The sequence below is a fragment of the Xiphias gladius genome, chromosome 8 (genome assembly GCF_016859285.1).
Source record: "Xiphias gladius isolate SHS-SW01 ecotype Sanya breed wild chromosome 8, ASM1685928v1, whole genome shotgun sequence".
Classification (NCBI taxonomy): Eukaryota; Metazoa; Chordata; class Actinopteri; order Istiophoriformes; family Xiphiidae; genus Xiphias; species Xiphias gladius.
This window is the reverse complement of record NC_053407.1, coordinates 26,967,080-27,110,479: the sequence shown is the minus strand read 5'-3', so window position 1 is coordinate 27,110,479 and position 143,400 is coordinate 26,967,080. Positions and strand designations below refer to the sequence as shown.

Here is a 143,400-nt window from a genome sequence, read left to right as displayed (position 1 = left end):
AAAAACATGTTAACCTCTTACAAAATATACTATCATTATAAATATAACTATCCAACAGTATATAAAACTAGCTTAAAATGAGCTCCACCTTGATCAGACAGTTGCCCTATAATATGAATACTTTTATTTTGATACCTTACATTCATTTTGCTGTTAGTGCTTGTGTAGTTTTACTTAGGTAAAGTACTTGTATGCTAGGCTTTTACAAAGTGGCGTTTACATATAACACCACTGTGTATTGTAATGCTAAATATACTTACCTCTTGGTCCTTCCCCCGTTGAGAGCCCCCAGTAAATTCTTCTCGCTCTTTCTTATGTTTTACGTCATTTCTGTTATCTGTAACGGTCATTTGACGGCTGGCATAAAAACACGCCAGCTTAGATTCAGCACGGAGTATACAGGCAGCCATCGCAACCACGTATTACACGGTAGCGACCATCCATGCCATGTAGAGTTTACTGCTTTCTTTCTGCTTGAAACACTCTTATTGACTCTCCCCTGCTTTCTTACACCTTGGCAAGTGATATGTTTGTGCTCTAGAAAAGCACAAACTCTAATGTGCTCTAATCTGCCAAATTTTTCCAGTTTGTTAACAATTTTCAGACAGGGAAGTGTTTATCCCCATAATGGCTCCCATTCAGACTTGAAGAAGAGAATCAATGTTCCACACTTGAGGTGTTCACAGTTAAAGTGTTTGTAGTCTCTAATATTTTGAAATCACAAGACTGTACGCCGGTTTCATTTTTTTAAAACTGAGGTTTAGCCTTAAACATGAAATGCAGCCGTCAGGAAGTGAGCAGAGATGACAGCCTTGTGAATCTTGTGGCTATTGTTTTATAACCACCTTATTTATTAGGCTTGCATAACTATTGTATGATTAATTAAATCGTAGGCAGCATTATAAATTTCATTCTCAGTCATCTGATATGAATCTTGATTCTTCGCTGACGTTCCTAGTCTTTCCAAGGCTAAAAGATTCTACATGGGTTATAAATCTAGATTGTAAATGTGTAACCCATCCGCACCCATGTGATTTGAGCCCATCTGTTGTGCAGAGATTAGTGGGACTGAAATCTTCAATGCAGAACCAGTGTTACACTTCAGCTCAATTTAAATCACTGTGCCGTATATGAGCAGCGCACGCAGCGAGAAGCAGGACTTCCAAATGTTGCAACTCCCATTTGAAGTGACCCCCTTTGTGTTCTGTGAGAAAAGTTATATTTAGTCACGTGGTCACTGGCCCGGTCTTATTTTAAAAAATGTTTTAAAAAAACATTGAGAGTCCCAGATCAAAACAGCTGTGGGAATTTATCAAATGCATGTTGGAGCAGAGAGGCCTGCCCTCAGTTATTGTCATTAGAAAAGACTGCAGAGCCAGAGGTCAAAATGTTTCAGTGAGTGCTGGTTTTTTTTTTAGTTCTTCATATTTATCTTTTTTACACAAGCAAATCTGTACTTCAAGCATAAGTACATTACAATTTGACACTTTTTACACATTATTCTAATCATAATCCATTTAAATAAAAGCCAAGCAGTTGCTGTAGAGCTACATCTAGGGCTAAAATGATTCAAAACTGAAGCGTTAGTTAATCAACAGAAAATGACAGTTTCAATAAGCGATTAATCAGTTAACTAATACATAATTTGTTCAAATTAATCTGAATACATGCCATATTTTCCCCATTCAAAGAGATGTGAAAAAAAATGTTTTGCAGCCATTTGGCTTTGGCTGTCTCACTGTGACTGACCGTGCAAATGTCAGATTACAAAAACTCATTGCATGTATTTTCTGTCTGCTGGATTTGCCCCCGCTGGACCACCTCCTCCCGACTGTATAATAGTCATTTGTGGTGTGTCGATTCCACTAACTACCTTGATAATGTAATTACGACAAGGCTAGACAGCTCAATCAAGTGCCAGACTTGCTCCCTCCCGATAGGTCTCATACACTTCTGCGAAGGTTCAGATGATGGCTCGTGGCAGCTGAAGCAAGCGCTTTTACGAGGCTCACTGCGCCTTGATTTTTTTTTTTTTGTCTGCATCTCTGGTGCCTATGCGCGAAAACTTGTCCAGGTAGACTCCGAATAGCTCATAACGATGTGTTTCTCATCCTGTGTACCTTGCATGGCCAGTGTAGCGAGATGTTTCTGACCAACTCTGCTGTCTTCTTTGATCAAACCACTCTGTCAAGTAGGCAGTAAATGAATACAGATAACTTTGATGCCCTAATGAGAAAATCATCTTACATACTTGTACGGCGTCTACGCACATCTACAAATCACATGGTTGACATACTTTTCAGATACAGCTATATTCAGCCCCTACCGGGCCCACGATGCAAGACTGCAAACCACATGTTGTTTTATTGTTTCTTTTATCTTGTCTGTGCTTGTTTGTATTTGTGTATTGTTTGTCGGATGGGCCAGAGGGGAATTTTAAAAACTATTGTCATTGTATTTTACATTAGGAATGAACTGGATATTGAATATGTTCGGGGTCAAGTCAGAAAGGGTTGTGGCTGAGGAGGGAAAGCATAAAAGTGAACTCAATCTCGCCATCTTTTTTGATCTAACCACTTGGTCAAATTGGCAGTAAATTAATTGCAGCGCAGAGCTCCTCAGTGGCCTCTCTACTTTTCCCTTTCACTTCCTGTTCCACCCAGCTCTTCTACTACACATGTGCGCCCCATACGACCCTCCATTCAGCCTTTCCCTTTTCCTCCGGACCTGACATCCGTATCTCCCTCAGCGAATCATATGACTGCTTCTCTTTCTTAATTGAGTAGAGCTGCACATTGACTTTGCATAAGAGCAGGAAGGGGAATCAATCAAACCACTGTGGTTAAAAAGGACTTCTTGTCATCTGGCTGGAGACAGCTTCCGACTGGGCTGCCGTGTGTTGAATTAGCTGTGACCTAGAAAATGACCTTTTAAAACCGGACGTCTCAGAATCATATTGAAATCACATTTAAAGAAAGACAGCGAGCCTTGTTCCCTCTCAGAGCCCTTTAATGTAGCCTGTCTTGCACTGAACCGGCCGGCAGAAAGAAATGCATCCGCAACAGCAGTTTGTGTGGTCCAGGTGATTAACCGTGACTTGGAATTTTTCTACAAAATTTGTGAAACTTGAACACAGACAAATCCACACTTTGTACAGGCCATGTCTAAACTTCTCTAACTTCAGCGCAGTACGAGACTAAAACAGAGTACTATCTGTTTTTTTTGACCGTTTTTACGGGATGATCGCTTGATGAAGATGATCGATTACTCGGTTAGGTTTAGGGAAAGGCCATGGTTTGGGTTAAAAGGGGTAGGGTTAGGGCTGGGGTTCATTAAGGTACCTCATTAAGGCGAGAGGCTATGGTCACTGAACGCATGCGAGTATTGTATTAAGATTAACGTGAAAAAACCCAAACCAGTCCTTTAAAAGGAGAGAAAACAAAATGTTCACAAGTGTCCACAGATTTACCACCACCACCTTTATTCTGTTGATTAAATTTACTTAAAAACATTTTCTTAAAATTTTTCCCAGCTGTGAGTAGCTCTCGTATTTCCTGTTTTCTTTGCACCACAAAGTGCTTTAAGAAAAATGGTCTTACAAAATGATAATTAATTGTGGCACTGTGTTATTTAAGACAGCATGTGATTGTGGTCCATGTTTGACAAGAAAAGGTCTTTATCAAAACTTCAGTGATTTGTAAGATGTGTGAATTGCTTATTTTGTTTATCACAGACAGAAGTTTTTGAAATAAATTAAGTCTTTGTGTAATTCACTAATCAGGCACAAAAAGTCGGTATAGAATATCCTGATTATATTTAGACCACTCAAAATTATAAATGACAAACCGCAATTATGCATGGTGCATAACACGGAATTTCCAAAAGGGAACACAGAGATAACTATTCTTGAATGTGGGTTGATACAAAGGGTGACAGTGTAAAGGAATGAAAGCAGGATTTTGCAATGAAATAAGAGAGACCTTCATTTTTACAGGGAGTGAAGTGAGGACACATGTTTGTCTTTTGCCTCGTTCCTAGGCCATGGTGCAGTTGTTTTATAACTACATAAAAGATGTTCCTATACCCCAGCACTGTTCAAACAGTCTGTAATCCTTTAAGGGCAGGTATGGCTTTATGTCATATATACTTTGAGAACATTATGAGTCATATATTTGTCTTTGTGTTTTTATAAGACTTGATTTTAAAGTGAGTCAGAGAGTTCTGAAGAGACCAACACGCCAGCAGTGCCCTAATTCACTCACCTTAATATTTTCATTGTCAAAAAAAACTCAAGAGTTCACTCATGAATGCCTGAACATGGTTTAAAAAATGCACATAATTTAATTGGGAAACCCATTATGTAGCCCCTTATGTAGCATCTTCTGAACGAGCGGGATATCATCACATTTTCTTTTTTTTTTAATCCTCAAGGCTCAAAACTATTTGGGTAACTTTATTTATTTGGTTGCAGTCTCATGAGAATAATGTCATAAAGCCAAAAATCTGACTCATAATATTTTTTCCAAAATTGTGGAAGAGCCAGAGCTGTCTTCAGAGGATTGGTGGCTATTTAAATTGTGCTGCGCCAGAGACGTAGTTTTCATATAGACTGTGTTTCATGCAACAAAGCACTTCAGACAGGCATATCTTGCCTAGTACATTGACAGCAGTTTGAAATACAAACACTGTTTTTCATAGTTTGAATGTTAACCAGTAACATATGTACTGCATGGGCTGGATGCCACAATGGCCAACAATTAATGATAAGTGATTTCACTTTGCAGAGGAGGCCTTTTGTCTCCTTCCAGTCAGTTCTTTCATCGCATAATCAGATTTAAATGAATGATGCATTCCTCCGCTGTAGTCCTGCAGTTTCAAAACTCTAACTGGCTCAGAGGGCACGGGCGCCGAATTTATTTTTACCAGGAGTTGCCCTAAACATATGAATAACGAAGAATGAATGTTGAGTAATAATAGTCAGCACAACCAGACAAATTAAAACTAAAAACCAAACTTCTCATTTAAAAAGAAAATAATCGGTGCAAAAGCCCGGAACACACACAGGCCCAGACTCACACACCACAAACATGTTAAGAAGCTGGATCGGTAAAAGCAAACGACAAAGTAATGCAATCAACCATAAATACAATTACTTTTAGGGTCTCACTCACCACAGGTGGTGACTCTGGTATTTATGGTGACTGGTGTCTGCAAGTTGCCACAGCTTCTACCCATGTCTGTTTAAGGTTTCATTAAACAGTAATTTGTCTTTCAAAAGGTCCGTTGGTCAGTGGATAGGCAATGTGACACTGATTAATTCACCTAAACAGTGACCTTGGTTTATAAGGTTATAAAGGTTATAAGGTTGGTCCTGGGTCCATCACTTTGGTCTACTCTAGTCTGAAATATCTCAACAACCATCGGATGGATTACTGTGAAAATTTGTACAGACATTCAGGGTCCCCGGAGGATGAAGCCTAAATACTTTGGTGATCCCCCTGACTTTTCCTCGCACCTAGCACCACCATGAGGTTGACAATTGTGATTCGGAGTGTGTCTCAACAACTACTGGACGGATTGCAGTGGAATTTGATACATTCATCTTCCCCTCAGAATGAGTTGGTATAATTTTTGGTGGCTTTTCATATGGTGCCATCATCCGGTCAAAGTTCTGCCATTCCCATCAGCCTCAGGTTACCGTGGTTTTAGTGCTAATTAGCAAACATAGGCAAGTTAGCATGATGAACTGAGATGGCGACAATGGTAAACATTACACCCCTTAAACATCAGCATTGTCCCTCTGAGCATGTCAGCATGCTGATGTTTGCAGTTAGCTCAAAGCGCCGTTGTGTCTAAGTACAGTCTCGCACGGCTACTAGTAAACCTGGGCCAGTAACACCTGAAGCTAGATATCAAGGTAGCAGCACTGTTTGGCTTCCTCCTAGGGGTTTTGCGGTTTTTCTTTTACTGCGACTTCATCCCTCCAACGCTGTTAACAGTGTGCTACCAGTTTCTAATTAGGGTATCAAAGTTCACTGTTCACAAGTTGAACTTTACAGGAAAGCTTTGCACAGATTTACAGTATTCTGCCGTGAGGAACAAATCCTCTGCTCGTAACTATTCTATTCACATGACTTGTATTTGGTATGAAAAAGTGTGACCAGGCCCGAAGTGCTGTGAGGTGCTGAGAGCTGCTGAAAGCAAAAATGCCAACAAGCTTCAAGCTCCTAAATTAATTTGCACTTTAAGTGACTGGAGGCAGCCACATAAAAAAGCTTTTGAAAAACAGACAACCCTTAACTAACACTGATCATCCGTTTTCCATGTCTTGTTTCATGTATCGTATATGTATCCTTATGCTTATATTTTTATTTAACCTGATCATAGTGACTGTTGACAACCAGTAGTTTTGACAGTCTGTTTTATTTTTGCGGCACCTATGTGGTTTCTCCATTTAACTGTCACCTATGTGAAGTATGCCAGTCATTCAATTAAGTGATGTACGGCTGCGGAGAAACCTGTCACCTCCCTTCCTCCGCCCTTGTTAGGTTTCATTCTTTGTTCGAGAGTCTGCTGTGTAGCCCTCATTGCATTAGTTTTCTCTAAAAGTCCATAATTGTCTTCTTAACATGGTTTCAGACAGCTGACTACACACATCTTTACTTGTTCCACTTAGTCTTCATTTCCCTCAGTGTTGCCTTGAAGGTACTGTAGCTGGCGCAGGAACAGTTGGAATGTTAAGTTTCTGATGTGGGCGGGATGTCGCAAACTGAACTGCAGTAAAACGCAGAAATAAACATTGATGTATAAATCAAACAGTCCCTATAAACTTAAACTGAAACTCACCGTTAAGCTGCAACAGATTTAAGGTTTCTATATGATATAGGTACATTTAAATAAAAAAAATAAAAAAAAGAAAGCTGGATAAAATCACAAGGTATAAATACTGTGTGACAGAACGTAATGTATCGTTGGGTGAAACATGAATGTTTTAAGATATTACTGGGATGTTTAAAATCAATAAAATAGGTTTAACTCACTGTAAAGTCACTACACCATACTATATACTTTCTCTACTCTTTGTAAGAATTTCATACAGGGAATAAATATTATACAGCTTGAAATTATACACATTTTTTATGCAACATAATGCTTCCCTCTAACACATAAACTGTAAAAGCAGACTGCAAAGTTCATTTATCATGCTTTCTAAATAATGTAAAATCAGCTTTGATGAAGACGATTCAGAAAATGTGTGTTCCTCATGCAGTCCTCATGCGTGAATAATTTGCAACAAATTTGATGCTAAATTTTTATTTCCTATGTAGGAGATATTAACTAAATGAGGACCAGTGTTTTGCCTCTAATTACTGTCCAGCAGCCGCACACACTCAGTTACGTGTGATCTGTTTTGTCCCGAAACTGATTCCTACTAAGCATTTGAAATAATGTCAAATTTGCAATAGGGGTCATGATATCAGCGGTTGTTTATATAGCTGGTACATGGATAACCCAATGCATCTCTTTATTTTTAATTACGCTCCGTTAACATTGCTGATTTGCTGATTCCACCACTCAACAACTGCATGCACCTGCTGATAAAGTTTAGAGCTGTGGCCTTTAGACTACAGGCCTAAGTCTTTTGCAGTAAGTGACACACACCGAGTTCCTGCAGCTTTGAAAAAAGGTCCGAAAATATGCAACTTATTTCCATCTGCCATGGTGGGCCTTCTCCTGGGGAGACGGAGATGGGCTGTAGTGCATGTTAAACAGGAGGAGAAAGTTTATTAGGTGCAGGTGAAAACCTCCGACATCAGGGAGACATTGATCCAAGCGGCTCCATTTACAGAAAGAACCCATTACTTGTTTTTTTGTTTGTTTATTTGCTTTGTGGTCAGGAACCCCCCTGCAACTCCTCTATCTCCATGTTCCGATTCATTCTAAAGAATACCAACAGCCAGGCCTGCTGGGGACTTTCTGATCCAGTTTTGTGCAGAAAAACGTCTACTCTTTTCACCCACACCGGGTACCACCCATTTGAAGCTTACCTTAATAAATTATCCCTGTAATTTAGTTGCTGAGCTGCCAATTAAGTTAATTTTCAAGTTTTCAAGGGAATTATTCCCCTCAACATCAGTTTAACTTCTTACCTTTCTTTAACACCTGAATGACAGCTTTATTTTTGATGGAATTATTACATTCCTAAACCTGTATATTTTATGTTTAAAGGTGCTACATGTAATAGCTACTGTATCTCTGCAACACAATACATATACGTCTTTGACATACCGTCAAAACTGTTATTTTTTCCACATTCTGTTAATAATTTTAGTTTATTTTTGAATGTTTTAAAATGCTTACATATTGGACCTTTAAATGAAACCTCTGTGCAACTTGTGGAGCATGTCCAGGAGAAGCATATGGGTTGAAGCTTGTGGGTTGAATCTGAGAACAAGTTACTCAGCTATGTTGCGGGTTCCTGCAGCCTTTCGACATGACTAAATGTCTGACTCTGATCAATGAATAAGATTTAACTCTGCAGCCACCACAACCAGGGAAACAAAGAGCCTGCTGAAAGGCTTTGGTGCTTCTAATTACTGATTATTGTTAACAATTTCATCAGTAAGTCATCTATAGGATATCTAAAGGACTATCAAATGTCGTGGTGAAAGAAAAACACTTATGGTATTTAATGTCAGTTAAACACCTAACACCTCACATCACAAATTTTCAAGTGAGGTGTGTAATTCCTTTAATATTTTACAGTTATCCATTTCTCTCCACCAGGTTCCTCTTTACTTTGATGAATTTTGTATGTTCTACTCTGTCTTTTCTCTTCTTTTCTGAAGAGAGCAAACTCAATAAATTTCTACATCTTCCATCATATTTATTTTTTGTAGGAAAAGTTGCCGATCATTTTTACAAATATTTTCCGAGATCCACAAATCAAACTTGGGCTAAAGATTTTTCATTTTGTTGTGGAAGTTTAAGAAATTTTTGAGTTTTAGTTAACTGCCCCACCTGCTGCTGTTAGGTTGTGTCTGACAGGCTGCCTGAGCTTATTTCCATGGATCACGATCAATAACTTGTCTTCAAAAATCCAAAGTGTCCCTTTAACATTTTAAGTAGAATTATCCTGTGCATTGTGTAGAAGTTTTAGTCCGTGTTTCTTGGTTGAGGCAGCTTGGAGAGCATAGAAGAAGACAACTGTCAAAAACTCACAGCCACATTGGTACTGGGGTTTCCACAATGCTCGTCATTCACTACTAACATACTCATCAACCTTACCAAGGCCGGCTGTACGGCTACTATTGTATCACACATGAACAAAACAGATGCCACATGTAATCCAAACAATACATTTGAGTTGAGAGGCAAAAGGAAACAGGAGCTCGGCAATGTGCCGCTGTCTGATCACGTTACTTCTCTTGTATCCCGGCAACAAAGTATGTCTTAAAGGTAAATTTCGCATTTTTGACTGCCGCAATTGGAACCTCCAAAACCAATCAAAAGTAGGGGAGACATGAGCAGAAGTAACCAGATACACGTCTGCAAATACTCCTGTCTATGTGGAATGTGAAAACCAGATGGGGAATCATGTTTCTATGTCCGACGCACATGTCTGATGCATTGGTTCAAAATCTGGCACTTAGCACCAACATAGTGTATTACCAATCTTCTGGTTTGATGTGTCTCCATGATGATTCTCCATTCTACACTTTTCCGGGACATGTGGCCCGTGAGATTAAAAAGACATGGGTCTGTTCTTGTTTTTTATTTTTCACCCTCATCCAGTTTGATTAAATGAATAAGTACCAAGTGAATAATCAACAGTCATGTCTGTATCCATATCAGACTTGTAAAAGAAAATAAAATCCAATTTTAATAATATTAAGAATAAACCACATATTAAAATACGGACAGATAAAATACTTCTCTTCTGAATCACTCTTGATGCCAATGAAGCTGTTACGGGTCAGGCTGGGAATTTGATTCATAATGATTATGGTTGCAAGTTACACAACATTTTGTCATCTGCCACTCTTTGAACACAAAACACAGCAAAACACATAATTTTCCCTGGGTGGTTCTAGTTTTCATATTTCCTGAGAAGATATTTTTAAAGGGCTGTAGAGCTCCAGAGGAAGTATTTTGTGAGCTTGCATTTGTTACATAATACGAACACAATAATATTGTTTTCTTTCAAATGACAAAACAATGCAAAATAAAACATTTGTTGCTTTTATATTTCATTTTATCCATAACTAACTTGTTGGTTGGGACATACCTGCTTTCATTCTGTGCAAATAAGAAGCATCAGGGCACTTAGAAATTAGAACTGCGTTAAGATTACTATTTAACTCAGTATCTCAAACAGACTTTGTTTTGTTTTGCTTTTTTTCAACATGAAAGGCAATAGAGGAAGCAGGACTTGGATGAGTGGGTAGGGGGTGGGGGTGAGAGACTCAGCAGGATGGACAGAATGGTAACAGCCACGGAAAACACACTGATTACGAGCTGGCTCGCCCAAACCACTCCCACAAGGGAAGAGTTTGAGGTCAAGTGCCACTGCAGGGAGGCTTGCAAGAACGCAAAGGGTTCATCAAACCAGGACCAAATGTGGATGAAGGGAGTAACAGATGCCGCGCAGAGCGGAGACACTTAGTGAGATGCCGAATCCAGTCACGAAGCAACCCAAAGCCGCATAAGGGACTCTCTAATGCCACAAAAGGCACCCAACCTGCAACTAAGAAAGTGAAATGGCCTGTAACAAATGAAAATAAAGGACGGAAACAACTAGACCAAGACCTTGATAGAGTTCTAGAAGCCACGTTAGCAGGAACAGCCAAGAGGAAAATTGACAGCATGACAACAATCGCCTTCAATATAGCCATAGATTGCACAGAGAAGAGGAAGGGCAAAACACCGGGAAAATGGTCCAACAGGAGGGAGAGAGAGAGAGTTTGCATCTGAGAAGGGAAATCAAGACTCTCAAGAAGCAGTTCAAAAGAGCAATGCTGAAGAAAAGGAGGGCACAAAAGATCTGACCAGTGGACGTTCGAGGGCAGAAAGGTCTCGAAGACTTAGGAAGGAGAAGGAGACCAGGCGAGCTCAGCTCATAAAGGACCAGTAAGAGTTTACCAACACTCTGTTGGGTGAAGCAAGATCCGGGAGACTGATCAGCCCTAAGGAAGTTGTGGAGAAACTCACAGTCAGTTTGAGTTTTTTCACCTGGTCTTTATTTTATTTTGGTAATAAATGCCTAAGTGAAACACAGAGCATCAATGAATGGACCCTTGTTTAATGGAAGAGCGTTGAACCCACATTTCTGTTATTTTGCTGAAGAACTGTTTCTTCACACTTCATTCCACTGATTAAATTGTTTGGCATATTCTGGTAACTTTGTGTTCACCGTTGCACAGCGAGCTGGGAGTGTCCTGAAGGGGTTGGACATGAAACTTGGCCTTAAACCAAGATGTACACTGTGTAAAATGTGAATGAGTTTGAAAAGCCGACATGTTCAGGTGTCACAAAGTTCTTGCCCGAGAGCAAAATTCTTTGTGTGACTCTCTAAAGAAATTCCCTTTAACTAAGCCACAAATATCATACACCACACCAACTGACAGACTACTGTACTGGATAGACAAATCTTCTCAGAACAAGTTACCACATGCAGCATTTTACCAGTGAGTGTAGCATAGTTGTGTTAGTGTATGTAAATCACTGTTACAAAAATAATGGACAAAATGGAGGCAAAGATTCCCAAAGTACAAATGTAACCAGGAGGTCCCTTGAGATACAAAATCTCTTTTGTAAGAGGGACCTGGCCAATGAATGTAGGTTTTTATGTCTGTTTACGTCTTCAAAAACAATCTTAAAAACCCACTTGTTTTCTTTAATTCTTTTACATCTTTTTTTCTTTTCTTTATAGTTTATATGCTCAATTGTCGTTGTCTCCATACATTGTAAAGCACCCCGTAAAGCACCTTGTCATTTCATGTTGACAAAGATGTATAGAAATAAAGTTTTTGCTTCTTACCAATATCTTGCACTGACTAAACTTTGCACTGCAGGTACCTCTAGCTAGATAAAGGTATCTACCTACACCTGGGTGTAGGTATCTCACCTGTCCCAGTTTTAAATCGGCTTTATTTAAGTTGGCGAAACAGCGCCCCCTGGATTTTAACGGCTGCCAGACGTCATTCAATCAGCGCAAAGGAAGACGGCCGGGTGAAGTCACGGGCCCTGATTAAGTCGAAAAACAAACAAACAAACAAACAAACAAACAAAACACTTATTGCCACCGAAAGACTGTGAACAAACAGGACCTTTGTAGTTGAGCCAGAGTAAAACTGCCTGAACTCGGCAAGCGAGCGCTTTAGCGGCGCCGCGAAGTTACAACGAGCGGCGGAGTTAGCTAGTTTTTCCAGGCTTGTTAACGATATTAGTGATGGCGCTGTGAGGAGGCCAGTTACACTGGCAGCCGTGAACGGTGGAGACAAGCGCCCCGGGGGGGGGACTGTGATGGCACGGACGTAAACCGCCTCGCATCCGCTGGGGTAAGTACATTGGCCTCTTCACATAGCACGACTCAAGTCTGTCCGTGTGTCTGGTCGTTGTGGCTCCTGAGGGGTCTTTACTGGCGGCTACATGCCCTCCGTGGCCTTGCCTGTTCACCGGATCACAGCCATAAAAACCTAAAAACTTACGTATTTTTTTTAAATTTATTTGTTTTTTTTCCCCCTCAGTAACGAGACACCTAGTCACTGTGTGTGATCTGTGGTCGTGCCGTAACCTTTCCCTGTGCACAGGGCCCAGGGTTGCTCTCGTTGCTGAGCTGAGTTTTCGTAACTGAGCCGTGAAGGCCCTTATCTGTTTGTGGTGTGACAGGAACGACAGATGTGGAGCGTGAAAGTCATGTGTTTTGATTCGTGCATTGCTGCACTGAAACCCGTGAATGAAGATTGATTCAGAAAGTAAACACACACCCAAAAAAAAAAAAAAAAAGAGTACAACCTTTGCAATACTGTTGTCAGTTTATTAGGTACACCAGTTTCTTTGTTGATGCTGTTGTAGAGCGGTGTTACTATTTTTGGAGGCCGTAGGAAGTGTTTGTCATATTTTGCCCACGTCTTTTATATCATTGAGGGCAAACTAGATATTAGAATAAACTGGCGACTTGTGTATTTTTGTCGGGAAGGAAGAGAGATAAGAGACATACTGTACTTTATGTGTGATTATCTAATTGATTCTTTTTGACGTGACCACGTTTCTCAAAGGTTATACAAGTCTGAATGTTACAAGTATGTTAACTTTATTGGTGAAACGACACCAGCAGTGTTCTACTTTTATACCTTACTTTGTTAGATGACCTGTCTAACCTGGTGTCCTTTAAAATCTTTCCCGAGACACTCCCCTGTTAAAATGAGTGCTTACTGTCAGGGTTAATTTAGTCGGCCCCCTAAAAGAATAGCTGTGGCTTACATGGGGCAGGAATCCCCTCACGTTGGCCTCAGTCTGTCCACTGTGGTTTAAAGGGGCCCGACAAGCCTTCGTGTTGGCCCCAGACTGTCCCCTTTGGTTTAAGTAGGGAAGACAAGTCTCAGTGTTAACAAACATGAAGGCTTGTGGTAAAGCTTGGGACTCACAACTCAGAATAGGAAAATTTACCACTTTGTTGTCCATGATAGTTATGTCATTGCAACGTGGATCATTCTACAATGTGCAGTACGTGAACCCTAATATACAACAAAATGTTCTGATATATCTGTGATATATATTTTGATACATCAGGCCAGTTTTGATCAGAAATAAGGTAGATCATGTTTACGTAGTTGTTCATTCTTCTAAGTGTTTGATTAGATTCATTCATTTAAAGTAATTTATCCTCCTACAGAAACAAGTTGCTGTGGTTACATGTTGTTTAATTAACCCTTTTATCTCACTTTGGACCTTGGTCTCAAGTGTCCCGTTTTTACATGCCAACCAACCAAGAAAGTATTTTTCAGTTGGAAAACTAAATGGCCAAATGATTTCTCAAAGAGTTTCTTCAGTGAGTTATGACGCTTTCCCAGTTGAACTGAACTGAATGAATAACTGAGATGAAAAAGTATGAGGGGGGGAAGTGCACAGACTGAGTTTTTTTTTTTCTTTTTCTTTTTCCCTATACGCACAGGTTAGAAATGACTTGTGAGGACTCTCATTTACATAAATTATTTCAGTATAAGCCTAACCATAACCATCTAACCATGCCTAACCCCATCCCTTACTCCGATGTTTATCTAAACCTAATTCAAATCTGAACCGTAAAACTAAACCAAACTCTCAGACAGCCCTCCAGGGTCATAAAGATAGCAATACAACAACACACAGACACTAAACAGTGAGTTTACTGTTGCAGTAAAAGCAGTCCGTAGTAAGGGAAGGACTTATAAGTTAGACTAAAGAAAATAACACAATGTTGATTACATTTACTTTATTGTCTTATCAATTGCTGCTTCCACAGTAAATCCCATTCTTTTTTTTTGTGCAGAAAGCCTCTCTGTGCCTTGTTCACCTCTGGTTAAAAATAAAGGTCTGAAATTGTGGCGTATTTCAGTTATGTTGATAACAGTTTCATGTGATTCAGTGGGACAGACGATTGGGCACCATGTGCATTCACTGACATTCCACTGTGTGACATTTTTTTCAACTCAAGGACTTGACTCCAAAAGAAAAAAATTACATTGCCAGGGACAGTTGATCCACAGCTTTGTTTGCCCAAAGTGCTGACATGCACGAAGCCATCCTCATAATGTGACTGAGGAAGTATTATTAGCAGGAAAATCTTGGTGTTACCTGTCATCATATTCAGCAGGATGGAAAATTTTAGGGAAAAAAAATCGGCTGACTCTTTGGTTTTGTCTAAAATGTCATTAATATCGTCCAAAACGATGAAGAGTGGGATTCTGTGCATTTTATAAATAAAGCTTCTCTCAGTGGGCATCTCTGTTATCTGACATCTTCAGGCAAGAAATATCTCAGTGGATATTTTTTTGAGCAGGGAAAGGAAAGAAAATCTCATAATATGGCTCAGTCGTTAGCTGTGAGCATTGATTTCTTGATGCTCATGACCCTCTTGCAGTTGTCTTGCATTTATGCAGGAGCAATGCTTATAGATGTAAGTATGTTTATTAGCAGCCCCGTATTGTTTTCACCTTGTGAGTCGCTCTGTGTGTGTGTGTGTGTGTGTGTGTGTGTGTGTGTGTGTGTGTGCGTGCGTGCGTTCGTGCGTGTCATCAAGGCAAAATGTGGTCATGGAGACACTTACAGTAGCAGGAACTACCACAGAGGCAGTTTTGAGTACTTTGGCAGGTGTGCCTCTGTCTTTCTGTCTTTGGACAGATTTTGTCACTGCGATAGCGTTACAACCGTGCAAGTTACTGTCACGAAACTTTACAGATTTGTAGTTGAGATCGGAATGAAGGCGGAGTTTGAAGATAGGTGTGGTCCAAGCGAGGGAGTCAGAAGTAGCGGGATATGAAGTAGGGAACGGGCCAGTGACCCCACTTTATGTCCTCGGCCCACATTCTTTTTAAGTCATGGATCGATGTATCCTGGTTTCAATCATTCCTGTCCACTCTTAGGACATTAGGTGAAACTCGAGACATGACATCTCCAGAATGTTTGTTTTGTCTTACCAAACGTCCAAAACCCAAAGATAGCTGGAACCAGAGAAAAATGAATATACAATGTTTTTGATAAATGATCTATTGTATTTTTTATTTTGATTGGGAAAAGAATTTAATAAAGAAAATAATTAAAACATTTTTCAGTTTTATTTTGTGCAGCACTACTCTTTTGAGCCATCGTATTGGATTTACAAAGAAGAACTCTGTTGCTGGTGTGCACTCTCCTGCCTCAGCAGCATGTTCAAAGATCTTTGGCTTTGCATTACACTGTGAAGTTTACTACCTAGGGTCAGACAGAGCGGAGCACCAAGGTGGCGAACTCGGCTTTAAAGAGGATGAGGTGAAGAGTCACGTTTGCTCAAGAACTTAAAAGTCCTTGTGGTTGGCAGGCTTCTTTGACACTTGAATGGTGTATTGTCTGCCATCCCAAAATAAGCATATCTGCCCCGTTTGCTGCATGCCTCTTCAATGAGCTACAAATGTACCGGGGTCAAAGGTACAAGGCTGAGTAAATAAACAGAGGTGACAACAGTGGCCTTTCCAAATACAAGCAAAAGTACTGTTTGATGGTTGCTGGGAAACTGGACGCCAGACCTCCAGCAGTCACCCCACTAAGTACTTTAAGTTTGACCCTGGGTTTATAACATCCACATGAGGTGAGGCTTAAATCAGTCTTGGTTAAATGATTCTATCTATCTATATATCTATATCTTTATATATTTTATCTATCTATATCTTTATATATCTATATATATATATATAGATATATAGATATCTAACTATAGATAGATAGATATCTCTAGATCTATATCTATCTATGTCTATATCTATCCATCTATAGATCTATATCTATCGATCTATAAATCTATCTATAGATCTATAGATCTATATCTATCTGTCTATAGATCTGTCTATAGATCTATCTATCTCTACATGAGATATATATATATATATATATATATATATATATATATATATATATATATATATATATATGAGATAGACAGGGAGTGAGAGAGAGATAGATATAATGTGTATATCTATATCTATATACACACACACACTGAGAAACCTCCAGAGAAAGTTTGGTTATTGGACGTGTAGAATCTTTAAAGATATTATTACACCAGTTAAAAAATTTTCTTTTGCAAATAAAATTTTATTTAGTTTTTAAAATAGATGCAAAAGAAGAAGGTTAACATACAAATCCTAAAAATGAAAATGAATGAATGAATAAAGGAAAAAAAAATGCACACATACATAAAAAAGGTATTGCTGTTTTGAGGATAAAATAGAATAGAAGTATAAGTCGGTGTTCAAAAATATGTACTCAATATGTATAAACTACAGTTGGTTAAAGTTAAAAGATCATGCAAAAACCAAAGAATACCAGTGAACTTTAAAAATGTTGAGTGATTTGGCATCTATGAGACTTTGTGGGAAGCTGCTCCAAAGTTAAGGAGCAATGACAGCAAAAGCACAATAATCTTTAGCTTTCAGCCTTGACCTTGGAACATCCATCAGTCCCTGAGGGACTGTAGATGCTGCTGGTGTTGAACAGGCTGCAGGTTGATGAAGGAAGCTGCCATGTTTGTAGTTTGGGTTGTAGAATACAGGAAAAAAGTTATTTAGACACTTCAGGTAACACATAAAATTTGGGAATAAGAAAGGCTCTTACAACGTGGGAAAATTGCAATGACAGATGGGCAAGAAATTTAGGAGAGAATACAAACAAGGTGAAATTGAGAGACATACAGCAATTCATCTTACAAAAAACAGAAATCAACTTGTTTAAAGAAAAACAGGTCCTTCCATTGGTAAAAGGTTGTTGGCTGGTTGAAGTTTAGATTCTGACTCTACACATTACACTGACAATAATGGAAGTCTTGACCCCTGCTATGCATTTCTTTTTGTCCTTGTGTCTTTAATTACATACTGTAGATATGGTGTGTAAGTATTCTGCACATGGATCTGCACATGACAGTGAGATACTGTGTAAGTATCAGCGTTTGAGGTAAAATTCATTACTACTGTGGTCACCCTGTAATCATTATGTTTCATCTTTTCACTGTCTGAAAGTCCCGGCGCCTGCCTCGATTTATAGATCTGAGAAATCCATTGAATTCCTGATTAGGAAGAATCCTAATGTTTTCGGTCACCACCTGACCTTTCCTGCAGCACCACCACCATCCGACCAAAGTTCCCACTTGGAGACAGAGAGAATTGGCAGACTGCCATTAAATTTACTGAGCACATTCATGCTCTTCCTTCCAATTTGATTTCATTACACATAATTTTACTCTCAGATGATTTGTGCGGGTGCCATTTCATCAGTGCTCATTTCTGTGGCATTTCTGCAATGCTTTCATAGAGTTCTCCCGTCAATCACACCTTGTGGGCGCTGCTTTGATATTTTGCTGTGGCTGCTGTTGGCTGAGGAAACGCTCAAGTATCTGTTGTGTAGAACCCCACTAGATCCCCACATCATTTTTCAGAGCCTTTGCTGGTATGTTGAGGGCAGCTCGCTTTTCTATCAGTTCGCTCCTTCTCTTCCAAATCTGGGAACTCTTCAAAAGCTTTGATCATATTTTTTGCATTCTCTGTGGTTGTGCAGACCAGGTCTTTCTTGTTGATTCCCCCATCTTCCAGCATATTTTCAAAAACTCTGATGCTGTGAGCCAATCGATCTTCTGGGAAGAACTGTGTTATCCAGCAGTTTGATTGTAGTTACAAGTCTTGGACGAGATAATGGATAGTAAAGCTGATTTAGGATTGACAAGCCCCGCTTTCACTGGTCCAGAGGTCAGTAGTTGCAGCAAACCAACTTTTTACAACATCAGCTTTAATCTGGTTGTACAGGTTTGGGATTTCAATCTCTGAAAGACTGTTCTTGATGGCACTTTGTAATGAGGCAGGGCAGCCTTCATCGGCAATTTGAAATGGCATCATTGTCCTTTGCGATGTAATATGAAAGGGCTGCAGTGAGGTTCAGAGCATTTTTCGATGTGGGTGCATAAGCAGCCTGTCTTTTAAATGCTTGCTTGAATGCCTAAATCCAACCCTTATCCTCACCATAACCTAAACCTAATTCTAACCTGATCCCTAAAACCCAGCCTAAACCCTCAAAAAGCCATTTAAACTTGTGGGATCCAGCGTTTTGATCTCCACAAAGCTGTCGGACCCCACTGGTTTGGATGACTAAACTACAAAACATGTTAGTGTGTCAAATGAGTGAATTGAGTCTCCAGACACACAAGGCATACAGAAGCAGCACAACGTGTAGTGTTTTTATAAGTGTAGTGTTTTTACAGTTTACATTATTGACAAGCTACTAGCGAGTTGGACAGAGAACCCATGACATTTTCCCCCATTTTGAAGTCCCCACATCATGCATTAAACTAAAAGTTAACTTACCTTACATTTGCTATAAAGAAGATGACTCATCCTCACCCGCGCGTCTGTGTATAGGACACTGTTGCTAACTTTGGTTGATGCTGAACAGTATTTACCCTGAGTTTTTGAAAGCGGGGTAATCAAACACAGTTTTAATGTTAATTCAGATTCGAAATGGTAATACCAAGCCTTGAGAATTTTACCATGGTTTAGTGTGAAACTGTTTCAGCTGTTTGGGGTTTGGCAGTGAAATATTTTCAGATAGGTAAACGGAGAGTTACAGCAGTCAATTCTGTGAAAGATAATAGGAAAAAGACTTTCTCCACGTCAGAAAGTTTAAAAAAAAAAAAACAAAACAAAAAAACATCCTACTTTTGAACAGTTCTAATGTGATAAAGATGTTACTTAAATTACTTGGCATTACACATTTATACTGAAGCATTGCTTTAATTGGTCCAGTACTCACTGGTGCCAGAGCAGTGATGGGCAGACGGGGCCCATTTCCTTCTCAAACCAGCTGCAAGAGGAAGCAAAAATATGCAGCAATGAAGAAGCAATGTGTGGGATAGTTCAATCTGAAAACTTAGATTTTTGCAAGAACTTTCAAAATCCTCTGTCCATCAACTCTCTAATAATTTGTTATAAGGTTTGCGCATGAATTCATGTCAGTATTTTGTATTATAAATTAGTCATTTGTGCCTTAAAATTTAACCTTTCTGTGCGCAGTGTGTGCCTCCTAATGCTTCATGTGCATGCCATACAAGCTGCTGGTTTAGAGTACTGACACTTTTTGTAATCCAATTCAACTGCTGTATTGTTGACTTTTACTGATGTCTGACTTGTGTTCAACCTTTTCCACTTTTAGTCTCTCTCTTTCAGGCAAAGCAGCGAGAGTGACTTTGAAAAGATGCCAGAAATTGACCCTTCGCTAAGTCCCGCCCTTCTAACGCAGACCGGCCAATTATAGAGTAGCATCAGCCAGCTCCGACCAGGGTCCTGTAGCTGTACGGCTGTGCTCCATAGAGTCTCATCCAATTGTTTGGAATTTTCCTCATCATCAGGTGGGTTTTGTGGAGCTAATCATGTTTAAATGTTGTGCCTGGGGCACGTGTAACAGTGATACCGATCGCAGCAAGTCCGATCCGTTGGATGCAAAAACCTGTGGAGCAGGTACAGCAGGAAAACAGCACATCATTCATTTACTAGCACTTCTCTTTAACGATTTTAACAGTGAACCTACGATGATTTACATGAACAGAGTTGCTCCTTAATTTCATAGTCCTCTGTCTCAATTGCCAGGTAATGTGGTGGTTCACTTTTACTGTGATCTGTAGGCTTCAGCTTCTATCTTTAACTTTTGCATACCATGCATACTACAGACCCTTCTCTCTGCTTGCGTCTTAAAATTGCATTTTTGCTTTTCCAAGAATTGGATAATATTTTTTCAGGGAGTGTAGTTAGTGAAAGTGTGGGTGCTGACAGCTTGACAGATTAGCTCTGGCTAACAGTGAAGGGGCGGGGCTTAGCGAATGGTCAGTTGTCTGTGTTTATTGACAAGCTCAAGGCTCGCCATTAGACAGGCATGTACTTAAGTCAAAAATCCACCTATTGTAGATAAAATCTTAGACAAACATTTCTCCCCAGTTAATAGAAAGTAGATAAACTATGGATATTTGATTCTCAGAAAATTCGGCCATCTGCTCACACATTGATATTTGAGAGCTGCAAGGCGCAACTGCAGATTTAATCTCAGCTGGGTTGTGTTCTTGATCAAGGGCACAGAAAGTAATTACTCAGAGTAGGAGAGAGTGATCCTACATCTCTACATCTACATGCCACCTGTCCCCCAGACCTTGGTCATTTAATTCAAACAATTAATAATAATAATAATAATAATAATAAAAAACATCTCAAAAGCACACAGCTGAATTTAGGTCATAAGCATTTCAAAGTCTTTAAGCTCTGTCTACCTCACAGGATAGCAACAAAAAGAATGCATGGCTGACTATTTCTATTTTTCTTTTTCTTTCTTGTAATATAAGAATTCACGCACTTATCTTAGTGCTGCATCTCACTGAAGATGAAAATGAATTGAACGTCTTGGGTGTTTTTCCCCCGAGATGATGCTCTGTTTTTTGAGTAATGGAAAGACCCCATTGAGCAAGGTGTGTCTCAACACCACTAGACACTGCAGGCTTACATTCCTGAAGTTTGAGATAAAAGCAAACAATGAACTGGCAGAAACTATAACTAGGGTCGATCATACAGTTTTATACAGGCATGCTTTTCAAATGGTTCACACATACTGCATATGTGTGCATGGTTTAAGAGATGCACAGTAGCATGCACCACTCTCCCAGGTTTTATATAGCCTTTAGAAATACAGCAAGTTCTAATCAAGATAAACATTGCAGTTAAGTTTCTGCCTAATGCTAATAATTGGAAATTGATATTTATACATATGCATATTTTTTTGCAGATTGTTGCCCTTGATTTAGAAGCATGTTGCCATTGCATAGTTTGTCCACTAACAAGTACTGATATAGGCTAGTTTTCAAATATAAAATGTCCAAATCAGTACATATTTTAGTCACAGTTCTCTAATAACCCAATTTAAGGGAGCTTTGTCATAAATGTTTACAGTAAACCATAAGTTTATAATAAAAACAAATATATATTGGATGGAACTATCAGATTTTTTTAGCTCTCAAATATTTATCAGTATTAGCCTCAAAAATCTAGCATTGGTTAGGCTCTAATTTTGATAATTGATGTGACAAGTTTTTCAAATGTGGGAATTTCCCGCTTTTCAACTTTTTGGTCAGACAAAACAAACACTTTGAAGATGTTGATTTGTGCTTTTGCAAATTGTAACAGGTACTTTTAACAATTTTGTGACAATTTATAGACTAAACAATCAGCAGAGAAATTAATTATGAAAAAAATCCTTAGTTGAAGCCCTATTTTTTCACAGTAAAATGGCAGTAAAAATCAAACACCCTTGAAGCAGATGTGTGTGTCCCTTATTATCTAAGCTGACATCTCTTAGTCAGCGGTGCCTAAATGCACGGGCCTCCGACCAACCAGGGGCCTCACGAGACATGAGCTTAATTTTTTTTTTTTTTTTTTTCCTTTTTTTTTGGTCTGGTGGTTGGTTGGAGGCCCAACTGCAACAGGTTTGTCACCATCATACAAAATGCTCCTCTGTACGTAAGGTGAGGTACTAACCATGCACGGAACTTTACACATGGTGCAAAATGCATGCTTTTACAACAGCAAACTGTAAAGTACTAGAAGCATTGTAGAAACAGAACAGAACACTGACACTTATGACAAGGGCAAAATAAGCAGCTGCAGCAGAGAAGGTGGTGCTGATTTTAATGCACCACCTGGCATGCATGGCAAGTGTCCCAGATCAACAGGCAAATGCTGTGTCTGTCTAAACACTAAATGCTATAATACCGACGGTGGATCTTTCTCCTGTGACTTCTACGTTCACTTCTGCCGTCAGTGAGGCTTGCCCCACCTTACTTTTTTTGATCATCCCTGTTGCGACTACAGAGCTTGTTCAGCTCAGTGTTTGAGAACTTGGGGGAGCGCAATGAGACAGAGGCTGAATGGACTACTTATATTTTGTATTGAGAATTAATGTGCAGAGAGGTTAGATTTAGAGCAGACTGTGGAGGAATTTGAAGTGCTCAAGACTCTGAGCGACGTTCAAACAGGTGTGTGCAGCGAATGATTGATAATTGTAACGAAGTGAACCGAGGAGAGCATCAACAACTACTGCAATGTCTAGCAACATAGCATTTTGTCTGTGTTACATTGTTGAAACATCACTGCCTTTTCTGCTGCTTTTTTTTTGGTGGTAGAGAGCACTGTCTAACATGTCAGTCCAAAATCTTCCATAGTGTTCAGTTAGGTTGAGATCTGGTGACTGAAAGCCAAAACATATTATTCACATGATTTACATACTCACCAAACCATTCAGATACCCATCGTTCCCTATGGATGGGGGCATTGTCATCCTGGAAAGATGATGAAGACCTCTCCCATCAAGATAGAAATATTTTATCATGCAACCCTACTAAAATGTCCCTCTCTTTGTAATTGTCGACAGACTGTTCTTGCTGACACATTCTGATCACCTGAGTTAGAGTTTCTCTTCTGTTTTTCCGTACATATTGCACTAATGTAGGAACATCACGGTCATCAAATGTACACTGCCTACCACAATTTCGAACCGATATTTACAGAATTTCCGATGTTACTGATAGGAACGATACTTACTGATGTCTCTCCCGTGAATCTAAATGCAGATGTCACTTTAGTCACTGTTCGTTGTGAAACACATGCCAGCTGAGCAGTCTTTGTGACTGAAGCTCCTTCCATCTCTGCCCCAACAATGAACCATCTTTCAAAGTCACTTAAATCTTTTCCTCTTTCTGTCGTGATACAAATCAGAATCAACTGGGCCTGCTCAGCAGTTTTATACATGCCACAGAGCAGGGCTGGGCAATTGGGACCAAAAATATATCTAAGTATTTTTCTTCTGAAAGGGAAAACAAGATCTATAGTTGTAGTATTTGGCTTTCTGATGTGAGCCAAAGTATTCAGGCCAACAGCACATCACACTACACCAAAGGCACATTGTGACTGAGAGCTTGACAGTTACACTCCGCTCCAGTCACGCTGACAAATCGATCTGGCTCGGCTCATAGTGTTGAAAAAGCTCTCACTTTGATTTCCTGAGATGCTTCATTCCAACACTGTTCAAAAGTAATTACCAGAGGCTTTATGCATTGAAATTTTGATGGACATTAAGACCCAGATGCTGTATTCATATTGGCTGCTCCATCTGTCCAAACACATGAGATTCAGTCACCAACTACCCAATACTGCAAACAAATCCATAACAATATACAAGGGTCAGGAAAGTGGAGTGTAACTTTATATACTTATGTTTTTTATAATAATAATAAAATTAATTTCATCTATTGGCACCTTTAATAGCACTCAAGGACACCTTACAAGACACAGTTAAAAAAAATCCTCATAGAATTCAACAAAGCAGTTAACAAGTTAATAAACAGGTATAAAAATCATACCATAACAAATTTAGAAGATCAGGCCAAATATGCCAGTTTGAAAAGGTGCGTCTTGAGATGGGATTTGAAGGAGAAAAAAGTCAGTATTATGAACGTCATGTGGGAGAGAATCCCAGAGGCGAGGGGCAGAACAACTGCCCGTACTGAGGCCTACTGAAGCATTTGAGCCCCCATGTGTCAGGCTCAAAATGCTTTGGTAGACCTATTCCCAAAGACAGCCTGAAGATATGTACCCAGATTTATGATGATGGGACGAATCAGTAATGTTTTATGGCCATTTTCCTGTTAAGCCCCACCCTTTGTGAGGTTCATTGGTCAATATCTTGAAAACTAAATAAAAAGCTTTAGGAAAATTTTTGTAAAGCTTGGTCCAGTAATGATCCACAGACAATTTGGTAGTAATTGGACTTACGGTTTGGGAAGAGATGTCAAGATTGTTTTTGAAAAAATTTTGTCAACATTTCCAACTGCATTCAAACAGGCTCATGTAATACCTCCGCTCAAAAAGCCTTCAATCAACCCTGCTCAAATTGAGAATTATCTACTGGTTTTGTAACTTCCATTTTTATCTAAGGCTATCAAAAGGGCGGTTTTTCAAACAGGTCTCCAAATTCTTCTCTGGGAACACCCTCTTTGAACCAAATCAGTCGGGGTTGTTGTGTCTGACACGATGAACCATCGCATCATGCTATCTGTTCTCTCTGATATGGGCATCCCATGCAAAGCGCTTTCTTGGTTTGAATCGTATCTCACTGGGTGTTCCTTCAGTGTGTCATGGCAAGGACATACGTCCTTATCCATCTCTTTGCAATATACACCATCTCCTTGGTTCCAATTATCCGTTCACATGGCTTCTCACATCACTGACAAGACACCTAGCTATACCTGTCATTCCTGCTAGGTGATCCCACAGTCTCGGCATGGATCTCGGCTTGTCTCTCAGACATATCCACATTAATGAAAGAACGCCACCTTTGACTAAACCTTTCTAAGACTGAACTCTTAGTCATCCCAGCCAATCAATCTGTCCATCACAATATCAACATCAAAATTGCCTCTTCATCTCTTCACCCCAACCAAGCTCACGAGAAACCAGGGTGTCATGTTTGATGACCAGCTTTCCTTCTCTGACCATGTCGAATCGGTCTCTTGGTCCTGCAAATTTGCATTGTAAAAATAGGAAAAAAGCAGGCCTTACATGACTCAGTACGCCACCGAACTCTTGGTACAGACCGTGGTTACCCTTGCCTCGACTACTGCAATGACCTTCTAGCGGGCCTCCCTTCACGCACAGTGAAACCCTTACAGATGGTTCAGAATGCAGCTGCGGGTCTGGTTTTCGATCAGCCAGAAAGGACACATGTCATTTGGCTGCTCACTGATCTCTACTGGCTAACTATGGCCACTGAAATAAAATTCAAGTCACTAATGCTTGCCTACAGAGTGACTTATGGGTCTTCACCCATCCACTCGAACTCTATCAATACAGGCTTATGCTCCTTCTTGGCCACTGCGTTCCTCCAAGGAACGCTTTCTGGTTCTTCGCCATCTCTGCACACAAGGCAATCGCTGTCCAGACTGTTATTGTTTGTGGTTCCCCAATGGTGGAACAAGCTACCAAAAGTTATCAGAGCAGGGGCCTCCCTCTCTATCTCTATCTCACCAAGGCTGTCTCTGTACTGTGAAAAGTATGAAAATCTGACTTAAATTGTTCATACAGATTGTCAACTCCACTGAGCCTAGACATTAGCTGCAGCTGTTCTCTGAAATATTTTGGAGAGAAATGGTAAATTTGAACCTGGGCAAAAAATTATTCAAATTGTTGGGGTCTGCACCAGGTTTCTCGAGTATTGGAGTTATTGCAGCTGTTTTGAGAGATGAGGGAACAAGACCAGAAATAAGAGGGGAGTTAGTAAAAGTCTGTCTACCTTCTCTGTCTTCTTCAGTAACTAAGTGAGTAGGAAGGGGATCTAACTGGCAGGTAGATGATTGAGATTTACAAATGAGACCAGATATTTCTGCTACAATTGGGAGATTGAAACTAGATAGTGAAGAAAAGAAGGTAACATATGGATGCAAATAAGCTGAACTGTATGTAGTATTGTTCAGAGAGGTCAATTGCTGGTGAACAAATTTTGTGCATGAGCCTTGTATGGTAGATACTTGAAGTTCAGTTCACCAAAAGTACAAAAAAATATTTCTCACTTACCGTTGTTGGTATTTAGATAGTTTATGTAGATAGTTTGAATTTCATCTGTCCAGGTTTTGTGATACCTGTCTTTGATATTTCTGTGTCCATCTCAGTAAAGTGGATTTGAATGGCATCTCATTTGTGGTGCTCACAACATAAAAAAATGACATATAAAAAATCCCAGTACAAGTGTGCCTTTCTAGAAAGTGCGCCTCTTATACACTAGATCATCAACTTTGTACTGATAGAATAGACCCTACCGCATAAAAACTGTTCTTTGTGTGTTCTGTGGATTATTCTGAGTGATGGAGATACTGACTGTTGAAACAGATGTTAATCTTCAGTTTTTTTTAATGTAATTTTTCACTGTTGCAAGCACCACAAACTAAATTCCCTTCACCTTCATTGCATTGGGGTGTAATCAGAAAACTCTGACTCAGACAGTTATTTGATAACCTGGGCAAATCAGATCACCTTCATAGTTAGATATGACTAGAGGTAAGTGAAATGTAAATCGTGTGTTTATTATTATTAGTTTATGGAATTTAGGTGAACCGACCCTTTGCAATACTAAACTCCTTCTACATCTCCAGCTCTCTCTTAAGTTGCATGGTAACAAAAAAGTCCCTTTAATTTTCAGTACGCTTCTTTACAGACAGGTAGTTACATGAGATGTTGTGTACTTCTAAATGACATTACAGTTCAAATTAAATTTGTCAGAGAGGCTAACAAAAGTATACTTTTGGTACATTAGATTGCAATTTGGAACTCAATTTGGGATTTAAAGTCGGATTGGCACTGTGCTAAACATTCTGTAAGGGTTTGCACAAGTCGCCTGTGGTATGAACTGAACTAAAGTACATGATACATTTCTTTCACTACACATACTTCTGCAGCAGACCAACAGGAACACTGCAGGCATCAGCTTTACTGCACACATGCTGCAAACAGACACATAGAACAAAAGTAATGAGTTGTCATCTCACTTTATTTAATAACCTGAACCCCCACCACCAAAGGGCTATTGCATTAAAAAAAAAAAAAAATTAAATCGTACAAAAATTAGTTGCTCAGTAAAATGAGGTGAAACAGAGTATGTTGCAAACAATGATTCCTCATTAAAAGCTGTACCTAGTTTTTGGGGCAGACAGTTGATTGAATATTTCATACATGTTTAACACTGACATGGGCTCTGTTGTTCAAAATTGAAAAACATCTGTGACATGTTTTACAAGTGACAGTACACATTGAAAATTAGTAGAGAAAATAATGCACCATGAATTTAAAGCATACTGTTACTGGTAAACAAAAACATCTACAGCATTTGCAGTGCATATGAAAAGTAATAAATAACACTGGATACACGTACACTGTGAATATATGTACATAGAATTTCAGGGCTAAACAAGGTCAATGCATAGCAAGGCTCCTTAGTACCATCACAGTGCTCCTAACATACAGTAATCGGTGTTCTTTAATTCCACTGAGAATTGCACTGAGCAGAATTATTGTACTGAAACAAATTATTGCACTGTGAAGCGGAAACACAAACATCATGGGAGATGTGAGACGTTAACATCAGCTCGCGCGGAAGAAATAGTACTACTAAATTTGCTTTATAATGAGCGGGATGAACTGAATGAATACTGGTGACCTGGCTCACAGCTACATCACTGGTCTGCTCATGTGAAGTTAATAGGGGCTCCTGTTGAGGCTACGCTGTTAACAATTTGTGCACTAAAAAGTGTTTTTTGGTGATGAGTTATTTCCCTCTTATTTTTTTAAGAGCTCTCAATCAGAGCAGAGGACTGTTTAAAATCACCAAACCTCTTGGAAAGCAGCCAGTCAGGCACTGGGCTCTATATTGGCATTGTGATAGAATAGAAACGTCTGATGAAACAGGAGCAGGAGACGTTTGTGCATTTCTGATTTCTTTTCAAGTTTTAATTTGTGTTCTTAAATGTTGGCAGTAACTACCTAGGGATGCAGAGTATTTTTAGCTGGGCCAGCCCTTATAAACGCGAATGTTTGTTGCTGGCTGACTGAGTGATGAAGTTACACCATTGGTCGGCCTGGCCGAGTGTTGGAGTTTCCCCATTGGCTCTTGCTCTTTCAAAATGGGTTGGCGCAAACAGTTACTGTTACGTTTTCAGGGCGGCATTCTCAGGCAGTGTTGCCGACTTAGCTTCTTTGTCACTACTTTTTTCAAGAAAGCACCTAGTGACTAATGTAGCGACAAACCTTAGCTACTTTCTGTAGAGGAGAGTCACCAGTATTGCCCAGCAAGCACAACTTGCGTGTATGGTATATGGTGATTTTGTCAGACGATGTCACAGTTATGAAGTCAGAATTTTAGCAAGTGCAGAGCAGCAGTTTGGAAGTGACTGCTGATAACATGTAGTCTTAATGGGCTGCATTTCAATCAATATTTCATACTTGTTCCATTGTCTGATAACAGAAACGGAAAAATATGTAAATGACAACAGCTTTTTTGGGAATTCGGCTGTATTAAAATACTTTGTGAGCACAGAGTAGGAGAAAAGCAAACAGATGAAGGGCTGAAACCGGCTGACACTATGCAGAATGCAAATTCTACGCGATGATGTCATGAAATTGCTAATTAGTGTATTACGTCATCTTGCGACTTTTCAAGCAGGCTTTAGCTACTTTCGATTGAAAGAAGTTGTTTACAACTACATCCTCAATTTAGCACATTGACCATATATTGTCCAGCGATATACTTAGTTTTGACCCAGTCTTGTCTGATTCAGAGTGATCATAGCTGTTATACTGAGGAAAGTGAATACAAAGGCTACTACAAAAACTTGAAAATGTGGAACATCCCGATGACATTTTAGTGCCAATTGGATAAAACACGATCAGTGCTGTGGAGCAGGATGAGGGAGGACATCTGTTTTCTGCAAATATGCTGTGAAAATTCCCCCTGTGAAGTGGAAGGAACTTTGGAAAATGAAGAACACATGATGAAGCCTGACGCTTGGAATGAGAGTGCGTCATTTTTGATCATCACATAAAATGGGTGTGGCCAGGTCAAACCCATGCGTATGGGGCAGTTTACCAAGAAAAGCAGTAAAAATATTCATCTCTAATGAGGCTGTAGTGTCTAAAGGATGGCACACAGGTGTGGAGATACAAGGGGGTAATGTGACAAAGGAAATTAGATAATAGTCTTTAGATGGGTTCTCAATTAGATTTTGAGGTGAAGGCAGCTGTGACAACAGAGGCTGATGATGTAGTGGCAGGAAGTGCCGAGTACGATCAAAAAAGATCAAAAAAGATTAGTAGACGTTATGGAAACGAACATAAGCCTGGTGTTGATATAGTGCGGAGGGTTATTTTGCTCTCTGTGGTTTGGTTTATTTAGAGGCACAAACTCTGCAGATATCATCCTGCCTTGAGGAAATCTGGGGAACACGTCATTTCCTGTAATTGTCTATGATACAATCATTCTGTTTTTAAAAACAATAACATACAGGAGTGAGTCAGTTCTTAGTGAAAAAAAAAAAATCCAGTGATAAACAATGACTTCACATGGAAAGACAAAACACATATTTATACCTTCTGGAGATCTATCTGATATTTGAAATCACGTTCAGATGAAGCACATACATTGACATCTACATCTGCCATAAGCTTTAAATATATTTTCCCAAATGGGTTTGTGCTTCTAGTTATGAGTTTCATGTGCAGATCAACATTTCCCTTCTTTACAGGATTAGTGCTAGAACATTAGGGCCATGCTGAGCGGCCTACAAACACATAATTAAATCAAAAAAAATAAAATGGCAATTGATTAAGACTACATATTTCTATGAGAGAAAATGCAGTCTTATCCTGGAGCATTAAAGAGCTCTATAAAAGTAGTCCAGCTGTAAATTACTACAATGTCAATCTCCACTTAATATGCGCTCAATCTCCTCTAGTCTTTTCAAGGCAGCTGCCCTTTTTTTCTCTATATCTTTAATCTCTTTAGTGGACTTACCCTTAGTCCGCTTGTCAGACTGGCTAGTGTCCAAAGACTCTGACTGGTCCATGCCCACACCTCCAAGGCTTTCAGCAGAGGATTTCCGCACATTCTTCTCTTCCCCAGCCCCTTTTCCAACAGCATCAGCACCCCTCCCTTCCTCCTCACCCTCAGCAACCTCCTCTGTCCCCTCCATAGCGCTCTTCGGCTTTTCCTCCTTAGGTGTCATGGTGGCCCCCTCTGCTGAAGTAATCTGTTGCCCGGCTGCGCTCATGGCAGCCATTTTACTTCGTACAATACTCAAGTGACGACGCACATACTCCTCATTTGGTGCTAGGGCTAGTGTTTCCTCCAGGCAGCGCTCAGCCCGTGGCAGGTCACGCTCCTCAAAGTAGACCACGCACAAGTTGTGCTTGCCTTGCACATTGGTGGGGTCCATGCGTAAAATGCGCTCAAAGCAGGCTTTAGCACCACGAGTGTCCTTCTTGTGGTTCATGAGGATGTCGCCCTTCAGAATTAGGCCCTTGATGTGCTCTGGGTGGTGGCGCAGAAGCTCGTCCAACACAGGCAGTGCATCAATCTCACGTTTGGACTGAGAGTAAAGCAATGCCAAGTTAAATAGGGCACTGCGGAAGCCGGCCTGCAAACCAATGGCTTTACGCATCCACCGTTCAGCCGCTGCATTTTCACTGGCATCCATGGCCAGCATGCCGAGGTTGAAGTAGCCATTGGCATCTTCAGGCTCCTCCTCCACATAGGTGAGGAAACGACGGTTAGCCTCAGGCCAGAACTTTGGCTCACCTGCCACAAAAAGCAGAGACACAGCATAAGGTGTCATTAATTTTTTATAATCCACTACTGATATTCATCTAAATAGTCTACAGATAATTAAAGTTTGGGTTATGGTTAATGCTAGGAATTAATGTTACAGTTAAGGTCAAAGTTGAGGCCAAAACATGCTCTCTAAGATCAGGATCTGATGATGCATCACCAATCATGTTGACAGAAAAAAAAACCGTACATACTCTTACAGAGAATATAACCTAAAAAGGATGGTCTTCCTGTTGTTGAGAACCTGATTGTTTTCAGTTTAAGAAATTTAAACCTCTCCAAAAGCAGACCAACTCCATAATTGCTAGGGGGATTTAAAAAGTGAACATAGAAGGTAGCCAAAGTAGAAATGTGAGGAATGAAAAGAAAATAATTTGTGGCATGCTTGGAGCTCTGCCCACATGCACACCTGTGTGCATCTGGCCACTTGCTGCAGAAAATCAGAAGTTATAAGAATTAAGTGACAAAGAACCCAGTTGTTTTCAAACATTAAAAAAGAGCTTTCAGACTGTCTGAAAAGCATTTGTACTGGCTATTAGGTCTATGCAGTCTGAAGTTCTGCAGCATACAAGTGACCCTTTGTTGAACTTTGTCATCTGAGAGATAGCTGAGTGTTAACAATGTACTAAGCAAATAAATTGCTACTGGAAAATTATACCGACAATGCTGTCTTGGACGTCCATACAACCTCATAAAAGAGACAATACTTGATGGTGAGGTTATCTTTCCCCATTGAGGATAAACAAGTCATTTCAGGACTCTGTTTATAGGACTACAATTGAAGAGAATAATTTAAAGAATGTGGTATATCCACTTAGAAAACAAACAAACAAACAAAAAATCTGAGGAATGGAGGAAGCTGCATGAGTTTGGCAAACATGGAGCATGTGGCGCAATATCATTTAGAAAGTGTTTTTTAAAAACTTATTGTTAATCAGTACATTTTTCAAATGGTGGAACAAATCAAGTGTTTGCTACTCCATCAATCGAGGGGTTTCTAAGAAAAATCTTTACACCTGTGATGATGACATATCAAAGGTTGACTGGTCTCCCAGAGTTATGTTGAAAGTAAAAAATATTGCTGCTTAATGACTCACCTCAGTTATTCTTGTTAGAACCACCTTGCATAAAATGACGTCATTCTTAATGTGTTTTTTCAGTTCAGTGTCAGAGTCACTGAAGCATGACTAGAAGGAAACTTGAACTCAGTGCACACAGTGTTCATTGCAGCACGAGGGCCACCTCTTGAATACGTTTTTACACCATAAAGGTAATGGATAAAATATTTAAACTAATGACTTCCTCATTGCCCACCTGATAGACCTCACTCACCAGACTCCTGCATGAGAAGTGCTGAGTTGAAGAGGGCAAGCTTGTGGCGTGGGTTGAGCTCCAGGGCATGGTTGAAGTTCTTCAGGGCTTCTGATGGGTCCTTCATTTCAATGTTGACGATAGCCAGGTTGTACCACAGATCAGCGTTGGTGCGGTCAAGCTCCAAGGCTCGGAGGTAGGCGTCCCGGGCCTCTGTGAGCTTGTTCATCCTCAGCAATAGCTCCCCTCTGAGTCAAACCAAAGTCAATTAATGAAAGGCACAGAAATCATACAAATCAGGACTCATAACAAAGTAATTCTTTTATATGATGGATGATTTACTGTAAAACCCATCCCCTTCCACTAAATACCAGAAAAACCAGACTAGTTATGCAAAAAGCATTTCTTTGTCATGCGGAGTGAGAATCTAGAAACACTGCAGCACATATTTCAGAGTAGAAAGGGCAAAAAAAAGATGAGATCTGGTTACAAGGTTACTGTTCAACAGAAATGTTTGTGGAAGGTGCTGAAAATTTAAGAGGGACTTGAAGGTACTGCAGAAGGAAGATTGTAGTGAATTTAAATCCAAGAATGTGTGTGCCATTTCACAGGTTTTGAAGTAGTTATTTGGCATTTGTAACTTGTTTCCTCCAAACTGGAAATTTTGGGGGGGGGGGCTTAAATGCTGGGGTTCTCCAGCTAGAACAGACTGAACATATGAAGTTACTGTATTCCTTTATGTGTGAGGGAAAAAAAGAGGGTTGATAAATTGTGTTTATGAAATCTGATAGGCGCAAAGTAAAAAATCTTGCCTGCTAATGTAGGCTTGTTTGAAGTCTGGTCTCATGCTGATTGCTTGTCGGTAGAGCTGGTCAGCCTCTTCTAGGCGTGATTCGTTGGCCCGAATCAGATTGGCCAGGTTTATGTAAACGTTCAGATGATTAGGGGCCACACGTGTTGCATACTTCTTACCAGGAATAACCTGATGAGTGGTGAGAGGAATTAGTAATTAAGTAAAAGTTATTAATTTGGTAACATCTGAAAACTACAGTAAATTTAGTGGAACTGATGACAATGTTAATGTGCCTTTTAACTGTAACCCTCCTGACTATCACCACCGTATTTCTAGATGGTGTCTTGGTGGTGGCGGTGGCAGCTGTATGTTGAGTAGCTGCTACATCGATAATTGGACTGATTTGGAAGATTTTGTTAAATAAGAAAAAAGTTAGAAGTGAGGAGAGAGCTGCCTTTTAGATGTTAAAAAAGCACAATTTTAATTCCAACAGCGTTTGACAATGTCAAAACTAGCACAGAGGCTGGTATTAAATTGCGGTGTGCTGTGGCAGCTCTCTGGAGAAAGACACATCAACATACTTTGTGGTTATACAACAATATAGCTGCTCAAAGATGGATTGTTGTTGGCAATTATACAAGAAAAACTGGAATTCTTCAACATAATCAATGTGCACCTCATCATATATAGTTAAATACTGGATACACGGTTTGTTGTTGTGGATTATGTGATCTGCTGCCATTCGGTGTTAAACTCTGCCTACAACAAACTTCTCTTCCACAGAAGGAAGCAGGAAAATATATGAATGTTGAGGAGCCGAGAGCTGTATTGCCCAACTGATGAATGAAGAAGTCTTGTTTGAACTTTTGCTTAGCTCAATGCAACTTGCTCCAAACATCTGTCAATCCTGTGTAACGTGATGAGATACCTGTGGCATGAGGGATTTGGCAACCAAGTAGGCATCTTCTGCCTCTTTGGACTTGTTCAAGTTCTTGTAAGTTCTTCCAACATTCATGTGAGCACCAATGTCATCTGCAAAAACATTGTATGGAGTATAAGACAAGGCAACACGAAAAAAAAAGGGGGGAAAAAGTCAATTTTTATCTCACATGACCCTGTTTATTTCCACTGTATTTTAACATGTTCTTCCCACTTTGCTTTGTTTTAACATTCCACAAATAACCAAACTACTTTTAAGTAGAAATAACTAGAAATAAATCTTAATGGTGTATTTAAGTGAAAAATGCAACTTTGTTTTGAGGAGCCTAAAAGAAAAATAATCCTTCTGGGAACCAGTAGGAAAAGTGAAGTGTAGAAAGGGGTCAGTCAGGACAAGCAGAACTGATGCTCTATGATTAGCATAGAAGGAAATCCTCATAGGGTTAATGTGTTTACATCGTTAATCTTGGGGAAACACTCTTGGGTGGTGAAATGGCAAGTGTTGCTGTTGCAGATGATGACAGTCTTCCTGAAAAATAACATATGATGCAAACCAAAAACACTGGGAGAGGCCCTCCTCGTTCTAACTGCACATGTTATTTAGTGAAATTGAATATAAGTTTAGTATAGGTTTATCACGGCATATAACCTGGCTGCTAACCATATGTGGAGAGTTTCTGAAAATATATGAACATGAAGACCTCTTATAATTTAATTAGAAGCTAAGTGTTACTGTATCAGCTTTTAAGTTTATTTCTTCCTTGGTTTTGTAATAATTTGGTGTATTTCCTCTTATTTTTGCCACATTTTTCCTTTCCATTTTCTTTGTGTTCCATTGTGGACCATAGGAAAACCAGCAACTGCATTGGAAGCTATTAGTTATCCTATGAACAATAAACAATAGCCTTTGTTAGCCTGTTTCAAGAGTGTGGTCATTTAATACAGTAGGAATAACAAGGGATCAGGGCCTTAAAAGGATCATTCTGGTTTATTTCATCTAGGTGTATTTCCCATAAATGTGGCTATTGTGGCTCTGTGGGTTGTGCTAATTTTGCACTTGCCACCTCCCTTGTTGAGATTTGGGGAACCAAGTCGCCCCGTATGTAGATCCCTAAAGGTTAGCCATTATGGCTGTTCCTAGCAGCTACATTCTGTGTTTACCTTGGGTCAGACTCGGAGACAAATATTTTAAACGTTAAATTTGTCAGCTGTTGCCGCTCGTGCTGGTTTTTCCCAATAAACGCTGTTTTGCGCGAGTCCTTTTTTCCCTGAATCTCAACAATGGAGGTGGCGAGTGAAAAGATTGGCAACACCCACAGAACCACAGTTTTGGGAAATACACCAAGCTGAAATAAACCAGAATTAGCCTTTCCTTTAACTAACAGAAGGTGGAAACTTCAATAGAAACACTTTACAACACAAAATCCTTGCAATTTTGAGGTAATAGTAGAATGTGTAGTTTTTTTAAGCAAATAATAATAGTTTCCCTTATCCCATTACATAGTTGTGCAGTTTTTGTGACTGATGCAGCCACAATACAGGCAGCTACTACCCTGGCATCTTGTACCTCTGTAAGCTTCCTCATGTTGCCGTAAGAACTTGTGGAGAAAAATGAGTCATCTCACTCACGTAACTGCACTTGTACGCGTAATTTACAGAAGTTTCTGCAGTCACATATAACACACACAGGAAAACTACACCGGCAAACACAGGCAGAGCGTGACTGACAAAAACAAAAGCCCACTGAAATGCACTTAAAAATGCATTTTCTTAACCTCTCAACAAATTCCAAAGTTAAATAAAGACCTGTGACAGTATCTAAAGGGGGTAAATTAAATTAGTGACAACATTATTAGTGCACTTTGAAATCATGTTAAATTTCACATGACACAAAAATTACATTTTTTTTTTCTTTACATGTGTGATACAACCATGTCATTCCCAAATGTCAAAACAGTGTTAGATTTATGAATGCCTGTTTCATGTTTCTTACCTGGCTGGACACGAGTGGCCTGGAGAAAATATTGCAGTGCCTTCGCATAATTATTTTGATTCTCTAGAGCATGGCCAACATTATTCCACAACTTGGCATTGTTCTTGTTGACCTGAAGTGAAACACAGTTTAGGAAACACGACTATAGGGTTTTGTTTTGTTTTGTGAAGACTGAGCCGTCATTATCATTCTGAAGGGATGAGTCTTCTGTTAGACTGTTTTAATCTAGTATTTTATCACAAGGTGATTTAATGTGTGTTTCAACATTGGAAAACGGCCAAGCAAGGCTGCCTCAATTCTTTCCATCCTACCTTCAGTGCAGAGGTGAATAGAGTATATTCTGACTCCCAGTCCCAATTCCTGTTGAAAGTTTTCACTGCATGTGTAGTCAAAAGCACTCCAATCATCAACCAGGAAATCTTCTTCAAGTGTCTACAAAAGAAAATTATAAGAGTTTCAAATTATATTGATTTGGTGATATGATAAACCACACTTCAAATTGCTGACATTTAACATTTCAGAGAACCCGATACTTTTGTGAGTAGTATAAGGGTGCAATGTGTGTCTTTATATCAATAGCGATGACTTTGTTCATATGTAATAATGTCTGCACCTCATTTCAACATTGTAGTAACAACTGCCTAGTGAAAAATGTGTTCTGTTCGTGTTTCCCTGAGGAACAGGTGTGTGAGCAATTTGTTTTGATTTTTATAGACAGATTAGATTTTGTTGCTTTACCTTTATGAGGCAGTAACATAATTTTGGACACTCACCCTTTATGTGAGACAATCTTGAACCCATGTGCGACAAGAACACAGAAGCCCATACTGGGTACATAAAGTACTCTCTCTGCCACAACAAAACCCACAGGGAAGAAGAGGTTGGACGCAGGAATAAAAGGCAGGACGATCAACGACAGGGCCTGAGGGAGAAAGACAAAATTAATGCAGTCCACATGAGTCATCTTACTTAAATGCACTGCTAACTACATACCAAAGTTCAGAGATCTTGCTCAGACATGTGTAAGAAACATGCAGGAAAGAAATATTAAAATGATCCACTGGGGCTCATACGATTAGACAATTAAATGATTACTCGATCGACAGAATTAATTGGCAATAATATTGAGAATCAAATAAATATAAAGGTTATTTTTTCTAACACAATACACCCACAATTTGCTGTTCATTGCCATATGATAGTATTTAGCGGTTTTAGATTATTGGCTGGTCAGATCAGCAATTTCAGTATGTCAATTTGTGCTTTAGGAAATTATAATTGCCTTTTTTTTTTTTTGACATTTTATATGAGATCTGATACTGTAGGTTGTGCGCAAGCTGGAGCCTGAGGGTTTGTCAGTTTTTATATATCATAGTGCAATCAAAAGAAAAAAAAATCAAAGGTTTTTTTAGTGATTTGCTCATTATACAGTGTCTCGTTGTGGAAGTTATATGGTTGATATATGGGATACTGGCAGGATAATTGATGAGTGGATATGAGCAGATATTAACTTGGCTTTCAGGAAATAATGAGGGGCATGTTTTAATATAGTATGACTTTTTTTAGACAGTTTAACAATACAGCAGATACTGTAAACAAATAATGAAAGTAATCCTTACTTGCAGCCCAGTGCACAGCCAGCAGCCGCCATATTGTAGGTAGGAAAAGGCACTCCAGAGCAGGGGTCCTCCGTAAACAACTGTTATCTAAAACGAATGTGTCTCATGCTCCATGTGAGACAGCTGGCAGCCTTTCAATGATGCTAAGTAGGTTGATGTGGTGTGATATTGTTATGCAATATATTCCAAGATGCTCTTAGCAAACCAGAGTAAACACTACAAAGGTCATAATTCAGTTTATTTTGTGTTGATTTGTAGTCCCCTTTTCTAAAACTGAAGCTAAGAGCAATACTGTGAGGAAGTTTACTGACCTTTAAGTACGAGAGCCACGGACCTGTTGCACAACAGATGCTAATTTGTTTCTCTGTGCCACAATGAACAGTTACCACTCATTCATTCCTTTGAAGAGTTTATGTTTTATCTCTTCATTTGTCCTGGCCAATATAGCCTAATTTTGTTATTTTATTTACTTGGTTTGCTAAATTTAAGAATAAATTATTTTATTCTATGATAAAGTTGATAATGATAATTATGTTCTGCAAGTTTAATTTTGTCCTGGTTAATGAGTCAACGATGTAATGTAGCAAAATTCACAAGAATTATGTTATTAATAAAAAACCCGAACATGAAAAACAAAGGTGAGAACCTTTATGGTACAAAAGCTACGGTAATAAATTTTGTCTAAACAAATTATCGTCAATTTTGGCATTGGGTAATCCAATACCCGATTTAGTAGGACTAAATATCATTATCTGCTGTTTCTGTTAAACAGTGGCTGTGGCTGGTGAACACGAGGAGCCACTTTATTTGATGGTTTGGTAAAGACGGTTTCTTGCCCTTCCTTGTACAGCATGAACTTTCTGTGTAAAAAAGTGTTAAAAAAAAACCCAAAACACAAAAAGATTCTTTTGTTTCTAAACTATTTACAAATCCAAGAAGCCGCCCAGTCTGAGTAGTGCAGAGTGAATATACCTTTGTCAGTAATGGAAAGGAAAAAAGGAACTACAATGTGAAAGTCCAGGAGGCTGCTCTGTACTAGCAAATATTGGAAGCTCATTTGATTGCAAAGCCCTCATTTGTTTAATAAGGAGGGAAAAGATGTACAATTTGTTTTACAATAGAGAGAAACTCTAAAATGTGTTTTAATGAGCTTTTTTTTTTTTTATGGGTATATAAGAAAATAGAAAATAGTACTTTTTCAAGCAATGTGCTTCCAATCTTTTTAAAATCAAGGATTATGTGCTGCAAGTTTGACATGGTTTTGTTTGTTTGAAGTTTTGTGTAGCAATACTGCCGTTGCACCTTGACTTGGGTATAAACTTGGTGGGCAGAGCAATGTTGTACTTTCAACAAGTAATTCAAGAATCTTGTAGTGGTCTCCCAAGAAAAAGGGGGTCCAACATTTAGTTGGTCATGTGTCACAACAGTGTTGCATTGTTTTGTAACATCCTGTGCCAACACTTGCCGCCTCCTACACATTGTACCTTTGACATTAACAACAACTCACTCAGTGTCACGACTTCAGCATACTAACCGATGCCGCAGTCTGACTTCTGAACTTTAACCGAATGTAAATTGTAACCTTAAAGTTGCATGAAAAAGTTTGGTCACCCCCGGTCAGAATGTCTGTTACTGTGAATAGTTAAGCGAGTAAAAGATGACCTGATTTCCAAAAAGCATTAAGTTAAAGATGACACATTCAATATTTTAAGCAAGATTACTTTGTTATTTCCATCTTTTACAGTTTCAAAATAACATAAAGGGAAAAGGGCCCGAAACAAAGGTTTTGGCACCCTGCATGGTCAGTACGTAGGTAACACCCTCTTTGGCTAGCATCACAGCTTGTAAGGAGCCTTTCAGTTCTTGTTAGGGGGAATTTTTACCCATTCTTCCTGCAAAAGGCTTCTGGTTCTGCGAGATTCTTGGGCCCTCTTGCATACACTGCTCTTTTGAGGCCTTTCCACAGATTTTTGATGATGTTTAAGTCAGGGGAGAGGTGTTTTTTTTTTTTCCCATGAAATTCTGCACCTTTTTTTTCTCCAAACATACCTTTGCTCATTTTGGTCAAAAAGTTCTATTTTAACTTCATCAGTCCACAGGACTTGTTCCCAAAGTGCATCAGGTTGTTGCAAACTTGTGATTCTGAACTTTGTTGCCTTTCTAGCAATCCTACCAGCAGTGCTCTCAGAAAGTTGTCTTGGTCTTCCGCACCTCAACTGGACCTCCACTGTTCCTGTTAACTGCCATTTCTTAATTACAATACGAACTGATGAAACGACTACGTACTAATCTGCATCACCTGGCCCTTCCTAAGGGTGACTGCCATAGCCCAAACAAACTAATTAAGGCCTGACACCTTTGTAAAAGTTATCTTAAAACTCAAATCTCTTAGGGTGCCCCAAACTTGTGTAGGCTCTTTTTTCCCCACTCTAAAATTATACAAAAAACAAAAATAATACACTAATCCCGCTTAAAATGTTGAAAATTATGTTCCATCTTTAACTATATGCCTCTTGGATATCAGTTCATCTTATATTCACTTAACTCTTCACAGTAACTGAAATTTTGACCAGGGGTGCCCAAACTTTTTTCATTCCACTGTACTTATTATATTGAAATGCATTTAAATAATCTGACCAAACGCCTCCTCACCATGATGACAGTCTTGGCAGAGCTGTGTTTGTAGCGCAGGCTGTGGTAGGCTAGCAGGCCCAGAAAAGTGTAGAACACCAGTGTGGCTAGGTTACGGAGGTCTAGGAGTGACTCCACCAGGGGGATGGTTCCCATAGTCCAGTCGCAGCAGAGCTCTGACGGATTCAGTAGAAGCCATGCATTCACAGGAAGTAGGTAGTTGAAAGTCAGTTGTCTAGTAGGAGTGGGGCTGACTGCTGCTGGGTTATCAAATCTACAAGAGGACACAGAGGTGAAAAAAGTTTATCTTCCCAATAAAGCTGGGTAGAGAAGGAGAGGGTAAAAAAATATTTACTATGACATACTGGTTTGATATTTATGAGGGGGAAAAAAAGGTAAGACTAAGATAGGTAAGAGAAGACAATGATTAAGACCTTTATTAACTGCACTGATGTAAAGCAAAAGTTGTGAACCACAAAACTGCATCTAAACATATAACCAGTAACTATTTGTGATCAAGAAAGTGATCACTATACCCTTGAGACAAATACCACACTATAAAAGATGTATAATAATAAATAAATACTAATAATAAATTTGTCCCACTTGTTTTAACAAGGTGACCTAACATGTCAAGTACATGCAAAAATGCAATTTAAGAAAAGCACAATTGCAGCATGGTACAAACTTGGAAGGTAGAAAACTTGCAAGGATTAGCTGCCATAGTAGTACACATCATCCTACTAATAAATGGAGAAATCCGTCTATCTGGTTCTCGAGAAACATATAAAGAGAGTTGGTTAGGGCTGGGATGACTCGATGCTGCAGCTGACGTCATTGATTAAACAACGATGCGTTGTACAGATGGCTCCGACCGGTCAAAGCTTGGATTCCCTGGAAAACAAGCTGCAGCTACAAAAACTTGCACAGGACCATCTAAAGTGTGGGAGAATTTTTTCGGCAGAGAGCCAAGCTCTGCAAAATGTAAATGGCTTATCACCGCAGTGCAAATGCTATGCATGGTCATTTGAAGTGAAAGCATCCTGGAGCGCTTTGTTTAAGATGCAGCGACAGCAGGACAGCACCATTTTATTTACTTTTTAGCCCCAGCCAAGCATGAAATATTAGGATTATTAACAAGCAGAACAGGTAATTTATTCGCCGCTGCTGTTATGGAAACTTAATGTTACACCATGCGTCCTCTAACGCTGTTATTTGGCAGTTTGTATATTTTCTTTTTCTTTTAATGGCCATGAATGAAGGAGAACATGACTTAAACTGATGTCAAATCATTTCAAATATTTTCCTTGCTGATGCAAAAATAGATTTGCCAGTGATGAAATAAAACTTAAAATGGATATGAAATGGATTTAAGTCTAGTTCTTATGTAAAAATAGTGATTCTCCAGAATCAGGGAAAGGGTTAATATGACACACAGTGATTACATTAATCTACACTCACTTGCCAATTTATTAGGTACACCTAGATAAAAGTAATGCAGTATAATACAAAAGGCCTGCCATAAATCCTCCCTTTATGAGGATTATAATGTTCAGTTTTTAGTGAATATGTTTAGGAGGATGTTGATTTATTTTAATGGTCATTTTGGAGGCTGTAATATGTGGTGCTGCTGAACTGTACTGGGTTGTACTGAGGTGTTCCTAATATTTTGTCAACCTTGATTCATATGAATGGGATTATGGGACAGAATATTAGGAACACCTCTCTGTATATATAAACTAATATAAAAACTAAAATAAACTAATTATCTTTCCATATCAGTATCCTATTCACATTGCGTGGGACATTTAGTGTTTATGAATGTTCCCGCTCAGTGCGTCAGACTCATGCATCTTACTGTTTACATTCTTTATATTTAATCTGGTACAGGATACCCTCACACTCTCAGTCATCATGGTGAGCCCCAAAAGCTACCCATAACAACCATAATCCCAACGACACCAGTTGGGAGATGAGATCTCAATGTTTTGCTAAACCAATACAGTTTTCCCTATAGAAATGCTAAATGAAAGGCATCTTATCTAAAATAAAAAGGAACTTTTTTAAAAAATTATTTGTTTAGGAATATAAGCGCGTCAGGCATCAGGATTCATCCTCGAGCGACCATGATGGTTGTCCATGGCAAATATCAATAGAATATCTGAACTAATGTTTTGCCTGTACCAATGTCAGATGGACAACCAACTGACCAACTGACCAACTGACGTCGAGATCCTTAGACTCTATTACTAGCAGTACAAAATAAATTTGACAATAAAAGCAGCTGTAATAATATGAAAATATACTGAAATCTATAAACCATCTGGTGAAGGCTCTTGCGAACGAAAACATATGATCTAAAATGTGAATATTCTGCAGTCATATTGAACATGTTTTGTCTATACAGCTGCTATGTGACATCCCCATATCCTTAACTTTTGATCTGTCTCTCTTTGGTGTTCGAGGTAAACACCTCTAGCCCCTATCTGTACCTGACCTGCTCTGGTAGAGCAGGTAGTCCTAAATTGTTGCAGAGGACCACTAGTATGGAAACGAAACACAACTGGGAAGATGATAATCTAAATATGTGGTATTGTTATGGCTTGGGAACGCAGAATTTCTCTCAGACAATCTGGAGACAGCTTTAGGATTACAGTGAGGGGATTAGTGCATCTAGGCTAATTGTCTGGAATTTTATCTTCACAAGGAAATGCCATTAGTTTGAGGCTATGTGGAATCCTGTACAGACAATTTCAAAATAGTTCGGACGCAGTAAATATTAAATCCAATTAAACTATCAACATTTGGCCATTAACATAGTTTTCTCACTGGTCACGTAGTTTATCTAAATCTAACCAATGAATTTCTCCTTCTGAACTACTACCTGTGGCAGCAATGCCTCCATACAAGTAGATATGTCTATTGTTTCCACTTCAGAATGTGGTTTTGGCTGCTTCAAAAGATTGTGCACAAAATTAAATTCAAAGACATATAGACATTGATTTTCTTATCTTTGCTTTGGAAATTTTAGTTTAAGTAACAATGAGCTCAGTGTTTAACCCTCGCCACCTTTGCAGCTCTATGTAGGTAAATGCAGTGTATGTACGTGAGCAGTTCAATGTAACCAATAACTCCTCCCTTCAGTTTGATATAATGCATGGTACCTGGATTGATACACAACATTTTTAAAAACAAAGCTGGAATGAAAAACTGTGACAAGAAAAAAGTCCCTTATTTATTCATTGACGTACAGTAGGTTGTAGTCATGTCTTAAATAAATAAAGAGAGACTACTATTTCACAAACACTTCTGTTTGCTTTTTAGCGTGTTGCAGTAAAATCTTTGAGTTGGTCCAGTTTTAAAAGTGTAGCTCTACAGATGCTGCATCTTATCTGCACAAAAGGAAATGACATTTGCAGATACCAAAGGGCAGTTGAATACAGTCAGTCATGATTTGAATCAAAATGGATTGCAGGATTATATAAAAAAAAAAATAAAGAACTATAATAGTTTAATGTGTTTATTTCAGATTATATAATAGTTTACATAATGTCTCTATTTGATTAAAGGAGAAAATCTTCCCATGGCCCCTGGATTCCTGCACATAATGGATGTGACTAACAGGCCTTCATTTAGTCTGTAGTGTATAGTGCACATGGGCAGAGTCTGCATGAAAGTGAATTATACATACATGTACAAACATTTGCAATGTAGTTGCTCTTATTCAGTGTTGCTCTAATTCCTTGATCACAAATGCTCACAGCAACCAGTTGTGTGGCATTCAAAGGCCAGTGCCACAGCAACCTGAAACGCACTGTAAAAATAACCTGTAATCCTCTTACACGACAGTGAATTAGAAAAGAGAAAAGCTAGCATCCATTTCCTAATTTTTTTTTTTTCGTTCCTCAAATGATTTCCACTAAGTTATGAGCATCCTAGATAAGATATTGTGCCCCCTTAACACAAGCAGTATCTATCTATGGATATGTTTGTGTGGTACTTGTTGGTGGGGTTAATGTTGGGGTTTTTAATCACTGCAGAGGAATCTTATGAGAGAGAAGTGCTTGTGGAGAGCACAGGATCGGCTCTTGCTCACAACACTTTTGCTAAAGACAAAGTAGCTCCTGTACTATGAGATGGGTATGAGGCTCAGTGCAACCATCTTCTGGAGCTCCAGACACAGACTCTGTACATCTCAACACATTGGTGATAAATAAATGGTCATTTTGGAGCATTAAAGAGAGAAAGTAGAAAAGCTAGCATGGTACTAGCGTTAATCAAATAAAGACATTAAGTAAACTATTATATAATCTTAAATAAACACATTATGCTATTATAGTTCTTTATTTTTGTTTTATATAATCCTGCAATTCATTTGCATTCAAATCATGACTGACTGTATTCAACTGCCCTTTGGTATCTGCAAATGTCATTTCCTTTTGTGCAGATAAGATGCAGCATCTGTAGAGCTACACTTTTAAAACTGGACCAACTCAAAGATTTTACTGCAACACGCTAAAAAGCAAACAGAAGTGTTTGTGAAATAGTAGTCTCTCTTTATTTATTTAAGACATGACTACAACCTACTGTACGTCAATGAATAAATAAGGGACTTTTTTCTTGTCACAGTTTTTCATTCCAGCTTTGTTTTTAAAAATGTTGTGTATCAATCCAGGTACCATGCATTATATCAAACTGAAGGGAGGAGTTATTGGTTACATTGAACTGCTCACGTACATACACTGCATTTACCTACGTAGAGCTGCAAAGGTGGCGAGTGTTAAACACTGAGCTGATTGTTACTTAATCTAAAATTTCCAAAGCAAAGATAAGAAAATCAATGTCTATATGTCTTTGAATTTAATTTTGTGCACAATCTTTTGAAGCAGCCAAAACCACATTCTGAAGTGGAAACAATAGACATATCTACTTGTATGGAGGCATTGCTGCCACAGGTAGTAGTTCAGAAGGAGAAATTCATTGGTTAGATTTAGATAAACTACGTGACCAGTGAGAAAACTATGTTAATGGCCAAATGTTAAGTTTTATTGGATTATTTTTCTGCTATTACGAAAAAGCTAATTATTTTTACGATAATCACATCACACTGTTTAGTCTAAGGCTGAAATGCAATTTAAGCAGAATTTTGTTGCCGCTGATGGGATAATGCACCCTACCTCGTGAAGACAGGGAGCTGGGACTGGATGACTTGAACCCTGATGATGACAAGTAGAAGGGTGCTGATGACAAGGACAATGAGCTTCAGCAGAGTTTGCAGGACAGCATAGGGGAAACCGTCTTTACCCTGCAGGACTTGCCGCAGTGTGTCCAACAGCATGGGCAAGGTAAACTGAGAGTAGCAACAGGAGAAAGGCCAGAAGGAAGGGTCAACTCGACATTATAGTGTAAAGGGTTCCTACACACCTTCAGATTTAAATTCCACTTGTTTTTTATAATTTAAGTAAATATTCCATCGTGATTCAACTTTTGATGTAAAGAATTTTAAAATCCACTTTGACATGCTATTAAAGAAAGTTTAGTGCTAACTGTGTTCACTATGACTGTCTTATGTATCTGTCTTCTATAGTGTTAAAAAACACCTAATCCAAGTGGCAACTGCTTGTTAACACCACTTTTCAGTTTATGCTTAGATGAGGTGTACTGCAAAAAAGCCAGCCATGCTTTGATGCTGCGTGACCAACAGGAACGAGGAGTGACCAAGATTAGGGAGCCTTACCCCTTGTGCAACGAACACTTCGTGAATACAGCAGATGCCGACAACAGTGATTCCCTGCTCCTTACACAGTGTGGCTGCAGCCACTAGAACAACTGTCAGAGCAATGGGAGCCCAAACTGGAAAAAAAAAACAAACAAACACACAGTAAACATAAATATCATACAACCTAAATACAGTTTTTGACAATGGTTCAATCCATGATGTACACATTTGGCAAATTCTTAATGAACAGATTCTCTTGAGCCAAAGTATACCAGCCCTGGGGCAATGCAGCCTTATATTGCCGGAATTTGGAGGAAACAAGCCTTTCATCCTTGTCAGCCCCCACTGTCCCCAAATCCATTGTTTACTGAAGTGTTTAGGAAAATCCTCATCATTCTGTAAAGTTGTTAAATATCACATAATCAGGCATTCACGCGTATTTGGTCAGCGTCACTTGTAAAATACCACTTGAGCTTTACTAAACCAATGAAAAAGGCCTGCAGCAGGGTGAAAATAATGGATGTCAGGAATTAATTCCTGTGTTTGCTCCTGTTAGCAGGATGGGTGTTATTAATCAGTGGACATTACAAGGAAATCAAAGTTATATGGATATATTTTACTCTATTTTACCAGTCATCTATCATGTGTTTAAGAGAAACATCACAACTTGTCCTGTAAACACCACCAGGGAACTTATAGCTGTTTTGTAGTGTTACTTATTCTTTGTCGGCCAATTAAGGCCAATATTTTGGTCATAAACTATGAAATATGTGACTTTGTGAGTTAATGAGAACTGTCTGAATGGACCTTTAGTTTTGGTCTCTGTGAGGCTAGACTATCTCTTTAGGGAAGGAAAACAAGTTCAACCTTCAGGTCTTTCGAAGATCTAGAATCTGAATTGGAACACAGTTTGAAGGAGTTGCCAGGTGCCTAAGGAATAGTGCTAACAGAAACTTGGCAGGTGATTCCGACAAAACCGCCTGTACAAGTACAAGCCAAATCAAAGAATGAACATAGTGCTTCAGACATTTACAAGTAAAAACTGGAGCCTGATCAACATGTCTGTATGACTTATTATTGGCCAATTTTAGCTTATCATAGATACACTGGTATCTGTGCATATTTTGGCCGGTGATATAACAAGAATTTGCAGTAAATAAAAGGCAGGAGACACTGTTTGTTTGAGGTAATTTAATAACAGTATCACCATCACATAGTTTGTACCAGAGAGCACTCACAAGTGTATTTTTCAACTGTAAGATCTCTATTTTATCAAAAATGCTTAAATTAAAAACATTATTAGCTGAAATATCATTACCTGGTTTATTTATTTATTAATTTATTTATTTTTTAAATGTATATCATTTTTGGGCATTTTTATGCCTTAGACAGGAACAGAAGAGAGACGAATTAAGGAAGAAAATGCAACAAAAGCTCCCCGGCCAGGTGCAATTGGGGGCGTTGCGGTTCATGGTTAGCAATCTAATCCCTAAACCACCAGGGCGCCCCTTCATATCTATTAGTATAAACCTTAAAAATCTATTATTGGTTGCACTGTAGTTAATACTTAGCAAATTATTGTCACGACTTACTGTCATGGTTTCTTACATTGAAACGTAACAAAAAGACTGACGCAGAGCTAGAGCAACTCAGTATGAACCAAATTAAAAATTTGAAAGCCTTTATCATAGATGGTGACTGCACATTGCTCATATAATATAAACTTAAAGGCGTGTAGCAGCATAGAAATTTTACTCAGATAGCGATTATAGAAACAAACTACATGCACAGGTGTATTTAATGACGACAGTCCCCACCCACTGACTAGATCACAGGTTCCAGGGCCTGGAGAACCACCACCAAATTACCAGCCACATATGAAATTCAGAAAACACAGGTGCATCAGAATTGCAACAGTGAACACTGCAATATTGTAAATATAATTTCAGTAAACATTCAAAAACAGGTATGTAATTAAATGGCATAGGATATTATATTTTAATTAACCCATGCAAAGCAAAAAACACCTATCAAAACAATTCCGTTTTCAAATGAAAACTGAATTGGCTTTGAGCCCTGACAGTTTTCCTCTGAGCCGGATGTTTGACCCTATCCAAACCCCTCCTGTTGCCACAAACCTCCTCAATCACACAAACATTTGACTGTGGAATATTTCTGCTTTTTAATGAATGAATAGGGTTTGGTTTTCCGCCTCTGCCTTGAATGTTTGCAAAAATGTCTGAATAGAAGGGCATATGGAAAAAAAGACTTGACATGAACTCAGTATGTCTTGAATGTGGGACGGACACAAGGGAGACTAGTGAGGTAAATTTGACTTACCGATGGAATGGTCTGCACCTGTTGATTTTGTGTAGGCCAGGAAAGCAGCCAGGAGGAAGATTGAAGACAGAAGTTCAGCTCTGCCAACCACACCTGTGACCTGATGATAAAAAGTGGAAGCAGTGAGTATTTCAGCCCATATATACAGATCAGCAAGCTTCTTAAAATTGATTTCATTTACTTAACCTCTGGGAACTGTCACTGATCCCACAATAGGACATTCCTGATACACCTTGAGTAAACCAATAGACAGAGTAAAGCTCTGTTCTAGTCTCTGAGGGCATCGTCTGTCATTTGTGTAAATGATGACTGCCCTCATGTGGAAGAAACAACATTCTCACTTCTACTACAACCAAAGGCCTGAGTTCTTAGAAAGTGGCATACCCTAAAACCACCCTTAAGGTCCAAAAATGGTTCTACAAAGCACTTGACAAAAGAAAAATCTATTGTGTCTATTGTGTATCCCTTAAGAGCACACTAAGCATTACAAGAGGATTAAAACTTCCTTGAAAAGGGTATTAGCACTTAGATTAAACAAGGCACATGTATTGCTTGCTGACCTTCCTACTACTTGTCGGTTGGTGGTAGTGGAAATAATTCACTGGCTGCCCATTGAGGTGCAACCAGCAACGTGTGTGTGTGTGTGTGTGTGTGTGTGTGTGTGTGTGTGTGTGTGAGAGACTGTCTTTTGAATGAACCTGAATCTCAAAAAACACCAACCCTGCTGCACAAACAGAGTCACAACATTTACCTACACTTCCTGTATCAGTCAGCCCCACTGATGCATTAGGTCACTTGATAAAGTGGGCAAATTCTTATGCAGGGACCATTTTGCTACAAGGTTACTGAGAAAACATGTATGCCCCAAACTTAAATTCAATGTTTTAGTTTTGATTACACTGTCTAGTGTACAACATAGCATAGAAGTGCATTATCTAAATAACTTTATACCTACTCTATGCTATCACTTGTCACGGTGGCTCTAAATTAATCTAGTCTAATTTGGTCACATAAAATAAGGAAAGTCCAGGAAAAGAAGATTTTAAAGTAAAAAGGAAATCCAAGGAACATGCAGTATATCTGCTTACAGACAACCTTAAACTTGTCTTGTCAGTCAATCAAAGCTAATTCAACAGAATGGTCGAAAGGCTGACTACAGTTAGCTCTATTGGGCTGAATTACTCATACAGCAAATCCCATTTTCTGTCTGCCTGAACATCGTTGGGGCGAAGCTTTTCAGTGAGTGCTTTCCCACAATGCCATTTTAGAGCCTTAAGATACTGTGTGGAGTACACAGTATAATTTCTATTTGAAGGTACTTGGAGATACTAAAAAAAAACAAAAACAAAAAACAATCTGTCGTCTCCATTCAAAAAGACAGATAACCAAAGAACACAGAGAAAGACATGGGGACACACAGGGAGTCTTTGTATGTACTCATCATGAAGGGACCTTCAGTGCTTGGAGCATAACTCAAAAACAAATGATCCGTTCAGAAAGAGATTCCAGACGGTGATAACATGAAGGGCATTTGCTGGACTAACTCTAAGGGCTCATTTGTCAGGCAAATTGTTTCCATTCAAGGAGTCTGTGAGACCCTGCATAGATTTGAGAACACCATGAGGAAGATTGGTGCAGTGGTGCATGCTGTGTAACAGTAGCACTTCACCCCAAGAATCTGAATGTTTTCTTTGTTTTTCTGCTCTGGTCAGGGCCTGCCTGGTTGTCAGTTCAGCTACGCTGAATAGGATTTAGACAGGCCCTATGGACGAGAATGAGATTAAGATCAAATGATAAACAATAAACAGGGTTTTTGGTTTCCCATCAAGGTCACACAACTTTGTGACCTCAATAATATCCATGATAAACAGCCTTAACAATTAGCTTTCAATTTAAAGAAGAATCTTAGTTTTAAAAATAACTAGTTTTAAAAGCTTTGAATGTAGCACAAAACAATGTCTTGTCAGAAGAAGAGGACTGATGACCACTGCTGTATAAACAGAAGGGATTTAAATGACAGTAGCAGTAACTGCAGTTGCTGTAATCTCTTAATAAGTGAGTTAATAGCATGTGCTTAAACAAACCCCCACAGCAGGCGAGGGGGTGTCTTGGATTAGGTATTGTCACACCTTAAGCAGGCCCTAAGGGGCAAGATTAAACAATATACTATGTGGACAGTTGTTTCACCTCTTGCTCAACATTATAATATTTAAAAAAAACAAAACTTAAAAACAGTTGGACTTAGATTTGGCTTCTTTAGCTCTAATTGTGGGTAGGAAATATTTAGTATTGATCCTGTGGAGAAGCCACGCACCCAGCTGTATAAGGACATAAACATGGCTACCTGTTCAGAAGTGCCAAAACTGAAGCACTGTCTGGTTATGATGCTCCACCCCGCAGACACGGGTAATGGGCATGATGGAGCAAAGCTGAGATGGTGACGTTACAGCAGTGTTGTACAAGTTATTTCCTAATCCTCTTCCCCTGTTCTGTATGTACACATAACGCTGTTTTCTGACCCGGTGTATTGGCTCTTCTATTTTGTATGATGTATATGTGGAAGGTTGTATTCATGACATAGTGAGTGTTGTTCTTATAATATTTGGTTATATAGTTGTAGATAAGGTGCTTGTAAACTAAGGATTGTCTTCACATGCCTTGCCTGGTTGAAAACATACGAAAGATGTTATATTTTGCATACATTTTCCCGTTTTAAGCTCAAGTGGATGGTGAAAGTCAAACCGGAGAATGGTGCATTAGTAATGGTTTGTGTGGATGTTGGCACTGTAAGACCACCTTTGTGCTGCTTACAGTGTAGTCATAATATCCCTGCCTTAGAATTTCTCCAACATTCCTGGTCTTTCCAGTGGGGTGGGGCATCACTTGGTGAAGGGCCTCATTTTAAGGTTAAGATGATTAGCATTTTCTGCCTAGAACTGAAGAAATCATATAACGATCCCGTGAAATAGGTACATTTGAATTCCCATGGGAAAAAAATCTCTAACTGATTATTTCAACAGGAAATACTGTACAAAACTTCAAGGAAGTAATGATTAATGATTAATTTCAGTGGATCTTTTAGAATAAAAAATCATCCTCAGCTTTACAACTAAAGTCAGTGATCAACAGTGACTCAGTTTAACACGGCAATAGTCTCTGTGATTTCAGTTTTTCATTTTAATCTTGCTAAAGTTTTTAATGCAAAGTTATTTTTACTTACAGCTTCGGTATGGATGGGATGTACAGCAAACAGCAAAGCTGCCACCAAGCTGGAAGTCTTGTCCAGGAACAATCGACACACTCGCAGGAAAAGCACACATACTACGGCGTGTAAAACCACGTTGAGGAGATGGTATGAAACTGCACTCAGCTCACTGAAGAGGTAGTTCAGTCGGAAGGTGAAAACGGTGAGGGGTCGGTAAGATTTATGGCTCCGTTCCTTTAGAGGGACACACATTTATGCTGTCATATGCATGTCAGTTGACTAACAGAGAGACATTAAAATCTGACAAATGTTTGCTTAACCTTTTCAGTGATTGTACAAATTGACCTCAAAATCAAGTTAATCTGAGGAGGTTTTAACTGAATTCCTTCAAGTTCCACTAGACAAACATATTGTACATTTCATTGACCTAAATAAAACTGCAAATAAACCAACCCTGATCCTAAACATAAATGCTAAAGAATAATCACTTAAGCTTGTATCAATAATGTAATCTTACTAAGTGTAAACTAGAAGTAGGCCTTCACTAATAAAACACACAGGTGTGTGCTGGACCATCATTTACCTCAGCCATGGGCGTTCCCCAGAAGTCATTGAGGAATAGGTTGCGGAGAGGGGTTGAGGGTCGTAGGTCCTTGTTGTCAAGGATTGCTGAGACGTCATCAAACACGAAGCCGCACGACAGACTGTTCCAGTAACATCCCACCACCAGTCCAGTCAAAAGTAAAATCTCCTTCCATGACACGGCAGCCATGGCTGACCAAAGCCGTCATTGATCACTGTAAAGGAGAAGACAGAGGTCTGATATATATCAAAACTAACTGACACCAAGATGTGTTAGACAGGCACCTTGTTATGTAGATGGATTTCCTGATTGACTAACATTTTCAAAACAACCAGTCAATCCTAACAGTGCAACTCTCCAAAGGAGTTGTATAGGAAGTTTATACACAACCGTGTTTCACAGATCTCCTTTTACCCTCCTTAACTTGCTTGTCACAGTACTCACTATGTTATGATGGCTTAAAATCTGTGTTATTACTATTATACCCCTCTTTTACCACCCTTATCATATGCCAGTCTGTTTTATTCTTTTGGGCTTGGGGGGGTTTTCAAGTCTGGAATTTGGGGAATATAACCTGGCAGCTAGACTACCCAACAAGTAAAACAACGGACGAGGATATTACCTCTAATACTAGAAAAGCAAACAGTCTAGCAGCCGGTCCGGTACAGTGACAGCTGGCTGCAAAAGCAATGAAGGGTGTTACCTCGCCAGCAACCTATAAGCATTGCTAGCGAATATTAGATTGGTTAAATAGCTATGTAACTGCAGGCGTTGGTCAAAATAATAAAAAGTACACTGCTACCGATCGATCGCGGGAATATAAGAGTACAAAAAGCCTCAAGCAGCATTTTTCTGGTATTTCCAGACTGGCTGTTGCAACATAACGTTAGCTAACGATAAAGCTAATTTAGCAGCTAATGGTTACTAGCTTGATACCAGTCCTGTAAGCCGGAGAAGATGGACGCAGATGATTTTTTTGGGTCTTTCTTGCATTTTCAACTCACCGTATCTATAGCAGGGTAGGCTTTGACCGCAAAGGTGATTTCAAAAACCTGGAATGGTCACACACACACATACGGAGTACACAATTCAGCAAGCGGCATTCCACTTGTGCAAACTAGCCTCAACACATCATCACTATCACTTCCGGTGCAGAGGTGACCGCGCAAGTTAAACGTTAGCTAATTTACACTAGGCGCTTGACAAACGAGAGTCTGTGCGGCCAATGCCAATTTTAAAGTACCGAGTGTTAATGCTATATCCGCCATGGCTCTACAGTTTGGTAAAGTTCCCTGCAAGGGTGTACCCGCCGCATTTTACTAGTTCTACTATCTTGTGGAGTATCTTATTAAGCTAACCGTTGTTGACAACGGTAACCTAGCAGCAAAAGCATCACATCATGGACACCCCAGGGTGGATGTTTACTGTAATTTTAATTTACCTATAGCCTATATTCTCCTATCATTTTTAACTTCTCTTACTCAGCGATCTTAAATTATATCATACGTCTGGTTCTAACGTTCAACTTATAAACCGCAACGTCCGGCGTTAGCTAACTCATGAAAACGGGTGGAATTACTCTGCCGCTGAATTTCTCCGAGCAGTTTGTGGAGCAACGTGTCCAACGTTAAACGTCGTCACAGATGTTTGTGTAGTGCGAAGAATAAACGTAATTTTGAGGAGCACAGCAGTGTTTAGCCACAGCTCCCTAACTACAGTGACCTAGCTACAAAGCAAACAGTAACGTTCGTTATTTATCAGTGAGCTGTTTGCTCACTTGCTGGTTAAACTGTTACAAAAAACGGTATGGCCAAGATGCCTGCTGCTCTTGAGTGGGATAAAGTGACGAGAATTAACCCAGCGACCCTCCATGAACGTGAAAAAGACCAAGTGGACGAGGTCTTCAGCATGTTCGTCTCGGTAATAGTCCACACTCCACACTTGGATTAATCACACGGGAAATTAATGCTCAAGTTGCCCAACCACCAACGCTTTTTTTGGGATTAAATGACAAATTGAAAATATTGGTGCTGTACATGCACAAAGAAAGACTAGTGTCCTGCTAATCCCAGATTATTGTCCAGGGCGTTACAGCTCCTTGCTGTTTGGCTTTGTCAGCAAAATATAGCAATCAGATTGTTTTGCTTTGACCGTCCCCTCCTTCTGTGGTCACTGTTGACCTGGATATCTCACATAGCAGCCTTAAATCTGCATAAAGTCCACTTAGAATCTTATGCAGATGTAAAGTGTGAGTGCTGTCTGTCATCTGAATTTTGATCAGTCAAAGAAAAACTTCAGATGTTATGTATCAGTGATACTTTTTGTCACTCTTATGGTCTAGGCTCTTGTATTGTTTAAGATTATTATTATTATTATTATTATTATTATTATTGTTATTATCTTAGATGGCTCTGCATTTGACTGTTTTTTTTTTTTTTGATTAAACTACTTTTTCTATGCAGACGGAAGACTGGGAGGTGAAGGATAAAACTCCTGAGAACATTGTTCAAATCCTCAGAGTGTTTCAGGCCATGCTCAAGGTGTTCAGTCTTGTTATTGCTATATGAGCTCTACCATTCACATCTATCAACAATCCTCGTTAGATATGTAAAGTATTTCAAGAACATAACATGTTTAGTTTATAATTCACATTATAGACATTGATGCTATTTCGGGGGTATGTGCTGCTTGAAATATTGCCATAAAATAATATAAATTTGACCTAATTTTTTCCCTCCGTCTGTCTTTTAGATTAAGGATAGGGAACTTACTCTTTCCTACAACTTCCTCGATGAGATCGGAGTACAGCATGCCAAAACTGGTTAGTGCACAGATAAAGTGTAGTAGTCAAAATGTTTCATATGTTTAAGGTTTGCTAAAAAACCATACTGTTTACCTTGTTGATTATGACTTCTTCACTGTAGAAAAGGAACTCCTCGCCAAGGTGTCGAGGCTGGAACAAGAAGACAAGGTAACGCTTTGTGTGCCTGCTTATTTGTCTATATACTGTTCTGTATGTCACTTTATGTTACATAGTGTATGTTATTCATTGAGTTACTGAGGTGTTCCTATTTTCACTGAGATGAATGAAACCACCATTATAAATGTGGAAAAAACACAAAAACACATCAATATCTTCAGCTGGAAATCACCCTTCATGCTACTTTATTTCTGGCAACAGTGCCAAATCTTTCAGCCAGTCATTGAGTGTAACCCTGGCTACAAAGGGATCGGTTGTAGTCACTGATAGACAGCACATAAGAAGATTACAGCTAATTCCTTTCATGCTCACAGCCATTACCTTTAGTTTCGACTTGGTTATTATTGGTTTGTATATAATCAGAACTTGCCGTTCCACAATTTCCTTTGCAAAGCGGAAGTTAATCCTAATTTAAGAATGTGTAAATGATAGTGTATAAATATGGTGTGATGTAAACATATGGAAGTGATTGGAGACCGAGAGGTTTCTTGATGGGGTTTTTTTTTGTGTTTTTTTTTTGGTCTTGTTTCCGGTCCATGCGGCTCAGCTCCCCGGCACTGGGCCAGACACCCGCTTTCTGAGAGATGAGATTCGGCAGCTCGAGACCCAGCTGGAGCAAAGGGAGGGGGAGTTCAACCAGTTAAAGAAACAAATGGGCAAGGGAAAGAAAACCAACGAGGAGGTATGAGGACGTTACTCATGGTTCCCGTGCATAGCATAGGACTGTTCAGTACTGAATCTTTGGATGACCTAGGAATCTCAGTTTTTACTATGCACACACTGTGTTGACACTGTGCTGGTATTACCTTTTAAGTACATGCTACTGAAGAGAATTTTATTTGTCCTTTGATGTTATTCACGGAAAGAAAATATTGCCAGTGGGTTTTATTGATCTGTTTATAGTTTTCATTGAACCACATATAATTGTATTTTAGTGTGTTCAAATAATAAATCATTATTCTCACAAAGAATTTTAAACAAATTCCTTCAAAAACAAACATTTTGTTAACTTTAGGAGTTCATTATGAAAATGACATTTAAATTCCTTGAAAAATAATCTCAAATTGCACTAATCTTGTTAGACATTGTCTACTTCCACTCGCTTTCCAGCGATTAATACTCAGGTTAATACACTGGAGGCTAAAAGCCTAGTGCACATGTAACAGATGTTAAATGTACATCTAGTGTGGTTACATTTTTGCTGCGTTTCTGCATTTTGTACTCTTGGTTTTGTTTTCCTAGTTGGTTGTGCGAGCAGAGGAGGCCGAGGACGAGGTCAAGAAGCTGAAAAGAGAGGTATGTGGCAGCTGGAACCACACCATAAAGATCGTAAAACTTTCTCAAGCAATCTTTGCATTCGGAACTTCATCCTCAGTCAGTACACAATGTACCCCATGTATTCATACTTAATTTAAAACTTGTACAGTCTCATGTGCTCTGCCATCATAAGCTCGCATGAATGTTTTCTCAAAATTCATCTTCTCTTTTCATCTCTTTCTATTCCATTGCCATAGATAAAAAAGCTTAAGAAGAAGGTAAGAAATAAAGGTAGTGTAGTTAAGTAAAAATAGGTTTCAGTTATTCACAATAAGTATGAGTTTGATTGTTTTTGTAGTTGTAAAAAGGTACAAGTAAGCCAGTGTAGGGAGTACACATTTTTAAAATATCTTTACAGATGGTCCCAGACTGTACATGTCTTACTGCTGTAGAGTTGTTTTTTTTTATGTTATTTTGGCACAGTTTTTTATAGAACTCCATAAAGGGTCAGAGAGGGAGTAAGGTGGCCAGAAGGGACAGTGAGAGAGGATGAAAACATCAAAAAGTGTCCAATGAGATAAGATACAGACCAGAGACAGGACACAAACAACAAATAAATCAAAGTTACAATTATATGCTATAGACAGTATTATATTCTATACCAGTGTGCATACATTACATGTACTGTATGTAACAAAGCAAATGTGAAGTTGAGTGTAATTTCCTGATGTTCTCATTTAAAGTGACACAGTTGATTTTGTAATATATATTGAAGTATAAATTCAAAGATTGTGATTCAAGAAATCCAAAGAATGTACAAGTGAGATATGTCACTGTTATCATCCAAAGGGTAATGACCTGTGTAGTTGGTTATCCTTGCTGGTGCAGATTCATTTTCTATTAATCGACTAATCTTTTAGTCGATCTAAACATCAGACAAATCAGTTGTTTATTATCCAATGTGTTGTGTCTAGATTAGTGTACGACCACAGGGCACTGGATCCAGCTCATTTTCTGTGACTAATTCTGTCCTTTCTGTACAACAACAGAATGAGCAGCTCCAGCAGGATGTGGACTTCTATCGTGGAGAGCTGGACCAGAAAGAGCCCGTCCCATCCAAAGACGAGAGTGCTGAGATCCAGAGGAAGCTCAACTCGGCCAACCGCCAGCTCTACCAGTGCTTGGAAGACCTTCAGGTATTTGGAAATCTTTTTCTCTATAATACCCTCTGGTGAATGAGGCAAGCCCGGCAATAGGACTTTGCTTTAGTCTTTGAGAAATCTAGAACCACCGAAGCCCTTGGTGAAGAAAAGACCCTAAATCAGTGTAAAAATATGCAAAATCGGTGTTGTTTTCATATCATAAATTGACTTTTTTCCACTCATTTTTATGGCTTCATCTGTTTTTATTACCCTCACTTTGTACCACTGATTTGTAGAATGTATAGGTATGCGTCTACGAATCAAGTTTATCACATTATTTTGTGTCCATTAGCGAGCTGAGGATGAAAACTTACACCTGAAGACACAGAACGAGCAGATGCAGAAAAGTCTGGAGGAGTCTGTGAAGGAGATGGAGAAAATGACAGACGAGTACAACAAGATGAAGATTGTTGTACAGCAGACTGACTCCATTATGGACCAGCTCAGGAAAGAGAGGGATCATGCAAAGCTGCAGGTAAAGACCCTCTTCAATTAACTACTTTTTTTTCTGTATTCTGTTACCACCCTAAATGTGTGGGTGATTTGTAAAACATATATTTTTATGCTGAGAAGAGTTACCTGAAACCATTTATGCTGCAATGTTGAAGCTGTTATGGCTTTTTTTTTTTTTAACATAATGACATTGTGTGTAGGATACTGAATCCTGATTTTGTGTGTGTGCTTGATGTGCAGGTCAGAGAGTTAACAGACAAGATTCATAGCATGACCGAAGAGGAGGACCCAATTATGGCAGCAGTCAATGCCAAAGTGGAGGAGTGGAAGGTGGGTGTTAATCAGATGTCTACAACTCTCAACATGGCAACTCTTCTCTGTTTTTCTCTTTAAGTTGGATGTACGTAAAGGATACGTGTAATGATAGACTAGAGAAGAATTTTAAAAAGTAGCCTTTTAGCCCTTTTTGACGTCGGGAACTCATCAGGGAACCCAGAAACCTCTTATGAACTTTTAACGCCTTTCGACCAACGTAACCACGTTATAAATTTAGTTCCTGGCTAACAAAAGTGCCTGGGAGAGGACTTTTGAAAATCTAGGAACTATCTGGGTGCAGTTTTTCTCTATTGAGTGACATCCCTCAAGGCTGTTACAACTTATGTACAGCACCATTCGCAGCGTAAGCTAGCACTGGCTGTAGTGAAAATTTCTTTTTAAATTTACTGATCTCAGAAACCAAGTAATTTAGTCAATTCAGAAAAGTAGTCTAAAGAGTCCAAATTAGATACAGGCAGTGTGTGAATGAGGAAAAACAGAAGGGCAGTTGTATCACTGCAGTCACGTCGTAAAACACAAACAAAAAGCTGTAAAGCATAGTTGCTACTTTGGAGACTGACGCACTCTTTACTTTTCCATCTCTGCTTCTGTTTCTTTTGCAATATCCATTCAAAGATCTCAGTCACACAGTAAACTACAAAGGCCAGGATCGTGTCTCTCTGGTGTGTTGTTTCAAACAAAGCGGCAGTTTGTTTGTAATAATATGTCATCAGATTAATTTACCTGAACTTCACTATTCTTCAGAGGCATTAGGAGCGCAAATAGGAATGTGTCAGAGGGACTTACTTCCTACCACAAACCCTCCACTGTGCTCACCTGATCCTTTCCTCACACACAGAGAGTGCTCTCTGGGAAGGATGATGAAATTCTGGTGTACCAGCAGATGATCCGTGATCTGAGGGAAAAGCTGCGTACAGCCCAACTGGACTTGGACAAGAGCAACATCATTGCCTTGCAGCAGGTCTGTCCCAAATCAGGAGAGGAGTTAATCCTCTTTTATGTGTGTGTGTGTGTGTGTGTGTGTGTGTGTGTTTGTGTACAGCATATACAGTACAAATACTGTATGTCTATAAAAATGTGTGCTCCAGGTATAATTCTTCTAGATCTTGCAGACTTAAATATGCAGGAGGGAAATCCTAATTACAATGTGGAAAGTCACTGTGTGCATATGCCTTTATTTGTTTCCTTTGGAGGGAGACCCTAACTTGGAGGTGACTGTAATTTTATGTCCTTCCATCTGTCTGTCATTTTTCCTACTTTATGCTTTGTCTTTTTGCCTTTTCATGCCTTTTCATGCCTTGTCAACCTATCCTCCTTTCTGCTGCCCTGGGCCAGGTTATATATGAACTCTGTGCTGTAAGTTTCATCTGTCACGTGCCTCCTATCCCCAGCCTCCCCTTGTTTTCATTTCATAAATTTCCTTGATGATGAAAGTGCAGAGAATTTAGTGTGCCACAGCTGTGCTCAGCCTTACACATAAATTCTCATAATTTCAAATTGTTGGGGAATGCCCTAAAGGCCGTCCAAGAGAGAGATAATCAAATCAAGATGCTGGGTGAGCAGGTGGAGCAGTATACAGGGGAAATGGAGAAGCACACCCTACTCATTGAGGAGCTAAAGACGTCCACAAGGAAAGACAGAGGTAAGTGGATTCCTGCTAAATAATCCTAACCGAGCATCCTCATACATAAAACAACTATGATGAGGTCCTTCCATATTCTGTCTAAAATGAGTGGAACACTCATTATTGGAGTTCTGAATACTACATCACACTTTCTTCAGCCTTTCTTCTCTTAATTGTGGACTGCAAACATTTGTAGTGATAATGGAGAGGAGAAGAAATCAGCCCCAGTCACCAGCTGAATGTAATGAGTTGAAAAAAAAAATTGGAATAAACACAACTCCAAAGATTTGTAAGGGCCTTTAAAAACACAGAGAAAAATATAAGGATCTGTATAAGGATCTCCTGGTTTTCTCTGTTTTACATCGCTGTGAAGTTAACATCCTTGGGGTTTGGCTGGTTGGTCAGACAAATTGTCATAAACATTTACTACGATTTTTTATTTTGTTGTTTTCTTTTTTTGACATTTTAGGATTAAATGACTAATTAAGAGCATTTTTAGCACCACATTGTTTTTGTTTTACAGCCCACAACTTAACTGTCTGGTTCAGTGTCACTGCTATAATCGGCATCGTTTTCACCTGGACCAGGCAGCTGTTTACAGCAATAAAGCTTTCAGAAGCCTAAGTCTGTAAAGTGACTTATGCATTTTATGAGGTGAACTAGAGGAACCAGCCAGTATATTCTGGTATTCTGCAATTACCAGATTGTCACTTGGGTCTGCAGTTAAAGAAATAATCTCCTTTTCTTGTTCCAGACCTACCATCAACCATACGGCAGAAAAAGATGGAAGAGCTGAAGTCTAAGCTGGAAGCTGCAGAGGCCAGAGCAGTGGAAGCAGAGCATGCGGTAAAGCTTGCGGAAGCTCATGCTGAGGAAAAAGACAAAGCACTCATTGAGGCTACCAACCGCTTGAGCCAATACGAGTCTGTAAGTCTATAAATACCTTCCCTTTCCCCTTGGTTTTGTACTTTTGGCTTACATAAAAGATTTTTAAAATCTGTGTCAAATTAATTGAGACTTAAAATCCCACATGCAAGGCAGACTGTCTTTTTTTCCCCCCTGTCCATCCTCACTTTTAATAGAGACGTTGAAATGATTATGCGATTATAGTGTGAGCAACATGCTTTTCGGGTCTACAAGCTAAGTGTTTTTCTTTCGCCATGTCTAATCATGTCCTGATTTCCCCAAAAAGCATACAATGTGGAAAACAAGGAAATAAATAAAGTGGGATAAGACATGCTTTTTGATGGACGAGTAACCACAGCTCTGTCTCTGTATTAAAGGGCATTTATGGCCTGGAAGCTGCCATTGCAGAGATCAAAGAGTCTAAAAATCAACTTAGAGTGAGAGATCTTGAGGCAGAGGCCATGACCAAAGAGATCAACCAGCTTGAGATGAGAATCAATGACCTCATGGACGAAAACGAGGATTTCCGAGGGAAACTAGGTCAGATTTTTATAAAAAAACGTTCCCATCTTTCAGTCTATTTAGAAAACACTGAATGACCTAGAGCAGTGAAATTAATTTTACTTTTGTTTATTTGGGTCTTCTCCATGACTCGAAAGGTCTGGAACCAAAGCAGGAAGTGGATCTGACAGAATTCAGGCGAGCCAAAGATCTCAGGCAACGCCAGTACAAAGCAGAAAACCAAGTCCTCACCAAAGAGGTAAATTGGGATTACAATGGTTACAACCGCACCCTTTAAAACCATTACAATTTTTGAGATCCTCTCATCTCACTCCTTGATTTTTTTTTTTTTTTTCTTTTTTTTAGATCGAACGGCTTGAAGAGGAAAGACTGGAGCTAAAGAAACAAATCCGACACATGGTGAAGGAAAGAGGTGACACATAAATAATGGAATTAAATAACACCAATAATTGTATTGACATTATTTGCTATGTTTTTTCCCCTAAAACATAAAATCAAATGAAGAGGTTATGTCTGTCCGTTTGACACTGTATCTCTAGTGATATCTAGTAAAACTTAGAGCGATACAGTGACTAATTATTTGTGTTCAAGCCTTTAAATAATTGCACTGTTTAGCCTGATGAGGGCACAATAGTTGAAATGTTATTTCTGACTTCGTCAGAGCCTCCAGGGATAATGCCTATTACTGATTTGTATAAAAATCACACGTGTTTTCTGAACTTGAACTCATCTGAAGGGCTGAAAAATTAATCGAAATATTAGCAAAATCACAATATGGCCAAGTGCAATATCCAAATCGCAGGAGCTGCAATTTTTGACATAAACGTAAAATGTGTCACAAAATACTATTATAAATGTCAAAATAATCACAATAGGATTTTTTTTTTTTTTTTTTTGGATATAGTTCAGCCCTACACATCTGCACTATTGTTTGGCATAGGTGCCATGTGGTCCATTGGTTCCCCAAAATTACACAAGACCATTGTATTTCCAATACAGTGCAATACACTGGAAGTTTTCTGTGGTACTGCAATGATGATTAATTAAAAAAAATTTTCAGAAACATTGTTCCTATGAAAACTGTTGACAGTGAGTGAGGTTATCCTGAATGACGATTGACATTCCGTTTTACCTCCATTGTATTGGTTAGGAAGTAGAAATTTAATCAAAAAAGATCTAGAAGCAGATATTTCAAAACCGAACAGAATATTAATTAATATTAATATTGCGCTGTTTCTAAAATCTTACGAACAATCACCTGTTTCCGCAGGGATCCCACAGTCGAGCTTGCTTCTGGAGGAGGACGTCAGGCCCAGCAGAACTTTGCCACTTAAACAAAGCAGCATTTACACAGATGAAGAAATCAGACGCAAGGTAAGCTCCCTCATTTCTAGCATCTCAACTTAAAGCAAGTCCCAGTGTATCAAAGGAGGGCGATTTCCTGATTAAGCCACAGAATCAATTCATTTTCTGAGCTGATTGCAGTTGCTATCCACAGCACAATGGTTTGCAGTTTCATAGCCAACAATACACAGTATGCTTTATGTGTTTATTGTGACATTTTATCTGATCATTATGTGGTGGGATTGACGGCCAACTATAAGTTTTTGTCAGGTCAAAAAAAAAATCTTTATTAACTACTCCAACACCGTGCAGCATAGAAACTTTCATATGTCAAAATGTTCCGCTCGATTAGGACATGCTTGGGTCTACTTTTTTCATTCATATCTTCTATACTTTCCAAAATATTCAACATTTTGTCACAAGTTCTTGCCCATTGAACTGATTGGACAGAATTTTCAGACGCCAGAGTGCATCACATCACACCCATAGTTGGATAAGCTTTTAAACTCTTATTAAAAATGTGTTTTTAGTTTGTCCTTATTCCCACAATTTTGATTCTTAATAGATAATTTTTTTTATCAAGTCCTATGCAAATTTGTCCTCTTTCACGCGGTGCAACTATGGAAGCAAACACACTCACATATGTCGTTCTATGAGTCTGAAGGTGACAGGAGTAACATCGAGCTGCCCCATAGATTTCAATCTCAAATCAATTCCTGCATTTTGCCATCATCAACACATATTTTAAATCAGTGCTTTCAGCAGAGTCCCCTCTTTCTCACAATATAAAATCAAATTTAGGCGATAGGAATTATGGTCTCTAATCAAATTCAAATTCAAAGATGCTTTATTGGCATGGAAGTTTCAAAAATAATGTTGCCAAAGCACCAAAATACAATTCAACCAAAAAAGAACATTAAAACAACACCAAGATCGATATACATGTATATATTAATTATATATCTACAGTATGCTATATGCATGTGTATGTGTCTGTCTAGGGCATACGCTGGCCACTGTTGATATATACTGGGCAGCGAGATACGTCCTGTCTCCTTCTCTTATGAGTATTTTTAATTTTGAGATGTCACTTAGCACATTGAAGTTTGGAATTACAGAATTGAATTTGTTAAAGTAAATGTTCCATATTTCACTGAATGGTTTACAGAGGAAGTGCATCTCTGTCTCAACCTCATCTGTCGAACAGTGACCACCTGTTCTGTTTTTCTTTCGGTCGCCGGGATTTTTTGTTTCTTCCTCATGCGGTCGCCAGTTTGTGATGACTGAATCTATACTTGGTTTGGATCTGCCTCTGCTTTTTATCTCGTAATCCCTGTCTGACTCGGGAGTTACTATGCGGTTACCGTCACCATGGCAACCTTTAACTGCAGCTGGGCACACTCAGCTGATTCAGATGGACTGATTAGACTGTTTCCCTGTTGTCTGTGGTGTTTAACAGTCACTTCTCTGACATTTCTCTCTAACTCCTGTTGCATGCTGTATCTCACAGCAGCTTCAAGGTAGAACAACACAGGAGTGATTTTCATTTTAACATTTGTAACTGCAAGTGCTCACACATGCACACAAATTTTAAGTAGTAACTGGGGTTTCATCAGGTAGCTCTGGAGCAGGACAAATTTCCAAAATAAAAAAAACCCTAGATTGTGACTGTTGGTTACCGTGAGGGCTCTGGAGTAGGCTGTGTTTTCAAAATAAATGTGTCTTTAGAAACATCAGAATTTCTTCAGAAATTTGCATCGAGGGTAGTATCATTTAGATCGAGAAAAGTTAATAACAAACATTTTAAAACAAGTGGAAAAAATTAAGGGAGAAGGAAAGGAGGAGAAAAAGGAAGAGAGTTCTGATTTTCTATGAATTTATTTCCTTTTAATTTAGTGCTAGAAGTAAAGTTGCAGAAGTACAGGTGCATGCATCAGCTGATGTCATGTATCAATTACAATTATTAAATTAGTAATTAGGATACCATGAAATGAAACAGTTACATGGATTTTTACAGAACTTGGTATATATCATTGAGGCTCAGATTCAACACACTGAAAAGATTAGATCTCAAAGAAAGCAGAGTATCCTGTGTTGCATAGACTCAAGGGTTTAAAAGGGGACCTATTACAAGGGATAAGAATGTAAAGCATCTCAATTTGTGACAAAACCAACTGACAGTGAAACAGACAATCAATGAATCAAACATTACACCAGCTACATCAGATTTTTATTTTTATTTTTCATGAAACATGTTCATTCGCACCAAAGTACATGTCATTAGGGGTACCCTATATCTGAAACTGATTCATTGTTGTTTTAACATTGCAATTGTAACCTTTTAAGTGATTTAACTTTTATTTGCAGAATGAGTACCTAGAAAAAGAACTGAGCAAAAAGGAGAGAGAGCTAGAACTTCACAAGACCCAGTTTCAAGTCAAACGTAAGTACAGCCCTGCTGTCCATCTGTTCACAAGGACATTTTGAAAGTTGAGTCAGTTCCATGAGCCACAGATTTGAATTGTCTAATTACAGTTAAAAACTCAAGACAATTTACCAAGGGGATCATTATTATAATGGCTTGTTTTTCAAAAATGAGCCTTTGTAGGAGAATTAAATACCTTAGTGGCCACAGCTTTACTGTTCTTGTTCCTTTCTGTGTGAAATCATAGTCGAAGAACTATCAAAAGTGAAACAAGACCTGGAGGCTGCACTGAAAGACGTCCTCCAAGCCATGAGCATTAATCAGGAGGCCACTCCATCTGACGGTGCCATCAGTTTTGCTAATATGGAAAGGATGGTTTACGTAAGTATCTCCCACACACCAAATCTGATGTTAAATGTTGATTTAGTTTTTAAAGATAGGCTAAAGAGTGATATATTGCCACAGTGTGTTTTTTACCATGACTAGTAACAGGTTTTGATCAGCTCCATCTTCATAATTTTGTTTCTTCTATCTTACTACTACCTTTAGGTGTTCAGGGTTAAGTACAAGTCTTGATTTTGCGTATTTTGCTCAATCCCTCTTTGTTTTGGGTCATAATGCTGCAGAGCAGGGCCTTAATATTGGTATACAGAGGGTAGCTTAAGCAAGGACTACAGTGTCTTCCGAAGGAAGGAGATTTGTCTTCTACAAACATAACAACAACACACAACCTAAGAATAGAAAAGGTCCTGAAAAGGATTTTCCCACACTTCAAATATACTGTAGTTGTAAATGCTGTTAGGTAAATAGGATCCAGCAGCTTATTCTCCTGAGAAGTAGGAATAGTTTATATCACATTTATCACTAAATGCAGGTCAAATTTTGAACACACTATCAAAGATTAGACAGCTTAATTATTTGTCTATTTAAGTTCTTTCCCTTGGAACTTTCAAGCGGAGTTCTGTACAGGTCCCGTTTTGCAAACCCATCCCCCAACTGCAAAGCTCAGCACCGGAACCAACCCATTACCCGCAATTATCTCTAAATCAAATCCAGACTTGACCCAACCTGTTATCATAAGTGCTGCAACCCGACCCATACCTGTAATGTTAATTAAACACAGGCTACACAGTCACTCTCATTAACACTCGTCCAGATTGTATTTACGAAGGGCTTGCATGATGGCAGGTCTCAGGTTATCAGGCTATTTTGCGTGATGTACTGTCCCATTCAGATGTGCAACGCCCTCGCTCAGTCTGCTCCCATCTGTTGATGAAATGCAAAGTGATCAGTTTTGCAGTATTCATCTCGCCACATATCCAAAGTGACTCCCTATTGTTATTAACTACAACTACATTCTCGAGTCTGGAATGATGATGAATTGAGGGGTTAGAGGTTGTGTCGTAGGCATTCACAATAATAATTAAAAAAAAAAAAAAAATTATGGCAGCTAATTAGCCTTGATAAATTACACTGGTTTAAATTTTTAAAGAGTTTTTATTTTAATTTCTGTTTTCTATTTCATTTATTCATCTTAGCTCTCATATTTATTTCACCGACCGCCCGCCTGCATTTAGATCATATTTACCCGTGCCCTGAATTAATGTAAACCTGTTTTTTTTCGAGTTGCCTGTCGTGTTCTCGTCGGTACCCAAACCGGTGCAGGACTCTGCTCTCCACCTTGCAGAGGAAATCTGCCTCTAACGATCTGATGTTTATTTTCATCATGACATGTTGATATCTCTCTTTTTAATTTAATAACAACGTATCCCATTGTTAAGTTCAGCTGTCAAGGCAGTAAATGTCTTTTCACTGTTACGTTTCAGTACAGCATTTTGGTTGCTCAGTATGTGTGTGTGTTTGTGCATTCAACTGTGGCACTGAACACCGGTCTAAGTTGACGCGCCACACTGTTATTCCTGTTACTTCAACCGTGTTTTTGTGTTGTCTTGTCTGTCCCCTGTTCTTTTATCACTGATCAGATCAGCGTTCCCGATGACTTTTCTTGGCTACACATTTTAGCGTGATTGAAAGCCCGTTTTGTTGTCTCAGCCTGTAATATCTCATCTGTAATATAATAAGCTGTGTTTATTTAGCGTGTAATTTAACTGCAATTTAATGCAATTTCAAAATAAAACTGACAATTTACTTTTCCTGGAGGAGATTAGTGTAATGAGATGAACAGTAGTGGGTGTCACGGTGGTGCAGTGGTTAGCAATGTCGCCTTACAGCGAGAAGCGCCTCACCAAAGACGTGCAGGTTAGGTTAGCTGGCGACTCTAAATCGCCCGTAGGGTGAATGTGAGCGTGACTGGTTGTTTGTCTCTATATATATCGGCCCTGTGATAGACTGGCCAGACCTGTCCAGGTTGTATCTCTTGCCCTATGTCAGCTGGGATCGGCTCCAGCCCCCCTGTGACCCTCAAATTATGGATGGATGGAAGAACAGTATTGGCGTTTGGCATTAGATATTAGTAGTTATTAGAGTTTTAGAATGAACTTAGATCACACGTTACAGTAAGATTACATTTTCATTATATTATTATTGTTATTGTGTTGTAGTCAAAATGCTTCCAGATAGACATTCAGGTTAAAATTTTGTAACTTAAATGTAATGTTTCATAGTTTCTATTTATATGATATAGTCATATAGTTTATATTTATTTTATCCCTTTTATCCCCCCTCCCAATCATTTTTACGTGAGAGTTCACATAACCAGCTCAGGTCCAGCCTTATGCAAAGGCATGTTGTGCCCAGTACAGCCAGTATAACCTCGATTCAGTGGAGCATGTCATGCAGTATATCATGTTTCTGCAAAGTGTGATTGCATGATTTTTTTTTTTTGCGTAGTCTTCTACAAAGTTATGACATATTTCCCACAGTCTCAATGTGCACCTTGTACAGCGCTTTTACAATAAGATTTGCTATGTTGAAGACAATGGGCATACTCCCCCTCCCAGGTATTTCAGTGTTTTTTGCCAGTTGATGAAGCAGAGTGCTTGTCACATAGCAACTTAATAAACAACAAGTGTGGTAAGCCAGAAAAAAGTTGAGAGTAGTCAAAATGGCAAGACAAATCTGACACAGCAGGAGGTATGTGTTTGGCTTTGATGTCACACTCCTGGGCAAAGCATCAGACATGACCAGCACGAGAGGAAATAGCAAGAAATACCAGGTGCAAGCCTACAATCATAACTAGTAGTATTGATGTGACATTTGCTGTCAGGAGTGTGGTTTTTAACAACAAAACAAATACATTTATTTTTATGTGCAGCAAGTGTTATTAAATGTTAAATATAGGAAGTGAATATGATAGTGTTGGACCTGTTACACTGACTGATAGTGACTGACAGTTCAAAGGATCATTTCTATTTCACAGACTGGGTCATTTATCATCCAAACATTTTTAAAGTTTGCTTCAAGGGCATTCTAACTGTTTTCATCCCCCATATCACAGGCTATAGATGTCAACAACGTCAACATGTGTGGGCAGTCTCAGTCAGCCCTGCACCTCAAGTCCCAAATACATCAGCTGGTGGGGAGAAATGAAGAACTGAGGCAGGAATTGAAATCGGCCCGTGAGGAAGCAACAAGCAGCTTCGGCCAGCTTGCCAGAGCCAAAGAAAAGGTACATCCAGTTAGTGTCAAGACAAATCGATAATGTTATTGACTGATGGCAGACAACCTGATAGTTGTTTTTATAATCAGGATACTTTTCTACCTAATCCCTTTTTGGCCATATCCTTTCCTTTGGCAAGAAAACAAAGGCTGGCTACGCATTTTAATACGATTTGTCAAGTCGTGCAAAGTCAAGCATATATCGAATGCCGGTTGTTCAAGGCCAACTACAAATGCTTACAGCTGTGTGTCATAACTCTCTTTTCCAAATCAATAGCATGAATAAAATATATAAAAATTAGGTTAATCAGACACATAAAGACTGACATGCTGACTCTGAGAGTACTTGGCGTGAATGGAACATTATTTTGATGAATCAGTCTCCTTTGTTTTTACATATGTTGCTTCTGTTTTATATAACAAGAAAAATTAGTTTAACGAACTTGCATCTCAACTTTTCAGCTTATTACTTATTATTTACAGCTTATTACTGACTTTTTCCATATTTAAACTAATGCAACATCAGAGAAGTAATGTTTAATAGAAACTGAGTTTTCAAGACCACAACCACTGAAATGTTTGTTGGATCCCTGTTTCTAAGAGGTGAAAACCATAACTTATATCAAAGCCTTTCCTTTAGACAGCTATCATAACTCATCTTTATGTTCCTCAGTTTTATTCTGTTATACCACTTTGTGTCTTTTATGTATCTTTTCTCTGGTCTTTAATTTTTTCTTTCCCATGTCTGGTTCACTGTTCTCTTGGGAAATGTTAAACATTTTATTTTAATTTCTCTGTTTATTAGTTTGCCTGACTTCAGTGGTTTATGTTTCACATTGAATTTATTTGAATGACATTGGTATTTTTTGACAATCACCCAATCATATTTTCCCTATGAAGCCATTTTGTCCTCGTTTGAAGGGCAAACAGTTTGGATTGATGCTGTTATGTTGTTAAAAATGAAATCTGTGCTTGTCAGTTGAGCCAACTGGAAGGTGAATTGGAGCTGCTAAGGAAGTCAGGCAGCAGTGGAGTTGTCCTCCGACCTCTGACCCTCCCTGAGGGCCTGGGGCCCAGCAGCACTGAGGTCATCAGTTCCCTGAATGAGTATGCTGTTCGACTTCTTCAGGTCAGTCTTACTGTCTTCTGAAGACCCGGACGGTAGTAACTATAAATCAACTATATGTCTCAACTCTATATGAAACATTTATAATACTTGAATTAATTAGGAGCTCAAAAACAAGGAGGAAAAAAGCAAGAAACTTGTAGGAGCGTTGGAAGAATACAAAGAGAAGTTTGCTGTTATCAGCCACCAACAGGGACTCCTGTATAAAGAATACTTAAGGTGGGTTAACAAGAAGTTTTCTCACAAATTCTATCTGCTTTGTCACCCGAAGTTCGAGCTTTAAAAAAATCTTTGCTCTGTGCTTTTATTGCTCAGTGAGAAGGCTGAGTGGCAGAAGGAGAAAGAGACATTTACAGAGGTGAAGGACAAGCTGGAGGAGCAAAAGCAGGTGGATGCTGTTAAAATCCAAGAGTTCAATGTAAGTCAGACAAATAAGTGTTTAAAATGTTAATGGTACTTAAATGCTGCAAGATGGCCCGCAATTATCCCGCACTTTTACCTCTGGCGCTTTACAATGTGCCACACACACATACACAAATGCTTTAAAATGGTTTCACATTCAAAACCCACAATCTGGAACTAAATGTATTACAGATAAATCAAACCAAAACACTTCAATGTCCCTGTTGATGTGTGTCCATCTGAGGTTGTCCTCTAACTTGATAAATGTAAAACATTTATAAGGGGAACACACCACTCACTCTGTCTTGCAGTTAAAAACATGAGCCTTGAGAATCTGGGATAGCACAGAACACTTCACAAGAGGGATCTTCGTTTTAACCTTTTGTGTCTGCTCATGCTTTTTAAAAGCTTTTCTAAAAGCAGTAACAGATATACTGCTTTGTTTCACTTCACTTATCCGCTTATAATGTCATGAGGGATCAAACCGTTTTATCAGAGCACTCATCTATTTCACCCGTCAGGATCTGCTAGACACCCTTCAGAAGGACCCAGGGGAAATCAGGAGACAGTTGAGCGAAGCATTGCGCAAGTTGACGGTACTGAAGGTTAACGAGAAGAAACTGACGCGGCGCTATACCACCCTGCTGGAGCAGGAACAGCACCTCCGCAAGGAGAACAGCAAGTTAAGGGATGAGAGCAGCCACATGCGGGCTTCAGTCACCCAGAGGATAGGCTACCTGCAAAGATACAAGGTATCAAGGAATCACAAAGTTAAATGCCTCCAATAGACCTTAAAACAAAACCAGTTCTAATATCTTTTTACCAAAGCAAAAGAGCAAAAACTTAGTGACCCAGCCAGATCAACCCAAAGATAATGTATAAAAATAAAGCTGGCACTGTTGTCTCTTAAATAACCTGAGTAGAAGAACACCAGATACATCGCAATCCAAAATCACAAGTAAAAGTTATGTCTGGCATCAGCGATACCACCGTATAATTCCCTTTTAACAGTGCCGCCTTTTGTTTTGTCTGTAGGAAATGGCTGCATATAAGATAGCAGCACTGCAAAAGGCCTTGGATGATAGTGTGCCCTCATCAGACCTGGAGAAGGCGAACAAACAGTACACAGAACTCACAGTCAAATACAGAGACATGCTGCAGAGGGACAGCCGTCTCATACAGAGAACCACCAATCTTGAACATTTGGAGGTATTGAAATTATTTTCATTATACTTTCAGTACACACACCTTTAGTTTTGGGCTGTTCACAGATGACTGACCGTTACATATTTCTGTCTTTTCTTTCTGTCTCAGAGTGAGAATGAGTCTCTCCGGGAGCAAATCTCTGCCATTATTAAAGAACTAGAGGTCACAAAGGAGAAACTGAATACGTTAGAGCAAGCATGGGAGAACGTCAATTCAATTGGTAAACGAAAGATAGCGCTCATTACATTCAGTTCAGTTAATAACATCCCTCAGAAGTAATGTGTAATATGTTGTTGAATGTGTTATGACGCCAGTAGCACTAAAACGTGCTGTGACTCACAGAAAGAAGGGGTACATGATTAGGGCTGGATGATTATCTAAGAAAGTTTAGGCCAAAACTACCACCAAAAGGCTTGGACTGAAAAAAAAAAATCCTGTAAGGGTGGGCTGCATCAGCTGGGTTTAAATTAGACTAAGAACAGGTTTTTATTGCTTTGATACAATACAGTGATGGTGGTGGATTTGTGGCTCCCACCCTCAGTATCAAACTTTCATCCCAAACTGTGTTTTTTCCTCAATATCAGGAGGTGAAAATGGTATGGATAAGGCAGACAAGGCGTTAGCCAACAATGAAATGGTATCTGCTGCCAGACGAATCACCACTCTAGAGATGAAGGAGCTGAATGAGAGGCAGCGAGCTGAGCATGCCCATAAAATGTATGAACACATGAGGAATTCCCTCAGGCAGGTGGAAGAGCGCAACTTAGAGCTGGAGTCTAAGTTTGCAGAGGTAAGAGGTCAACGAAAACAACAGATGAGCTTTTTACTTTCACGCACTTGAGACTTCTGTTGCTTCCCAGGGCGTATGCGTGATTGTTTTTAATAAATCATGCAAGGCCATTGAGATCCCATGGCGGACATATGGTCTTACAATAAAGAAGTAAATAAATTTGGATTGTATAAATGACAAATCATTTTTATGCTATACAGTGCCTGTTTTCTTATTTTTATTTTACTCTCTCAGAATTTTTTGTTCATCACCTCTTAAAACAGCAGTGCAACTCAGCCACGTGACTGTTTCAACGTTTGTCAGTCTGTGCCAAATTCTCACCAGTTAAAGAGAGTTTTCCAAGAAGTCTTTACTTAAGGAATTAATTCAAGCTGTAATACCTTTGTTTTTCCTCAGTTGACCAAAATGAATGTTGAGGCCCAGAGGGTGGAACGGGAGCTCAGAGATGAGCTGGCAGACAGCGTTGGCAAAGCTGTGAGCGACGCTGACAGAGCCAGGATTACAGAGTTGGAGAAAGCTGAGGCTGAGCTTCGCATCGAGGTTTCTAAGTAAGTTTGATAATGTGCAGGCCTGAGATGGGTCATTAACATTGTCATCATGAAATAAATGCATGTTTTGTTAAAAATTGCAGTTGCAATCCGAGAATAACTTTGGAAATGAATGATATAAACATAAATGGTTTTTTTAAGGTCACAGCAGCGTAATCAGATTTCTCCCACACACGCACTCTCACAATTTTTATCAATCATTATCCATGATAACAATGTTGGGGAAGCAACTAATAAAGAAGGATCCATGTTGAATTTTAGTGAAATAAAGGTCAGCATGACAGCATCAGCAAACTCTTCTTGTTTGTTTCTTTTCTCTATATAAATCATATTCATTCAAATTCTTTTCACTCTGTATTTTATGTCTGGTCATCCAGGCTCACCACTCACCTTTGGACTGCTTATAATGTTGGCAATAAAGGCAACAAGGCTTATTTTACTGTTTAAAAAGTGTATGTAAAGAATGTTATGTGTGGTTTTTTTTTGTACAGACTTCAAGAGGTGTCTGATGTGGCCATGATGCAGGCGTCTGCTCTACAGGCCAGACAACAGTCCAAAGAGAAGGAAGTAGAAGCTTTGAGGAGACAAATACTGGACTACCAGGTGATTGAGTGTTGGCGTTCTACATTTTCTTAAACTTTAGTGAACTTAGGAAGGTTGTCAGCTCGTCTGTTCAGTACGTTGAAAGATTTTACTGTTTCCTTTCAAGTCAGAAGCTTTTATGAGGCTGTTTGCCTGATGTACAACCTCCAATTCACAAAAAAAGTAAATGGGATTTCAACTTGAGCATCTGAGGCACTTTATGCAGTGTGAACAATTCAGATACTTAACTGCACTTTCTATCACAGTTGTCTACTGACAGGTGACTTGATATTAGTCATTGTTTGTAGTAGTTTACGCTGATTCATGAGATTTTTCAGGCATTTGCTTTCAACTTGGTGAAAATATGGAAAGAAGTATATGGAAAGAAATATAGTTATGTCAGTGGTTTTTAAATTTTCCAATGTTCTGTAGACAAAAATGAACCTAAAATAATACTAAAAACATTTGTATAATACAATATAATATTTCTGCTTCTCAACATTGGAATGGTAAAAAGTATATTAATATTTATGAATCAAAATGCAAACAAACCTGGTTGTGTAGCAGGCAGTAACTTACATTAGTGAGTTGTGTGAAACAGTTTTAAGCCTGTGCCATCTCTTTCCCTCAGTCACAGTCAGACGAGAAGGCCCTCATTGCAAAGCTCCACCAGCATATTGTGGCTCTGCAGCTCAGTGAGTCAGCTGCTTTGGCCAAAGTGGAGGCTGCCACCTCTCACATCCATCAGCTGGAGGCCTACAAGCTGCGTGCTGAGCAGCGGCTGGATGCTAGTGAGCGTACTCTGTTCCTCGCCCGCCAGGAGGGCAGCAATCGCTCCAAGCACCTACGCCAGACCATCCAGTCACTACGTAGGCAGTTTGCCGGAGCGCTACCTCTTCCTCAGCAGGAAAGGTTCTCTGTGACTATGGTGAGCCTCCAGGAGGACAGAGCAAAAGCCCAAGAAGAGAATAGGAAGGCAGAGAAGGAGAGGAAGAGAGCAGAAGGCAGGGCTGAGGAGCTGGAACTGAGGCTTCGAGGGCTGGAGGAGCTCGTCTCGACACTGAAGGATGTGAAAGGGGCCCAGAAGGTCAGTGGGGAAATTTATTTATCAAATTATGCTCTGTCTCTTCTGTAGGTTCTGGTTGATTGACAGATATAACTTTTTAAAGATGGTAGAATAATACACTGTTGGTCTTGTGATAACACTTGTTTGTGGAACATCTTGCCCACAACTTATAACATTCAAACAGGTAACTGAGTGGCACAAGAAGATGGAAGAAGCTCGTCTACAGGAGCTGAGGAAAGCTAGGGAACTGGTGGTCCAGAAGGAGGAGATCAGGTACCTGAAGAACCTTGTGGAGGAGCAGGAGCGAACCATTCGCTCACTGGAAGAGGATATTGTGCAGCAAAACACGGTGAGAGCAAAACTCAGCTGTAACTATCTTTACACACGCTCACAAATTCACAAAGTCACGAATTTGTGCGTCATTGTTTTCATAATTAGTAGACAAACACTTGACGAACACATCAGGGTTATATACAAAAGGATTATTGTGGTATGACTCAATTACAAAGAGTGGTGAATAGTGTGGCTGTGAAAACATCACAATGTTAACTACATCACAGCTTTCAGTACAGAAGTGCGTCAGTAGTTATGTAGTATTCAAGGTAAATGTCAAGGTAATGCAGAAAACTCTTCTCTTTATCATGGAAAGCTTCAAGAAGAACGTCAGCTTGCATGGGATCAGCGAGAGGTGGAGCTGGAGCGCCAGGTGGACCAGTATGAGAAGCACCAGAATGAAATTCTGAGCAGTGCAGAAAAGGTAAACTATTGTTTACAGCTGTTGGAGAAAAAATAGTTCAAATTAACAGCAAGTAAAACATGAATTCAGAGACAGACTGGTTTCTGAATAATCAGAAACCAGTCTGTTTCGTAGGATTGGTCTTAGTAATAAACTCATTATATTTACAAATAATGTACAGGTAGTTACATTTTACATTTATTTTCCCCAAGCATGTGTCTGCCCTGTTAAGGACCATATTTTTGCTTGTTTTCAGTTTGAGGGAGGAACAGGTTCCATACCAGACCCGAGTCTACCTCTTGCTCATCAGTTAGAGTTTGCTTTGGGTAAAAACAGAGAGTATGTCCGCACCATCTTGGACACACAGGCCACCTGCAAAAGTTTGGATGAGGTATAGTATTCCATCGCTCTTCATATGTGTTACCTGTAAATCGAACGCATAGTAAATTGTTTGAATTCTACTTCGTATGTAGAAGTTGAAAGAGACAGAAGCAGCTCTGTGGAAGGCAGAACAGAACATTGTGTCCAGGGATAAAGTGATCAATGAGCTGCGTCTTCGGCTCCCAGCTGCTGCCAACAGAGAACGCCTGCTAGCTGACCTTGCCAAGCATGAAGAGGGCCAGTTAGACAGTCAGCCTGCCCTCAAGCTGGCTCACCAGACCATCAAAGACCTCCAGGGTCGACTGGATAAAAAAGAAGATGTGCTAAAGAAGTACCATAACCAGTTGGCTCAAGCCAGACAGGTACAGTAAGACAAGGAGAAATACTGGGTCTGCAATGATTCTTAATGAAACGAGTTTCTTATATTCTTCCTGTGTGATGTTTAAAAGGCACCATCTTATCTGTGAATAACACTGTATCAGTGATTAGCTGTGGGGTCTGTTGGAGTTAGGGTTTTTAACTGTAGTGAATCTCTGCTGGGTGGATAACAAGAAATCTCAGCACTTAGATTAAATATTAAAATTCAATTTGATTTATTGATGCTACAGAAGTGTACCTCTTTGAGCCTTGTACAATTATTTAAATGAAACCATGTGAGAAGTTTAAAAGGGGATTACTGTATCTCTCAGTGACATCTAAAATGTGACACAACTGGCCACAACTAGACACCACTAATTTAATGTTTAACAGTGCATTGTATTTCATAAAGTTAGCATATGCTTTTTATGTAAAATCTTAATCTGAAAAGTAACTAGTAACTGTAGCTGTATAATAAATGTAGTGGAGTTAAAAGTACTGTATTTCCTTTGAGACGTAGTGGAGTAAATGTTTAAATGTTTAAATTCAAATTCTCAAGTAAAATATGAGTAATTACACTTAAGTACAATACTTGAGGAAATAAAAGAAGAACTTGAGCTTTTTATATCCAAAGTGTTTCTCTTTTTCATTTTAACTACACCTTGTTGATCCCAGGATCAAGAGGAGATGATAAAGAGACACCAGGAGGAGCTTAGATTGCTGCATCAGAAGCTGGACTTTCACACGGACACCTCCCTGGACCGCTTCAAACAGACTGCAATGGTATCAAATGTATCCATATCTAATTTTGTGAACTGCCCCCCCCCCCCGCTTAAAACGCTTTGACTTCTTGGGTTAACTCTATGACGATGCAGGATAGAGGGTAGGTCTCCCACATTTTGGCAACACTCAGAGCCCAACGCACAATCCATGTAGTTACAGATGTAAAATGGAAGAAAATAGACTTGAAGATTAAAAATATGCTTCACTGAAGCAAGTTTACTGCAAGTAAAACGTGTGTTTAAACGAGATGCGTGTCTGTTCCATGAGACACGCGTGCGATTGACATCTAAAAAACACGGCTGAAACACCTCCTCTTACCCTCCGCAAGGCTCTCAAAAACATTGGTGCAAGTCTAGTTCAGTCCATCAGATTCATATAAATATCCTGAGACATCTCCTTTGAATACACATAAGTCCCATATTGCATTTCCTAATACTACTGTACGTACTTAATCACCCATTGTTTCATGGAAAAATATCCCATTTTCAGAGTTTATTCTAGAAGATTTTCCTGAGTCTCAGTCTGTTTGAAAATTCAAGCTGTGCTTTGTTTGTTTGAAGCCGCATTAAGTTTTTTGTTTAATCCTCTCTCTTTTCCGCGTCCAGGAACTGATGAAGAAGCCCACTATCAGGGTGCCAACCTCCAAGCATCTGGAGCGCCTGGCTGAGTTGGAGCAGACAGTGGCTGAGCAGGACCTCTCGCTCTCCTCTGCGGCAGAGAAGCTGAAGCTGATCACTTCTGAGCTGGAGCAACAGAGGACCGCTGTGGAAACACAGGCTAAGAAACACGCTGATGAGATGTCAAAGTGATTACGCCTTGTGCTCTTTCTGAATTTGACCCAGTGGTCAACTATGAAGATTATATTAAAGCAGAGTCTGTGTCCTTTTTGTTTCTTCTATCTTAGTAGTTTAAGTGAGTACAGTAATGTAAAACTGATAAAATTATCAGCAAAAAACATACGTTCTACAATTTTCTAAATTGAAGTCTTTGAATAATAGTAAAATATCTCAAATACCATCATTCAAGGGTTTTAAGTTTTTACCGTGGAGCAAATAATTTTTGTTCACTTTTAAATTAATATACATTGAACAGGTTTCGTATTACAAGATTCCTTATTCCCTGCTTTTTATTGTGGATTATGAAGTGTTTGGGTTTGAATATTCCACTCAGTGTAAAGAGCATACAGCTTAAATGAAGAGACAGAACAGGTTGATAATGTTGGGTAAGATGATTTTAACAACCATGGGAAGTTGATGACATCTAGCTCTTGCTCCTGTGAAGATTTAATGTGCTTAGTGTATTGTACGTTACTTTAGGGAGATGTGTCTGCCAAATGAATGAAATTTAATGTAAAAAGTTACCTGGCAAGGAGCCATACACAAAAGTTATGTGTCTATGAAAGTAATGCTGTTTCTCATCAAGCAGGAACATTGTTCCCCCCTGTCTAAAGGTGATTAAACTGTGCATTATAGTGATCTGCTACACAAGTTGCAACTGTCCTGTCTGAAGACAGCCGCTGCTACTTCTGACAATTTCAAGAGTTTTAGACACCCTGGATATATCTACAGCTTTAAATCCATTCAAATCAACACTTCACCATTAAGGATACAGATTTTTCTGTTGGAGTGTTTTTGCAGGCTTTTCTTTTGGATTTAGTATGTTAAGTGTGTGTGATTTTGTTTTTTTTGTTTTTTTAAATTTACTCTGCACATGACACCATCTGCGTACCACATTACCTACTGATCACAAAAACAAAAACCACATGTTAGTCACATTCTGGGACTCATGGGTCACAAACCATGGACTACACCACCACTTTATAGATTCAGTAGTAATGACCTGGAGCAAGTCAAAAAATACTTCCCTGCATTTCTGTCAGATATACATTTAAAAAAAAATTAAAAACTATTTAAAACGGTTTAATAATGCTAGTTAAGAAAATCTGTATGTTATTTTAAAAAAACTAACAGAAGGGATTTGTTGCAGGCTGGAGGAGTACCATGCTGCCCAGGTGAAGGCTCTGACTGGTGAGACTGAGGATCAAAGGAGCCAGATAGCCCAGATGGAGAAGGAGATGAACTACCTTCGAACTGAGCTGGAGGCCCAGAAGGAGGCCAACGTCCGCTCCCCCAGTAACACCATGAAAAACCTGGTTGAACGACTGAAAGCACAACTCACCCAGAAAGAGAAACAGCTCAAGGTTGTTCTTTTATGATATAAGTTTACTTGTTCCTGTACTTTGTTTTTGCTTTTTTTGAGCAGCATAAAGTAGTTGTAGTCATTTCTTTGGGAATGAGGAAATGCTGTCTCTTGTTTCCCCCGAGTTCTTGTGTTCACCCCTTTCCAAAGATGTGCATGCCGGGTGAACAGAGTGCTCTAAATGCTTCATACAAATGAATCTTCACTGAGTGTCATGTGTCTTTTTTGGATGTATGATGGAATGGCAGCCTGACCCGAATGCTTTCCTGCTGTTCACCCAGTATCTACTGGTACTGAAACTTGAATGAAGTGTATGAATATTGCTTTTTGGCTTTTTGGCTGCGAAACAAGTAAATAAAACTCGGATATCAGTTTCAGGGTTAGTGTCCATAGCGTTTTTTAATGATATATACAGTAAATTATTTTTTTATTTGTAGAATCTGCAGCCTGTAAAAAATCTGTAATTGTTCAACAGATACAGAAAAATATGCACTTTTATCAAGTTAATTCCAAGAATGAGTGTGAGAGAGAGAGAGGAAGTAGTTCATGAAGAAATGATGATGGACGATGGTTCATTAACTGTAAAATGAGGTCTGACCACTGCACTCATTCATTTATCATAACTGGCCTATCTTTGTTCCCCAGGCACTCAGTAAGGCTCTGTTGGAGCTGCGGGCAGAGATGACATCTGCTGCGGAGCAGCAAGTCATAGCAAGCGCTGCACAAAAAGAAGAGAGTCTCAATGTACAGATGTTGATTGACAGGCACACCAAAGACCTAAAGGTGAGTCCCCAATATCATCATTTCTACTTCCTTTTGGCAGTCCGCATCAAGTCCATTTGCCTTTTACATTGAAGATATAAAAACAGGTCACAAATATAACGTTATGAATTTTAAAAAGGTAATTTCCTGATATGTCACTGAAACAGGAGTAGCTACTGCATTTGTAGGGGGCTGTTTTTAGCTGCAGACTGATAAACAGTATCTAGTGGACTAGTGAATATTTGTTGTTTAAGGACAAATTAAATTGGAAAAGACCTTAAATCCTTCTTCTCCAAAGGTGCGGCTGCAAGAACTTAATGAAGAACTTCAAGGTGCAAAGGAGTCGGCCAAGGCAGCCAGAGGTCGGGAGAACACCCTGAAAGAGGAAGTAGACTGCTTGAGCCAGGACCTCCAGAGAAGTCAAAAAACCCAAAGACGCCTACAGTCTGAAAAGGAGGAGAGGGAGCAGGACATGCAGGAGCTCAAGCAACAAATCAAGAGGCTCAGCAGCGCTCTTCAGGTTAGTATCTCTAAGAAGTGCAGTAAGGAATCATGCAGCTTGCTTTGACTTTGATCTGGAGGTTTGTGTTGTCGCTGTTCTTATTATTACATGCGCTGTAGATTGATATAGCTCTGGAAAAAATTAAGAGAACATCTCTAATTTTTTCTTAAATCAGCATCTCTACCCATATGGCAGCAATTCCAGTCCAGGTGTTGAATTTCAACACAAGCATACCTCATTCTACTTTATGAGGTACTGGGCAAGTGATCACCTCAACCAAATCTTAGTTAACGAGGAAAGGTATAAAAACCGGTGCCATGGTCATCACTATCCTCTTGCAATAGGACCAGCTGGATGGCAAAAACAGTGCTAGCGTACTCAAAAGTAATTGGAATCAAAAAACAACTATTGACCATGCCTAAAAAGATAAGTTTTGAGTGTGGAAAAGAAGGGTTAAATTCTGGCTTTACTGGCAGTGAGCGTCAGGTCGCTTCCATCGTTAAAATTTCAGACAGTTGTTCATAAGAACCAAGAAAAGAAAGAAATTGTGCAAAGCTAGAAAAAAGCCCCTCATTAACGAGAAGCAAAGAAGGCTGAAGTTTGCAAAAGACCATAACGATTGGACCGTAGAGGACTTTAGTAAGGTAATCTTCTCTGATGAGTCCAATTTTCAGCATTGCCCAACACCTGGTTGTCTAATGGTTAGACGGAGACCTGGAGACCTCTCCAAGCCACAGTGTCTCGCACCCACTGGGAAATTTGGTAGAGGATATTTTTGTTTGGAATTTGGGAGAAAGGTTGTCAGTAGTTTACAGAATAAAACAATATATTCATTTTACTCAACCACATTTTTATAAATAGTACAATCAGAGAAACCAATAATTTTGCAGTGGTCTCTCAATTTTAAAAGAGCTGTATGCTCCGCCGCATGACCAAGCCACTATCAGCATAACATCATGTGGACAAGTAACTACAATCCTCTGGCTCAGGCAAGACATTCAGACCTTGAAATATGATAAAACATTGAAATGCAAGACATGCAAACCCTAATAGGCTCTTCCGCAGCAAATTTTTCAAACATTGAGGAATGCATCAAGAATGGAATCTAACATTCTGCTAAGATTTAAGATAAATTCCTCCAGTCGGTAGAGTTGATTTAATTATTAAGGTATTCCTGTGGATCTGTGCCACCTACTGTACTGTTGTTTTAAGGTTGGAGGCCAGATGTTTCTCAGGACACATTTGGTGTGGGAGGACTAAATCACTCCCACACAACTTTAACTTGATGCCATGTGGTGTAACCCCAAGCTTTGTAGTGTTTATGCCTTGCTTTTCTCATTGAGTCCAGCAGGGAATGGAACAACTGCTATACACTGTTTGAGAAAAGCGAAGTTCTGTGAAAATCATCTTCTCTGTATCTCGTAATTAGAATAAACCAGAACCAGATGGGAAGGGGCCAACCATCGAGAATCTGCAGAAGAAGATCAGGAAGCTAGAGTCTGACCTGGAGAAAAGAGGAGAACTAAAGAATATCAAAGATGATCATGGAAAAGTGTGAACATCAATTCAGTCAAACATTTTAATAGTACTGCATGATTGTATCATTAGTAGTAGTATTGTCATTCACTACATGTTTACTTGTGTTACAGACCAGAGAAGAAATTGTGCGATGGGAGGAGGGTAAGAAATGGCAGGCAAAGATGGAAAAGGTGAAGAATTCAGTGAAGGAGAAGGAACGAGAGAATGAGTTCCTGTCGAAACAGCTCAGCACTCTTAAAGACCTCTATGGCAGGTCAGTGTGTACTTCGTACTGGACAATTTACAGAGCAGTTTGCAAACTTCCGAATATAGCATGATGTCACTAAACTGCAGACAGTACAGCTCTTTATCCAAAACTGGTAGATTGTAGAATTGTCATTTTCCTTAACTGTAATAAAATAATAATACATAATAATAGAATTTTACAGAGCCAAAGCGGAAGTCTTGAAATTCCTTGTTTTATCTGACCAACAGTCCAAAACCCAAAGACAATCGGTTTCCTATTATCTAAGACAAAGAAAAGCAACAATTCTCACGTTTGAGTAGCTGTAAACTGGCTATGGAGAGCGACTGCCAGTTTCAGTTTTGAGCGTGTCAAAAACAGAGAGCAGATGGTTTTTTTCCAAGGTGTCAATGGTGCTTTCACACAACTGTCCACAGTTTTTTACATTTCTGCTAAGTGTTGGCACCTGTTCTTTTTCCATCCTGCGTTTCATTGTGTAAGCAGACTGGAGCAGGAGAAGGCTGCGTTGCAGAAAAAGCTGAAGGCTCGAGGTGTGACTGCTGATCAGGTAGTGGGAGTGAGATCCTCTGAAATGGAGAAGGAAATGCAGGAACTCCAGAACAAGAACTCAGACCTGGAGACACAGATCCTCACCATAAAGTATCTATCAGTCTTTAAAAATTCTTGCTATTGTTCAAAATGTTCTGATTTTAGTTAATTGTTTGGGCTTATTTTAAATATATTACAAGTGCATGGGGATTCAGTATACTTTTATTTATATATATATATATATATATATATATATATATATATATATATATATATATATATATATATATAATATAATATAATATAATATAATATAATATAATACCTATGTATGTATGTATATATATGTGTGTGTGTGTGTGTGTGTGTGTGTGTGTGTGTGTGTGTGTGGTGTGTATGTATGTGTGTATATATGTGTATGTGTGTATATATGTATGTGTGTATATTTATATATATGTATGTGTATGTGTGTATATATATATATATAATTTAAGCCAAATTCTTGTAGCTGAGGCACAGTATAGTACCATGCAATCCAGACACAGACCTGTTTCATTTTATGAAATTTGCAGACAGTGCCAGGCTTTACCTCGTGATGATGCCATGGAGAATCTGACAACGAGGAACCGCTACCTAGAGGAGAGGGTCCACACTTTAGAGAGTCATACGTCCAAAGAGCCTCCGTCAAGACCCTCAGTAAGTGCTCATCAGCGTAAACATACGTAAGATATCAACTGTAATAAATGTGCTGAAAACTTGTCAGAAATATCCTCATAACTCGCTGACTAACATAAATGCATACTTATCCCATAAGTGTTGAAACGATTAGTTGATTAGTTGATCAGCAAAAATGTTCCACAACAATTTTGATTGGTACTGAAGTAATTTATCAAGCAAAGATGCAAAACATTCATTGGTTTCAACTTTCTAAAAGTAAGAATTTGCTGTGTTTCCCGGTTTAATGTGATTGTAGAGTCCCATAAAAAACATTCACGTCTTAGAAGTTTTCAACTTTTACTGTTGTACAATATTAAATCAGGTTGTAGATGTAATGTGATTTTTTTTTTTTTTTTTTTTTTTTTTACACAGATAAACAAAAAACCCTTAAAATTGAAGTGAAAACAGATCTCCACAAAGTGTTCTAAATTAATTACTAATATAAAATACTTTATATATACACACGCACACATCACTTGTGTGTAGTAAAGGGGTTACACTTGATTGAAGTGAAAAAACCTGTGTGTCAGTGTTTGGACAAAACCTAGGCTGCGGTTGAAGTCTTTTTCACTTGGGAAGCTCCAGACTGAGTGAAATGATCCAGAAGTATCTTAAGTGGCAGCCATGATAAGAGCGGATCAAGTTCTTTAAACGCTAAGGAAAGGAACTCCACTGCTTCTTTTCTTATCTCCTGGACCACCCTTTACCAAAGGAAAGAAGATAATGTTATCCTGCAATTCCTCGTGGCAGAAACATTTAAAGCGACCCATGTAACTACGTAGCTTGGTGTAAGAGCAGTCGGATTCTCTCACTAAGTCCTTATGAATTCTCCCTCACATCTTTCCTTGACCTCCACCTTCCATCAAGGTCAAGGAAAAGTGGTTAGGAGAGGACTTTTTAACTTTTCCACCGTAGCCCTAGACCATGAAGACAAAGGAACAATCAAAACAACTTGATGAATGTGGTGGAATAGCACAAGTCAGGGATTTGATTCAACAGAACATCAATGGGGGGTTTTAGATGTCCTGTAGACTCATCTTTTGGTTTTGGGCTGTTCATCTGACAAAATGCCATCTGAAGATGTCATTTTTTTGCCATTTTATAGGCTAATCTATTAATTAATTGAAAAAATAATTGGCTGCAGTTCTAGATACATTTTACTGAGATAACAAGACCTCACATTTATTGCAAGGTTTACAGTAGGTAGTCTACGGTACGTATCATTACTCCTGCCGAACAAAACATTTTCGCCTGTCTGATGTGGCCCTGTTCTATTTTAAGGAGTCAGAGATGTTTTTCCTCTGTTTTTCTTGCATTACTGTATTCATCATTCTTTACTCTCTTTCTTTATGAATCTCCTTCTTCACTGGATTTAATCTGATTCAATGCCTATGAAGGTAAAAAGTTCCTCCTCCACGGCTTTGAGAGGGATTTGTTCTGTCACTTTTGATGCCGCGGATTGGTCGTGCGAACCCCATGCTGCTGAATCCTCCAGCCGCTCTGCCAGCCCCGAAGCTGTTGAAGACGCCACTGAACATCAGAGGGAGCCAAAGCAAAGACAAATAGAAGGAGAAACTCAAACCAGATTTGTCGGAGAAGAGGATGTTTGCATTGAACAAGAGCGGCCGAGCCCTGATGTGGCTGACAAAACACATCTGATGGGAGAAAATGATGATGATGATGAGGCTGATCATGTTAAAGAAGATGAGACACAAACAGAAGCAGATCAAAATACACAAGAAATCCCATGTGGTTCTGATCTTCATGTGGTCGAAGAAAAGGTAGAGAACACCTTGCTCGCTCAACAACAGACCACAAAAGAAAGTGAGACCAAGCCTGACGATCCGTCAGGAAGACCTGGATCAGTTGTGTCCTCCTCTGAGCCGGTGGCAGCAGCTATGGGCGTTGAAACGAGTGAAACTATGCATAACGAGGGTGCTGCTGAACTAGAAGACCGAGATGCAGATGATGATGTGGGGGTCAGGGCAGAAAAGTCAGAAGAGGCTGACGAGCAGGTTGAGCTGAAATATGAAGCAGTTGACTCTACAAAGGAGGCAACAGAGGAAGATAATCCAGAACATTCCCGCTCATCAGAACCAGATGTGGATTCCAGCACAACACTGAGCAAACACCGGGGGTTTACACGTAGAAAAAGGGATAAGCGTGTACAAAAACGAGAAAGCAGATCTCTTAGAGACCTGAAGGTACTCCAGGCTTCTATAGTCACCCAGCTGAAGTGATAGTGCTGTGATAGATTTGTGCAGTAGATGTAGCAGAGCAAAACTCAAAGCAGCGAGTAGTACGCGGCTTTTTAGCGTGTTGTTGTTTTCCTCCCCTGCATTGTCCATCGGGGACTGAAGGTTTCTGTGGTCGTGTGTAGGTAGACAGTTTCATGACCCCAAGAACAAGGACATTTATTTAAAAATAAATAAGTTTTTCTTCACTCCCTTAGACCTTTTGATTTTTCAAGATGCATCATCTTCCTCCATAGCAGTTGTACTAATCTTACATTTAAAATAATTTTCTCTGGCTCATTTTGTGTCTTTGCTTTCCTCTAGACTTCAGGACGAGGCACGGGCACACCCTCACAGAGAGATCAGGACCTCCAAAAAGAAAACCTCAAGCTGGCCTCTGAGAACCTGGAGCTGCGCTTTCAGCTGGAGCAGACCAACAAAGATTTACCAAGACTCAAGGTACGCATAACAGAAACTGAGAGCTAGTGGTTCAGTGCAGTATCAAAGTTGATTGCAAGGCATTTTAAAGGAATAGTCGGACATTTAGGGAAATATGCATTTTAAATTTTTAACCAGCTGCCAGCTGTAGCTTCATATTTACCGTGCAGACATCAATGTGTGTCATCGATGAGAGCTGGTGTTTTGACATTTGTCTTAATTCAACTGTGTCTCCTCTAATGCTTTGAGAAACAAAGCGTTTACAAAAACTAGATAAAAATAATTAAATTTGATCTTTGTGAAAAGGGATTTCATTCATTGCATCATAAATTCGTCTGTGTCTACATTTATTTCAATACTGCCACTTGACAAACTTTAAAACGTTCAACAAAAAGGTCTTCAACCCACAATTCAACCCCAGCATTAACTAAAAGGATAAAATATTGAGCCACTAATGTTGCAAAGAAGAATGCAAAGAATGATTTATGTGATTTTATTCAGTTGCTCTTCGGTTTAGTTTTTTTTGTTTTGTTTTGTTTTGTTTTTTTACAGAATCAAGTTGCAGACCTTAAGGAGATGTGCAGTGCACTGAAAAAGGAAAAGGCCGAGGTGAAGAAAAAGCTGGCTCATATACATGGAGTAAGTTAACCCGAAGTCATCTCTTCTCCTTCTATACACAGTTATTTTCCCAGAAATGACTAAACATGTGAGGTTTAGTCCCCTGACCAAAACAAACATCTAACAAATGGCAAAGAAGCTGAATTGGATAGCAGCAACTCCACTGAGATTCTCCATTGAAATTTAATTCACCAGCCTCCTGTGCGAACTGTGGATCATGAGCATGATTTGTAATGTGTTCCCCATCAGGCCGGTCACAGCGGTAAAACAGTACCTGAGCTCGAGAAAACCCTCGGGTTGATGAAGAAGGTGGTGGAGAGGGTTCAGAGGGAAAATGAGACGCTAAGGAAATCCAGTGCACCTGCAAGTCAAGACAAGGTCGCCACCTTGGAGCAAGAAAATAAAAAACTAAAGGTTGTTTACCACGTCATCGATCATTCTATTGGACGGGTTTAGTCACTTCTTTTTTCTGTTAGCACAGCTGACAGTGAACATTGTTTGTGTTTTTTTAGGCTGACTATGAGAAACTGAGGAGTCAAAGTGAAGCTGAGCTGAATTCCAAACTCGAATCTAAAACCAAAGGGCTCGAGAAAATAGCGATGGAAAATGAACGTCTACGCAAGGAGATAAAAAGGGTAACTACATATGTTAGTTCCACAGTAAGTTGTAATTTTCAAAGGTACTTTCTGTAGAAAAACATCTTAATGAAGAATTATGTTTTTTTTAGTTGATATTTTAGTATTTAGTCATTTAAGGGCCTAATATAGATTCCGGATTTTCATTCTGAATCTCAAAAGCTATCGCAAAGCCATGGACATTTTTGACATTTTCATCCCTGTCGTCTTACCTGGTTGTGCATGTTTCATATTGTTCACAGGAGATGGAGGCTGCAGAGAGGCTGAGAGTGACCAGAACGAGTCTGGAAGTGAACAACGAGAAGCTCGAGGCAGAGCTGGAAGAAACCAAACAGCGGCTTCGGGCAGCTCTGTCCAGACCCATCACAGAGGGAGCCGACAGCAAGACCTGGAAGGCGACAGTGGTAACCAGGTCGGCAAACTGTTTTTTATGCAATCAATCAAAGTCCTCTGTGACTGGGCGTTCGGAGCAAATACAGAAGCTCTCGAAGCTCTAATGACCTGAGTGTGAGCAAGTGGTTCTTTGACTTCCACCTGCAGAATGTTTGACAACAAGATGAAGGAACTGGAGAAGGAGCTCTCCCAGAAGACCTCCAGCCTCTCTGAACTCAAACAGCAGCTGAAGGAGGTGAACGAGCGTGAGAAGAGAGCTCAGACAAGCGTCCGGCAGCTAGAAGATCAGGTACGGGTTAAAGAAGCCTTTAATTTAATAACAGCAGTCAGGCTCAGGGTGTCTGTTTTCTATCTCGGCTCCTGAGGAACTGCGATGTTTTTTTTTTAATCAGATCTGACATCAAGCTTGTGTCAAACATGGAATCAATTATTGAAACGGAAAGACTGGACTGACTTTTATTTAGGAGGGTTATTTATTACACTATTCTTGCTATTGTTTTTCCTAGGATTAAAGAGTCGGGGCTCTTAATAATAATAATAATATATTTTAATATATTTTTTTAAATATATTTTAAATATTATAAATAATAAATTTATTATTTATTTTATTATTATAAAAAAATAATACATATTAAAAATATATTTTATATATTTCAATAATAATAATAATATTTCAGTCTGTCGGCTCAAACTGCTTTGGTCCAGTTGATCAGAGGAAACTTGGTGTAGCTTAAAATGGCTAATATGGCGTTGTTCAATCCTGCTTGTCGTGCAAAGAGGGGGTATAATGGAAACAACAATATTCTGGTCTTGTAACAGACTTTGCAGTTAGACATGTTATTAAGTGCTCCAGCAATTTAATATCACGAACCACAGATTAAAAAATAATGGTCAAATTTGAAGCAGAACTTCTGACTTTTGGTCCGTGCAAGTCAAGCTCCAAAGCTCCCTGGGCCCTTCCCCTCTCATGATGCAGCTCATAGTGTTTTGTTAGACCCTCCATGGCCGGTTCCCCACATCCTTGAAACTCCACAGCCCCAGTTTGAAACGCAGGCTCTCTGTTAACATTTAACCCCGATGACACTATGGAGGGTAATTTTCAAAAACTTCAGGAAGCTCTCGGACAGTGTGCTGTATAAATGTGTTTAAATTGTTATAATAGGTTTTGCCATTCCTTAGGTTGACATGCTAAAAAGCTTTCCTACCACTGCAAAGACTGACGCAGGACTCACCAAGGAGTTCCAGGCAATGAGGTATGTGAAACTACGTGCGCTGACAAGTATTAGTAAGTGTTTAATGAGTAATAGTGGTAATATAGCAATATTAAGGGCTGGGCAATATGGCTAATATGTGCAGGTCATAAAGCCATGCTGAATTAAATGAGTGTTACACTTCTGCATGACATTGACCAAACCTTTGTAAATGTGTAAAACCAAAAACTTCATTATGTCATGTTTACAAGAAAAGCTTTCTTGGAATCAATCATTTAAATGGCAGAACATCTGGAAAATACTATGATTATATAATCGCAAAGCGGATTATCACCTTACTGTTATATGCTACATGATCTCAAGAAGAAATTGAAGTTCTGCGTCCCACTGTGGTTAGTAAGTCACTAAGACTGCCACTGTTTATCAAGCGAACACAACAATGCTCTGGTCTCAGTGTCCGATACAGGAAGAACAGGAGGACAGCGGTAACTTCCATCCTGATCGCGTGCGTTTTGTCCGGATTATGTAACCTGTGGGACTTTTGACTAAAATCTGCCTGTTCATTTTGTTGTCAGATTGGTCAACACTGAGCTGCAGAAGGAGAACACGGACCTGAAGCAAACCCTCAACGAGTACGCTGAGCGATATGGCGAGACGTCTTCTAAACTAGGTGAGACTTCCACACACACACACACACACACACACACACACACACACACACACACACACACTGCTGTTTCTTGAAGCTACGGGACATTTCTTTGGGTTTTGTGGTAAAGCTGCTGTCATTTGTTTTTATAAATCATATTTTAGTTTGAGAAGTCAGTAAAGTGTAATAGAGTGGAACATGCCACGTACTTTTGATAGTAGCCTGACACGGTAGAAACTCAAATTAAATGTATTTTTTAACAAGTCATTTCAGGGGTTTGTTTGTTTTATTTTGTTTTCTTTTCTTTTTGTATTTGCAGACAACGGGAAGCTCAAAGCCCTTCTGCAGGCAGCCGAAACTGAGAAAACCAAACTTCGAACGGAGGTCAAGAAGCTGAAGAAAGAACTGGAGAACTTTGACCCGACATTTTTTGAGGAGATCGAGGACTTGAAATATAACTACAATTTAGAGGTCAAGAAGAACATTGTGCTGGAGGAGCAGCTGAAGAAGGTGTGTGATCAGTTTGGTGTAAAAGCTGAAATGCCCAGTGTGTCCGTCAGTTAACTCAGGGTTACTGTGCCTTTGAGTGGAGTTAAGACTGTTAAAACTACACCTGAATGCACTTCAACGTTTGCCAGTCTTTAAAAATTGACATTATCATAAACTGATCGGGTATTTTTCGTTCAGCTTTCTAGGGGTGGGCACTGAACCACCATAGGGTCCTCGGCAAAATACGTTTGCATGAGTAGGCTGCAAAACGTTGATCAGCTTTGTAATCGTGTTCGTTTAGTCAGTTTTAAACTCTTATTTCAACTGAATCTGTTGGGTTTAAAAATGTGTGTGTTTCAATCAGAATTCTTTTGATATTTTTGAAATCAGTTTTGGTTTTAGTACTGAAGCTCTAGCTGAAATCTCACATCACACTCCTGAAGCCAATTCCTTGGAAACTTTAGGAAACATATCTCCTTTTCAGAACAGTGTAAACTTTACCTTTTTGAACTTTTAGCTGACGTAGCTCCTTTATGTTGTTAATACTGAGTTCTTGGATTTGTGATTTAGCATATTTATATGATTTCTTTATATTTGTACAGTTCTGCCATATTTTGCTTTTATGTATATGTCAATAAAGCAGCTTTGATACTAAAATAGAAATGTTTCCATACACATGATTTATTGATCACTTAGCAATGAAACACTAACATACAGTATTTACAGTATATTAATGGAACATTTCAGCAACTTCAGTAGCTAAAAATATCCAGTTGGTCAGTCATTCTTACACTAAAGAGACATATTCACATTATTGCAGCAAAAACAGCTTTTGTTCTTGCCTCCTCCATAATTGCGGGGGCGTGAAAAACGTTCAAACTCTGATCCGAGCTGTGTTGACCTATGATTGCACGAGAAAACTACTCGTTTCTGAATTTTAAAAAAAATGTACAACTGGCCTCATACGAAGACCAGACGAAAAATGAATTTGCGTTTAAAACTAATCAGCATGCAGATGCAGCTGCCAGGTTTGTTAACATCTCAAATGTAGCATTGTAGCTAAGGTGACTGCGTCTTTGGCGCAGCGCCACCAGGAGTTTCACGATGGTAAATGCTGCACCGACCACCGCGGAACGCCCAACACGGGACGCTTGTTTTTTTCCGCTGTAATGTGAATGCCCCTGAAAGCTGTGCACATCTCTGCAAAAGCAAATGGCAAACCGTCTGCCGGCTTTACAATCCACTGTTACCGTCTGGTGCTGAAGGTTCGACCTTCCCGCAACCAAGAGGACACGGGTTTGATCCACTCTGCCTCATTTGTAAACCGCGCTGATTAAGACTTTCAGCTCATTTTAATATTTAAAAAAACAAACAAAAAAAACCTGTGGTTCTGCATCAGGGTAGATCAACGGTTTCCACGGAATTGAAGTGCTTTGAACGGTGAATTTTAAAATCACTCATCCGGAATTACAGGTAAAAGTATCTGGCACCTATCGGCAAAGCGAGGAAACCTTGCAGGGTCCCAGCAGGAGCTTTAGGGAAGGGAATGCTTGATCTTCTCGGGCTGTGGATTTACGGGTCAAAGTGGATCTCCTGAAGCCGGCTGAAGCAGTGTCCATTTAGTGTGGAGAAAGATGTGAACAGGTCCTTGCTGCTGCTGCTGCTGTACTCGTCGGCCGCCCGGTCGACACGAATGACCACCGACCTGTCGCCAAAGCCGGATCCCCCGTCTGGCCACCTCAGGCCCAGGTGATGACGATGGACCTACCAACAGCCACAGAACAGCTCAAGTCCTGCACTCCAGCGTGTACAGAACTTTATTTTATACAGCCTGCCTTAAAAATTCTGACATATGTACATTTTACATATCATTTTTTTTATTTTTCACACCAGCCTTTTAGAACAGGCTCGGGAGAACGACACAAATGCATTTTACTACAGGAACTGCTTGTGCCTGTGACGGTGACATGTGAAAAAAACCTCTAAATCCTTGAATGCTACTACAGCCAGTTACGTTCAGTAACATGTGGGACGTCTAAAAGGTAAAACTTAATCAAATGTATTTCTTATTTTCTTAATATTAAAAAAAATGCACTGCTTTCCAAATGAGACAACTGAAATATCCTCGCTTGTGTTCAGTCGTCCCAGTTTCATTTGCCGGCCTAACGGAAGAATTTCCCTCCCACACTCTTCACGAAGGACACGGGTCTTGACCAGCTGAGGAATAACCTCAGCGACCCTTAAAATTCAGTTTGCTCGAACCCTCGGCGTGTGTGTCAAGTCATCCCACCTTAACGAGCGTGCCGTCGTTGCAGTGCCAGACGATGCCCTCGACTCGGCGCTCTGGACTCTCCCGGAACCAGGAGCACAGCTGCTGGAAGTCCACCGGTGGGGGGTTTCTGATTTTAACACTCCCGTGTAGCACCAGGAAGTGGACAGGCTGCTTCTTGCTCCCCAGTCCTGTCAGGACAGTAATACTCAGCTTTAGTTTTACGATACACAAAAATACTCACACCTAAGATTAGGATTCGACTTTGTCACAGTGGTGGCACTTTGTTACCACTGAAAACTGCATTAAGCTCATTTACGATTCAAGTTGCAGTGTTTAAACGCTTTTGACGGGAGAAAATTAACTGAATCTTAAAAAAATAAAGGCATTAAAACTGGGAATTTTGTAGCTTAAATATCTGTAAGGGCTTAGTTATTAAAACTTACATTTAAATCAAGCAAAAATGCTTGACATTAACAAGCGCAGGCTGCGTTTAAAGCACAATTTGTTTAAGAAATGACCCTCCCTGGGCAGTGACATAAACGCAACATCACGTTACCATAAGGGTTCCCGTTGACATTGGTTCCGATGAGCTCCAGCGTTTGCTCCATGAGGTCAGCCAGCGGAACCGCTGCGATTTCTAGCCGGTCTTCGTCGTCGTCAGCGTGGGGCCTGAGAACGAGAGCCGCCCCGACTTCGTAATCCACCACTGAGGAGTGCCAACAGTACTGCTTGTTGTCCCCCTCCACTGGAACCCAGCCTGGACATTCACATGGATCGGATCAATGCGTGTGTGGGCAGCATCATCCACAGGGACATTTAAAAAAAAAACACCCTGTTGAGCATTTCCATAAAGCTGCGCAGACTAAAACTCTGATCTTAAATGCTTCAAAATTTTAAGAAAGATATAATTTTGCTTGTTTCTCATAGAAATAAGAATAAGTGTCAGGCCATTAATAGTCCTAAGTGTTAAGAGCTGATCTTCCTCCAGAGGTCTCTTAAGTCAGCAAGAGCGACCGGCTCCACGTTCCCTATAGTTTGGACACGTGTGATGATAAGATGGTAAAAAGGTTCAAGGTCTGGCCCAGTACCCACAAGCCAACATAACACGACGAAGTCCACGACATGAATCAAATGCTCACGTTAGTGTGATTCTTCCTGATTTTCTCACATTGACCACGTCTATAATCGATTATTAAAAAAAAAAAAAAAAAAAGTGCGATCTATATTATATCAGCCGAGCTGTGAAGTAATTGTGTTCTGGTAATTGTTGAAGATACTGAATGAGAAAACAGAAGTGACTAGTTAAAAATGATTTCAAATGTATAAACATGCCAATAAACTTTTATCTCGACAACCTGCGTTGTGCGTTTTGGAGCGTTGGTTAATATTTCCCCGCTTTAGTTCAGAATTTTAAGACGAGAATTCTGAGCAGCACATATTGATACTGTCGACGTAACAGTGGGGGAAAAAAGACTTTATATAAAGCTTCCCTCTTGATGTGCGCTGGATACGGTGAATGATGACCGAGCTGACGCAGCTGAGATCTCCTCCTGAACGGTTTCTGCGTTTCTACTAAACCCAGAACCTGTCGCAACGTTTGCAGCAGGTCGATTTGAGTTCGGGAATTCAGGAATTTCGTTAGCGCCCATTCATCCCATCCACTCTTCCGTGAATCAAAAGTAACACGACCCGCAGAGGCACATGTCCAGCAAAGCTTTGTTAACTTACACTACCTGCTGGTTGCGGCTAAAAAAAAGGACTTCCGTGACTGTATTTACGTTTCGCGACAGGTGATAAAAGCAGAATATGTAAATTTCAAAGAACCTGGAATGTGTCCGTGTTCATCGGGGACCGGGCGGCCGCTGTGATGTCTCACCCTGTGAGCTGGGATCCACGCCCCGGGCACCGTCTTAAAATCTTCCTCTACGTTCCACGTGAAACCTGAAAAGGGAACGCGGAGACAATAAGCCCGGTCCGACCTCCCCGCAGAAATCGTGACGCGCGCTGTGCAAACAATTGCAGGACAACAACCTTTACAGCTCCTGTGAGAATGCTGGTACTTTCTGAACCTCTTCTCTGCCTGTTTGTTGGGTTTCCTGTCGAGTCGGGCCCAGAGGTGAGGCTGCCCTACGGAAAAAAAAAAGGGTAAACCATTATTTAGGTCATCCCACCACACCCCAAGCAAATCTGAGAGCACTTGTAGAAGTCACCTTCGACCTTCACCCTTTGTGGAACTATGTCATCACTATCAACTATGTCTCACTGTTGATATCAACAAGTATTCAGTCCACAACATAGTCACAACATGAAGCTGGGAAAAAAAACCCAAAAACCAACAAATTCCCATTTGTCCGGCTTGAAAACTAACTTCTGGCACGATACTCACCTTTATAAACTGTAACGTAACAGCAGGTGCCGTCCAGTTTTTCCGTGGCAAGTGCACAATCAACATTCGCCTCCGCAGCGACAGGGTTCACATTTTCAGTGGCCACCACCTGAAACTGCTGAGGACAGACAGACGCACAGGGATGTTTAACCACTGATGAGAAAGAGCGAGGCGGCTGAGAGACAGACTCTCGGCCGCCAAGTGTCACTTTGTTGCTCAAATAAAAGCAGTAAGTCATTCGCTTGTAATTAACAAATGAATCGTCCACATATTAAAACCGTATCAGGCGTAGTTTTTCGTATTATTGATATCTGTAGCAGTACTTGTTTCAACCACTAGGAGCCGCCAAATTCAGATATTTTCATTCATTGTTGGGTGCGTCGCTACGCAGTTTTTCGCCGAGATGATTACGCTGATGATCAACTTCACTCCCAGGGCCACTGGTGACTGACCCAATTTACAGGGTTTCGTAGATCCAGGGGCGGACACAGCGGCTTCACGAAACATCTGGACAACAACTGGAAAATGTCCCAGAACGATTTCCTGGCTGCAGGGCTTTAGAGTTTGTTTTTCAGTAGTGTGACAAAACTGTCGACCGACAGAAAAATTAATCAACCACATTTGCCATTTTTTTTTCCAATCGCACTTCTCAAGTCAAAACGCCGACCCGCGTAGAGGCTCCAGCTCCTCACGTGTGAGGAATTCTTCGGTTTGTTGTGAGCTGAATATCTTTAGCCTTTGGATTGTTGGTCTGACACAAGATGCAAGCTGGAGATGCTACCGCGGCCTTCGCTATTTTTTTGACATGTTATATATCAGAAAGGATCCATCGATCAATGACGACGACAACGACCATTCGTTAGCGGTTTTATCACGTCTTTGGCTGCGAGCGATTTTCGAAAGTATCTACACCAAGACAGAATCTCCATCCGGTGATTTTAATCAAATGAATGTCCAGAAAACTTTGTCACAAGATAAAAACACCTACAGTTTGATAGAGGATTTTATCAATATAGCCTAGTACGACTGAAGATGTAACGCCAGAGATGAAACTTCATCACTACGTACAGTGATTTTTCAAGACCTTCAGATGTTTCGAGTCTTAACCATCACAAAACGCCATCAGGGTCACAAAGTAGCAGCAGAAGGACGCGCCCAAACACACAGCCAGAGCCGCAAAGAGCCGTCTTCAGGGACTAGAAAAAGCAAGGAGCCCTGCAACAGATGATCTGGCCCCCCCACCCACAGAGCCCTGGTCTCAACATCGTGGACTCATCCTGGGATCACTTCGCTTTTCCTGGCTAAAACGTTTGCCCCGGTACTGTGGACCATATCCCCAAGAGACGGGGGGGGGGGCAAAAACTAAACGTGCCAATGGGCTCCATGAAAATCAACTCCTTACCGATACTGCATCGGTCCCACTTAAAGTCAGTGGCTGGAAATATGTTCTCAACTCTAAAAAGCGCGAGCTATTCAAACTCTCGTGGACGCTCTGGGCCGGACGGACTTTGTCTGAGTCCACTGGCCCAGTGGTCGGTCAAGGGGGAGATCCGGGCCGCGGGTATTAGTACATCAAGGGTCTCTCCGGCGTCCATGGTTTTCAAGTCAGCCCCTCAACTAAGAACCCGAGTAGTGACCTTTGTTAGCACCTCACACCCGGGGCCAAAGTCACCAATGAGAGTTGAACCAATAGGTCACATGATATGGAAGCTACTGAAAAATGATATCCCTATTAAAATATTATTAATAAATAGATAAAGTACTGACATACAATAAAAAGGGGGTTCTCCCCGTCTGGGCCATGTAGCCGCACCTGTTCTAATAGATTTTGAACCACTGGGTCACAAAACCTGGAAGCTATAAGGGGGGGGGAATTATACTATTAATGAAACAATATTATATTAATAAAATAGTACTAATAACTACAGTTCCAATGTCCAGTGTTAACTGATGGTAGCTAAGGGATTCTGCAATATGCTTTTACATTTTTTTTTAAATGCTGATTCTCATATGATTCTCAGCGTGTTGGTACTGAAGAATAAAACCGCGTACGTATCGTTTCAGCCAGGCAGTAATTTACTGATGGCCCCCGACCGTACGTGCACCATGGCGGGGTCGCTGGGGGCTCTCCTAGCCGTACTCCTCCGTCTGCCCGGAGGTCTTTCGGCACGAATTTCGGCCGAACCATCCAGCTGAAGCCGGTGCCGTTGATGAATCAGCGGGCCGCTGCGCTCACCTGACACTCGCGCTTTCGGGACTGTTCGTCTTTCACCTCCGTCAGGAAAACACACGGTATCTTCTGCTGAACTGAGCCCAGGCGTCGCATCTCTGCGTGTCCTTCAGTGTCCACCCGGAGTCTCCGGCAGCGTTCGCGGTTTGTTTTTGTTCGTTCGTTTGTTTGTTTGGGTTTTTTTTTTTATCGGTGAGAAGAGCAGGAAAAAAAAAAAAACACCGACGCTTCCGCGTGGATGTGGGTGAGCTTCCTGGTCACGTGGCCCGTTTCTTCTTCGTCTTCTTCTTTACTTTGCGTCGGCTGGTAAAGGATGAATCGACTCATTAGCGCCACCGCGCTGTGTTGAACTTTTCCCCTCCAATTCAAGTCCGGCCACCAGTCGCGTTTGTCCGAGGAGTTTTATATATTTTAAATAGTAACAAAAAAAGTGCCGATAACTTAAACCCTAAATCCAACTTTTGACAATTACATTATGTTTATTTTTAACGGTGTTAGCCTTCTGGGGTCACGCTCTGCACGTACATCCTTCTGCACGGTCAGCGGTCGTTTTATTAGGTACACCTTTACAGCCCGTACTAATGCAACTCCACGTTTGTTACCTACAGGCGGTGTTGTGCAAGGGGGGGGGCCGCGTTACATCGAGAGGTGTTTCTCTTTTTTTTGGGGGGTCCTTCCCGTTTGGATGCACGGGGAGGGCGGGATTTCAGAAACACCTGGACAAGGCGGTCCAGTGCGACACACCGACTACGCCACTAACTGCGGCGTCAGTGAGGAAAAAGAGATAATTTAATGAAAACACCTCCGTGACCGTGCGAAGAAAAAGGTGAACATCACAAGCTCTGTAACGCCGGAGCTGAACGCAGAGCTTCTGTGTCAGATTCCACTGGATTGTACCGGTGTAACTGGTTAAATGTGCATATACGGTACAACGTCCACATTTTCCGTTGCAGGGCGCTGCGGTGTCACACGGGTTCTCCACAGCTGGAGCAGAAACCTCCTCGCCCCCCTCGAGAACGGAGACAAAACAGCAACATTTGGTGGAGAAAAAAAAAAATTGAGCAGATTTATTTCGAAATTAGAGACAATGTCATATGCCTCATGGAAACACAAACACGGGGACTGTGAGGCGGAATAAATGCAGCTTTTTAATCTCGGTAAAAGTGTGTTTAGAGGAAAAAACAAGGCCATGAGAAGGACAGTAGGCGCGTATTTACAGTCACTTTGAAAAGTAAGAGAAGCCAATCATAGCATTTATGAAGTAAACCGTCCTCTAGTTAAACATTTACTGATATTCATCAGGTGACACTGTGGCGTTGATTCATTCATTTCACTGTAGACCCCCCCCCCCGCAGACGAAGCTACTCTGAGGAGGGTCTTTTGGTGCCCGGACTCGCGCACAGCGGGACGTCGCCGGAGCACCTCCCGTCGGCTTCCTCGCACTCGTCGTCCTCTTCTGCGCCGCGCCGGCCCCGTAGGTCCGTCTCGCTGGCGTCGCGCTTCCACATCTCCGTCTCCGCGTCGTCCTTCGCCCGCCCCGGAGACCGGAGGGTGAAGATATTCCTTTTTCCCCGAAGGGAGAGAGGGAAAAAATAAAATAAAATAAATAACATCAGAGACATACATGATACATCGCATCAAGCTCGGGCTCCGGGACCAGTCGGTTGAACGGCCTCCCGCCACAAAGGCGCATAATGAAAGCCCGGTTTTACACGTGCGAGGAAAGCGGAGTGCAAAGCTCGTGATTTGACAAGAGTTAAAGATAGTAAAGTGCTCGAGCCGCCTCCGGTCTGTCTATTGGATGGACGTAAAGCTCCACGGGCGGCAGAGCAGAGCGTTCATTTCAAACACCTCTCCTCCAGAATGGAGTCACATCATTTATAAATATGTTTTTACTTTCTTTTGTTCTTCTACAGTCCAAACCAAAGCAGCCCGTTTTCTCTTCCCAAACCGCTACCGTACATGTCTGGACGCGCCTCGGGCAGGGAGGTCAAAGGGATGCGAGCCACCTGCGAACATGACTCACAGTCTGTGGTGCCACGCCGCGCCTGCCGCCGCCAGAAGCGGGAGAAGGACGCCGAGGACGATGAGTGCCGTCGGTACAGCTGCAGAATAAACAGAAGCGTGTCAGTGATTGCCACAAACTCCATTCATCACAAACCGGATTCATCTCACGCGGTGGGTTTACATGCGCCCGAGTGTCCCAGCTGCCAGTCTCGTCCTCGTTCTGACCTGATTTGGGCCGCGATGTTCGCACGGACCATGACAAATGGATCGGATGGTCACATTCCCGAGGACGGTGTTCACATGCCACCGCGCCTCCCCGTTTCATTTAGGTCTCTGGGACCGGGCCAAAATCCGGGTTTCTGAAACCAGGATATGGTGTTTACGTGCACAACACATAGCCGGGACACGCCAAAAACCCCGATCGTAACCAGGAATACTCGTGCGCATGTGAACGCACTCACTGAGGAAATAACTCTATTCCCGTCTGTTCTAGTCACGTGGGGCAGGAGCCATCACCTAACGGCTGGACGACCATCATGTGAACCGCGCACCGTGGCACAGCCTGTCGCCGCGGTACCTGGCAGTCAGTCTGTGTCAAGGTTCAGATGGTCGTCAAATCCTCATGGAGACGCTTTGTTTCTCTCAATATTTCTGTCTTTTTTCAATGAATTAATTCAATGCTAATGGCCTGTATCTGATTTTCACAAAACGGTCTAAATGATCATAATATTCTGTATTTTGTTTTTTTTCTTGTTTTGTTTTGTTTTTTCTTTTCTTTTTATTTCTTTCTGTCTCCAGAAAACTTTCAGGTTGGCAACAAAGTTTAAGGTTGGCAACATTTTTTTTTTTAATCCAGGAACTGGTTAAAGTTTCATTCTGCTAAAACTGAAAAAAAAATCTGTTGAAAATATAAAAAAAATTTGAATCAAATGGCTTTTCAAGTGTTGACAATGCAGGTTTGTTGAAACAGAAAAACACCAGAGTCCACTGAGGTTTTTCTTTAGCGACACTATTCAGCCATTTGCTGTGTAACCAATGGAGCTGCACCTTCTATTTCACCAAATGTGTCACAACATCACAAGTCGCAGCACACGATATCTAATTGTGATTTTGAAAAACATAGAAGAAGAACCCTTATGTGTGGCTCGAGTTGACTTCTGCTGGTGACAAGTGCAACAAAAATAACTGACAGTTTCCCATCCCGTCCCTCTGAACCCCTTGAGCCTTCATTGTCATGTAAAGTCATATGTTCACAACAACAACAACAAAAAATAAAGCAAATAAATCAATTAGAGTAAAGAATTTTGCCTCCTCTTGGGAAAACTGACACAAGAGAACGTCAGAACCACAAAAAAAAAACAAAGAAAATGTATAAATCAAAGAAGACAAGGCCGCACCTCCTAGATAAGGTTTTGCAGAGCTCACAGTCTGAGGCGGCGCCGACGCAGAAGTAGAAAAGGCAAAAGTGGCGACGGTGGGTCCTGAGGTGATAGGGTGAGAAAGGGATGTGGGGATGCGGGTGGAGAAGGGTCCAAGAGAAGGGGAGGTGGAGGAAGGCCTAGTTGAACGTGTCGTCTGGAACAGGAGAGTAAAAGGGAGCGACGTCGGCCCGGGGGACTGCGTTGTCGGTGGCTTTGTCGAAGGTGCAGCCCCTGTTGTCGATTTAAGCCGAGCTGTGGTGGGTGCAGAGGACTGGGTCGGTGCTGTCAGGGTGGTGGGACACGTGGAGGTTTGGGGGGCAGCTTCTGTTGTTTTAGGAGCTTCCTCTAAATCTGCAAGTGGTGAAGGAAGAAAAGAAAAAAACAGGTTTACATTTACATCTTATTTAGTGAACTTATGTTCGGCATAACTTTTAGTGCCTTCTGTGGATTATCTACGTTACTGATGGGACAGATGGGAACATTCATTAAGATACAGTAAATGTGAGATTGACAATTCACAATTTTATCTGGAGAAGAAATTAATAGATTTGATGGTGCAGACTGAGACACACAGTACCTGAGGCTCTGAAGCAGAAAACGCCGAACTTCTTGTCTTCGCTCGCGGACCACAGCACCAGCCCGGTCTTGCCCTTTCCGCATTTTTTGTCAGACGTACGTCGTGGGACGGCTGCAATCTGCTCGGCTATCCAGCCAAACCTGTCAAAATAATACACAAGGGGCTGGTAATAATGTGGGTCCATCACTCTAAAGGCGAACGCCACCCAATTTTAAGGTGGAGCTCTACGCCTATACACACTATACTACTGCATACTGTGTGTGTTGCATGAAGCTTTTTTTTTTTTGTGGCTTCGGGGCGGGGCTGCGGAATCTGATAAATCGCCTCAAGTGATGTCACTTGAGTCAGCCTCAGTTAGGGTCTGAAACCCACAAAGTGAGGACGGAAGCGAGGAAACTGACTGGCGGGCCAGGGGGCGTTCATGACAACCACACACAAATCCTGGGTTTTCGGCCTACTTGCACGTCTCCAGTCCTCGCTGCACCGCTCGCTCCATCTGGTCTCTGGTCGCTATGGTGACGTTCAGAAACAGGCAGGCGGCCCTGGCAGCGGTGAAGTTCAACGTGTACTTTCCTCCCTCAATCAGCATGAAGACCCCGGCAGCTTGGTGACTTTGAGGCGCTGCCGAAAATTTTATTCAAAAAACAAAAAAAAAACAAAACAATGATATTAAGTCTGTAGTAAATATGAAGCTTATCTTTATATCTGCGTCCATTTATAGTGTTACATCTTATAAAATGATGAATTGCTTTTGCCCACTGTTCTATAAGCACCGCCACTCGTGTTAATTTTATAATTTCAGAGATAAACTCCCTCTAACATCGCTACACACTGTAATATAAACACTGTATGTACAGGTGCAATAAAACGGAACATAATATCGGCACACACGTGCCACAGATTAATTCCTGGTAGAGTAGGTACAACAACAACAAAAAAATACATCGTAGTTTTCTGCATTTATCTCCTGATAGTACTCGATGAAGGTAAATATTTTTTTATGTATTCTCGATGCTTCTATCTGACCGTGACCACGGAATGAACTTTTGACCGTCACATGAAAAACAACCAAGAGGACTGAGAAACGTTGAGAGTCAAAATATCCTGAAAATATTCCTTTAACATAACATTTAAAAAATACAAAAAATGTTTTCATTCATGCATTCAAACTGACTACAGCTACAACATTTTCACACCAGCGGTACAATAAATTCACACATAAATGTTCCAGTATTTGGTCAAAAATGTGCTGCTCCACCTAAAGCAGAAACAAACTACTTACCTCTAATTGCATTGGATTCAGAGGCAGGAAACAAAGCTGAGAAACACAGAGCTAAAAACTGAGTAAAAAACCAAAATCTTGCCATGTTTTGTGTAAAATACACACATATATATACATATATACACATATATATATATATATATATATGTATATGTATGTATACATGTAACTGAAGTGGTTGAAGGTGAACAACCAAATAAAGCAAAAGCAGGGAAAAATCCTCAGAACCAATGTGATGTGGATTAGAAGAGGAAACAGGAAGCAGAGGTCAAATCTGCCTGATGCCCCGTCAGGAGATAACACCCACATCCACACCAGAAAGACCTCGACGGTAGCGCTCAGTGCGTTTTGGTCCAAACGTGGTTGTGATCATCAGATCACAGACAACACAGCGTGGCATTCATGAAAACGCTCAACACTAACCCAGTTAAAGATGAAAAATAAAAAAAGCCAAATTGGGGGTTGCCAGGAAATATTAAAGCGGGATGACGGGAACCATCAGTGTTAAGTGGTGTTGTAAGAGAAGTAAATAATAGAGGAGGCTCCTCTCGGCTTTATTAAAGATCATTAATGATCATTTACGCGCAGCTGGTTGCTTCATGCTTCTTTATCAAACCGGTGCCTTTACAGCCAGATACAGATCAAGCAATATTTTCTTAATTTTGTGTTTTGTGTTGTTTTTTTGTTTTTTGTTTTGAAGGTTCTCAGTGGTTTGTAGATTTTCTGCTTTGCCAGCATCTATCCTCCAGATGTATGTTTGCTCTGACAGGCCTGTCGGAAAGGGAACTTCCTCCTCATTGTTCCCGTGCTTCTGTCTTTTCGTTCTGTCCCCTTTTGCATAACCACTTTCTCTCTTCTTCTCCACGCTCATTTTCCAGCGCTTCTATGAAACGGCGGCGATCCGTCTATGGACCTCTTCCGTAATGCTTCTGCAGCGCCACGTTGCCGGATGAGAGTGTTTCGATCCCTCTTGCCTCTGCGTCGAGCCATCCCAGGGGACTAACGGCTCTCGTCCCCTACGGCGCCCATCGAAGAACCAAACAGAAACAACAGGCAGCTGATGGCACAGCGTCTTTGATCTGGGGGATCAGGCCTCTAACCTTGACGGGACCGGGGCACATTCACTTAAAATCACTTTAGCTCGCGTTTTGTTGACGTTGCCTCAGTGCCACGGGTCCTACGAAACCCACAGCTGTAGCTGTTCACATAACAACAAGAAAAATCGTTTCAAAATCAACCATTTCTCTTCCTTTGAATATCATTTTCTTTTTATTTGACCTCATTAAAACCCAATATGAAGAAAAGTAGCAGTGGTGACCTTTGTTTTCGTCACAACCCGAGCTGGTAACACTGGTATTCCACTGTATAAAGGAACTATTTCATGTTCTGTATGTTGTATGAGCTCTGCATGATCACATACTGTATGTATTTGGCAGACCACAGATAGGTCTGAAACTACTGTTGCAGTATTTGGTCATCTTCTATAGTGGACTGAGCTGTTAAAGAGGGACAGAGGTCTCCAGGAACCCGAACAGAACGTAGTGGTTCAAGGAACAGTTTTGTGTTGCTAACCACCTATTTTACCTTAAACTCAGATGAGCCAAATTAATGGAGCTGGTCTGATCCTTAAATGCACGCACGTCTTTCCGCCTGGGCAAGAGATCATCTGGGAAAGAGCGCCAACAGCCGGCCATACCTAGCGGGAGTTAAGCGGAGTTGAAACCAGATTTGGTTTGACCCCTGCTGCCACCAGGCAGGATGAGTCAGCCCGGATTACCAAACAGGCAAAGTGGGCAACTGCCCCGGAGCCCCAGAGGCCCCAGGTTTACCGTCTAGTTTGCTGAAGTCTTCAACATTCATTTTTAATTCAGTTAAATAACTGTTAACATGTGCCACTGATATTAATTGAGCTTTAATGTAAATATACAGCATAAATATAAATCCTAGTTTTGAAGTGTGTAACAAATCTATTCACTTTCTTCCCCTTAGTTAGAGGAGAAGATTGAGAAGACTCTCATGTCTGTCAGTTGAAGATGAATCAACAGCCAGCGCTCCATTAGCTTAGCTTAGCACAAAGACTGGGACCGGGGGGAAACAGCTAGCCCGGCTCTGTCCGCAGGGAACGACATCCACCAACCGGCAGCTCTGAAGCCGACTGATTAACATGTCGTGTCCCGTCAGTTTAATCCGTTCAAAACCAAAATTTTCCAGGGACTTTGGTTTTATGAGCTTATGATAAAAGGGCCACATAATGTTTCCGCCGTTGAATCGGTCACATATTAATGGACTTTGGAAGCTTTTGTTAACTGCTGCCTGGATGTCCAAACTTAACAGCGGTCCACTCAGAGCAAACCTCATCCTTCTTAGCTCAGTCACGGGCCCAACATTTAATGTTACTTTCCTTCCAGGGATTCAAACCGGCGACTTTTCATTCAAAAGCCTGCCCGCTAGAACCCAGCGTCGGGAAAGCCTGAATGTGGGCATGACGGCGGGCCACTCTCCTTTCTGTCAGCCCAGCGTATGTACAGTCACTCCATCCTCACTTGCCGAAAAGCGAGGATGTTCTGACGCTCGCTGGTGCAGAAGGCGAGAGAGCTCAACATGTCCTACTTTCATGACTCGGTGGATATCGTGCGAACGACGGAGGCCTCCGGCATGGACGACCAGGGGCTGGGCTGAAAGGCGTACAGTACTGTGGCACAGATAAGATCCGGAGGAGCAGCTAATTGGTCACGCTTCCCCGGTCAAGACGAGTGTTAAGTCTCACTTCACCCATGGGGAGAGGGAAAGCATAATTCAGCGATAACAGTGTAACGATTTCCTTCACGCTGCATCAATGCAGAAAATCGTCCTCGGGGACGACAGGGGACTGTAATTCAAACAGTTTTCCCGAGGCCACTGATCCAAAGCCAATTACACACACTGCTTTGTTTTTTTTTTTCTTCTTCCCTGAGACAGACTTGTTAAATAATTTACTCCTCCTAAGTGTCTGTTTTTGCCGTTTCTCTTTTTCGGGACAAATTTTTAAAGAAATACATATTCATTTAATGACGTCTATCGTTAAGTACTACGGAGGAATACTCTTGAGGAACGCCTCGCTCCATACTAACATGGATGCCTGAAAGCCGTCCTGTACGCCAGGTTACGTGGTGGTCTGGGCGCGGATCAGCTGGAGGCCTTAAAAAAACAAAACAACCCAGCACGAGCATTCTCCGATCTGGTGCTTCTATTGACAGGGTGACGTTATTTGCAAGTTCCTGCCAAAAGCGTCACATGTAACCATTACAAAACTGATTCACTTGATCCGTTTCTGATCTGCCGCGGCTATGGTTGACACGCGGTTAGGATTAAGCACAAAAACTACTGAACCAAGTTGAGGGAGTAGATTGTGGTCATGGTTAAAAGAAAGGACGTGACCTGTGGTTCTCCGTGTCATGTCTCCGACAAATACCGACGCAGGAATAGCAAAGAAATGTTCTTCACGCGTTGCCTGTGTCTTTTATCTGGACTAGAAACAACTGCTACTGATGCCAAATTTTATCATTAAGGCACAACAAAAGAAATCTCGTTTTTCCAGAGCCGCTTCCAAAGACTTTCCGTTAACAGCTGACCCTACCTGGGCCCTCTTCGCCCCCGCTGCTCTGTCTTTTGTCCCCACCTCTGAAAATAAGAAAAGTCAACAGAGACAAAAGGTGTCCTCATGCCAAAACACCGAGACTGTTTGCCTCCGTGCCGCGCAGGTTTTGTCCTATCGTGTTACCTAATGAATAATGAATGATGATCAGTTGGTGAAAGGACCCAACCCGTGAGCTCAACATGAAACTGAGAACTTCATTCGAGTTGCTGGCCTACGTTCTGACCGCAGACCGGGAGCCCCATCTCCTCCCAGAGCATCGGCACCGTAACAGGGAAGTAAACTGCCTCGGTCTGGCTTTGAAATGTCACTCAGAGCCAGATCCCACGCAGACCTGCAGACGGCCGGGAAGTCCTCGTTGGACGACGGCTTGTATACGTCTTTCTCCATGAGCAGCAGTAACGTCAACAGACAGGGCCGGTTCGGGAACGGTGCTACAGAGGAGGTCAAAGGTCTCTCCAGGCCGACCAGGAGGCCCGTGCGGGCGGTCAGGCCGGTGAGCGCCGTCAACTCCACCGGCTCCTTCCTCCAGATCAACCACCTGCAAGGAGAGCTGGTCAGAAAGAGGAAGGTAAGGGGGGAGAAGGATGAGTGTGGAAGTATGCTGGATCAGGCCCCGTAGCTTTTCATGCATCCAAAGAGATTTAGTTGGCTTTCATGAGCACCTGGAGGAAAAACAAACTCTTGTATCCTCATAGGGCATTTTAGAGTCGTATCTACAAAAATCTAAAAAAACTCTCAATCCTTTAGGACAAATCCTCAATGATAAGTATGATTTTACGACAGCGTTATGCGTGTACGTAAGTGTGGGATGGCTGGAGGCTGTGCCGGTGTTAATGTGTGGCGGGTGGGTCTGCGTGACCAGTTTCTTTGCTGTTTCTAAACTTGAAAACTCGATATAAAACATCTGCGAATGATTAAAAACTCTGCGCTTTACGAATGTCCTGCCAACCCGGAGAGGAAAAATGGAACTGAAGTAACACCGTCAGGCCGAGCGACGTTTGCGGTCACTTCTTGTCATATTTCTGTGGAGTATCTCATTCGACGGAAAGCGCACGTGTGTCGGCTGACACACACCACTGTCCTCACTGCTACGCCGAATGGGAAGGAAAGCTGCCTGCAGGCTACGGGCTCCTCCTCGCGGAGAATCTGCAGCCTGCTAAATGTCGGAGAGTGGGTTTACGAGCGAGCTGCATGTCAGTTCCATACAATGCCTTGCAAGTAACAAGATGTTAAGTCACTGAGGTCGTTCGGGAAGTTGAGGACAAAATCTCACCACAAAGTCCATTTGGTAGCTATTCTGGAGCTTTCTATCATAAAAAATGATCTTCTTCACCGAATGGAGTTTGCCCAGTTGTCGTGGAATTGTAGATGTCCTTAAAGCGGTGAGAAGAAAATGGAAATTTGAACACATCCAATTCCATGACAACTCCATTTGTTTGATGAAGATCATTCGACAGAATCGAAAGTTCAGAACACCTACTAAATGGACCTAGTGGTGGGATTATTTTCTCAGCTACCTAAATGACTTAAACTGTTGTTTCCAAGGTCAAGAGTGAACTCTTCAGCTTAGTTGAGGGAGTTTTAGAGTTTAAGTATTAATCAAAATGGTAAAAGTGACGGTGAGAGTGGGCGCTAAGAATCAAAATGTACAATTTGCTGTGATAAATGTGAAAAAAATGATCACTGATGGCCGAAATGAGGACTTTCTTCCTGGCAACAGTCAGTTTCCTGAGGTCTGAACTATTTAATGTTACAAATCGGTTCTGCTTCAAAGCACTGCGCATGCAGAGAAGTCATGCTTTATGTCCCAAGAAAGGTCGTCATCGGGAATCCTTGGGTTAATTTTGTGTAATCCATCATTTTAATGAGTTTGTATCCCTCGGAAAGAGTCTCTGGAGTTTTCCTTCCATCGCATGCCAGAGATAACGTACGCAGACTTTCCTCAGGAATGCGAGGATCTGAAGAAAGAAAACAAGCACTTATCAAATGAGATCCACATGGAGCGGATCATGATGCGGACGGAGAATGAGCTGACCATGAGGAACCTCAGGAACCTGAACCAGGAGCTGCAGGCTCAAGTCAAAGAGGTACGCTAAAGCATTGGACACATTTTCAAAGAGCACATCGGGCCTCCTCTGAGCGCTAATAAAAAGAAAGTGTAGACCTCCTAACTCAACCACCCACCAATTTGAAGAAAAAGGTTCGTCCTCTGTCCTCACAGCACTTTGAATGTTATGAACTGCTCATGGAAACCTCAGACAATGTTCTGTTTTTACAGCTCAAAAACATATTTAGAGAGTCTGCGGGATGCAAAAGAAAACACTGATATTTACGAAACGAAAAAAGAAAAAGCAGAAATAGCATTTCAGAAAGACGACATTTCATACAACACAATCGTGTCAAGAACATGAAATATCTGTGTTGTGTTAAATCTTATTCTGAAATGTCACAGCATTTTCTGAATGTCATTGAGGGTACAGGTCTTTTTTTTTTTTTTTTTCTCCCCGCTGTTGATGAAATGTTACGATCGGCTCTTACCTTTCTTCTTGCTATAAAACGTGAGGGCAAGTAGCAACATCTTCTTGGCGACCAGAAAAACACGGCCGAGGTAGCAAGGCAGCAGCTAGCAACCTTCTCGACTGCAGTACTTGAGCATGATCATTTGACACTTCGGCAGTGTGACGTTACAGATATGAGGCCGAGCAACACTGGCGGATTCAATTGGCCTTTCGTCGCGCTTTGCGATCCGCACCGTGGACGGCATTTTGGTGATGCTGTTGCTGCTTTCAAAATCTCTACACGCACACGTGGAAAATCAGAGGAATGACCTTTAGTGGCATGAACACCTGGTAGTTAGATGAGTACTCTGGCATTTGTTTTAGAGGTGGATTCACTGAGAAAATGTTTAATAAGTGGGGAGAATTTTGTCACAGGACTTTATTAATATCAATCTTTAAAGGGGCACTCCGGTGATTTAATATTGCACTTCCCTTTAATTCGGGAGACTTGCAGCATCAAGATCAAAAATTCAAGGCCGCAAATACGATGCAGAGGAGGCCAAGATATCCTGACTTTTGGTCTACATGACTCAAGCTCCAAAAACACTGGATCCTACATTTCCCATAATGCAACCCCACAGCGTCTTTTCCAGCGCTCAGCCCCAGTGTCTTGCCAAATCCACACCCACAGTTTGAGACACGGACACAGACTAAAACCGGTGGAGTGTCCCTTTAATACCAGAAAGAACAACATCATGAGATATAGATTCTGGGGTTATGTGTAGTCTGATATGATGCAGTGTTCTTACATGAATGTAGGAAGGTGTTCCATCCATTAGCCTATATCCAGTATTGCTGACCCTTGTTCTTCAGCTGAGTGGTTGGAGTTGTATTACACCTACAGACAAAGGCAGGCTTCTTCTGTTTCCTGACCAAGTCAATACAGCGTAAACCCACCTCTCTCTCTCTCTCTCTCTGACCCCCATCAGCTGAAGCAGAAGCTGTATCAGAGCCAGCAGAGGGCCACGTTGTGTTCCCGGGCTGCGGACGGGGCGGAGGAGTCCAGGGCGGAGGCGGAGAAGAGCAGGGCCCTGGCCGAGGCCCGGGCCCTCGGGTGTCAGCGGGACAGAGAGGCAGCTGAGGCTGACAGGAGCCGCCTGAGTGAGGAGCTCCAGCAGCTGAAGAAAGAGGCACACACACACACACACACACACACACACAAGCACGGCACAGATGCTGTCAGCTGATCTGCACGCTCACCTATAAACTACTTGTCAGCGACGGAACAGAGATAATTACAGGCAGCAGTTAGTGTAACCGTAGTACAACATGTAACGTATACACACCTTGGACACTCCATCGTGACTCCATCGGGGTGCGATGTTACACGCAGTGAAACTTCATCCCAAATTTCAGTAGTTGTTGTTTTTTTTTTGTTTTTTTTAACGCGCAAATGATACAGTAGTTGCAGGACAAAGAGGCATGGAGGGTTAGGTGCCAATTTAGCAACTGCAAGCAGAGCATGCATGTGGTATAAAGTAGTAGTAGTATAGAACTTCCCCTAAAATAAAAGTCTACAGTTACTCTATTATCAATGACAATTGTAATGCTCTGGGGGATCTTGTCGAACTGGAATTAATTCTGGTTAAATGCAGTTTTGATCAATTATACTGTAAATCTGTATTGAAACAAACTACATTATATCTATAACACTGTGGATATTACAGGCTTATTTAGAGACTTACCTTCATAAAAAGCCAGACCTGGCTCAGGGTACCAGGAAGTATTGTCTGTGTATCCGAAGCCTGATGTAAGTAAAGAGCAGTATTAGTAGTAAAGCTTTCCTAAAAACTACGGTATCCAGCTGTTTCAGGACTTTGCCCATTTTGAAACTATATCTTCCCCCCTTTTATTTTAAGATTAACATCTTCAGTAGGGACGAATACGCTGAATGTGGAGAGCCACAGACAGGGTAGGGAAACCAGAAAGTACTGAGAGACTGACTAACACACTGTTGGTTTAGATCCTTTCATTGGATCTGTTTACTATGTGAAATAATGCCATCCTTGTCCTTTGAAAACAGCAGACGCTGACATTATCGGTGGACTGAATCGACTGATTAACTTGGCATCCGCCTTTTCTTTTTTCGCAGCACACGGATCTACAGCTTTTACTGGCGCAAACAGAGAAGAGCTCTTTTGAGACCAAGCTGAAGTTGGACCGGGTGTCTGCGGAGAAACAGGCCTTGCTGCAGGAGAACAGGAGCCTGGGGGGAGACAGGGACGAACTCCGACACAAGCTGAGACAAGTCACACAAGAAAACGTCCAAATTAAAGAGAGGCGAGTGCATTTCGTCAGCACCTGGCTGTGCAACCGAAGCAAATTTTGAGACATTAAAGCAGCACCAGGCAAGGTTTTACATTTTTTTTTAGAACATACACAAGAACTGCAACATGAGAGAATATCCCTTCCCCTCTGTCTGAGATATTATGGATCCGCTGTATTTTTCAAATTTTTGTTTTCTGACGGTCTACAGAGCACTAAATGGTTTTCGTTTTGGATAGTTTATCAGTATTTTATTACCTGATTTTATTTGATATGGACATAGTGGACACAGTAGCATTAGAATTGTAATACATTTATACACAACAACCAGATGCACTACGTTTGGTGTTTGTAGCGAAACGCTAATTTGCAACGTTCAATATAACGATCTGGCTCACTAAGAAGAGCCAGAATTCCCGTTAGTAGTGTGGAGATACAGAAAGAAAGATACAACTGTGTCCCGTCTGCATAACAATGGTATGAAATACCCTTTAAGTGACTACGTACACTGCAGAGGGTAAAGATGTGCTCTAGGAAGAAAAGTGGAGAGGACCAAGGATAGAGCCCTGGTGTACGCCAAATTTCAGCAGGGCGTGTGAGACCTGTACAGCATATACCTGGGAAAAAAGTCGATAGCCACCTAAAACTATTCAGTGTTAAAGTCTAAAAAAAAATGAAGAGTAGTGAGTAATAATAATAACCTAACAAAATGTACGTTTCACCTTTCTTACGGTGTTACAAAGTGCTTTACAAAAAAAGAGCAAAAAATTATGTTAATCATGATCCATAGTGTGAAATCCTGCTGTTACATTAAAGCTGCATCACTATAAATTGTTAGCTGCATCTGTTTGGATTAGACGATCATTTAAAACCATTAAAATTACTGGATAATGGCTTTTTTGAAACTAATCAGGCGCACGGTCTGAACAGTGTGAACTGTATACAACTGACAGTCGGCTATGGGGCCAATCGCCCCGAATACGTCATTAAGGAGGGACGTTGGGACAATGTCTAGGAGGCAAGAGGAGCGATGTTTTTGGTACACAGCGTCTCCCACTCCCACTACAGTATGGTTGAATTTCAAAACTGATCGTAGCTGTGAACCCCGTCTGCCTTTAGGAGGCAATGAATCAACACAAAACAGCAAATCATATATTACTGTACGGAAAGTCTGCCCTAGGAGAAATCATAACAACAATCGGTCTCTTTTGGACAGTTTGGTTGAACTACAACTTTTGCTAACATTTTGGACCACCCAGTGCTGCGTCATACGTTAACTGTATAAATACTAGAGCTCTGTTTAAGACCCAATTTTTCAATCACCAAAAAAGGACACCTTTTCTCCTGCTGAGTGTATAGCTGGGAACATAAAGTGCAACATTAGGAGAACGTCAGATGACAGTGCTAAAAATTAAATTGGACAAGAGGAAAAATATCAGGAATACGCAGAGTTAACGTCTCGGCCTTTGTTTGATAAAGATTCCTCGTAGGAACCGCACTGTAAACACAACTGAAAAACTGCTGTAACTGAAAAACATTTCTGCTCCAACGACGAAGGCATCCTTGAGGTGCAGTCGTCGCACAAGCTCCACAATTGGCGTAACGATAAGGACATGTGTCACGTAACGGCTCTTTGAGCAAAGTCAGCCAGTGGTGTGTGAGCTCAGCTGAGATATCATGTTAGACCGGGTACAGCACTGCTGTCAGAAGTCTTCCGGTGTTACATGGTGTATACTCTATATGGGAAAGCAGAAGAGCAATGACAGCTGGCCCGGAGGATGGGGGAGCTGAAAGGAAAGCAGAGGAGACGAGGGAAATGAAGAAGCAGTAAGAAGCATTAAAATGATTCACCCGAGGAAAAAAGCTGTAGAAACAAAAAGAAACGACGATAAAAGTCAGAGGGGTGTTTGATGCTCAGGCAAGTTTCACAAGGCATATGGTGGTTTTTAAAAGGCTACATTAACTCAAAATCACACTTCTTCATCTTCATTTTGACATGGGAAATTCCTGAATCCAGATGTGCTCAGTTGGTAGAGATTTACGAACGGGTGACAGGGGTGCACCAAAGGACTTTGGTTTACTTTCTGATAATTTACGTGTTTTTGTATGTGTATGAACTCCAAAGGACTGATTTTCATTTCCATTTCAGGCAAGTGTCGTCCAGACATACAGTATAAAACGCTTTAAAAACACAAAACCAGTTTGCATCAAAGTTCTCCGCGAAACAGGAATTGGAAAAAGGGAGCCCTAAAATGTAACAGCCAAAAAATATGTATGAGTTTGTTGTGGACGTGGAATTGGAATGATTTCTCTGGCTGCAAAAATAAGTGTAAGTGTTTTGTTCACAGCGAGAGGAATTCGAGGCACAGAGCCGTAGCGTCTGAGGAGGAGAGCAAAAGGGCCAATCAGGCTCAGCGGGAGGCCGAGGCAGAGAGGCGTCTGGCTGAGACGGAGAGGCAGGAGCGAACGGCCGAGTGCCTCAGCTGGAGGGAGAAGCACCAGGAGTTAGCCGACAGGTTCAGAGCTCAGGAGGACCAGAGGGCTCTGAGGCAGAACAAGGCAGTGAGGGAAAAAAAAAAAAAAAAGTGAAAAGTTTAAAAGTCGTCTGTTTGCAATGAATGTCCCACAACGGTGTATGACATGCTTTCATTGAAACAACAGCATCAAGCTTGGAAAAATTCAAGCGCGGTCAGCACAGAATGGACAAAATTTATCTCTGGGTCTGTTGTTGAGTAGATGTTTAATGCAAATGTTACGTTTCCCCCCCCAACAGTGTCAAGCCAACATCAAGAGCTATTTCCTCTGCATGACAGAGAGCGACCAGAGGGTTAAAATTCTTAAAAATCAAGACGGCACCCCAAGAAATTTTACGGTGAGATGAGTCTACATTTGAGTTCCCAAAGTAATCTAAAAAGGTATGCTGATGTGGAAAAGAAATAAAAGACATATCTTGAATTGGTCCAGAGACTGATCAGTGTCTAAGCTCCTGAAGAAGAAGAAAAAAAAAAGCTTTCAATCTGACAGTCAAATTCTGTCTCATGTAATGTGTTCTTGTTCAGGAGGGAGACCCTGTGTACATCTCCACTCCCGAGTCCAGTCGAGAGGAGCCCGAGAGGAATTCATCCAGGTAAAGAAAGGCTCGAGGCAGCAGCTTCTGTGGGTCCTGTGGCCACCAGGGGGCCTCAAACACTGCGGTTTTTAGCAGACCTCTTGACAGATTCTACTGCAACTACTCATACTACTGCGCTAAAAAGACAGAAACACGGAAAGAACAGCATGGCCCCTGGTGGGCTAAGGTAACGAAATATAGCAGTATGACAACGGGAAAAAGAGGATCATAATTCCAACAACAAGTTTGGGGATGACAGGTCAATTTGAAGGCAATTCTAAGTGGGTCCCCCCCCTTTCTCCCAAAACAGGTTTGTCGCATCTTGAGTTCAACTTATTTGTGAATTGTATTTTTCTCAGGACCATGTTCAGGGTCTCAGCCCCACACACGGGGAGGGATCCGGGTCCGAGTCACTTTGATGAGCTGCCCGCCTTCGGAGGGGAGCGACCCGACTCTGCCCCTCCACGCAGAAGCAGGAAGGTGGTGGATTACTTCTGGATCCCCACGGACCAGGAGTGAACAGTAATCACTGTAGACTACTCTAGCCGAGGTGCTTCAGTGGACCAGCGGATGAGGACTCAGACTAGGGTTATCTCAGATAAAAGGCGTGAGGCGTTTTGATGCGGAGTTCGGCTATGTAACGAAAGACGGTGTAAATAAAAGTGAAAAATACTTTTGGTGCTCATGTACTGGACTTTATTGACATTAAAGCAATAGAGGTGCACAATAATTATGAATACCTTACAATATGATCCAAATCCATTGCCTTATACATATACATGGCTTGTGAGCACGATTTCTTGGGTAAAACTTGATGTTTTGTTGTATGTTTATTTTTAGCTGTTGGACTTATTGTAGTTGAGGTGTGTGGGGGAGGTCTTCTACAACTTATCTAAAAAAGGTTCTCTTTTAGTTTGCCAATTTAAGAAAAACACTAAAAAATTCACTTGTTTCATTTTCCATACTGGGCATTCGAAAATAAAGTCACTCCAAACTCTGGGCAAGGTGGAAGTCTCAATCCCGACCTTTTAACAGGTACATTTCTCAGAGAGGACGCTGGGCTCTCGAATTAATAAAAACAAGCCTTTTCTTTTGTTCTTAAATATTAATACTTGTAAACCACGTGAAGCTTCATACGAAAAGTCTGCTTCAATTAATTTATTGTGCAATTAGGCCAGGACTAAATCAAATACTTCAGCATCTGCTTGGGCTCTAGGCTCTTCTTAGTAGATTTCATTATCCCAGCACAAAAAAGAAAGAAAAAACAAAAAACAAACAAAAGCCCATCTAAGAGGTAGAAACACAGGCAACTTTGAAACGTTACGGCGGCACACCGATGATTACAGTTTGTTTTTTTTTTTTAAATATTGTAACATTTGGAGGATAAGTACTGCAACCACTCATGTAATAAGACGACAGGGAGGGACAGATAAAGGGGGGAATCTCCCGTTGAGGGAGAAACAATCAAAAAAAAAAAAAAAAAAAAAAAAAATGCTCATCAGTGACTATGAAGAGCACTTTTATTTGAAAAAAAACAAACAAAAAAACCAACAGGTTTTTAGTAAGCATAGGTTGACTAAACACGCACCTTAATTCATTATGAAATGTTTCGTCAGCTTATGCTTCACTCTCACTTCAGTGGGCCCTTTGCCATTAATCATACTTTCAGAAACAACGGCAGTATGTTGCCTATTGTTGAGGATTTTCACTATGTGGAATCCCTCTGCGGCCTGTCTGGTGATTTTAAATCCCCTCTGCTGTGTTTAAGCATCACCGTGTCTGTGTGTGTCTGTGATGAAAGGGAATCCAGGCTGGACCCTTACAGAAGAAGAACCCAGAGCAGATCATTCCCAAGACCTTGTGTCAACTTCTCTTATACTTGTAACTAGCATTAGTGAAGATCACCAATAATCTGACTTATTTTGGGGGAATCCTGAAAATTCTTGAATAAAGCAGTTTCCTTTCGGGGAAGGTTCAAATCAGTGAAAATCGAATGGAAATGAAAAACAAGCAATTCAGTGAAAAAAAAAAAAAGAAAAAAGTTACAAACCTTACACAGTCAGAGCAAAAAGGAAAAAAAGGGGAAAAAAAAGGAAAAAAAACCAAAACAACACATGGTTGAGCCACTCCAGACTTCACATAGCTGATCAGGACACAGATCCAAAAATCAAACATCCATTAGGCAACAGATCAAACGATGCTTCTCAGCCTATCGTCACAGTGCGGGTGGTAACACATGAGGCCCTACAGGTACAAGCTTTCGGTTTATATTTGCAGAAGCAGCTGAGTGCCATGTGGTAGTGGTTAAATTAAGCACTGAGTTTAATAAAGGAAAGGCGAGTGTAATAATAAAGTAAGGGTGATCTTCTACACCATGATGCTTCTGCTTGGTTTCTCAATCTGCTTCGTCCTCAGACTCCTCCTCCTCCGCCGTCTCCAGCCAGGTGAGCCACTGGTTTACCTGACGGGGGGGAAAAAAAACGAGGTGAAAACCTGCGGAAATCCATGGCAGTTTTTGATGCTCAGTCACACACACTAAACTAAATTGAAGTGCAATTTCTTTCTCTCTAGCGCAGATACCAAGAGAAAAAAAAAAATCACACACACACACACACACACACACGTAACTAAAACCCACTGTGATGGGATTACCGTACCTGGAATAAAGCTTTTCCTTTTCCAGGGAATTCTTGGGTAATGTCTTCTTTCCATGCAAGGAAGGCTTCTTCTTCAATGATCTCCATGTCGTAGAAGTTGACAAAGTAGCGCAGCAGCATGCCTTAGTGCACACAATTTAAAAGGCATTAAAGGAAGGTTTAAAACAAAAACAAAAACACACGTGACCTTGTTCTACAAGCAACATATGATAATGCATCCAAATCATTGTTTTAGCCAGTGCTGCTATAGTTTTAACCATAGACAGGCTAGCCCAACAAATACTGGAATTTTGAGACCAATTCTATTTAAGTTAAAAAAACAAAAACTAACATATAACCAAAATATTTAAGGAGCAGGAAATTCTGTTGTTAAAACATAAAACTTGGTAATGCTGTGTTGGACAAACAATGCAATGAAGACACTGTTTCCAAACTGTACAGCATAACCCATGTGTTTGCAATAATCTGATGTCGGACTGGCCGATTTTTTGGTCTAGCTCTTGCAGACTGTCCCAGGACACTGGCGTACTGTACCTTTAGGGAACCCGCTGGCGTTGCAGTGCACCTGCAGGGCGTAGAGGGCGCTGACCTGCAGCTCGGTATGGTCGTGCAGGAACTTCTGCATGACGGGCTTGAAGGCCAGCAGCAGCGTTTTCTCCTGCTCCAGCTGCTCTTTGGAGGGGGCCGCTAGCTGCTCGTCGCCCTCCGCCATGCAAAGCTCCTGGGAGATGTACTGGAGGAAACTGGGAAAAGATCAGAGGACACTGGTTAGTTACACTACAGGAATTCAGCCTCTTCCCTTCTTACCTCTGTGTGCAAACAACAGAAAAGCCTAATAGGCCTAATCTTTGCCAGAGTGGCAGCGATTAATCCATTAATTGAACATCAGAAAATTAATTAGCAACTGTTTTGATAATCAATCATTTCTCAAGGAAAAATGTGGAATATTTGCCGCTTCGAGCTTTTCCACTATTAGGATTTTCTGCTCTTCTGTTTTATACAGCTATACTGAATATATCTTAGTTGAGTTGAGCTGTTTGTTGAATATGGCGAGAAATCTGAAATTTAAAAAAGTATCTTAGAAAAATAAAATTTATTAAATGTTGAACTTAAGATAAACTTACTGGAGGACTGATGCACTGTTTGAGCCTCAGTGTTCATCAAATTAACAATATCGGGGGGTATATTTACCTGGTCATGAGGATGTTGACAAAGCCTTTATCAGTGTGAAGCTTGGGAGAGATGTTGTCTTTAATCCACTTGTAGATGGACTGTGGAGAGGGGTCTGCCTTTATCTGCTTCAGCAGCTCCTTCTCCAGCTTCAGCAGCGGGAACAGGAAGCTCAGGCCCTTCCCCTCCAGGATCTCCAGCATGCGGTCCTTGTTCTGGTCGATTTCTGCCAAGCAGTCAGTTATTCAGAGGGGGGGGGCCACAATGTTGACAAGGGACTGCTCAGTGGGGTGTTTGTGTTGCTGATGTAACCCTTAATCGTTCTTTAAAGTTAAACTTATGGGACATCAGTTAAAAAGGAGAATGGGAGCTGATGTGAAGGCAGGAGCATTTTCAACAGGAAAGGGAAGGGGGGGGGCAGCATACCTGGGAGCATCTTCTGCATGTTGACCTTGCTCTGCTGGAAGAGGTCGGTGAGCCACTCCCGGTCCTTCAGCTTGGCTGTCTGTTGCAGGCAGAGCAGGAAGAGGGGGAAGTGGGTGCCGTTCTCCAGGGGGTGAGCGAGCTCCGCCACGCTCACCAGCTCTGCGATGATGGCCCGGGCCGCAAACTGGGCCAGGTAGGACTTCACCAGGGGCACGTCGCCCTCGATCTTAGGGCACTGGTCCAGGACGTTGAGGAAAGCCTGCAGGAATGGGAGGAAATGTCAGAGCATGAATAACGATGTAGCCCCCTTCTGGGCTCAGTGTAAAATGTGTCTTCAATAATTAACAGCAACCTTTGTGGCTAATTCATAATAATTTTGAAAATGTCAGAATTAAGTGGTGAGATGGTTTTGTTCCTTCTTTTTTCTGGGATATAACCCATCAGTATCATTATTTCCTGTACATTTTAACTTGCTTGCTGTAACTGTTGTCAATCTACAGACATGCACTGTTCAGTACATGTATGTAGATAGATTTTGACATTTATTTTCCATATTACACGAATGCTGGATCTGCACACCTGCATGAAGTTCTCTCCAGTGATGAGGCCCTCGGTGCGGAGCATGTGGATCAGAGTGCTGGCATGCTCCTTGTCCTCATCGGGACGGTCCAGGGAACACACGATGATCTTACTGAGCATCTCTGGCAGGAAATGCTTGGGAGCCTTCATCTCTCTCACGCCGCACACAGCTTCGGTCAGGTTCTTACTGTTCAAGTACTCGGTCATGATTGCCTCCTAGAGAGAGGAGGCGAGTGCACAGAAATGAGCTGTGGCCACTCTGAGCACCAAGCATCGAACAAGAAAACTCCTTTGTGCTTCAAGCCTATCCTGAAGACCTAGGTCTAGTCGGTTTATGTTTTTCTGTCCCAAATGTCTCTCTGGTAGTACGCAGGATATCTGAAGAACTACAGTAAACTGCTTACCTTGACTACTCACAATAAATGTACTTAAATGTCGTAGAAAACGACATATGTAAACAGCTTGTCAGGCAAGCTACAAAGGAAGCCCTGTATTTAGCCATGCTTTATCCACTATCTATATGATTTGTTATGTGGTCATACCAATTAGTGTTAAACAGAAGTATGTTGTGGCAATCTACTGATAGTTTATCCTTGGATGCTTCTACTGCGCAATTATACATCCTTTGTGTACCTTTCAAGTGTGGTTACAGATTTAAAAAAAAAACAAAAACAAAAAAAACCCCATCAACTTAATGGTTGTGCGTACTGTCATCTTGAGCAGTTCCTCCCTGGCAGGAGGTGGTTTCTTGTTTGTCTTCTGAGGTTTCTCTTGGATGGGCGGAGGGTTAGTCTTCAGGCCAAGCTGCGGAGGCTGAGGCCAAAGCGCATGTGATTATTACACAGATACAGTTACACCAACAAATCACTACATTTTAACCTCGTAGTTTTTCTCTGAAACTCTACATTTTCTTTTTCCCCAATTTATATGTTTTAATTGCGCTCTACCCTCTCAACTATATTTAAGTCACTTACACTAACCCTGTGGTAAACTGTGAGAAAGGATCGTCTCTTACCTGTCCCAGAGGGGGGGTTTGAGTGCGTGGGGGCTGAGTGCTGGGAGGCATCATGGTGGGGATCTGAGGCTGGAGCTTGGGTACCTGGTTCTTGTTGAGGAGGAATGACTGAGCAGGCCTGAGGCTGATCTGTGGGACCATGAGGCATGATGAACACAGAGCATGCAATAGGATTAGTCACCATCTTTATAAAATTAAAAATCTGCATATTAGCTAGATCCATGCCCTCATATCTCATAATCGCAGTCAGCGGACCAGCAACCAGTTTATAGAGAAGAGTGAGTGGAGGACAGATAGAGGAGAGGAAAGATGGAGTAAAAGGTAGAAGAAAGACTGGTAGCAGGTTGTATTCCTCAGAATAACGCGTCTTTCTATAATCAGTGGGCATGAAGACTCAACACTGGCACTTGAACTGCACGAAACAGCAAATAATGCTAGTGTGTAATTATATCCTGTGCAGTGTCTGAACTGTAAAAGATCTGGCTTGGTGTGTTGTGATGTTCTCACTTCATTAAAATGTCAACATAAAACTTTTATATACTGTTCAGTACATGTCAAAATAACTGCTATGATTTGTTTGTCCATATCCTGCAACCCAGTTACAACTAATTCTAAATACCTCATCAGCATTGAGCTGTCCTTTCTTGCTGAATCGTGGAGGCATATCCTTAGACTGGACCTGCTGCTGGGCCATGTGGTTCTGGTTCTGGTTGAGGAAATGCTGGTTCTGCACCTGTCGTAAGTCACATTAGCATAAAATATCACTTTTTTTTACACTCTTGACCTCAGGATTTGTAGATACACATCATTCACTGTTAGCCTGACTAATATTACATTTGCACTGTTAGCAAGTTTACCTGGTTGGACTTAACAAAAGACTTGGACCCCATGTCGAACTGTGACTGTGGTTGAGGGGCGATGTGGCCACCGTGGCCATTGAAGAGCGGGTTGGTGCGATGGCGTCCCATCGTGGGCGAGTACCTATCCTGAATAACCCCCGGGCCAGTTCCAATCCCACTGCCTGAGAAAACAAAGTACACAGATCATGTTAGTACACAGAATAGTGAGTCCAAGCAGAAGGAACACGAGAGTAGTTCATTAAATGGTCAACGCAAGGTGAAATGTGTTTTTTTCTCAAGGTAAATTAAACATTTTAAAGAGATTTATAATGCCAGTAAGGATAAAAACATGAAAGTGAATATTAAAACAAGCAGATGTGGCTACACAAGACCCCAGTGAACCAAGCCCATACCTGGCATCTGTCCAAACATGTCGGCCAATCCCCCAAGAGTCTCCCTGTCCAGTTTCATTCTGTTCGGCATGAAGGGGCTTTCCAGGAAGAAGTCCATCCTCATCCCCTGAGACATGGGTGCTGGGATGAAAACACCCAAATCCTACAGGAACACACACACACACACACACACACACACACACACACACACACACACACACACACACACACACACACACACACACACACACACACACACACACAACACAGCTGGTGTCATTAAACTGTCCAACAACATGATTAAAAGTCTAACCAAGAACCCAACTTGAATTTCTAACATTAACTCAAGAATAAACTAAATGGTGGTTATCAAACCACAAACCTAATTACATCCTGCGCATACTTTGTCGGGAAAATGTCCTGCTGACTCACACTCCTCACAGTAGGGAGTTTGGCAGATCGGTTCTTTGTTGGTGAGATAGGATTGTAATGTGATACGTTTATTCATGAAGCCTTTTAACACATGCATGCCTTAACCTCAGCTTCCGATTTTACACATTAACTGTTATTCATCCCAAAATGTCGGCAATCTAAACAATGAGCACCATAATTTTGCTGGACTCACTTTCACTGCATCCTGACGGATCTGGTTAATCGTCTTTGGTCCGTTGTCAATGAAAGCCTTGCGGGGGACCCAGTTGTTTTCTCGCAGTTCCACTGTATCTTGCAGCAGGAAGCGGATCCTAGCGGGCAACTCCTTGTTGTTCATTAAGGATCGCATACGGCCAAAGTACTGATCCATTAAAGACTGGAGAAAGGGTGGAAGTGAGAAATAGCTGAGCTTTTACATACAGCATGACAGCAGGATTTATGTTAGCAATGGCTGTGAGCCAACTGGGGCATTAGGTGAAGCTGTGTCCACCAAGATGTTGAGCTAAGCCCGGGCCTGAAATGACACAGTCGACCGAAGCAGTAGTAGCAGAGTACAAAAAATAAATACAAATAAAAATAATAATTTAATACTTAGCAGCTAAACCCAAAATGTAAAATAACTGGTTCTTGTTTACCAACCTGATATTTTTATATAAATTGTAAATTCTTTAAAGTTTTTAGGGTGTTGCTTCAAACAACAACAGAAAGAGTAACTGGTTCAGGTAGTTTATGCAATAGTTTTTGCAAGAAATGCCCCCATGATCCACAGACCCCTTGGTATTACTACCTCAAGCCATACACAGACTCTCCAGATGGCTGTAATTTATGAGAGCCATGAAAGGCTGGAGCTGTTACCTTTGCTTTCTCATGGTCGAGTCTCGGCCCCACTGTTCTCATTATCTGACAGAGGCACTCCAGATCCTCCCCCATATCCTTGAGCTGGACTCTCTTCTTCTTTTCCAGAAGCTTCAGTAAAGATTAAGGAGAGAAGGAAAGCAGGGTTTTCTACACCGTTTTCATGGAGGTGTGCAGTATTTCTATCGATTCTAACCTATGCCATCTTGTACAGTCTAACAAATGAGAAACAGCGAGTTCAAACATGATCAAAAGGATGTGACTTTCAAACACGCACAAAAAAATAAAGGGGGGACGTACTGTTTTGATGCACTTATGAAGGATAGATTCGTGGATGAGGTCGAGTTTGCCAAGTTCCCCGATGAATTTAATGTTGCCAAGCATTTTGATCTTGGCAATGGCACGCTGCTCCTCCTCCTCAGAAGTAAGAGGGTTGTCATGTTTGTCATAGACTGGGGTTAAAAAAAAAAAAAAAGGAGGAAATGCAGTTAGTGAACAGACCGTGGTGAAATAGGCTACTGCGTGTCTTACAAGATGCACAAAGATGGGGACTTACTTTCAACATTTCTGGTGCGGTTTTCAAATTCATCTTGAAGCTTGGAAATCAGCAGTCTTCTGAAGGTCTACAACAGCAACAAAACATCCATTGGTTAGCTCAAGTACAACAAACAATATCAAAGCAAAGTGTTCCCATAAAAACAAAATGCATTACAAGCATTTTCTAAGTTACACAGGGGTGTTGAAAAAAAAAAAAAAAAAAATCCTTAAGAACAATCCCATTAGCTTTTATCAGGAGTAGCGTGGGGCTGATGGCTTTATTATTATTATGACTAGAGGTTTAAAAGAGTATTTAACTGTCCAGAAGATTATGAACAGCCACACTTACTGTGCTCTGCTTTTGGGATGTTTGGATCTCAGATGAAGGGCCATCAAAGTTTGGTGCGTCCTCTGCCAAGCGCAGACATAGCTGAGCATAGAGCGAGCTATACTTCGGCTCTTCTAGGGCTTTGTCTACAATCTGAACCACAGAGAGAGAGAGAGAGAGAAGGGAGAAATCTGAGAGGGACCACTCTGGTCATTAAAACATGCAGTGTATGAGTATGAGTCACTCAGAGCAGCCTGCCAAGTATCGATGAATACATTTCCATTTAGCAGAGTACTAAAAGAATAGAAACGTACGCTTACCAGCAAGATGATTCCTTTAAGGACGAGTTTTGAATCTACGCCCACGTTCAGGAGCTCAAGGCATAGCTTGTCAAACTTCTCAGGCGTGAGTTTGTTGAGTATGCTAGAGAAATAAAAACAAGCAGGGAAGGGAGAGGCAGCAAGAATAGGAAGTCAGTACGACTGCAAGATCCAGATGTTGGCATGACTCTTTACTAAGTTTGCTGTAAAATGGCAGCACCTCCTTTTACCCCAAGGCTCACTGAATTTGTAGACATACACCACATTATACCACTTGCTCAAATAAATCCTGGTGTTGACACTTGTTCAATCTGCATTTGATCTACTAGCACCGGGCTGTTTTCACAACTAATCCTCAGACATCAGAGTTCAACCAGGTTGGAGGCTTTAGTTCTATATAAAGCACTACCAAAACCAAACAATCAAAACAATCATGTCCGTCAAACAGAATTGACTTTCAGTATTTTAAAAGTGGTGACTTGAATGCTTAGTCTGGAGATTCTATGAACCTGCTGGCAAAGTGACAAAATTGCAAAAAAAAAAAAAATTCTGTGCTCCATTTATTTATTTTCCTATTTTATTCTATTTAATTTAATTTAATTTAACTTAATTTAATGTATTCACTCACTCACATACACACATTTATCAGACATTTAGAAAGGGGACTATAAAAGGTCAAAATAAATGTTTAACTAACTCGATAATACTGATCATATAGCAATCTTCTGAGCAGTCAAATCTCCAAGCTGATCAGTACGGAGACCAAGGCTGACCTATTCAGACCCATTAAAAATGCAGGTTTATTCAGGGACACTGTACCAATATCACAAGTGTATTGATGACACTAGGTAGCAAGACTTGAACTCACTACTTGTTTAAAGTTAATGTTAAGTCAAACCCACTAAATTATTGTTTTATTCTGCATTACATCTTAGTTAGCCATCAAATCAATTCGTAATGCTTCACTGCCTAAACACTCGTTCACACTTCATCGTTTGCATCATTCGTTTTGCTATGACTGACTACAACAAAACTAATTAATTATTATTTATAAATTCACAGTTTTTTTTCCCCCCCAAGTTCATACACATCAGCCTTCTTATTCTTTACTGGCTTTGTACCAACTGAGAGCATAGCATTCTGCCAATGAGTGTGTCAGTCAGTTTGTGAGTTAATATTAGATATCTTGATTTTCTGACTATGTATTTAGAAAAGCATTTCAGCAAGAGGAGAAATAGTTCCCAGGAAATGATCAGAAATCCTTTGGGATTTTACCTTTTTCAGCACAACTCTGGTCTAAATCTGGCTCAATTATTGTACATAACTAAACATGTAAATTAGGTTACTCAACTGCTCAGAGCTCAGACTGCAGAGTCAAACATCTGCTTCCTGTGGTGGCCACCAGCAAACCTACATTCCTGAGGGAAACATTCATTTCTTCATCTTTTGTACTTGTCAACATCACCTGACACAAAGGGTAACAGGGCTCAAGTGCCTTTAGCAAAGCACATGCCATCTTAATGACTGCAGAACTAGGCAATTCAACACTCCGTCCCTACTGGACTTACAACATTATCTGCACATGAAGTACCAACAATACTGGAGTAGCAGAAAATCATGCAAGATGTTAGTGATTAACTTGATCTGCTCTTTGATAGCTTCAGCTGAAGACAAAAGGGCATTTAGGGGAAACTGAAATTTGATTTTCTGACAGTGGTTAGGGATTTTCTTGAAAATCAACCTGACCCCAAGTCCTATATCCTTTGTCCAAGATACTGTTCCAACTTTCAAGATTATTGTTCAAACATTTACATTTGGCATTTTTCTTCAGAAGAGCTCTACTGGCCTGAATACATTTTTACAAGCCAAACCACACTAATCTATTGATGCAATGGGTTTTGTACATTTTGTAAGAATTGGACTCTGCACACAACTGAAATGGGCCACAAGAGATCAAAATTCTTGCACACTATTACTGGGTAAGACCGGATAAAGGGTCAAGGAGGAGGTAGCAAAAAGCTGTTTTTTGTGCTTGGGGATGGATTATTAACTCTTCAAATTTCCATTTGGCCTTGAACCTTACCCCCTCACTTTCCTGAAGATTGCATCATGTCGCTCTTTTTCGTTGCTGGAGTTGACATCTCGTCTAGTGCTTCGTGAAGGAACCCATCTCTGAACGCTTTGCCCTGGGGTTTTCCCCAGGAACTCGCTGCAGAAGTACAGAGAAAGAGATTGCCGTACAGTCTGATGATATTGTGGTTGACGCAGAAAAATACACAAATGCCCGTGCTACTTAGCTTACTGTTGCATAAAACCTAATAGCTTACACTCATACTGCACTACACCGTCTATCTTAGCAGTCCAACTCACAGCAGGGCCAGAATAAGAGAAGAACATCCTTTATGCCTCATCTTATTTACTTGAAATACAGGTGTTGAGTGTAGATAATTCTCTCACCAGCAGTCAAAACAATATTTGTTGTATGTTTCACTCAAGCGTGAGTGCCCTGTTGCCAATGTGAGGCATTTAAACACTTTCCTCTTTTTATATCATTTGTTGTAAAATGATCCCAGACTGCCCAGGTCGGTAAAAATGCGCACACTATCTGAGTTTGCCTTAACTCCTGTTACAGGACTTCTGGGTATTCAGAGTTTCCTGGAATTCGGGCCCTCTAATCAACAAAGTTGTCAGGTCTATTTTTTCTGCACTGGAGGAAACTACTAACAATAGTCATTGGTGCCATATTATGATTAATTAAATCACTATACATTAAACATGCTCTAGAAAGAAATGCCATATGACAAACCTGTTGCCGACAGTCTTGGGATAGTGCTGAGGTGCACCCCTACCACCTCCTCCCCCCGAAGAAGCACTGCAAGAGCAAACAAAGATTGGAACACATTAGGTACAGGCAACACCACACAGGATGCAATGAACCTTTAACCTCACCTCATAGCAAAAAAGATTAATTGTACGTGAGATAAATGTAAGTTTTAAAAACCCAAAAATGCACAACTAAAAAATATAATCTACAAGAATACAGTAAAATCGGTAATTAAAATTAAATTGTCTTTCAGATGTGTTATAAAGTGAAATGTGTATCCTTGTGCTTGATCACTGAATTTAAAGCAGTTATTTGTCTTTTATAACTGCACGAAAAACAAGGTCAAAGGTCTTCATCAGTTACCTGAAAAACAATAAAAGCACAGAGTAAAAAAAAAGAAGAATCTGAAAGTAGAAACTGACTAGGAATGGCTTGACTTGGCCAAAAATTTCATATATTAACATTGCATGATGTGGTTTCAAGTGACTGTCACAATCAGCTGCTGGAGAACCAGAAATGCATTTTCAAGAATGACAATGCAAACATTTATGAAGAGCAATGCAGAATACAGTACATCTAAAGGTGATATGTGTATTAATGCACCATTCAGTCAACTGAGAGGAACAAAGCTGGAACATGTAGCCATGGTTTGGCCAAATCGCATCGTCCACAGATAGAAGCAAGGGGTACATCTTTCATGTTGCACTGTTACACATTTCACACTGTCTCATAGTTGACTTCTTTGGTTTACTTCAGGTAATTGCTCACCAATTAAATCCATTATTGGATTAGCATTCAATTGGTTTTCGGTTACGTCATTTGTGTCACAAGTTTTGCTACTTCCATCCTGTATTGAAAAAATGTTGCAGTTGAGTCTGCTGAAGTTTTCTTTTTCAACAGGTTGGCAGTTTTCTCAAATTTGAGTTTTTTTTGGCATGACTCCGCAAAAGTTTATGCATTTATTACTGGCCTCTGTTTGATACTTCTAATTATTGATGAACCTAGGTTTAAGATTTACAGATTTAATGCTCACAGGTTACATCACTGCCAAATGCCAAAAGCTTCGTGTTACTTAACCTTTCCTCAAAAGCTTGCACTGTTAATCTCAATTATCAAAGATAACTAATAGATAATAGTAATAGTAATGAAAACCATTAGTTGTCAGTCATGATCTTAAGACAACAAATTGGAGAAAACTTAAATGACCAAAAAAATGATATGATGCGCAAAAGCTAGGACGACCTACATGGTTTCAGGTGCAGTGCAAAGCAGAAAAGGTCATTCTTCATACTGACTGCTCTGTTTGATCACAGACATCACAGTCTACTAATAATCAAATTTTCATGACAGTGCAGGAATCTGAAAATCAATGCAACATATTGGCTGGTGACTTGGACTGATTGTTTATTCAGGGCATCTCCAAGCCTTGTGACGTTATATTCAAGACTCTTTAAAAACCTGTTAATGATCAACACAACCAACTGAGGCTATAACCTTAAAACCACCAACTTTTACATTAACATACAGTATCCCAGGGCATTTGAGGCCTCAGTTTAGACATTTGAAGACTCAATCCAGGTTGAGAGACATGCTGTTAACCTCGACCCTATACACTCAACTGGGTGTGTGCTGCTATCACCACTATGCAACCAACAGGACAGAAATGCTCCCAGAGGTTCAATATGTCTACCCAACCCCCCCTTTTTAAAAGGTTTCACAAAGAGAAGTGTCTGACAGCCATTTTGAGCCCTCTCACATCCTGCTTTGTTCTAAAGGCCGGAAGTTCTTGCCCAAACTGCTAGCAGTGGGCTAACCATGGAAAGAAAGAAAGGAAAAAAAAAAAAAAGGATCTCCATGTTCACATTTCCTGTAAAAGCTTTTGTTTATTACCTGAAACGAGAAGCACCCCCCTCTGCAATCACACTCTCCACTTTGGCGGCTTGACAATGAAGAATACTCAAAAGAATAAGAATAATAGGAAGGGATGGGGAAAACGGTGCTGAGGAAGAGAAAAAGGAATGCAATTAGTAACTGCACGGGGGTTTGGAAAAACAAGACATAATCGTAGACGAGATATGGCACAATTAGCTGTAACATTATTAAACAGACATTATATAGGGCACTATGAGTTATGCAACGTTTTCTCAGGACGGTTTAGCTTGATAAACAGTTCAACAGCAAAGTCTGTGTTACAGGCCTACCACCCAACGAAAACTTGAATTATCATAGCGACCCCCTTACTGTGACAAATTACGAACACGATAGGGTACCCAATTGAAAGTGTATTAGTTGAGCCCTGGTGCGCTTGTTTGGCACAATGACAGCAAATACCCGAACGTAGAAATCTCTGCCCGTCTTTTCTCTGGCTGCAACAAAGCAAAGGTGCGTCAGCTAACCGGCTAACGCCACCGCTAGCGATCATTTAGAAACCAGCTAGGTTGCTAAATCAGTAAGTTAGCTACGTCACGACACTGGTAAAACGTTTAACACGTCTCAGTGTCATTATTCTACCCTGTCTCCAGAAAGGGTTTTAATCGATTCTGTAACCTGATGTGAGGAGGAATGTTTGCGATTAAAGCCGGAATAGTATGGCTGTCTGATCTGAGATGCCCTATGTTTGTTTGCTGCTCTGATCGATGACAGGACTAGCCTGCATTCCCAACGTTACCGCTACACCATAATGCAGCGAAATAGGGTAGGGCGGCGTGGTTAGCCATTAACGTTTCCAATCGACTGTGCTCATATCGCCATCCCATCATGGCTGAGGCTTGACATAAGGATCTAAAGACAGTTTAGAAATGACCCTGGCCCGAATCCCGTGCCAATGGAATACAATGACTAGTCATATTAAATGACAGTTAGACGATGCATTACTATTGCATTATTTTCCTGGAAAAATATTTGTTACAGTAGCTAGGCGACGACGCCATTTTCTACTTGAATGTAAATCAGCTGAGCCATCCGTAAGCTAGGCTATCTGCCGGCTCCCAAGCTATTATACTATAGTTAGCTTAAGCAAGCTGCTGTTGTTAGACGTTAGTATCTTAGCTCGCTAGCTAACAGAAGCCATTTTGGACGAACCGGTGCGGTTTTGTAAGGGAGAAAAATCTGCCTTACCTTTACCAAAGCAACTTCAGTTTTATATTTTTGTGTTTCTACCAAAGGAGAAATGAGACAGTTGTAAAAGAAAGGCGAGTTTTGCGACGGATACCAGGAGGGCTAAAAGCAGAAAGATGACCGCACAAACACACACATCAATATCCTGCTCGCCGCCTGGCTTGTTTGCGTTAGCTAGCTTGGAGAGAGCTCAAAACCTTGCTGTCTTATGGGGGCGGAAAAGTCGACAATTTGCATTGGTTATGTATTTTGTTGCCATGTCAATCCTGGCCAATCACACGGAAGATCCGTTTTTAAGGCGTTTCCAGTGACACATATCATCCAATGAGAGGCGTCCTGAAACAAACGAGGCCGCCTCCTTTCGTTGATTGACACACAATTTAACATCTGCAGTGCAGGAAAAGATATTGGTTATCTGCCCAAATTAATGGAGATTAAGGCATTAAATCACGATTAAGTAAGTGCACAGTCAGTTTCTCAACCAATAAAGGAATATGCAAATTCTTAATAAAGAAGTGTGAACAATAGATAACAATAATGAATTCAGATTGTATAGAAAAAAAACCTTGCTAATATTTATCATATGAGCTGAAGTTGTTATAGGGGTAAATGCATTGTAAGATTTGCAAATAAGTCCTAAAAATGAGCATTATACACCTTTGAATGACCTAACTTTTGATTTTATGATTTTTTAAATGATTTTAATGGGATACAGTATATCTGCCTCAACAGAATTTAGCTGTGGAGAGCCAGATGTTGCAGTATTAGTTACATTCCTATATTGTTTTTCAAAAATGATACTTTAGTTTGATCATATAGTACTGAGACATTTAACATCAGATCTGTGTGGTGAACACACTCTGAACCTTTTGACCCATCTATTAAATTTCACTCACTTTTTGGATAGTCCTAAATTGACAATTGGCTTATTGTCAAGTGACTATAAAGAGGCCTTCCATTGCTTTTCAGTGTTTGTACATGGGTTAATCTTTAGGAAGGGATTAGTTGCAAACTAGTTACAGAAAGGTGACTGTAGTTGGTCATAGCAAACTTGAATGGTTTTAATTGCTCTACAATAGGAAGGACATTATATATGGAAAAATACAAAGTTGTATTTTACAGCAATATACATATAGTCATGTGTTTATAGCCTATTGTATGAATAGAAGTATAATGTATACGGATATAACATGTACTAGTCTTCTATGCGTTACCAGAATAAATTTTTTCAATTTTCATCCTTCAAAGGGAAGCAGATCAGAATACACTGCAATCCAATCCAATTTTCTTTGTTTATGGAATCTTCTAGAAATTAGTGTCAGTTTTATTAAGAAACAAATGCAAATCACTGCACTTTTATCAATAAAATGTGAATGTACTGAATAATTTTGCAACAAGTGTATTTGTATTAACATTATTGTATTTGATGATATAATATAGAATCTCAGTTTGATGACTGACTTAACAACACACACACCTCCACTCACCAAGCATTTTATTAAGTGCACCGTATTGATACTGGGTATAGTCCCCCTTTGCTCTCAAAACAGCCTCAGGTCTTCGTGGTATTGATTCCGGAAGATGTTGGAAACAGTCCTTTGAGATTCTGGTCTATGTGGACGTGATTGCATCACCTAATTTCTGCAGATTTGTCAGCTGCACATTCATGCTGCCAATCACCCGTTGTACCACGTCCCAAAAGGTGTTCCAGTGGATTCAGATCTGGTGAGTGGGGAGGCCACTGAAGTCCACTGAACACTCTCTCATCTTCACGAAACCAGTTTGAGACGACTTTTGCTTTGTGACATAGTTCATTATCATGCTGGAAGTAGCCATTAGAAGATGGTAAATTGTGGCCACAAACGGATGCACGTGTACAGCAGCAATACTGAGATAGACTGTGGCATTCAAACAAGGATTGATTGATATTAAGGGACCCAAAGTGTATTGAGAAAACTTTCCCCACACCGGTACACCACCACCAGCAACCTGGACTGTTGACACAAGGCAGGTTTGGTCCATGGATTCATGCTGTTGATACTAAAATTCTGACCCTACCATCTGCTGCCTCAGCAGAAATCCAGATTCATCAGACCAGGCTGCGTTTTTCCAGTTTCAGGCTGAACAGTTGTGGTGAGCCTGTTCCCACTGCAGCCTCAGATTCCTGTTCCCTGGCCGACAGGGGCGGAACCCGGCGTGGTCTTCTGCTGTTGTAGCTCATCCGCCTCAAGGTTTGATGTGTTGTGTGTTCTGAGATGCTTTTCTGCTTCCCACAGCTGTAAAGGCTGGTAAACTGAGTTACTGTAAACTTTCTGTCAGCTCCAACCGGTCTGACCATTCTCCTCTGACCTCACTCATCAATGAAGTGTTTTTCCGTCCACAGAACTGCTGTAGAGTTTGTCTGTGAAAAACCCAGGAGATCAGCAGTTTCAGAAATGCTCAAACCAGCCCGTCTGGCACCAACAATCACGCCACGGTCAAAGACACTGAGATCACATTTATTCTGATGTTTGGTGTGATCATTAACTGAAGCTCCTGACCTGTATCTGCATGATTTTATACATTGCACTGCTGCCACATGACTGGCTGATTGAATAATTGCATTAATAAGCAGGTGTACAGGTGTGTTCCTAATAAAGTGCTTCAGGCCCTTTGCTTCAGCACATATCAATTTGGAATAAAACAATTGATGCTACATGATAGTGGGCATATGACTTCTGATGGATGGATCAGTCATCAGGAAGCTTGAATCCATGACCCTTCTTTTACGAGTTATCCACCCCGTTACCCCTGTGCTGATGTTGCAGCTGAAGAACATCTACTGTCCACTACCAATCACAGTCCAGTCTTGAACAGTTATAACTTACTTCATGTTCGCTTTATCCACAACTGCCAGGTTCGGATATGCATCAGCCCAGGCCAAGGGCAAACTGCTACACATCACTCAGTCTGCTGAGAAGGCCACGGGTCATGACCTCCTCCTCTCAATGCAGCCAGGAAAATAATTGGGGACCTCCATCACCTTAGACACCACAAACCCCCCCCCCGGCACCTTCAGTTAATCAACCCTCCACCTCTTCACCTTTCCTGCAGCACTGTTTTCCGGGAAAACATCAGCTCACAATAGGACAAAAAGTAAGAAATAAAATGGTTTTGTGGAAACATCTAAACATAATACTCGATATTTAACCCTGAAAATAAAACTAACTGTATTTTAGTGTACATCTTTGAAGTGACTTTTTTAGCTCTGAGTCATCATGTCTTGAGGATGTACCGGCAGACAAAAAGTATAGAATTACCGTAGCTTTGGGGAAATGTGTCTAGAATTCAAATTGTAGCGAGCATATTTGACCAGTTTCATCCCAACCAAGCAATACAGCAATTACTATTACTGCTAATCAATGAAATGAAACAAAATCTTCCGGTGACGCTTGGCTGAAATGTACGTGAGACATCACGTTAACTGAAATCCACTAACCTACCAAGAGTGTTGGCAGGTTTTCACTCCAAGTCAAGAGTACAGCAGCTGATTTCAGTGATTAGTCCGCCCCCCTTCTTTTCAAGGTGAAACCAGCTGGCTGAAATGAGCTGGTGTAATGTGTGTTTGAAAAAACCCTGCAGTAATGTTCCCATTAGGTGTCTTGGAAGGGTGAAGAGAAAAACACAATGACCAAATATGCAGTACTAGTGAAATAAAAGAAGACTGGATGAACAGCACTTGTACAAAAGAATGCAGACAGACCACCAGAACTGTTCTGGCACTCAACTGTAACATAATGTGTAATAACATCAACAAATCATGCATGCAGGTATGCACACAGCTTCCCAAGCTGCCTGGACATGTTCCCTTGGAATATGTAGACCACGCAAGAAAAAGCAGAACGACAACAAGGAAATAAACCCCCCCCACACACACACACACGCACACACACACACGCTTAATGGGGACAAAGAGAGGAAACCTTTTTCTTGCATGAAGGACTTTGTTATGGTGGATCTGAATCAGATCACAGAGTTTCAAGATCATGGACCCATACGGTTGGATCTGGAAAGAAAGCCGTGTGGACCAGTGACAGCCTGTAAAGTACAGTATATTTTTATACAGTCGGTGGCATAGATGAAGGGTGATTGTACCTGGAGGAGGTGACACGGCCTTTAACTAGGCAGCTTCAAACCCTCTGAACTGTATCGTAATATGGGGGACACAAAAACCTGAATGCTTCAAAATCAGAACAAAAGCTCTGCAGCTATCTGCAGATACTACCTGTAGTATGCTAACTCTGTGAGCAAACTCTATCCACTGAAGACAATGCAATTTGGTTGAGGACTCTGTAAGAAAAAAGCTAGTAAGTACCTTTAGCAGTTTTTCCTCCACACTAGAGAAGAGAGGATTTGATTCAACTCTATGCTAATTTAGTGAGATTTTGTGCAAATGTTCCCGTTATTTTGTCCGCTGACTGTGTATAAGCTTCACAAAGGGATGTTTTTTCTCTTATATTTAGCAATTTGATTAAGGATATACACCGATCAGCCGCAACATCAAAACCAGATACTAGCAATGATGTGGACTCGCAGGGCTGTTTTTCATGATATTGTGCAGGTGTTCATGTTAATTTGTCCACTCCCTTTAGACTGATACACAGCTGCACAAGAAAAGCAATTAATTAGCACAGGAAATATAATCGTATGGACCTTTAACATGATTACAATGTTTTGATTTCTAGGGTCGGATTAAGAAGAGTCTGTCTGCTCTTACAGTAACACCTCCTACAATGAACTAAGGAAAAAAAGTGTGACCAGATTATAAAAATGATAGAGCTGCAACACATGGTTACTAAAAGTGATGCTGTGCTGTTATTTTAAATATGTGTAGAAATGGAGATAAATTGTTAAGTTGTTGTTTAATTGTACCTAAATGTATTTCGTCCAGTTTTCCACTAGAGGGCAGAATGAGCCCTCCAGTTGAGGTGAAAGACATCAGAGGGGCATCATGGGCGTTCGCTGCTCTGTCGTTCTGCCCTCCATTAGGATGCACACTCTGTCCGGACCTCTCCTGAATCCTATTACCTTCCCCTATCATAACCACCGACTTCAAACCCCGCAGACAAAATAAAAACGCCTTGACAACACTATCATGTTCTCTCCAACCTCTTTCTCTCTCTATCTTCATTGTTCTCTCCGCTTCCTTCAGGGAAACTTTCATCTTGCAGGTCTGCAGTAACCCCCCTTATTGCTTTATGAGGATAAAGATCTCTGACCCAGTCAGCTGTCCTTATTAAATAACAGTCCGCTGGCACTAATTTAAACCCCCAGCCAATCCTCACACCAACCTCAACCCCCCTTTTGTGTTTCTAAAGTATAAAGTGATTACAGATTTAATTAGCCCAGGACCTTGCTTCCATATCCACACTGATATTTGTGCAGAGTTTAGAATAGAAGCCTCGGCTGTGTGATGATAACTTGCAGGGGAAATGAAACAAAGGTTGGGCTCTAGCTATCTTGACTATGTCCACAATAAGCTGATATATCAAAAAAACTAGCGTCCTCAGTTAATTCTCATAAAAATCCCCATCCACCCTGGAACTCCATGAACAGGAAAACTGTTAAGTCTCTGACAAAATAAACATATGACAACGCCTTGGCTGTGTATTCAGCTGTATTGATTGAAAATGAGTTATCGCACAAGAAGTTGAAGGCGACAAAAAGTTATCCTCACAGTTTTACTGATGCACATCCCCCGGATGTACAGTATTCGAATGTGCCTTTCCTGAAGCGCTGCTCTCCGCATCCACACTGAAACATAACCGTCTTCAGATTTATCCACGTCAGAGGCCATTTTCCAAAAGAACAGCTTCTGGTTGTAGGAAATGCTGATTTACGAGCCAGACACAGACAGCAGACACGATCGTGGCTTTGCTTTACATGTGAGGACATTTACAGTCCATGCGGCCGTAAATTTTGGGGCTGCACGTGGACGTCTGCACAGAGGTCCACGCGGAGCCTTGCGGATATCATGGACATGGAATGTGTCATTTGAGCTCTGGCGTGGATGGAAAGCCAAAAGGGAGGGAGGAAAAAAAAACACACTTTCAGATTTATCGGATTTGGTTTGGACATAGTTTAAGGGGTTGTACTACTACTTATGCTGACAACACTGAAAAATGCTAAATGATAAATGAGTACAGATTTCTGTCCTGTACATGTGATAATCTTTCTGCTGCAGGATGATTCTTAAGCATTATGCACAGGCATGGCAGCTATCATTCTATTATGGTTTGTTCTACTTAAGAAACATTTGCTGTCATTATAGAGAGGCTTCCGCTGCCATAGATAAAGACCACCCACTGAGCTAATGATGTACAAGGTAGTAAAATATGCATGTACGGTAAAAGCAGATGAATGGGGTTATCTCTTCAGTCTAAACTCTGAGTGGAGCTGGCACATACCGTATCAAATTTAACCCTTTTTTTTTTTTTTGTGTTTCTCCTAACAGGATTTAAAAAGAGCATTTAAAAGAAGCAGGCACTGTCAAAAGACCTTCAAGGAGAGCTGGTGCCCAAAAAAACAAACAGCATGACCTTTTCCAAAAATGCATTTATCCCTCAGTGACAGCTACAGCATGAATTTGTTTTTGTCTTTTTGTCAGTTCTTGTTGAAAACCGGCTCACCAGAGTGAGCAGATCTGTCTATTCTGCAAAGATGAACACGATATAATGAAGATCTGAGGGTTTAAAAGAACGAGTGAAATCCAAACCACTATCTAAAAGTAGTTTTTTTTTCTGTGCCCAGAAAAGCAAGTTATGAATTTTTGTCATAATTCTTGTAGCTATGTGCCAAAATGTCCTCCTGGAGTGAACCATGTTCACTAAATGGCATCAGACTGTAGGAAGATTCTGGTAGAAAACTGCTGGTAACTGAAGCTAAAGCTCACAGCGGTTTAATTATCTTTGCTATAGCAGCATAAACATTCTGGGATTGACACGGTTGTGCTTTGCACCTTTCCACACGGGCTATTTATACTAGGTTCACCTTTAACCTGCTCCTATGTGCATTCGTCCGTGACCTTCAGAGCACACAGAAAATATGAATGAAACACTCCTTTGATCCCCCTTTGAGATGAGTGTGACCTTTCTCATACATTTCAGAACCTCTATTTATCCAGGGAAGGGTTTTCTCAGCGTGCTGCATGCTGTCTTTTCAGCTCCACAAGCTCTGTGTTTATACAAAATTCACAGCCAGTATGGCCAAAGCCCTCTACCGTCGGCCAATGAGCGCTAAGACTAGTGGGAAAAATGTGCACTAGATTCATTTTAACGTGCTAAAATCTGATATTGGCCATGTACATTTCATTTTGTTGTTTTGCTGGTGTAGCCTTCTAATCCCTGACCAATCAAATACAAGGGATTGGATTTCCAGCAGTTAAATGCAGGGCAATCGCCTTTAATGGTAAGGTAAACAGCAGGTTTCTTAGAATTCACTGTTTTGCAATGACATTCAATCATCATAGAGAGAGAAACCCATCATAGCGGAGGAAGCAGAGGCACTGTTTCACAACAGCAGCCTCAATAGGCCCTGCTGTAGTACAAGCATAAAACATGTATTTTGACAGAGGGGTATGACTCTCATGTGCTGTTTACCGGGAAAAACTCTGGCTCTGCTATCTCCCACCGCCTACACAACATCACACCACATACTGTATCTGGGGTTTGTTGAGGGATATTCTGGGAAATGGCGAGAAATGGCTAACTTGAACAGAAGCACGCTTTGCAGGTTTAGTGAACGTGATCAAAAAGCTGACGCAGTTCCTCAAAAAAACAAGACTTGGAAAACACTGAGGACCACGTTAGAAGTTGTGAAGGTGTATTTTTTTAGCCATGCTAGTGGTGTGGCTCTCAGTGTCGGTTGCTAAGTCTGTCCACCACTTCTGTTTATGCTGAAACATCTCAACAACCATTGGACATATAGCACATAAATGGTCATGGTCCCTGGAGAATGAAGCCTAATGACTTTAATTTTAGTGCCTCCGTGACGTTGACAGCTTTTGGATCGATAGCTATGAAATTCGGCTTGGACCCCCCCCCCGGGATAAATAGATTAGTTGATCCCTTAACCTTAACACCTAGCGGCATCGTTAGGTCAAATTTATATTTGTCCAGTACTTTAGCTTGTGACCAAATACCAGCAGAACTAAGGACATTCTCATCAGCCTCGGGTGTACTTCGTGTTTAGTAGTAATTAGCAAATGCTGGCATGCTAGCACGCTAAACTAAGATGGTGAGCAGGGTATCGTGTTAGCGTTGCAACTGTGAGCATGTGGTTATGCTGATGTTAGCATTTAGCTCAAAGCACTGCTGTCTTTCAGCACATGTAGTACAGGATGAGGACTTTTAGTCGTGTGTTCCTTTGACTGCCTCGCTAAGGGACAGCTTGATGCCACTGAGGCAGTTTTGGTATTCGGTCTGCCATCCTTCCACTCACAAGCATGCTTATGTAAATTTGAGACCACCATTACCTGCACCTTCTTCTCTGTGCTGTAATTCATGTTGAGAGGTGTCTGATGTATTATGCCGGATATCCTTTTTTTCAATATAGGGTCAGTAATAGTAGGTGTGAGAATAGGAATAGTCACAAACTTGATAAACAATGGACTGTGTGCAACCCCTTAATCCTTACCCTATGTCCCTGGAGGGTTTTATAAAAAGTCTCCCATTCCCAGGCTGTCTGCCGAGGTGCTGATAAACTGTGGTACATGTGACCCTCCTCACATGCGAATCAATAATGCACTGTGATATCTTCTTTTTAATCTCCCCAGCCAATTACATTGTACCTGACAGACTAATCTAAAAGAACGCATTACTGTTTGAGTGGCCTGTGGCAAAGGGTATCGCTCCGCATTTAAGGAAGGGGTTTTCTGGCTGCTTGGTTGAATTAGAATGCAGAAAGCAAAAGCACTTCATATCAAATTTCAGACTCTACCAGAGATGTGGGAGAAATAATTCACTCATGTGAAAATCAATATGAGTCCATGTTTGCAAACCTCCAGTCGATTTCTGGTTCATCACCAGATGGTGATGTGTTTGACAGACTTTTCCACAAACTTCTCTAAATGGAGCAATTGATCACTTGTCAGCTACACGTCAAAGTCAAGGATGACCAATTAAGACTTGGGCAGAGCGAGAGTGCATTTCCGGGACTAGGATGGCACTCAGTAGAGTGCGTACCTCTGCGAAAAGGCCATATATTGACGAAAAATTGACGAAAAATGCCCTATCTTGCAGTGTTAAGGAAAGTGATAGAAAAAATTCCCAGATCTGCCGCTTTAACTGGATCTGCACCGAAATGTTATGGGTTCTTCCCCGGCCCATGCCCCATCCCGTGGTGCAAGTTGGTTCAGTACTTTTTGAGTAATCCTACTGTCTAATAACCAAAAAAAACAAACCAACAAACAGACACGGGGGGAAAACGTGACCTCCTCTGCAGAGGTGACAAAGAGCAAGAGAATTAGTCCACTATAAATCCCCCACAAAATACAGAACCACAGGTGGGGATAAGTTTTCTCTGTGGAAACTTATACATACCATCTTCATGAAAAACTTTTCTCCAACTTTTTTTCTTATGAAAGAAACAAAATCTTGTTTGTTTGTGTTTTTCTCTTCGCCGAGTATCTCTCCGTCTTGGGAATGCGGGATTAAAATATTAGCACTTCCTATTCAAACTCTTCCCTCTGGTTCAAAACAAAAATCAATACAAGCTCGATTATGTAAAAATGTTCAAAGAAACCCAGTCCCAAGGGTGGCGTTGCTCACTGTGAGTATTCCGGTGTATTTAGACTTGAGGATATATACCCCTCTGATAGAACCAAAGACTGCTTATGGACTGAAATTTTAAAGAAGTTCACTTGAAGCTCAAAGCCTTTTTTGTTGGTGGAGATTGTTCTCTTCATGCAAAAAAAAGTGTGGGATAATTCATTTTTATGGTTTTAAGTATTCATGATGCGTATGTTTGTGCGTGAATGATAAAAAAAAAAAAAAAAGGACTTGTGGCTCCCGGGTGTATCTGGCCCCTGAACACAGATGTTTTTCTACGCAGGGAATGTCACTTTCCATTAGGTAGATGCTGAGGGGCTGAGGTGGTCTGGTCTCTTGATGCAGCGGAACATATACAAAAATGTTTTATTAACAGCCCACATTGGGACTGGTCTCAGAAACAAAGAATCTGAACAGGAAATAATAAAAAGCCAGCCAGGTAAAGCTTTGAGATTAAGTGCTGGGCACCAATATAGTCATGCGAGGCTTTTTCCTTGAGTGAACAAAATGAAGATTCGTGTTCTTTCTTGCTGTGCCCTTAAAATGAATACTCCACACTGTCATTAAAATCTGAACTCAAATATGAATACACACACTTCTTTTATCTCTCAGCTTGTGTTAAGAAAAAGGGGTACTGTAGCAGCACGAAATGGCACTCAAACACACCATTACTCTGGACCTCTGTGGTAATTTTGCACTGTGCCAATTACCACGCCCCATCATTTATGTCTTCCAAACAGTAATGGGCAGCCTAACATAAGAAGGCAAAAGCATCCGTAAATAATTTCTTGCTATAGAAAACGGAGGAGATCACTGAGCGGGAAAGTGGCCTTGCCGCTAATTAAAAAGCTGCTGCTCGGGCCGATCCTCTCCCTCATTAAAGCCTTCGGTCCTCCCAGGCTCAGAGAAACGCTATGTTCCTTGACCAAGCAGGCATCAAGAGAAGCCGCAGTCAGAGGTTAGAACTAGGAAAAACCGTGGCAACTTTGTAGAGGATGACATCCAAACCCAAATTAAGTTAATTTGAGGTTCTGCAGCGGGGCTGTCAAGTCCTCACAGCGTCACGACTCTGGCAGACGTGCAGCTAATAGGCAGGACAGCTCTGTGGATGAAACACTGTGAGCTGCAGAGTTACTGTCATTCTCTATATATGCCTCAGCCCCTCGCTTCCCCTTTACCGACGGTCTGACATTTTCGGGAAGGAAATTATAGTTAATCTGAGCGAGGTGCAGGCTTCTGTAAATGCGCCGATTGACAAAATGTGGCAGTTGAGTGTTGCACGTTGTTATCTTTGTGACCGTATATTCTCGTTAGGAAAATAAATTGATTCATTTCATTTTGGTTGGACAATTACCATGGCGCAATGGATAACGCGTAAGCGCGAGACCCATTCATGTTAATATGACAAAGGTTGGATTAGAGGTGATTCCTCATTTTGCAGTGCCATCCGAGAAAGGTACATCAACAGCAGGGCCCCTGTAGAAATTAACACTGACTCCACAATCTACGTGGAAGCCCGCCCTCCCTTTTACTTTGTGATTTGTTAAACTAACAAGTTACCGCCTGGCCCTTTGTTATATTTAAACATGAAAGACATGTTTTTTTTTTTCGCCTTTTCACCAAGGAGTTACCATGATTACACTTCAAAGCGGTCGATACAAAGGGCAGGAGTGGATGACGAGCACTCCACAGAGCAGAACAGAACTCTGTCTGATAATGATGAGATCAACGTTCATTGCACTATAAGGACAAACGAGGACAAGTGAAGAGTAGGAACGTCAAAGAACATAAGTTAGCCGTGACGTAAGATATGGGTTTGATGGATATCTAATTGGACACTGCGGTGGTTAGAGTGTTTCCACGGTTATTCATTCAAATGCCAACAGAACAGCAGAACCTCATTAAATAATATGAATAAGATTTGTCCTCAGGAACTCCAGCTGAGACTATTTAGTCATTTTATGCCGAATCTCCCCGTAATGGATTCTTCTAATAAGTAAATTTGAACTATTCTTTGAACTTCCTGGCACAGCCTTAAGGAGGCCTGGAGGTCTTTAGAGTCCACTCAGGGAACCAGTATTTTCTGCAATTATACTGTAACCAAAACTTCACAAGTTGGTTCGCCATAACAGTAATGGTGTCAGGTGCCGCGGAACAAAATTGAACTGCTAGAAAAGAAATCCTTTAAATGGATTTTACACTCTGTAGCATCAGGTGAAATTTGTATTGTTTGAATCAGAGCAAGAGTGACACCACTATCTAAATAATGTGAAGCAGATTTCTTTAAAAGCTTATATCCTGCCATCTCTCGGACCACCTTCTTCAACTTATTTGTTTAGCTATAGACCTCTGGGATGTGATTTTACATTAAATATTCGATATTTAAATTAAGATCCCATCAAATCCTAAGAATAGGGGCTTTAATGTCAGCCTATTTAACTGTGGCTACAAGCGTAAATTACAGCGTAATGCCACGATGAATTTACCTGCCTTTTCCTTGATTTTCGTGAGTCACTTGCTTTTCGTCACAGTGAAACGGCTCTTAGTTCCCAGGATGTGAAAACAGAGAAACCATCAAGATAAAACAAACATCTGAAATGAACGAAACCAAATGAGCGAGTGGAATTTGACCAGAAACAGGAAACAATGTGTGTTATGGGGTGTTTACGGTCTTGGTTTTCTGTTGCGTTAAGACCACTGAGATGCCTGTCTGCAACATGCAAGAAGGTATCAAAAAAGTAAATGAACAGACGTAACTCCCAAAGTCAGCAAACTTTCACTTACACGGCGACATCTAGAGAGTTAGCTAACATTAGCTTTGATTAGCCAAACTAAGACTGTAGCAGAAAAAACGCTAACGCTGTAGCCTAATGAACTGAGGATGTGCATATTTAACTGCGTAAAAATTAAATGTTGTTTTTCTTTATTAAAAAATTACATCGGCTTGTTGTAGTTGAGGGAACCTTAAACTCAGCCATATGATACCATATGTTATGTTTTGCGTAACGGACGCAAGTGGGGATCACCGATGCGCCTGAATATCCACAAACTATTTAGCCAGATGCATTGATTATAAGACAGATTTTCATGCAGCACTTTTCCATTAAAGTTGTAACCGCTGTCATTCTGGCAAATCTAAACTAAGATTCATTTGTCAGCTAACAAAAAACTGCAGCTTCCATGAAAATTTACCAGCGCGGCGGTGCGGGTGCTGATGCTGCCTTCAACTCGTGAGGTCGTGGTTACGACGTTAAGAAGTTGGGTCCTAGGTATGCTTGGCGTTCAAGTGGTTAAGTCGTGAGATCGTCACTGCTAGTCAACGGCAGCACGGACGCCACAGAGGCTGACAAGTTAGCAAGCTAGCAGGCGGGTAACGTAACACAGGAAATGCAATGGCATAATGACAAAGGGGAAAAGATGAGGCCGTTGGGAATATCAACATATCTAAAATATCAGAAGTATTGTAAAATTACGAAGAAAAACTCTATACGACGATATATACGAATATATTAACTTACCATCCAATGAAAAATGAACTTCCGTGGCCTTTGCCATTTCTGAAAGCGTCAGCATACATGTCACAAATTCTGGAGGTCAGAGGTCATGAATATCGCAAGAGGGGGGCATTTATGTGGACTCTTCTCGTGAACTCGGTAAACACAACCCCATCTGAAGGCAGAATGACGTTATCGTAACTTGGTTCCGTCCATGTTCATTGTATCCACCGACACTCTCCTCTAAAGTCATTTTTTTCAACTTTTTAGCCGTAATGTTTCAAAAAATGTCCTGTTCTCTCTTTCCCGCCGCGGCCCCTCAGTTCACCTATGGACATGGTTTTCAGTCAAACCGGTGATATGTAATCCACATTTTTCTAGGGCTTATGGGAAATGGTCTTCAATAAAGGCCAATAGAAACGAAAATGACATTAGATTTTTTTGTTTTTTTTGAAATTACCATTGTTATCCAGCAATATGGAGTAAACGATATGACATAATGTTTAAGAGGGTTATGTTCCAAGGTTTAGTTATAAATGTCAGTGAGATTTAGAATGAGGTTTTCCTATCACTGGAACAGAACCTGGAAGCTTCTGTTTCGCTATGCCTCTCTCTGGAGGTTGTTGTAAGATGTCATTATGAGAAATATAGTAAACCTGCTGAGCAGTTATTGAGAAGTAAATAAAAAGAAATGAAAATAAAACAACAAACTTTCTCACAAAATATGTCCTAGAATGCGTCATGACTCCAT

At 40.7% G+C, this 143,400-nt stretch overlaps 6 protein-coding genes and 1 non-coding gene across 11 annotated transcripts; 2 read left to right on the top strand and 5 right to left on the bottom strand.

Moving 5' to 3' along the window:
- Positions 1-28,846: 28,846 nt before the first annotated feature.
- On the bottom strand, positions 28,847-53,488 carry tmtc3 (transmembrane O-mannosyltransferase targeting cadherins 3). The gene is made up of 14 exons (XM_040133023.1): positions 53,317-53,488; positions 52,313-52,526; positions 51,745-51,963; positions 48,525-48,624; positions 46,203-46,318; positions 45,643-45,815; positions 40,487-40,739; positions 36,989-37,137; positions 36,527-36,647; positions 36,216-36,327; positions 34,212-34,315; positions 33,303-33,472; positions 32,512-32,738; positions 28,847-31,149 (listed from the first exon to the last, which is right to left on the bottom strand). Exons 2-14 carry the CDS (start codon positions 52,499-52,501, stop codon positions 30,272-30,274), a joined length of 2,811 nt encoding a protein of 936 aa, XP_039988957.1. The 5' UTR covers positions 52,502-52,526; positions 53,317-53,488; the 3' UTR covers positions 28,847-30,271.
- Positions 51,766-90,776, top strand: cep290 (centrosomal protein 290). 2 transcript variants are annotated; one of them, XM_040133022.1, is made up of 51 exons: positions 51,766-51,876; positions 54,775-54,852; positions 55,064-55,133; positions 55,237-55,283; positions 55,840-55,974; positions 56,535-56,588; positions 57,599-57,745; positions 58,044-58,226; positions 58,445-58,534; positions 59,379-59,501; positions 60,059-60,182; positions 60,919-61,091; positions 61,448-61,610; positions 61,730-61,830; positions 61,938-62,004; positions 62,863-62,966; positions 65,304-65,379; positions 65,609-65,742; positions 68,819-68,989; positions 69,959-70,108; positions 70,209-70,324; positions 70,421-70,523; positions 71,029-71,259; positions 71,543-71,716; positions 71,822-71,933; positions 72,298-72,503; positions 72,900-73,051; positions 73,543-73,654; positions 74,265-74,720; positions 74,884-75,048; positions 75,349-75,456; positions 75,692-75,826; positions 75,909-76,178; positions 76,849-76,956; positions 77,562-77,761; positions 78,943-79,156; positions 79,801-79,938; positions 80,216-80,437; positions 81,849-81,971; positions 82,069-82,211; positions 82,686-82,841; positions 83,303-83,426; positions 86,006-86,140; positions 86,672-86,758; positions 86,987-87,151; positions 87,250-87,372; positions 87,615-87,784; positions 87,913-88,054; positions 88,945-89,018; positions 89,552-89,646; positions 89,945-90,776. In XM_040133022.1, the coding sequence occupies exons 1-51, from the start codon at positions 51,874-51,876 to the stop codon at positions 90,187-90,189; spliced, it is 7,197 nt and encodes a 2,398-aa protein (XP_039988956.1). In that variant the 5' UTR covers positions 51,766-51,873; the 3' UTR covers positions 90,190-90,776. The 2 variants fall into 2 exon arrangements, with proteins under 2 accessions (XP_039988956.1, XP_039988955.1); XM_040133021.1 differs by lacking the exon at positions 51,766-51,876 and adding an exon at positions 53,645-54,232.
- LOC120793199 lies at positions 84,802-85,738 on the top strand. The gene has a single exon (XM_040133029.1). It carries the CDS (start codon positions 84,833-84,835, stop codon positions 85,685-85,687), a length of 855 nt encoding a protein of 284 aa, XP_039988963.1. The 5' UTR covers positions 84,802-84,832; the 3' UTR covers positions 85,688-85,738.
- A 221-nt stretch (positions 90,777-90,997) lies between the features above and the next one.
- c8h12orf29 (chromosome 8 C12orf29 homolog) lies at positions 90,998-97,225 on the bottom strand. Of its 4 annotated transcripts, none has more exons than XM_040133024.1 (7): positions 97,009-97,225; positions 94,773-94,890; positions 94,418-94,513; positions 94,211-94,327; positions 92,943-93,143; positions 92,405-92,574; positions 90,998-91,878 (listed from the first exon to the last, which is right to left on the bottom strand). In XM_040133024.1, exons 1-7 carry the CDS (start codon positions 97,096-97,098, stop codon positions 91,687-91,689), a joined length of 984 nt encoding a protein of 327 aa, XP_039988958.1. In that variant the 5' UTR covers positions 97,099-97,225; the 3' UTR covers positions 90,998-91,686. The 4 variants fall into 4 exon arrangements, with proteins under 4 accessions (XP_039988958.1, XP_039988959.1, XP_039988960.1 ...); XM_040133025.1 differs by having other exon boundaries at positions 94,773-94,887; XM_040133026.1 differs by having other exon boundaries at positions 94,418-94,508; positions 97,009-97,122.
- A 910-nt stretch (positions 97,226-98,135) lies between these two features.
- On the bottom strand, positions 98,136-102,374 carry lyve1b (lymphatic vessel endothelial hyaluronic receptor 1b). Its single transcript, XM_040133651.1, has 6 exons — positions 102,290-102,374; positions 101,466-101,628; positions 101,008-101,147; positions 100,407-100,781; positions 99,029-99,107; positions 98,136-98,565 (listed from the first exon to the last, which is right to left on the bottom strand). Exons 1-6 carry the CDS (start codon positions 102,372-102,374, stop codon positions 98,364-98,366), a joined length of 1,044 nt encoding a protein of 347 aa, XP_039989585.1. The 3' UTR covers positions 98,136-98,363.
- A 13,009-nt stretch (positions 102,375-115,383) lies between these two features.
- Positions 115,384-131,570, bottom strand: eif4g2b (eukaryotic translation initiation factor 4, gamma 2b). The gene is made up of 22 exons (XM_040132307.1): positions 131,445-131,570; positions 128,503-128,623; positions 128,123-128,231; positions 126,215-126,280; positions 125,492-125,617; positions 123,409-123,511; positions 123,110-123,241; positions 122,780-122,846; positions 122,524-122,675; positions 122,224-122,334; positions 121,562-121,744; positions 120,958-121,099; positions 120,563-120,726; positions 120,325-120,438; positions 119,706-119,834; positions 119,399-119,503; positions 118,691-118,906; positions 118,112-118,370; positions 117,707-117,911; positions 117,050-117,258; positions 116,516-116,637; positions 115,384-116,319 (listed from the first exon to the last, which is right to left on the bottom strand). Exons 1-22 carry the CDS (start codon positions 131,568-131,570, stop codon positions 116,254-116,256), a joined length of 3,027 nt encoding a protein of 1,008 aa, XP_039988241.1. The 3' UTR covers positions 115,384-116,253.
- On the bottom strand, positions 119,927-120,093 carry LOC120793861. The gene has a single exon (XR_005708056.1). It is a non-coding gene; the product is annotated as a small nucleolar RNA SNORD97 (small nucleolar RNA).
- Positions 131,571-143,400: the final 11,830 nt, after the last annotated feature.

What these genes read in the sequence shown, in the direction of transcription:
- tmtc3 (XM_040133023.1), bottom strand. Translation starts at nt 52,501, where the DNA reads ATGGCTGCCGTGTCATGGAAGGAGATTTTACTTTTGACTGGACTGGTG. An exon ending in AGGTGCAGACCATTCCATCG is followed by an intron (nt 46,319 to 48,524) that starts GTAAGTCAAATT and finishes TTTTTTTTCCAG; the next exon opens with TTTGGGCTCCCATTGCTCTG. An exon ending in AAACAAGCCTACATTAGCAG is followed by an intron (nt 32,739 to 33,302) that starts GCAAGATTTTTT and finishes GGTTTGACTCAG; the next exon opens with AGGGGAGCTATTGCTGAGGA.
- cep290 (XM_040133021.1), top strand. Translation starts at nt 54,119, where the DNA reads ATGGCCAAGATGCCTGCTGCTCTTGAGTGGGATAAAGTGACGAGAATT. An exon ending in CCAAAGTGGAGGAGTGGAAG is followed by an intron (nt 58,535 to 59,378) that starts GTGGGTGTTAAT and finishes CCTCACACACAG; the next exon opens with AGAGTGCTCTCTGGGAAGGA. An exon ending in TACGCAAGGAGATAAAAAGG is followed by an intron (nt 87,373 to 87,614) that starts GTAACTACATAT and finishes TATTGTTCACAG; the next exon opens with GAGATGGAGGCTGCAGAGAG.
- LOC120793199 (XM_040133029.1), top strand. Translation starts at nt 84,833, where the DNA reads ATGCCTATGAAGGTAAAAAGTTCCTCCTCCACGGCTTTGAGAGGGATT.
- c8h12orf29 (XM_040133024.1), bottom strand. Translation starts at nt 97,098, where the DNA reads ATGCGACGCCTGGGCTCAGTTCAGCAGAAGATACCGTGTGTTTTCCTG. An exon ending in TTACGTTACAGTTTATAAAG is followed by an intron (nt 94,514 to 94,772) that starts GTGAGTATCGTG and finishes TTTTTTCCGTAG; the next exon opens with GGCAGCCTCACCTCTGGGCC. An exon ending in ACGACGGCACGCTCGTTAAG is followed by an intron (nt 91,879 to 92,404) that starts GTGGGATGACTT and finishes GGCTGTTGGTAG; the next exon opens with GTCCATCGTCATCACCTGGG.
- lyve1b (XM_040133651.1), bottom strand. Translation starts at nt 102,374, where the DNA reads ATGGCAAGATTTTGGTTTTTTACTCAGTTTTTAGCTCTGTGTTTCTCA. An exon ending in TTTCTGCTTCAGAGCCTCAG is followed by an intron (nt 100,782 to 101,007) that starts GTACTGTGTGTC and finishes CACCACTTGCAG; the next exon opens with ATTTAGAGGAAGCTCCTAAA. An exon ending in TGCAAAACCTTATCTAGGAG is followed by an intron (nt 99,108 to 100,406) that starts GTGCGGCCTTGT and finishes TTTATTCTGCAG; the next exon opens with CTGTACCGACGGCACTCATC.
- eif4g2b (XM_040132307.1), bottom strand. Translation starts at nt 131,570, where the DNA reads ATGAGCTACAACAGCAGAAGACCACGCCGGGTTCCGCCCCTGTCGGCC. An exon ending in AACTGGAAAAACGCAGCCTG is followed by an intron (nt 128,624 to 131,444) that starts GTCTGATGAATC and finishes TTAGCCGGTTAG; the next exon opens with CTGACGCACCTTTGCTTTGT. An exon ending in AGGAACTGCTCAAGATGACA is followed by an intron (nt 118,907 to 119,398) that starts GTACGCACAACC and finishes TCCTCTCTCTAG; the next exon opens with GAGGCAATCATGACCGAGTA.